Source organism: Notothenia rossii (assembly GCF_949606895.1).
Source record: "Notothenia rossii genome assembly, chromosome: 4".
Classification (NCBI taxonomy): domain Eukaryota; kingdom Metazoa; phylum Chordata; class Actinopteri; order Perciformes; family Nototheniidae; genus Notothenia; species Notothenia rossii.
This window is the reverse complement of record NC_136902.1, coordinates 69,590,748-69,721,938: the sequence shown is the minus strand read 5'-3', so window position 1 is coordinate 69,721,938 and position 131,191 is coordinate 69,590,748. Positions and strand designations below refer to the sequence as shown.

Below are 131,191 nucleotides of genomic sequence, written 5' to 3'. Positions count from 1 at the left end.
CTCGTACTGCCTGTGCTGCAGCACCTCTTTTCACCCTCTGTCTGAAACCAGAGCCCAGTCTGCTCTGATTGGTTAGCTGGCCGACTCTGTTGTGATTGGTCAACTGCTTAAAAATTAACCCCCCCCTTAGAAGATCACGTCCAATTTGTTGGAGAACTAGCCAATAGAATCTCCAGTTTTACATAGTGACGTCAATATGTTACGGAAGTAAACAAGTAGTCCATTAAGACTTTGCAGACCATTTACCTGCACACTAACTTAGCATCATAGCTTTATGCTTTTAATACAAAAAAGAAAGAAAAGCAAAACCTCAACAAGCTGTAATGTTTGAAGTCTTACAGCAGAGGGCAGTCATATTACACAAACACACACACACCTCTTGCTCACAGTGGACTCAGAGTGAGACAACAGGGCAGGACAGTAAAGATATCATGTGCCGAAGATAAATAACGGAGGGAGCCAAGACACACAAAAAGAATAGAGCCAGATTCAGGCCAGGTTTTGTCCCTATCAATAACAGCAGAGTGATCACTATCAGTGTCACTATAAGTGTCTCAACACAATAGTGTCCATGGCAACAGCCCTAGTCAAACAGGGAACTCTGTCACAGGATAGCAGAACAACAGCAAGAGTACTCCCTCTGTCCCCATCCATCCATCCAAACCATCTCGTCTATATTCTCTGCCCACGTCTGAGAAAACAAGGCTGCATCAGTAAATCACTGGGTTGTTTTGGTGATGGAGAAGAACCCAACATTATCTAACCATTGTCTCGCACACAGCTATTACCAGTGCTCACCGAGCTGAAAGTAAAGGGTTGTAAATCTGTTACAGGATTCTATGATTTAGTATTGCTGTGCACAGCTCGCCGAGTCCCACAGGACTTCAAGGCATCTTTGCCCGTTATGTGTTTCTATGTTGAAATGTGTCGCAACGCACAAAGACAGTTTGGGTGAGCCACCGCCTTGAATTGTATCATATATAGACTTGGGGATCATACCTTAAAGTTGTACATCATTACAACAAGTTGGCATTATAATTAAAAACGGTAAGAGTAGTGACAGTTCTATCAATAATGTGTTAATGTTATGCAGACAGAACGCTTTCACTGTGACATTGTCAAAACGTATTATTATTAGTCAATTTTTTTTAAAATAATGTAACAGATGACAGTTTGTATTATAAGGTACCCGTCACTGTCAAACGCACGTTCAAAAAAACAACATAATTCAAGAACACCATGCCACTGAGAGATAACAAGTTAAAACAAAAGGCACTCAGCCACCTGGAATCTCATCACAATTAAAGAGATACATATAAAAAATTAACAAGCTATGCTAATGAGGCCAGTCATTCAATTAATGCATATACTAGAGAAAGCATTTGCATGTGAACATGCTTGTCTTCACACAACACTTGAGCAATAGTAATATATTAGCTGTAAACTGTTGTACTGTGAGGAAGCTACGGTTGGCTCAAGAAAAGCGATATTATCACTAATATGCAAATGTTGGGCTTTTGGCTTCAACCAACATCTAATTGAATCATCTGTTCTGTAGCAGGAATCTGCTGCTAACAAGGGACTTATATCATGATAGGTTGTTGTGTTATTGTCTACAGCAGGGGAAAAGAAGAAGAGAAACCCATACAACATTGGAACTAGGATAAAAGATCCCACATACCAGTTTTATGGGACATCAAATTGATTGTCCATCCCATCATCCTAATAATCATAAAAGCTTTATAAGCCTCATTTCGTATGTCACATTAAGATGCCATAGCTTGGAATTGTATTCATGAATCATTTAAGCCACATTTTGTATTTCTACTAAAGGAAGCCTTTAAATGAGGTTGTGTTTGTGAGAGGCTTTGATAGACGGGTGATGTATTAAGGACATTTTTATAGATAAACGTAAAGATAAGTCAGAAAGTAAGTTCTTAATATCTTTTAGTAATAATGTGAATGGCAATAAGTTTGGCCAGGATACACATGAGACTCCATTTTGATACTTTCCCATGCATATTCTGTTATTCTGCCTATGGATGTGTTGAACTTCATAGGGTTCGGAGTACCAGCAGAGAAAACAGTTTTCAAGCATCAAACTGAGCAACATCTTCACACCAAGGAGGCCGAGATTGAGGGACCTGTTCCTCCAGGAAGTCAATCACAACAAGGAAAAAGGTTGCACAGTGCACAAGCCTGTAAAAGGTGAGGAGAGGGGGATTGTGGGAGCTGTGGGAGCGGTGCAAAGGAACAGAGGAGCAGCGGGATCGTTTCTACAGCGCTGTCAGGACATGACACATTCTTCTCCAGACTGCAATTACAAAATACCATGGAGAGGAAACATACTCGAGTGAATCTGCAATATCACGTATGTAGAGACTCCAGGCTAGGGCTTCAAAGAATGAACTGAATATTTATGCTTTTTTTCAACAACATGTGCAAGGGGAAGTAAGATCCAAGTTACATAATAGAAAGAAAACAAGTTTGGTGTGTCAGTTCCTTTTGTGCTGGGTTGTGTGTGTGCACAGATTCTTCAACTAGGCCAATTGATTTTGTGTGTTCAAGCACAGAAATCGGTTAGGCAATATAACACAGCACAATCTCATAAACAGCTTCATCAAACTGAAACACTGAAATTACCGATGCCTGTTTAATAACCTCACAGAGCTGATGGTGCAGCACCAAGAACATAAAAACTGAGATTCCAGCAGTGAAAAAAACTTTATTTTACTTAAACATTTGATATCTATGTAAAGATGTAGAAGACATTTCTCATTTCTGACTGAAAATTAAACAGAACGCATGACGAGGAGGTCAACTGTTGTATCTAAAAAGCGAAAGTCCAACCCTTTCATAAGTCGTAAACCATGCGGGTTCGATTATCCATTAAAATCTATTAAGGGCCACTTCAAAAAGGCATGCGTGGAAATCTGGCATTCACAAAGCTGTTAGTTAGCCACGCGCCAATGATCACAGGCACATCAGACAACCCGAAGTCACACTCACAGCCATTCCCTCATTGACAGCCAGCTGAGCCTTAATAAGGCTCAAGGGTCATTTTACACAGGTTGCCATTTACCATTTTATATCCCTGATCGTTCTATCAAGTGTTTCAGAGATCTGGATTAAGTAATGACTTACACAGAAGTCATACTGAGAGCATTTGTTTCCTTTTCTTTGAAAAATAGAAACACAGGCTGATAATTCATCTTGTGTTTAATTGTAGGAATTACTGTTGGAAACAAGTGGCTGCCTTGAAGCCAAATGCAGTTTAGTTGTGATTAATACATGTATCTACATTGCTGTTTGGCATGCAGCCCAGTAGGCCTTCCGTAGCTGTGAGTGATTCAGTAATAGCTGAAGAATTAAACTAGCAAACCGACCCCTTCAGCTGCGGCGGCTCGTGAGGTCACGCGGTCCACACAAACATCCGTTAGAGACACGTCTCAACATGTTCCGCAGATAACATGTCACGCTAATGCAAAGATCACACAGTGCAGGGCAGGTGGGTAGTGTTACGTTTCATTATGGAACAACTAGCAACACCTATTTAGTGCTCTTACTGACAGCCTATTTGAACAGGACCAGCACAAAACAAAAGAGCAGCACCTCTGACAGCTGGCAGACAAACAGAGGCCGTCTCCTCCCATTGGCCAGCCTCTTCCACCTTTGCTTCTGTACACTGTCAGCAACGCGCTGCTCCTTTCCGTTTCATTAGAGCTGACAAATGACAAAGTGCCACTGGAAGATAAGATAGCAAACAGTTCAGCAAAGGCCTCGCCATGCCAGCTAAACACACAACAGGAGCATCTGTAGGGCTATGAACATGACTGTATAAGCACACATTATGAGATAGTACTGCTAAATGAGTTTCAACTGCAAAGAAGACAATAGCATAGGGCTGCAGAGGATGGTGTGACCTGAAAAAGATGTGACAGAGAAAACTGGAGTGGCCGGGCTGACTGGTGGACGGCTGAAGGAGGACAGCTTGACTGCACACACTTCCCCTGGCAGCTCTTCTGAGACAAAATTGCCGAAGACAAGGTCAAAACCCGGCGTGCAGACACTATCCCATCTGGCTGTGGGGGTCATTGTGGTTCTGCGAATGAAAATGTCACAGTGGCGGACAGCAGGCCCCAATGGGACCACTGTGCAAAGAAAGAGACAAAGCAGGGAGGAAACTGCAAGGGCAATGTTAAACCTCTGACCACCTACCTTCACAGAACCATGCAACTATTTGTTGGTGGCTTTATCCTAACAGCTTTTTCTGTCAGATTCAGAGCCCTCCCCCTCCTGTGTCACCTATCTATCAATTCCATGCTAACGTTGTGCCAGCGGAGCGTGGAATTGCCTCGGTAAATCACAGCTGTAGGCAGTGTCTTTTGCCAGAAATCTACATTATCTTTGCCCCTGTCACCTCACAAGGTCACTGAGCACTTAAGGTCACAGCCGCCACAAAATGCTAATGAAGCCCATCCCAACACTCAGCTATTGGCTCCCAGGAGCGGGTGTTTCATTTACACATTCCTGTCAACACTCAGCCCGGAAAACAAATCATAGGTTAATGACACCTAGATTAGATTTATTGGCAGCCTTTCAACCCAAAAACAATGGATTGGTATTCCATGAGCGGCAGCATGGTGAGAACCCAAGATGCACCGTCAGACGCGACCCGTGACTCTATGTCATGGTGAGCTCTTCATTTTGAATCTGCATATCTAATGGGTCTTAATATCTGTTGTCAGCAAATCTGATTGCACACGCTCAAACACTGATGTGCTGCTCTCCAGTCGTAATAGTCTGACTTCAACAAGATAAGGGGGTAATGCAGTGTAACCAATAACTACTTTGATGTGTATATCAAGGCCAAACCTCGCAGGACATGACCAATAAAAAAAAAAGAATGCTTTGTTAATGATGATTGCTGCCCTCCTTCATCAACCTCATGAATCATTCATACTCCTCCTGCCCTGCACACATCTCTCACAACTTCTGACACTAAAGTTGAGCTGCATTTGACAGAGTTGAGAGAAATGTACTCACAATTAAACAAACATATTGTTTTAAATGGTCGGGTCGAATCAATATTTGTGCATATATTTCAAATGATTTGTATAGATTTTTTAATGTAATTATTAGGTTTGAATAAAATTGGAAAGTCTTCTTCAGTTGAAAACGTTCAGAGGCAACTACAGGAAAACAAGGAAGTGCTAGCACCTTTAGCAAGGTCTGCCTTTCAGAACCAAATGATGGATGCAATAAATGCTTATCATTTGCAAGGTGGACCATGATTCCTGCAGTGCTTATATTTAAGTGCTTTTTGTCTCGAAACCCACTTCTGCGGAAAAAGAGGTAATTTTCTCTGCAAGAGAAAATAACCTAAAGGGAGATGGAACGGATGGGGTCAAGCATTGGACTGATAAAGATGGCTATCAATGATGCATGTGGAAGGTTCCCAAAAGGACTTGGCATCAGAACAGATAAGAGGAGAAATGAGAGTTCCAGGAAGTTTCTGCAAATATTTTTGAATCAAGTTGCCATCTTATCTTCTTTGTCTCTCGCTAATACTCTGGATTGCTAGTTTAGAAGTTCAGGGTGGCAAGCTTATCAAACATTTTAGCCATTGAGTTGCAATAATGTTTTACAAGAGATAATACTGCTAAGTAAAATAGCTCTGACACATGCATCCAAAACAGGCAAGAGTTCATATGTAAACCCCTAACTGAAAGATATATTTTCACCAGTTGTAATCCTCACTGATTCACTACACATTACTTTTTTCTGCACTTTTAAATCAAGTTACAAGGTTGAGTTTTGGAGGTAAATGCAAACATACATCCAAACACAGAGAAAAAACGTTTACCCGTTTAGAACTCACTTTTCTCCCTGCAGCTTGTTGGTTTTTATGATGAGGTCTTGAGTTTGGTCCTTAGCAGCCTGTTGAAGAAAGGTTGCGTCAGAATTGTTCTCAAAATGCATTTATTAAATCAGGCACACAAAGTAAAACAAATGTACTATACCTTTAACCTGTCGGTCATTTCTTCACAACATGTGCTCATGGCCTGGACATCCTCATGAACACTTTCAAGCTCCTATGGAGAACATGACGTTACAGTTGGTTACAACAGCACTGTTCATACATGAAGAGTCACACATATAGTTCTAATAAATATTGAGCAGTAGCATGTTTTAATTCAAGGTTTTCACAATATCCACGACAGTATTTACTCTTGTGATGATCCCTGCTGAAAAAATCTTCAAATTAAATTGAATTGAAACAATGTCTATCCCTGACATTTGAAATGCAAATAATACATGTAATATGCTGTTCATAACTACTAGCACAGCTGTTTTTGTCGTTTACTCTAATAACATAACACCAGGGGCAGCATCTTTGGAAAAACAAAGTTCACTATTTAGAGATTAATTTACTCAATACCGTCCCCACGTGACCTTTTGTAATCCCACCTCAGTTCAAGAGAGACACTGCACAGGTGCTTTGTAGATGATTTGAGTTGACCTTGCTGTTTAAAGATAATAAACTGTATGTTATCGCAAAACTTTGAGTTACCTCTTTTACATCCTTAAATATTCGTGCAAACTCCTCGTTGATGGAAAGGCTTCTTCTCTCGATGTCACCGCGAAGATTTCTCCTGGTGCGCAAACTGTTCTCAGTGAAGAACACAGACAGGGCCTTCAGAGCCTCCAGCATTTCCTGAAAGCACAAAATAATATGATAATGTAAGGCAATTGGTTTGTTCTCAACCAATGTCTGATGAGGATCGGTTCCCCTTGCACTCAACTGCGGTGAAGTTACTTTGAGTTTGGCTATTCGACAGACACCATGAATACATCATTTTTTGACACAAAGCCAATGTGATTTGCAATAACTCCGTGCAGACTTGTTCATGTGAAAAATGATGCTAAAATATTAATAATAAATGTGTCCTATCCTATGTGGCACATGTGTTTCTATTACAAATGTGCCATGAACTGAACTGAACTCTTGAAAAGGAGGACACACCTCTATTTATATACATATTTATTTGATATAAATATTTTTATAAGAAAATCATTAAGAAAAATATTCATCCATGTCAAATAGAAAAAACTATAAAAACTGTGTGTTCTACTTGTCGAGTGTAGTAACACATTATGATTTGCACTGACTTGGTCAAATGACAAGTAAGCTATTGAAGAAAATAAGGACTGTTCAATAATAAAATATTCATATTAAATTGAAAAGGCACTAAGATCCAATAAAAAGAGGTGTGTCTTATTTGTGCAGTGTAGAAATACAATGCTGCATTGACTTTGACATGTTAAACCTAAAAACTGCAGATACTTTCATTAAAATATTCATATTTAATAGAGAAAACACCAAATGTCACTGGTGGTCTGTCGTATTTATACAGTGTATTTATAACAAATCTGCATCCAGCTGGGGCCATTGGGTCAAATTAAATGGAAGCTATTGAACAAATCATACATTTGAATAGAAAAAAAAAGAAATTTCATTAAAATGTCATTAGATAGCAGGAGGACTAAAATACAATACTTTTCACAGTGTAGTTATAACATCTGATATATATTTTTGATTCACTTGACATGAATGCTGTTGTAACTGAAATGATCTTTTAAGCAAATATTTGTGTAAAATCAGATCATGACAGTAATCAGAAATCAAAAAATGCTTTGACTTCTAAGACACGTGTATGTAATTGTTTTGCATAATTTGCACACACATGGGCAAGTAAGCATGGAATTATTGAAAATATAATTGGTTTTGTGTCAAACTGTCATTTATCTATGCGGTCACTCAGTGAAACTCTGTGGTTAAGAGAGAGTTCTCTTTTCACAATCTGTGAAACTGAGTCAGAAGTCACCGAAGTGGATGCATGTCATTCTTTCCTTCAACACCCAAATCCTCACCCCTGGAACTTAAAATATCCTCAAAATTCCTGTAAGGTTCTGTTTGTAAGGTTTTCTTCACCACCTCCTTTAACCTGACCCAGAAAGCAAGTGCTAGTTTCTCTTTTCTTAACTTCAGCTGCTTCTATTAGTACTGCATTAATATGGGTTGACTTAATAGCTCCTTTACACAAACGTAATGATTGTATTTGAGTGTATCCTCTTTAAGCTGGGATGTGTCTTTCTTCTGCTCCATAATCTAGTATTACCTGTTTATCTGGCCCATAGTCACATTGACCCAAATATCGTAAACGGTTTCATCTTTTTTATGTATTCTCCATGTATATTTGCTTAATATAGACCCAAAAGCAACATTGTGTGACTATCTTGCACGTCAAGCTAATGTTAGCTAGCTAGCAAGAAGCTAACCTCTTTCATCTTACCTTGTCATTGTCGAGCCTCGTCTCCAGGATTTTGTTAAGCTTCCTTGACAGCGGGTTATTTGTTTGAGAAGGCACATTTTGGTTTTGTATGACAGTGGAGCTATCAATCACATTTTCTACTTTAGCAGCAGCCATTGTAGACAAACACCTCCACGTCAACTTTTGGAAAGATGTTTTGGTCCGTCTGGAATTAACGTCCGGTCGGCATGACGATCGTCGAGTAAGGATACAACGTTCCGCTGCGTGGTTTCTTTATTTTTGCTTTACTACTAAGGCAATATGTGTTAATAACGAACGTAAATAATAATGGTTCTGGTATATATAATGTTTCCTCGTATTTAAGATGTCACACTTATTGAATAAGATATGTTAATTTGTTGTATCATTATTTAGATATGATTAAGTAGGCTAACACATCTGTATTACGTACTACGTAATATGTACTACGTACTACGTAATATGCTTTAAAAGCTGATGTAAAGGGGTCGGTTAAGAGCGTTATCAGTTGATGGGATGATATGCAAGTTAGATTCACCTTTAAAAGATAAGAGAGACGAGCCCATCATTTAAATAGATCGCCGCATTAAAGCTGTCTACTTCCTCCCCTAATAACACACATAACACAAATAAAACACACACACACACGCACACGCACACACACACACACACACACACACACACACACACACACACACACACACACACACACACACACACACACACACACACACACACACACACACTGCGATATGATCACGATTCAATGTTACTGGGATTGAGAGCGCAAATAAAGAGCAATGCTGCGTTCATGTACTGTTTGATGTTTTCCACCTGGACATTTTCACAGGAACACATTCAATATTTTTGAACCAGCTCTCCAACTTAACCCAACGTGAGAGTCTGGTGATGAATACATTATTATATTATAAATATCAGTTTAAATATGGTCGAACATTTTTATTTATTTTTTAGATTAACTATTCAATGGCATGCAGTCAGATATCAGAAACATACTTGTTGTCATGCTTCTTGAGGACAACATTGCTTCAGCAAATTAATTTCATGAGAAAATAATTAGTTAAACGGTAGTGTAATAAACCTAAAAACACATTTGAACAAATTTTCCCATGCAAAATAATGTACATTTGTATACATGAGGCTGTTTTAGAAAACATTCAACTGTTAAATTCCAATACTTTCATCACAATTAATTTTCTTTCTAGTTAACTAGGACTCCATGAATGCATCAGGAGTATGCAGAAATGATAGTAGCGGTGAGTCCAGCCCCTGGGTGGGGATTGTGTGTGATTGATGGTCACCTCCCATGAGTGCTCCGTGGACTCGCCCCCTCTGCCTCTCAGAGCAGGAATGTGGAAACAGACTCCAGTCAGTCAGCGCCGCACGTTTCTGCACCGCGCAGGAGTGAATAATTGATCTTTGCCTCGGTTAAATATATTGATGAGGAGGAAGTGATTTGTGAACGGATTCTGCGGCCACTTTTCGGATTTACATTCTCAGGTCGAACGCATTTCTCGGTTTCTCTTCTTTTTTTCCCCCCTCGACTGAAGAAAAGTTTGCTTTGAGCCCCGAGCACAGCTGGAGCCAGCCGATGGAAATATAAACTCTCAGTGTCTACCGAGCGCCCCTTATTCCGGAGCTCTCCGAACATGTAAGCTTTCTTCTTCCTTTCCCTTTTCTTTGCCTTATTTTCATGATTTACATTCCGACAGTGTGAGCACTGCGATAATACGGCGAGGTCACCCCTAACGAAAAATCACTATGTTCCTTTAGTGGTGGTCCTGCAGGGACTTCTAATGTGCCTCCTCAACCAGAAGTCCACTTTCCGCTGCTTTTGTGCTACTTAATTTGGTATTTCATAGTCTATCAACATGCCGTAGGTTTATTCTGCTGTGATGTCTGTATAACATCCTGATATACTTTATCATAGCCATCCTTTTTCTGTTTAGTGGAAGAAATAGAACTTCACAGTAGCCCCATCAGTTGTTCCAATAATAGCCTACCTGTTGGGATATAGTAGTTGTTATTATGCTTAACTGCTCTATTAAACGCTTTTAAGAAGTAAGTATAATGGGGAATAATAACAATTTCCCTCAGTGAGTTGGTAACATGAATTGATTTAGCTATCAGACTGCTTGAATGTGTTTGCTATTTTTATTGTTATGAAAACATTGATTAACTGTTATTTATTGAACTATGTGCAGTTTTGCTTAACTATTTATAGTTTAGGACAATGAGTACGTATCTATAACTGATAAGTACTGATACTCTTACTAATTGGGATTCCAACATGTCTGTGCTTATAGCTGCACTTGTAGTTCCACTTTCACTTAAACACTGACTTTTCGAATCATTACAAAAGCTAAAAACTGGTTCCCGGATGACTTTTATTTGACTGTTTTTTCTTCTGCTCTTCCCCCTGACAGGGACCCGGAGTCACTGAGCAGGTGAAGGCTGCTGGTGTTAAATGCTCACTGCAAAGCTTCCCACAACACAGTGCCTGCTCATATAACTGCTGTTTATCCAGTGAATGTGTGTGAACTGTTGGCAGACTGTTTACCATGGCGTCTAGTCTGACATGTACGGGTGTTATCTGGACCCTGCTGTCCCTGCTGTGTGCCGCTGCCTCCTGCGTTGGTTTCTTCATGCCCTACTGGCTGCTGGGAACACAGATGGACAAGCCTGTGTCCTTTGGAACGTTTCGGCGCTGCTCCTACCCGGTGAGGGACGAGGAGAAGCAGGCCACGGTGATGCTCGAGCAGTGTGGCCGCTACGCCTCCTTCAATGGCATCCCCAGTCTGGAGTGGAGGATCTGCACAGTGGTGACGGGGGTGGGATGTGGCCTCCTCCTGCTGGTGGCCCTCACAGCTCTCATGGGATGCTGCATCTCTGACCTCATCTCACGTACAATTGGTCGCGTGGCTGGAGGCATCCAGTTTGTTGGAGGTGAGTTTAACATCCTGTTTGTTTTTGTACCTGCAATCAACAAAGACCCCCTGCCTTCACAATGGGGACGTGCACATGCCTCGATTACAATTATAAAGAGATCAAGCTTTGAGCTGTCATATCCCATGATGGTTTATTCCTTTCATTAGAAGACTACAGCTTTAAACTCCTTGGATAAATATGTTTTTAGAGAATTGGGGCGTTTTAATGGCTTAACTTCTCATCAAATTTGTTCATGAAAAGAAGGGTTGTTTGTGAAACGAGATCACATTTGTGAAGAAACAAGGAGGCATAGAAATTTTGATAAGCATGACAATTTCACCCCTGGCCAACTTTTCTTTGCCAACAACAAACCTCGTGTCGGCCCAGAAAATATGTTGTTTCCTCAGACACTCGGCTCCATAAGAATTTAATAATGTCTCAGTGAGATGTTGGTCATGTTACCCAGTTAATGACGTCAGGTCAGTTTATATATCATATCTCATGACTGCGGTTGAAAAACAACACACACACACTTCTTCACCATTTTCACAGAGTACATCACCGATGGCTTTTGTCCAATTTCAGAAAGCTTGGATTGGGCACAGTTCTTGTAAATAAGGTAAAGCATATCATTTTTTATTTGTATTATTCCTTTCTTTGTTTTACTGTGACTTATATTGGCTGCAGATTGTTGGCATTTGATTCATATCCTTTGTTTTTAGTTTGACTGATGAAATGATGGACAAACATGTTGGAGTGATTTCCTGCTCTGGTTTTGATTTGAGTGCTCCCCTTAAAGTAGAGAAGAAACCCACGCCCTTTCTCTTCCTTTTTGCAAAAATAAAGGGCTGTGTCCAGCCACAACGCTGGCCACGGAAAGGTCTTTTTGTTTGTTTGTTTGTTTGTTTGATTAAAGTAAATGGACATGGCTCCATGGCACAGACTTGGTTTATTTGTACTCTTGGTTTTGTTCTCCCTGGACGTGAGGTCTGAGGGAAGGCTTCCACTGAAGCTGAACGTTTCTCTACCCCAGTTTAAGAAGCTGCGGCGCTCCAGCCCTCTATTTAACTCAAAGACGTTGGCCTGCATACTGTGGCTAACCACCCTGCTATTTACAATCCCCATCACTTCAGTTCGGCTTTAAAAAGTAATGTGACAGAGAAGCAGGTTGCAGGCAGATTTGACACAGCTGTCAAGTTTTTCAGAGGGATAAATCAGAAGGAGCCACCAAAACGTGCCATGTCCTAGTTCTTTGCTGCTTAGGAACATCAGTATTAATGATGTATACTATGGAGGATGATGAAGGTGAAGGCTGGCTGGCTTATTCAAAAATGTGCACTTTTATGTAAGTAGAGCTCCTTTTAAGCTCATACATACAGTATTACAGCAAGCTGCTATTTTTGGTTATGGGATTAAAAGAAAACCTGTCTGTCTTTTCTTGCGATTTCTCTCTTTCGGGGACTCTCAAATTCAGACACGCATGAATCTAGATGGCGGGAGAGTGAAGGGAGGCGGGGTACAATATAAGGGGCACCCGCGCAGTTCTTTTTAACTTGAATACTGGTGAGCCAAAGGGCAGAGATGTCTCAGAAGGGCTAATTGGAAGTGACACAATTGGAAAGCTCACAGGGCTGCACTGTGTATTGTCTTCTATCACTTTTCAAAGAAATGATGAGGTGGGCAGGGTAAATTGAGAGAGAGAAGACAAAATACCTGACGATTGAAAGATTCTGCATTCACTTCTTATTAACCAAGAACCTTGCTGAGAGAGATTGAGCCGCGGGGGGAATACCAAAATGTGTACTGAGAGATATGATCAAATCTCAGCGATTAGCGGGGACAGTGAGTAAACGAGACACACATTAGTGGGGCAACACGTTTTCATTCACCAGATGCAAAAAGAGCCTCATGGTTCACTGTCTGATGCCAATGTCTTCCTCCCTTTGTGTTCCCCTGCTCCCATTGTTGTACACTAATGAAGAGTGTCCTACCAGAGAGCCAAGGGCCTCTGGGCTGCAACAAGTAAAACAACCACTTTATATCTTCCTGTAATTTATCTCAATCCCGTGAAGTAGATTAGAGCTGAAAGGATTTAACAGTGCTTTATCTCATTAGCAGCAGCCCTGACTGAAAGAATACCTTTTAACTTTAACTACAGTTGTTGTTTACCTAATGTTGTTTTTTCTCCCAGAGTTCACTATGGGCAAGTTGTTCCAGAGCTAGTTAATTGCTTATGGCAAAGGCCCAGACTTCTCTACAGGCCACAGAGCTGAAGTCTGAGTATGAGACTATGAGACTGTTCTGGCTCATAAATCAAAGGCCTGAGCGCCTCGTGCTGCTTACATTAAACAACTGCCTGTGCGGTACTTTCTTGTCTGAGTTATGCAACGGTGCGGACTCGGTGCATCAGAACATTAACAGATTTTTTACTCGGATTTGGTTGTTAGGGATTTGATTCCCCCCCCCCCCCCTTGTCTTTGGGGCCCTCAAGCAGAGCTTTGCACAGCGGGAAGAAAACTACAGTATTTAAACCTTCTTTTCCACAATCATGTTCCTTTTTAAATACTTTGTATTTCCCCTCGCCTGCTAACCTGATTTTAATTTGTGTTTGTATTTCGTACCTGTCCTCTGTGTTTTGTCTTGTTTTATATTTTGGATAGTGATGGGAGTGTGGGGTCTCATCACCAAGTCAGTTTGTAATGCTGGACTGTTTTTTATGTAATCAAACTAACAGAATACTTTCACGTTATTATAATATTTATTTATGGTGGATTCATTCAAAAGTAAGATGCTAGATCTGCTCATGGGAGTCTTTTCTTGAATATGTCTTTATCTTAATGAAACCAATGTATGGGATTTATGAATGAGATGCAATTGGAGTTTAAAGAAGGTCAGTACATAGATATAAGAGTTTATGTGAACTGTGCTTAAAACAGATAATAAGGGCTGGATGCCATATACAAAAAAAGTGGCTATTGTTTTAAATGGTTGCCTGTACTGGAGCCAGGTAAAGGCAGCTAAATAACTATACTTAGATTAACACGTTTCAAGTCTTTACAAGTTTGGGAATGTCCAATTAGTTACATCAGCTACAAATATAAACCAAGTTTATGTCAGTGTCAACTATACACTTGAACTGCTCTGAACCAAAAATAAAAAAGGTTACCGAGGTTCATTTGCACCCACAAATAACATCACAGGTCACATTAGGAGAGGCAGTGATACATCATTGTTCCAAAATATACCTGAAATCTCTAAAAGAAATATATTGCCTTGACCTGCAGACAATGTCAGGCGGCATGAGATCACTTTAACTCTTGATATAAATGTCAGGAAGTATAGCCTCTCAAGGCTGGAGGATAAAATCTATATTTGATTGAGAAGGTGTTGAACTGCTGTATCCTTGAAACTGAAGGCGAAATTACAAGACAAACAATATGATGCATAACAGGCTGTAGTTGGCCTTTTTAACGGAGTTTTTTGGGGCAGTATGCAGGCGGAGGACATGAGCTGCTGCCGTTTCAGAGGAGATGAGGAGCCATGAGGTGTACTGTCCCAATGGTATTAAAAAAAAAAGAAGAAGAAAAACAGCTTTCCACAGCATACTTCACTGCCATAAGGGAAGGTTGTGGTCAGAAAGGAATATATATGGTCTCATTTTGTCTGTCATTGTTGTACGGAGAACTCTTTATGTGTTTGGGAGGAATTTGATTATTCTCTTCAAAGCTGAATTAGCTACAACTTCAATGAGAGTAAACTATTTATTTAATAGAAGAGATGAAACAGTATTGGGCAGGTTTGCCTGAATAAAAGGATATAATTGCGGGGAAACAATGCAATGCACTGACTGGGCGAAGCTCAGTGTGCTCAGGCTTGTTGGCTGCACTGGTTGAATACTTCCCTCACCCGGCTCCACTGCAGTTTATCTGAACTATCATATAATTGGCTGTGTTGCCTTCTGGGAAAGCTTCTCCATTTCGTTTTCTGGTTGATTGGCTCTGTTTACACCTCTGTGACAGCATCTCGTTTGCTCACATTGGTGTGCTGTGCAGTGTCAGTAAAGACAGACGCAGAGAGCATACACACATCAAATAAGTTAAACTCTGGGTTTATTTCATATTTATAAAGGTAGCTCTTCCCCTAGAGGTGACCTGTACCATGTAATACAGGATCCTCATCATGTGTTTAAAATAGGGCTGTCAGTCGATTAAAATATTTAATCGCATGATAGTTAATTGCGATTAATCGGAAATTAATCGCACATTTTGTATCCATTCTAAATTTACCTTAGAGGAATATTTTTCAAGTTTTTGATACTCTTATCAACATATGAGTGGACAAATATGCTTTATGCAAATGTTTGTTTATTATCACTGGAACAATGACAAATATTCTCCTGAATATTTTCAATACAACAACCTGGAACCTCTCTCTCTCTCTCTCTCTCTCTCTCTCTCTCTTTCTTTTACACTCTCTCCCAACCCTGTCAACTTCTTTGCACTGAGCCATTTGCTCAAACAGACAAGCCTGTTTACAGTTTTCGGCGAAATGGCTCTCCTCTATCTTCATAACAGTCAAAGCATGAGACTGAAGTTCCCACCTAGGGTCAAAATAATGCGCTGTGATGTGCAGTCGACACGTTGGATGCGATCCGAATTATCTCACACAGTCCCTCGTCCTCCACAATGTTAATTGTCCTGCAAGCTGTAGCCACTGCCACCCATTTAGCTATCGCTGTTGAAAGCTTGCTGCTCATAGACGCCGTGTCCAGGCGTCTCTCCGGAAAACTTTCAAGCGTGCTCTGCCGCAAGCGAGCGGCAGGAGCGGGGCTGTCAGCATCAGCTGTGTGCTTGACTTGCTGTTTAAAACAACATTTTTTGTATCCATATCTCTGGCTAGAATCTGCCACCATCCAACTAACAACAACAACAACAACGTCAAGCCTTTGGGCTCTGAAACTACGGGGCGGGCCGAGGACAAATACACATGCGTTAATCGCACGTTAAAATAATTAGTGGTGTTAAAAACCACGTTATTAACGCGTTAACTTGACAGCCCTAGTTTAAAATAAAATTAATCACATCTGTCTGTACTACCTCTGTAGCTCAAAGTGTATGTCAAGGGCATGAGCGCAAGCGATTCATTAAAAGACATGTTGAAAAATTATAGATGGGCTGCTATTTTTGCTTCCAGAATGTTGCCAAGGGCTATTTGGCACAGGAGTGTGTTGTCCTGTTCGAGAGCCATACCAACACAGCCAGGGGCTTTGTCCTTGTGTCGGCTTTGTGAGTTCTTGCCAGCTGGATTCCACCCAGTCCCAGAATGTGTGCTTCCACTCCCCACTCAGCACCAGTTCTCATTTTCAAGAGGTACAACAAAAATGAAATCACATCCATATGAGGAAGGCGTTGGGATGAAGAGCTCATGTGTCCGGGTGAATATTCTGTCTGGACCTGTCTCTTGACAGTCATTGTTTAGTGCTCTAGGATAACAAGACATTTCCGGGGTAATGAGTAAATATTCCCTGATGGCAAGCTGTGTATCCTTTTACATCCCAAGAAAATCTGTATTCCTTCCTCCTTAAAAACAGACCAGTTTGATCTGATGATGATGAACTGCTCTGTCTCATCTGCCACATATGCAATGCTTAAAACTAATGAGATAGCACTGGCCCATATGTTTGAGTGCAGAAAGCCAGGCCTCTTCACTACGGACAATAGTCCTGTGTAATGGTTTTTAAAACGCTATCTCGCTCTCCATTGCTTACGTTTCCGTCCGCTGATGGTTATAAAGTGATCGTCGCTTCCTCTGGGTTGATTGATCACCTAAAGTGCGGACCCCTCTTGCTACACTGTAATACGCTCATTGAGCCCAGCAGCTATTTTTGCTCAACATACAGTTCCCTAACCCCCCGCCAACATTGCCGGAAGGGTTGTTTGCAGTCAGCGAAAAGTAGCCTTTTTGGCCATTGGCAGTGTATTCTCTCCAACACTCTGGTATACCTTTCTCCTTCACCCTTCACTCTTTCTCAGGGTGAACTCACACTACTTTTCCTGCCCCCCCCCCCCCCCCCAATTCATCTAACCATTTGGGTAGCAGTATTATTTACAGTGTTCTCTGTCTTTAACTCTGTAGTTCTGGCTTGTTTCACCTTTCCCCTAATTCTGCTTTCTGTCCACCCCTCTGTCCCTCCTTCCTCTCCCCTTCTCCATCTCATTCCCTCACTCCTACTTGCCTTGGCTGTGCACATTGCTTTCTGCTGCTAGTAGAACAAAAAACCCAAGTAGATTAGGCCAGTACCCAGTGACCCAAAGAGTGAACCTGGGCCCGGCCAGAGACAGAAAGAGAGAGCAGAGGAAAACAAAAAAAGAGTGAAACAGAAATGGAGAGAAACAGGGCGGAAATCCCAGCATCAACAGGGATTTAGTTTTGTCAAACAGGAAGTCTGGGCAACCAAAGGACAGACAGAAGGGTTATTTCAGTCTGTTCCTCTGTTAAGTCAATGTTTTCTCTGCCATAGTATCAGGCGTGCTGCATATCACGTTGTTTTTGTCACTTGCAACAAAACTGTTCCAGCAAAACGTGTCTGGTGTGACTGCATTCGTGCCTTGCATTAATGAAGCTATAAAAACCGGGAGCCTGTGGGAAAAACATGTATTTGGGATATACATTAAATGATACTAGTGGTTAGCGTTAATTTGTAGCAAGCACTTAATGTCCAACCTTAGCTGGTTCCAGCTATTCAGTTATCTGCAAGTGAAATATATTTAGGTTATGATGAGATGTTGGTTTAACAAAACAACCACTTTGGCTGGGGCATCTGATAAATTGGAATGATTCAAACAGGTCCATCAAAAACACTAAGAGTAAATGCTAGAGGCTAAATGACAATGTGAACATCCTAACACAATCTCAATGCTAGGATGTTTTGCATGTTGTATAATGTTTTCCATTTTCACCATCTAAGTTTAGTTTAACTGGCACTAAAATTGAAATGACATTTTTTGACAATGAAAAGCCCTGGGACCTAATTAATTTTCTTGTGAAGATATTGTTTCCTGAGATGATTACCTAGGATGTTCATCTCTGCTTTAACAGAAAGGGTGAGGCTAACAGAAAAGTAATTGTTAACACATATTGTGTCTTTTCCGCTGACACCTAAAACAGTTAATATGTGTGAATAGATGAATCACAGCTCAGACAGATGCTCAACAGATGGTGGAGGCTGTGCTTCTCTGTATCACTGGTGACACATTGTGGAGGGCATGTTTCACATCAGTACCCCTAGCCTGTACTTACAGTGAGCAATACTTTAGTCACAGGTAGGGATACAAGAATAAAGCACTTTCATGCGGTTTGAGCCGACTTATTTCTTGTGTGTCTGTAGCAGATAAACCCTATTGTGTGAACTGAAAGCAAACGGCAAAAGGGAAAAACCAAAAAAACAACCTGTGTTTCTGAACTTCACCACATGTTATGTCTAATTAGGGATGAAGAAGATTGAAAGTCCACATTTGACCTGTTAGATATCTCTGAGGGAGTCAGAGGCCATGAGTCGGCTGAATAAATGAATAAGTATGGATTAGATAGATTGGGTCTGAGCCCTTTGGGATAAAGTAGTTTGCTCAGTATTAATACCCTGTTTTACAGTCTCACAGGCACCATGCTTTTTTAAACTATAGTTAAATATACCCTGTTCCTCCTAGTGAGGGGGAATGTGGGGTCAATACTTCTTTTGTGCTGCCTTCTTGTGGGTCAAATAGCAGGCCAGCGAGGAAATAGAATATGGGCTGTATGTATGGAGACAGTTCTGCAAATGAAATAGCAGTGTTGAATAGCCGACAGAGTAGTGTATTTTTGCCTGAAACTGCCTGTATTTAGTGTCTTTCCTCCTCAAACCAAAAGGCACAATATATTGTGAACTTCTATGTCCGAAAAAGGCAATGTGACTACCCACTTACGGATGAGCAATTTCTTTCCTTTTTGCCACTTTGTCTCAGGGATGTCTCATTTAATTTGACTCAGTGTGCCTCAGTATCTCCTGAATCCTATCCCTGAAAGGCCAGGAAAAACAAAGAGCTGCACGAAGAGCCAAAGCTCTCAGGGTTGGTAATGTGTGGAAAAGAGTTGCCTCTGCCTCCGGGAGAATTAGATCAGTGTCAGTGTGCAGCTCTGGGAGATGAGCTTTGAGTCCCTCAGTGGGTCACTCAAACACATGTGGCCAAGCTGTTAGAGAGCAAGGACAGGTGAAGGTGGCGTAAAAGGGGGCAGCTGAAGATCAGATCAGAGGAGGTCGAGGGTCACAGTGCTCATGCATTTGTGTGAGAGTCTGTTAATGACTTAAGGGTTGTAGTCTCATGTGTGAAAGTGACTCTTTGCTTGTGTAAAGTCAGATGTAATGCTCCTTGTATCTCTCTGTGTTTGTGAGAGTGTCTGAGTGTGGCTGAGTGTATTAATAAGATAAGATAAGATAAGACTGTGCTGAGGCGAAGCCCTGTCTGCCTTAAGTAATGCGGAGAATTTATGGTAAATATATTCTGTTGCCCCCCTTACCTCTCAAACCTCACAACCACTACTAGTTTAATTTGAGCCTACACTTGTTGCACTAGAGAAAGTGTTGGAACAGAATATATTTAACAGCTTACTTTTGGTTTTCTCTGTAATGGGCTAAAATCTATTTTCAGCTGTTGATAGTGAATGCTAACAGTTAAGGATTTCTCATTAACAATTCTGCTTATATAATTTAGAGGCAGCAAGACCCTTGAGAGTGTGTGTGTTGTAAGTGATCAATACAAATAAGACTTCATGTGGAATGTGCATTGTGGGCTTTTTTTTAAGCCTTGCACAAACAACCCATCAAAGGCACCTTGGTGTAGTAATAAGCAAAATGTCAGTCCCATCCCGTCTTCATCATAAAATGACAACCCTGTAATTGTGCCGCATGTAATAATGTCTTGGTTGAAGAAAAGTGTGCAAGCCCCAGTTTTTATAAGGCTGACACAAGCTCAACAACAATCTCCATTTTGTGGCCCATGGCTGTACTTGTGGAGATGGGGAGGGCTTAGTGTTTGGGTGAAAGGCGACGCAGTGTGACTTGAGTTTTGCTTTGCTTCCCAGACGCTCATTCCAGCTGGCCAGCAGCGGTTGGGTGGGCTCTCCCCCCATAGGATCCTGTTTCCACAGCAGCAGGGGGTGAAGACCCAAAGAAGAGAGGGAGGGAGATAGGGAGGGTCAACATTTGGAGAAATCCTCAGAGCTTTGAAGGGGTCAGTGTTCTGGTGCTCAGGATAAACTAGTTAAGCTACACGTTGCCTTTAGATTCAAGAAGCAACACACCAGCATTCTGCTGATAGTTGGTTCATCTCCAAAAGTCTATTTTTACCTTGTGCAAGCAGATTGCAGTCAAGCCTCAACAGTTAGACAGCACCTTGTCAAATGGCCTTGCTGTGAACCCAGAAGAGAACACAATTCAGCAACAACAGCAAGACACAAACAAAACCCAGCAAATAAGAGCTTCAGTCAGGCATTTACCCTATCTAGCCAGCGGACAAAAGTTGTTAATGTGCTCTGGAATAAGAGGCCCAGAGATGAGATGCTAGTAAGACAGAGAAGCAGGATGTATTTTAAGCCACTCTGTCCAAAATGCAGTCCTCTGAAAGCATAACACAAGGTCTCTGGAATGCTCAAAGAGGGCACCAGAGAGAGTTGGAGGAGGCTATTAACGGGACAGACGACGAGCTCTACCCATATTTGTATATGTTTATAAAGATCAGCATTAGCTGATGGCCATATATAGGGTTGTTATGAACAAAAAGCTTTGGGAAAGAGCTGCACGGAGCTGTGTGTGGCTTTGATTTAACATGCATAGACAATTCTCGTTATAAATACATTGGAAATAGAATAATGTTGGCGGTCAAATCTCACTCATTGTATGTAGATGATTTCAGTTGTAATTCCTTATTTCTTTCTTCAACTATTATTAGATCTGAGATAACTTTACCGTTTGTGACACTTTCAGTTTTTACATATTTCCTGCTGGTATTTCTCTTTGCTCGAACATAGACAAAATGTCACAGGAAACTGGAATGAAAAGCTGAGAGTTGTGCTACTTTTCAAAGAGGGCATGGGAACAAAGGTTCTCTTTGATCCAGCAGAGTGACTTTGCTCTCTGCACTAATTCTCGGTCTGGACCAGTCTGAGCCCCCCGGTGTTGTTCTCCCAGGCCAGACAAGCCAACTACACCCGATTCCTGGCCCATGTGCTCCCTTGGGGTTCCCATGGCAACAGGGATCTGACTCTAGTTACAGTTACATCAGAATATTTCAGAAAGTTTTTCAGGGAGTGATTTAGAGTGGCACTGTGACTGAACCCAGGTCCTTTTAATCACATATTCCGGCTATCGCTTGAGCTGCTTCGGTCTCTAGCGGGAGATGGTGTGGATGAATCGAAATCATTAAATATGAGTTATTCTCTGCATTTATAGACTCACCAACATAATGAAAACACCAATCCTCAGTGTATAGCTCCAAGATAATACAAACACTGACCGGCATCATTTGTATTTGTTGTGTTGTAACGTTCATTTGAAATAAATTGTTGCAAGACAATGTAATCTAAATCCATTCAAAAGCGAAAATGGGAAATCTTTTTTTATCTGCCAGTGTCTGAGCTGTTCATATGAGTAGAGTTTTTGAAAAGAAATATCGATTTTTCTTTTGTTTTGAAATACATACATGTCATTATAGTATCTATACCCAGGTGTATTATTTTAGCATCAATACATGGGAACATTGGAAGCAAACCAGAAGGCTTTTTTACAGACACAACTGAGGACAGGGCTGTCACCTGTTGAGGTAAAGCAGAATGGAGGATTTGCAATTACAGAGTGAATATATGTGGAGCCAAGCCCTTGGGAGATGAAGCGTACTGCTCTAACGCCACAGATATCACTCGCATCTACTTATCTTCTGCACTGCCAGCTAAGACTTGATCATTAGTGAATGTGTCGCTATCATGACCGTCCTGATACTGCTGCTCTAATGCTAGTCCTTTGTTGGCATTCGCCTCAGGGTAACTTCCTTCCTGCCTCCTGCTGCCTCCTGTCTCTCTGCTAGAGCACGTACATGCAAGAGAAAACTCAAGATATGACTTTCATTAGAAAATTGTCAGAGAGCCTTTTCAAATTGAATGTGGGTCTTTTATAAGGCAAGGCACACTCTTCATGTGATTATTTCAGGGCTAACCACACAAATAAAAGGAGATTCAGCTGAATGCTTGTCATAACAACATAGTTTCAGTGGCTGGCTGCACTCTGCTGACAAAGTGATGGCAGGTTAGAAGTCGATGTTATTTTTCTCTAATATCCCTGGATCTCTGTGAGAGCTGCTGGATCAGGGAGTGAAGTCCTTCAAAGCTGTTCTGCTCAACATGTTTCAGCCTGACCGTGATGTGCTCCACCATCTGACATTTGGAGATAACTACAGAGTAGGAGGCTGGCCGGAGTGGGCTATTCTTTTTCCAAACAGAGAGCACTCAGCCCCACTCATGACGGATGCCGAATGGCTCGTCATGTCCAAAGAGAGAGATAATAGAAGCCGAGAGGTCAGGCACTCAATCCTGCTGATAACACACTGCACACTGTCAATCCCACAGCAGAGTGGACAAAGTGTAGGTTGTACTTTTTGATTGCCTGTTAGATATCGGATTTGATGTTATACTGACATTTTTCTCTCAGAGTTGACTGGTTCAGAAATGTTATGTTAGCCAATATTGTTTTTTCCGCCGCTGTAACTGCATCAGCTCGCCGGCAGTGTTGACTTTTATAGATGGAGGCAAGTTTGACATCCGTCATTCAATTGTTACACTGCACATCACCCATGAACAGCAGTGACATCAAGGTTAGTCTGCAAGCCATCTGGTAAACTGACCCAAGCTGCATGCACAAAATGTCAATAAGAGCAAAGACAGCTGTATGGTGTACAGATAGCCTGAATTACCCTGCTGGGTTTTGGCCACTAAATGTCCATTATTATCCCAGCATCTTCCCCTTCAGCCTCCACTGTGTCTGGAGCTAAGATCATTTAGCTTCCACTTCAGCCGGCAAAAAAGGAGTTATCTATTGTTTCGGCTGTCAAAAGAGAGACGAGAACCAGCTGAAAAGCATGTGCTCTGTCTGTTGAGCTTTGCTGGGAATGTCCTCTAGGGTCCTTGAAGGATTTTATTATGTATCTTGGCGGATGCTTCCTGTATGATCAACTTTTGGAGAGCTGAGCCTTGTACTGAAATAAAAAAGTGGCTCTGCAGTTGGCTGTGCTGGAGAAACTAGTTAGTTTGACTAGTTGATGGTCACTGTGGATGTTACAGTATGGTAGATTGTTTTACTATGTACCAGCATCTGAATGTTCCTTGACATGTTAACCAATTATGAGCTTAAATAAAAAGATTACAGCATAACAACCTTTTTTTAAATGTTACACTGTTTCGGTGTTGAGTTTCCCTCTAAACTGCCAGCAGTCACACATCTATACAGTATATTATAATGAGATAGGAAAGAAAGTAGAGACAAGCTGTCCAACAATAAAGTGTCAAAGGTTTCAAAGAAAATCTGAAGGCTTATTATCTCAAAGGATAGTATTCTCAATGGTTTGGTGCTTTTATGTGATTCCCACCCTCTCCTCTGGAAAAATGGCAAATATATGGTTGCTGGTCAATCCACAGCTTTGTTCTCTGTTCTCCAGAGACATTTACAGTCAAAGACTTGAGAGGAGCCTAGCACTTTTTCCTGAGCCGTTGTCGACCCTCTGCTGGCAACTGGCGCGTGGAGATTTCCCTGGCGACATGCATTCAGTTTAAGAAGACGCATTGGTACCATACATACAGTACGCCATTCCAAAGGCAGTGAAGTTTTCACTGCTGCAACGTGTGATGGATGCATAGCAGCCCAAAGTGGAAACATGCTTGTTTTGCTAAGAAAACAAGATACATCAATGGGATGAAGTAACTGGGTGGTACTTCTATATATTTCTTTGGGTAAAAGTTTGTGATTTCCTTTCCAAAAAAGAAAACTTCCCATTCTGACATCCAGGCAGAGACTCCCATGGGTCTTCACAAACATCCTCTTTCTTGGAAAGCAACTGAACAAAACATCATTTAAAAGCAGACAGCTTGTACAGTGGTTAAGGGATTTAAAGGGCTTTTGTGCTTGAGCCAAAGTATTCTAACAGTCATCCTTCCCACTGCTTATTGATGGGCTCTCAGCAGGGTGTTGCTGAGTCAGAAGGACACCTGCCCTGAGCCCCAGCAATCTGCAATGATCAAAGCTCAGATCCTTCAGCTAGGAACCCGCTAGTGTCCTTGTACTCGGCTTTGTTGTTTTGACCGGGCTCTTCTACCCTTGGCAAGCCCTGCAGGCTTTTACACAGGAGGATGGTAGCCGTGGGGACAGTGCAGTGAGGAGACATGAGCATGTGACGGGGACTTCTGCAGGACGTATTGATTTGTGAAAAAAGATATACGTCCTCTCCGGTGCTAACAGATCACTCAATGGTGAACAACTTTCTGCTGCAAGCTGTGAACTCTAATGTGCTTCTCCTAACAGTTTCTGTCAACTTTCTTCACAAACAGTACCTTGTTCTTCTCTCTCTGACATCCATCCTTTGACCATCTGATTTAGTCTTGTCTGACAAACCAACCAAATACTTAATGCTACACCCTCCTGTGTCTAGCATTGAAGGACACCCCCCCCTCGCACTTTGGCTAACACATCATCTTCTTACTTCCTCTTTTATCTCACCACTTTGTGGTAATTACCCCGGCGTTAGACCTTGAGCTTGAGAAGTAACGCCAAACCAAGGGCAACGTGTCGCGTGCAGAGCAGAACTGTGATTCATTGGAATGTATATGGCTGGCTATATATCTTTAGGAAACTGTAATAGGTGGGGGGTGGTGATGTGAACATGGGGAAAATGGGCTGCTGTCGCTTGAGCGGCTGCTAATGTGGTCTTTCCGGAGATAATATGAAACAATGGGATGGACGCGCTGGTATTATTATGTTCTAACGGCTGGAACAATAGAAGTGAAAAGCTGTGCATATATGCTCTCCTTGATCAATATTAAAATGTATTGGGTTTCAAAACATTTCCTTGAAGCCTTTGATTGCTCATGTTGTCCAATCCCCAAGGATATTACATGTATGATATGGAACAAAGAAAAGTGTAAAATCCTCAACTATAGAAAGCTTAAAATTGTACATTTTTGTCATATTTACTTAAAGGTAGGTAATAATGGAGAAACCAGCTCGAGTGCGCTATAATTTGAAAGTACACAACCAAAACAAATCTGCCCCTTCCTTCAGACTTCCTTACAGAGCCCCTCCTCCAACACACATGAACGCGCACATGACTAATGAGGGCACGAGATAAGTTTGGGCACGAGATGGAAGGCTGATCCAGTTATTTGAGCCGGGCCGGCTCAGATGATTGGTCGTGCTTTTTACAGCGCCACGGCTTCCACAGATGACATTTTTTTATGTATTTATTGTCAAAGCATTGAATGTATTCATTGCTATCGGGATGTTGAGAGCATTCCATGGAATATAACAAAAAGTGTTTCTGAAGTGAATTACCTATACCTTTATTGAATGACATACATTTTCTTTTTCTGTTGAATACTTGATTATTTTACCAAGTTCTTCCGCAGTTCATATTTATATCCTTTATGGGAAGGTTATAAACATCTCAAACACTGTATCACATGATTGCTGCTCCGCTTCCGAAGTAGAGAGCTACATTCCACCCTATTTCTCCACCATCCCATTGCTTTCTGCTGTGGGATGTCAACTGTGATCCAGACCTAATCTACCAGCCCGATAGTGAGGTCCCTGCAGGGAGCCAGGGGGCCCCAGGCCCAGCACCGTTAACTCATCCGTCTTCAAGACAGGCTACAGGCAGGGGCCAGCATTGCGTCTGTCCTGTGTTGCTTGCATATGCAGAGCTACGAGGGGATTCTGAACCCTGAAGCCTTCATGTGGTCACCAGGTGAGCACCAGAACAGTGGCCTGTTTCTTCTCCTCTGCCGATGAGCGTGAAAATGAAATTTAATGAAGAAGGCCCTTTTTCTTCTGCGGGAGCCTCCAGCCTCCTTAGAGGTAACAAGCAGGTGTGACGTGGTGCTTGCTGCCTCCAAGGTGAAGATGAGCAAACAGCCTGGGAAGTTAATTTCCTGTTTTCACTCAGCGTTCCATTTTGTTTTGGAAGCTGCTCGCATTATCACTGGTAAATATTTGCTTGTACAACATTTATTATTTTTGTTTTCTTCCTATTGCAGTTGTAGCTTTTGTCTCGTTGCCAGATTAGAGCAAACAATCAGCCTCACAGTATGCACACACACGCACATGGTGTTGAGGCAGACAAAGAAGCTCCCCATCAGTGTTTGTTCTATATTTCCCTAAGATTTTAGGAAGACAAAAGACTGTTTGGAGGTCTTTTGTGAGCTTAGTTGTTTGTGTTTCTTCCCACAATGCATCCATCTGACTGTAGTTTGAAGGAATTACAGTTTGTATGAGAAATGTTAGAAGTCAGTATTTTCCTGCTGTTTACATATATTCAAGTTAGTTATTATTTACTGAAACTCAGATTACGCATCAGATTTACAGAAAGTTCAATGAATATTCTTGTTGATGTTTTGAGAAAACTTTATATACTTAATCATTGCCATACTGTGGCAGACAGACCTCATGGTGAGTTATTTACTCTGGCAAGTACACTCGGAAAGTCTTGCAATTGTGGCAAAGGGAATGACATGAGCTCCCTATTTGTTCCTTTGGAGAGGAAGTCAAACACAGCTTCAACAAACTTCAACTTAACACTTCAGTGAAGGAGACAAACGACCTGTTTCAGCTGAAGCCAGATGCCGATAGATCAGCGGATTATAAATTACCCAATTTAAACGTTTTGGGGGGGTTTTCTTTCAAAAAATAACCCATGAAATGAGGCATTTGAGATAGCAGCCCATCACTAACAGGCCCTTCCCTCATTTCACCCACTTCTGTCTGCGCCAGCACACTGAGTAAAGAATACATTAGAGGGTAATGAAATAAGGGCATTTAAAGAAAGATTTTAATTGAGTGTCAGTCATGGGTAGACGATCACATTACCAGTTGTCCGTTGCGATGACTTTCCTTGCCATTAAGAGGTATTGAGGTTTCATATAAAATGTAATTATAGAGGAAATGGCCTAATGTCAGTGCTGCTAAAATGTTCAGGAATGTACAGATAATTTAATCTTGCTATTCTTTCTCCTGCATTCAGGGTCTGTTTGTGTTTTTTTTAAGCTGCATTAGATCAGAAAATTTTCTTTTGGCAGCTTGGCTATCCTGCCCCACATTTCCTTCTGAGTGCATTTACATGAAATGAAAGAGATTTGCCGCCTACATTTGCTCCAGTTGTAGTTACAAACCTTTGAAAACCCTGCACTTCTTTTATATTGAGTTAAAAGGAGGTTCAGACATGAAAGTCAGAGCGTAAAGATGCTTTTTTTTAATCAGCCTTTTCCTCCTCCGTGCCCCAAACCTCATTTCTGTTACCTCCACTCTTTCCCACCCTCCCTTTCAGGGGCTGCTGAAGGTTGGGGGAGGGTTGTGGAAGGAAATGGGCTCTGGAGGCCGCCAGTGGAATCTTTGCATACCACCAGAGAAAGTGGGAGGGGTTTTTTACACCTCCACATGCTCCAACCCCTCCCTCCCTCCTACCAATGCCCCCCAGCTAGCATCATAAACTGTGCAGCAGCAGCAGCAGCAGCTGGTGTCAGGGAAAAAGACGGAGAGAGGAGTGACGCCCTGCTATCTCACTTACCATCTTCTTTAAATAAAAGGCCAGTAAGCAGAGTGCGGGGAGATTACACATAAGAGCGGAAGATGTGGCACCCATCCCTACAACGAATCACCAGATGGAGCAGATCTAAATCAAGTTCCCCACTGCTATAAATACAATGGAAAACAGGCAGACACAAGCAATAATAAGCAGCAGCATATGCCGTGGTCAACCTCTGCGGGTACAGAGGAGTGCTGTTCCTCCATGCTTTGCATTTCTACTCTGAATTCATCCATGAAGGCGCTCAGTTTAGCACACACCACAGCAGAGGAAGCCTATGGAGCAGGTCGCACATGCCAATCAGACCAGTGGCCCTGTGTTCCTGTGTTCTCTCCTAAGGAAAAACAAGTGGTATCCGATGGAAATTAAGTTACGATGATAACACCTTTCGCGGTCCAGCAACTGCTCGATATTACAAGAGACTCAGTGCCTTACCATTTTGTAATTGAATGTTGAACAAGGGGCCAGTTAGGTTAAAAGCTGTTGTGCTGGTTTTCCCATCATAATCTCCGGATAGGGGGAGAAGGGCTCTCTTTTGTTGGTCCCCAAGGATCAATTAAGCCATCATGAGGGAGAGGCAGTAATAAGACATGTAATGGAAGCACCGTGGTCCTTGGGGAACAGTATTAAATTCATCACCGCCTCGTGTTTCGCACATTTATCACTGGCACATTACAACGTGTAATCACTCACAGATGTCAGGGGTGGTGCTGACTCTCTGTCACTCCTCAGGTGTTGACAGCGGTATCAGTTGCTGCATAATGCATTTAATGTGTGTCCCTATCAACTGCAGAGCTCTGCGTGAGGATCTCATGCTGACAGATAGAATTAATAGCATAATAAATGATAGTATTTTACATATTTTTTTATTCTATCTTCGATTCATTGATGGAATAATATAAGTCTCTTTACAACATGATTTTTTTTCTCTGGGCAGAGAAAAGTCAGTTATTGGCATTCAAAGGTGAGTGTGTACCATACTTGACACATGAAGTGTGATCCTGTGGTACCACTGCTTCATCTTCACACTATAACACATTTGCCACGTCTCTGTCTGCCACCAGAGTTTGGTAAATCAATGAACAGCCTCCTCTCCAGATTTGGTGCCAAAGTGGGAAAACACTATTTGTCAGAGAAAATTAAAGAGCGGGAACATTTACTTGGCTGCTGAATGTGAGTTCTCCTCCGAAGAAATCAAGATTCAGTTCATCTATCAAAGCTGAGGAGCTAATAGTGCGAGTTGACATGTTGTGTTGCCAGTTCAGTGTGTGTGACCAAAATACTGCTGCAGTGCACCTTGTCATTTCGTCAGTTTAGAATAAAATGGTTAGCTCATACAGCCAACCCGCACATTTCTCTCATTGTGGCCTGGCAGTAATTTGAACCACACTGACTGTACCACAGTGACTGACAGTGCTGTCTGTCACTCATGGTCATAAACATTCCTGCAGAGACTGGATAGACACACGACTCACTGTCTATCTGATTTTCAAATGAACTTTAAAGTGGATGATATAGCTATAAACACTTATCTTCAGCTTCGTCAACATTATTATAAATTATCCAGCATAACAGAACCATGCCTATTTGTAATCACACTTCCTTTTACATCCAGAACACCGAGTGGGAGACATTATTTAGCGGGTATGGTTTGTAGAGAGTTTTGACGCATGTCATCATCAGAACAGCTCCCCATAGTTCAGCGATCAGTTTGCCAGCTGGCAGGTTCGGCCGGTTCTCAGTGGAGATTTTCTCTGTTTACAAGCTGTGTGGCGGAGTTAGGATGAGGATTTTGGGGGCTATTAGTCTTTCATGCAAAAACTTTTCTCTGTTTTTAATGTTTACCTCAAAATGCAGAAGCAGGTATGAGAAATAAGTCCACTTTTCTCCCTGTGGCCCTCATCAAGGCTGCCTGATTTTAATTTTAATATTATTTTTACAGTTCGGAAAAACTATTTGGTGTTGGGATTTAATTAAGTTTAATTCCAAGATCTTATTTCAGCATTAAAATGATAATAAGGAAGTTAGGGCACAATTTTAGAAGAAGATCTTCTCTATATGTTTTGATGAATTATGCATATTTCCCATTCTTGTGCAATTTAAGAATAACGAGGTGTCCGGAAACAGTTATCTCGAAAAAGCTGCAGTGATTCACAAAGAGGCTCGTACCTGAAAACCTTCCTGAGGCCAGCAGCAGAGTGTATCCAGGGAGTATATACATTCAGGTCTGCTCTACTAATTGCTCTGCTGCGTTGGTGCACTCCGATTGTATGAGTTGGTTTATATGTGCATTTTCTATATGCAGTAATAACCCTGTTATCGCATCCCTTAAAGAAAACATGGATAGCGGAGACGCTGCGAGAGTCTTTGGGAGCACTGCCTACCTAGTTGGGTTGCCATATGGCGTTGGTGATGCAGCCAGCGCCTGGGGAGGAGGCCGCCGTATGGTGGCAGGAAATACACAGACACAGCAGTATTGCAAAACAAGACGGAGAGGAATTCTAGTCTCAAATGTAAAAAGACAACAAACCCAACATGTGTACATTCAGAAGGACAGAGACAAATGAATGAGAGGAGAAGAATGGAAAAGGTCAAAAATGACCTTCAGACTAAATTACAAAGGTGATTCATTTATTCTCTGTACGGCTATAAAGACTAATGTATTTTTGATACATCACTCTGCATCCCTTCGCTTTTGCTTCTTGTCCCATTAGACATTGTAACATTAAGGAGCTGTGATCTGCCTTCCTTTTAAACGCCACAAGTTTCTTATTGAATTCAGCCATTGCCACAATGTCATCAATGACAGTGCGAGTCAGACCTATACCGCTGTGTGACATTTTAAAGGCATATGGAGCATTCATAGGATTGATGAGGGACTTAAAAGGATTCTTTTCGGAGCTGTGAATGGGTGGGTGAGAAGGTGGCCCTCCTGTATTTTGTGTGACCTTTGCAGATTGACTCTGAGGATTTCAGTGCCATCTGTGCCCCCTAGGTACCAGTAATCCTATTGCTGCTACACTCAGCAGTAATGGGTACCTCAAGTCTTTGCAACATGCCCTTGATTTAAGTAATACACACACTTACATGCACAGGAACACACTTCTTTCTTGCTGTTTCCATCAGAATGCATCTCATGTACCTGCCTTTGCATTTTGTACACAATAGTGTCATTGTGTTTTAACGGTTTTATAGTTAATGTTTATCCTATTTTCTATGGACATTTCGTCAGTATCACTTACTGCCCATCTCATAATGCATTTTCAGCCAGGGCAGATACCTTTCCATTCTTTGTATTCTCTTTTAACCCCTTCGGCTGAACTTTGAAGTAATCCCTCCTTCCTAAATGAAAGTGCATTGCCTTGTTGTGTTATCAAATCAACTCATGCTGTCACATTCATGCTTATGTGCCTGCCATGCCTGCGCTCCAAGAGGAACTCTTTTGTGACAGAATTCTTTGGTGCCTGCTGAGAGGAAGTCTATTTTAGCTTTGGCTCCATGACAAAAACGTAACATGGTGCAAATGAATTCCAATCCTGTATTGGGCAAAGGAACCACAAACAACCAAGGATTTATGAATGAATACCCTTATGTGAACTGATGCCTCGTAAGCGCACGTATACACACACCTCACCATCGCCACCAGCACCAAAGTCAGCATTATTCTTGATGTTGGTGATCTATTCTTGGCCGTTTATGTCTCTGGCAACTTCCTTTCCACTCTTGTTATTGACGATGCAGAGCCTGTGTGTCAGGAAAGGTTAGTCATTTGTTTAGTTTGACACTTGCCTTAGCTGCTTGGTTTGCTGTCAAGTATGTTTCAACGGCTGGAGGTTTTCTGCTTTTCTTTTCATGACAGTTCACCTCACTTTCCTCTGCTCTTCATTCCCCTGTGTGGAGAATCCCACTCGTATGCCCTGACTGTGTTTCCTTCTTCTCCTGGTAAGTGAGAGTCAGTATAGCGGATGATCAAAGTCTTTCTTCCTCATTGTGGTGGATGAAAACAGAAAGAAGCTCCAGGATATGGCACACATTTCTTGCTGGTATATAAGCTATGGACTTCCTGTTCTGCTCTTCGAATGACTCCTTTTTGTTTTTCAATGGTAATTAGTTTTACCTTTTTTTAAAAAGTGGTGCGGGCAAAATATATTTTCTCAGTCACCAAGAGACCGCTTGAAAGCCTACAGTAAATTACCCTAAAAAGCCCGGGGGAAGTGTTTTTTTCTCTGTCTGATAGTTCTTTTATTTTCAGACTTGGGAGCTGTTGACAAAAATATATTTTATTTAAAGGGTGCGGGTCAAATTATTAATAACAGCACCATGTAAGAAACACAGAAGATTGACAGTCCAGCACTGAGAGCAGACTTAAGCCAAACTCTATTGGCTGTGTGCAATGTGGCCGTATGCAATATTTTCTCCTTGCCTGTGATTTATTATTGTGAAGCTTTCATGCAGGACAGTTTTTTGGGAGTTTTTCATTAAACTGGCTGAAGTGTGTAAGTGCCTCCCTTAGGAATGATTCATCACCAGTTTGCCGGGACGCAACCAAAGCTCGCCTCCCTAACGTATGAACCATTGGAGCGGCCGGAAGAGTTTTCTACCTGGTGTCCCCCCTGGTTCCTGCTGTTCATTCATCTCAACATTGATTTTAATAGTTGGGGAGGTGCAGGTGGGGCCGGTGATGCAACTTTTTTGAGGGATGGATGATCTGCCGGCTGCAAAGTCTGATCTCATTTATATTTTGTTATGGCTTACAAGGAGAAACACTTTATTATAATGAAGCACAACAACACTCCCTCCTGGGTGATGAATTGTAGGTGATTGCCTTTGGGCACAATCGCGCCAAAAGATTAACATTTAGCTTTTTCTTTAGGCACAGTGCAGATCTTTGCAGGCTGGCAACAACACAGCGTGTGTAAATAAAGATCTTAACACAGAGCCCCACAACCGCTGTTTGTGTGTGATCATCAAATCAGTAGCTGAGTAAGGACATGGTGACCTTCAGGTTTGGGGGATGGGGCAAGGTTTTTTTTCTTTCTGTAGGGACTAACCAAGTGGGCTGAACTCAACCTCTCCTCCATCAAGAGTTCCCATGTTCCCAGACACCATCAATTGTGTCTTAATGAATTAACTGAATACTAATCAGGCAGCCAAAGTCCAGGGGGTGGGGCAGGGTTTAACACAGACAAGGTCCTGTATTAATATGCAGAGGAATTCTTTTCTCCCGCAGTCATCACATTCCGTCTGATTTAGGAAAACGGCAAGAATGAAATATGGGTTCATGCCTTTGAGTTTTGTCCCTTGTGTTACTGTCCTTCATCTTTCTCTGTCAGTAATATACTTGTTTGCCTCATTATGGAGTTGTGACAATTCTGTTTTGATTTAGCTCGTGTCCTGGGGATAGGCTGAGAATGTTTTCTTGCTCACTGACTTTAAATCGCTCCGATCCAGTGTGCCTATATTTCGCCGCAGAGACCCTGTTTATATAAATCTTTCAATACCACTGGCCAGAGGTTATATCCTCTAATATTAATCAAGACTCAACAGACTCTTAATCTTTTATCCGAGTCCTGTTAGCCCCACGGACAAACTCTTTACTGCTCAATCAATCAGACTGACTAGCTCTGAAATGTCCAGTGGTGCATTCTTAACAGCCCTTGCCAGCCCTTAAAGGCTACTAACATTGTTAGCGTTATCAACATTCGGGAAAGAATAGATTCATCCATGACAAAAAGAGTTTGTATATGCAACGATGACCTATGATCTTGGACAATTCAGTCTTAACATGTGAGCAGGCAAGCCCCCTTAGAGACACTTGCACTCGAAGTGATTAAATCAGGAGACGTATTGTGGACGGGCTCTTTTGACAGTCAATGGGAGCCTTTGTGGACACATGACATTACACAGGCAAACTTTTCCGCCTCATCTCTGAGAGCTCTGTAATGAAACAAAGTTTCTCAGTTTCATCCAACAAAGTTTATTTCTAATTAATTGTCGGCGCAGCAGACACAGATTTTATCTCTCATGTTATGCTTCTGAAGAGAGTCGTTCATGTTCATGAATACTGATGGAACTTTATAAAGCTCTATTTGCACGAAATTAGTATAACCTGAGGTTGAGAAGTGATTTGTATAATTAAAGGAGATTGTCGATGATTTTAATCCCAAATGCGAGACTGGCACGGTTGTAATTTAAGCATAATTCCAGTGCAAATGACTTGCCACATCTTGGTGAAGTCAGAAGTCCCCGGGTATTACTTACTAATCCCATGCAAATTAAATTAGTTTGTTGGCATCTATTGGTATCTTTTTCTTTTAGATGCAAAATGTTGCACGTCTACGACTGAATGCAGTTGTGGGGAGTGCAGAGGAAGACTGTTAATGCGTTTGGGAGGCAATTTGAAGCTTAGCTTTGCACAGTGACAAACTATAAAATGTTTAACTTTACAGACTTGTATCAACCATACTGAATTTCATTTTCTGGTACTAATTAATGCTTTGAAGTAAGGAACTAATTGATTAATTATTTGAGGCCTGAACATACTTTGCTATTACTCCCGTGTGAATTGAGAGTAAGGCAATAAAAGTGGAAATGCACTCTAATCACCACTGCAGGATGAAACCGCTGGTGCTTAGAGCATTGTTCCTTTGGGCTGATTTCTTTTCCTTTGAAACATCTCAGTGAGGGGCACTTTTGCAAGGACTCTGGGAAATATTGATTTTCATTCGTCCTTGCTCCCATAGTATAATCTCTGGATTCATGCTATCCACTGACTCCTATGACATGAATGCTTGCAGCTTGATTGAAGCCATATGTCTGAGTGAGGCAGTATTCTAAATAGAGGTGTCAGGTCTGCTTTGTCTGAAGCATAGTAAAATGAAACCAGGGCACCATCCTGTTTTAATAGATCTAATGTTATTAGAAACACATACTGCTGGATAACTGCTCCATTGTTCATTCTGCATTACCTCATGGTTTTTCCACATTTTCTTAAGTGCACACAGGAGAAAGTAAAAAAAACCTTGGATTTATTTCAAATATTTCTGGGTGTTTTCTGTTTCCCTTGTAATTACTGATCTGAACTGTTTCACTTCCAGCCCACCTGCTAGTGCTTTGGGTTAGCATGTGGGTTCATTCTGATCCAGCGGGTTTCTAAACGTTCAATGTTTTTCAATTTGTTTGTCTTAGGGTTTAACTGGCAAAAATACAAACTGTCTATCAAGATGAAGATTTGGTGAATGTGCATGTCAACACTAGAATCAAGTCTTTACATGTAGCCGGTAGTCTGACCAAGAAGTAGAAATAATTGTGGGTTTGGGAAAAACCCTGAAACATTTTGCGTAGTTCATCATATTTTACCACACCAGGCATTTTTAACACCAAGGCAAAATAGACAAGTGTCACTGTCATGTATCTTCCCCACACAATCAGTGTAAAGAAAAATCTGTTTATCTAGATATATCTCTACTTACGTGTTCGTCAAAGGACTCTCTAACAGTATTGTTAGAGGGACGAGGCTGCAATTTCATCACTAAAATGAATCTGTTTACAATAACATCCACTAAAATACCTCCGTACCCTTTACGACCCTGACAGAGATGCCATGGCAATATAAAAAGGCAAGATAATCTTCATGTGAAATGGAATTGGTAGCCCTTTCTTGACATCTGTTTAGTTTCAATCAGTTGAATCACCCAGGCAGAAATAGATTTTCATCCTTGAGCAGACAGGATAAACCAGATATTATGTGATTATGTGGGATCACAATACCAATTCAATATCATACCAAATGTCAGAGCACACACAGTCCCGCACAATCTGATCTCTGCCTCTGCTTTGTATTTCCCTATTGTATTACAGATTACTTGACATGTTGCATAGTGTGTTCTAATTTAGACTATTCTGCTTTGCCTCAAGGGCTCTCAAATGTCACATTAACAGCATTTGATACACTTAAGCTTCATCATGTCTTTATCTATCAATTTTAACACAAGTAAGTACACAAAAGGTTACTTCAATGAGCTTCACTTATAGAAGTTACGTCACAGCTAATAAACTGAGAATTGTGAGAAACTTCTTAAAAGACATTGACATTTTAGTAAACAGCCTTCAATTATTTATCGTAGAGAGTTAAATGAAAAGATTTACACTTTCACGTCTGTTTGTTAAATGAAGAGCTACTGTTCAGATATCCAGTTAGCTTAGCATAAAGACTGCTTGCAGATGGAAAGTGCTAGCGTAACTGTCAAAGGTAACAAAACACACCAACCAAAACCCACAAGTTGAGGACTTTGATACCTTTGGACAGAACTGTTTCCCTTTATTTCCGTCCTTTTGCTAAGCTAAGCTAACCGGCTGCTTGTGGTAGCTTCATTTTCACCAGACATAAATTATCATCTTACTCAAAATCAATAATAAAAAGAAAATAATAGTGTTTATCAATGTCAATGTTTTGTTTTAAATATATGTCCTATAGTGTATCGGGTTATGTTATTCCAACCTTTCCGTGGCTCGAGAATGAGTCTTGTGGCCTTCTGAGATTTCCACTCTTACTGAATGGTATTCAAATCACACCCACACAATGAAATGCTGGGAGTAAAAGTCGCCCTTTGGTGTAGTGAATGTTTGAATTTAGGAGAATGGAAAAGGCTGCTAAAACTCAATCCCCAAGGGTAATAAGCTAGCCTGGTGTGTGTGTGTGTGTTTTTGTGCCAGATCATGGCCGGCACTTTAAACACATGCTATGGAGTACATTGTACACTTGGCAGTGCGAGTTGGTTTTTCCCCGATCCCAGAAGCGTTGTTTTGTCCTTTGAAGGGGGGCTGTGTGTGTTTTCAGTATGGAACTGCTCACATGATGAGTCCCAGTACTGTCAGAGAAGCATTTTGATGTCTGGCAATTTTTTTTATAGAAGATACTAAAACATTCATTGCATGTTTGGATGCTATTACCATGAATATTAAAGTGGAGATTGCAGTGTCTTTGATTCTCCTCTCCCCAGAGGGCCTTGCATTAGCATGTTTACCGCTCAATGTAAAGGGTAATTATGGCAGGAGCGTATCGCTGAAGGTATACGCTGACTTTTTCACATGTGGCCTGCCATCATGCTTTTCTGTCAGGGGGAGGAGGTTGCTGCCCTAACACATCAGACATGACCCAGTTAGAAGAGCTCCACTTGTAGGAGCATAAGAAGTGGATCGAACCCTGAGGAGGATTTCCACACCCTTTGGCTTTGTTGTTCTCCTCAAACATTTTCTTTCTTCTCTCAACTCGCCTCTGATGGATGGAACTCCCTTCCCTTTTTAAATTGAAATTCCAGACTACCATGCTGATTTGTATAACAGTTTGTATAAGGTCCTTTTTAGCATGTGTGTTCCTATAGATTCCTATAAATGACTGAAATCTTAGTTAAATGAGGCTTAAAAACGGTTGCCCAGAATCTACTGTAAGTTGGCGTTGACTGTAACTTTGTCATGTGAAAGTAAAGAAGCTTATTGCCACCCAGCCTCACAATGATAATAAGTCCTTATAATATTGCAAGATATTGCAAAGGTTTATCTTCCCTTTGACTTTTTCTGAATAAAATCAAAGGCAGAAAATGAACTCCAGTGCAGTATGGTAGCAGTCAGGTGATGCTGTCAGATAGCTAGTAACACACATTAGCTCATTGTTTATTCGGTTCTTAGTGCATTCCAACCCTAGTTTAGCACATGGGTGACTACATTTAAAAGAGAAATGTGAAAATTGTGCAACATTTTGGAAAAGCTAAAGGGGGAATTTCTCCCAGATGCTGCAGCATTCTTTCCCTTGTATTTCCTTGTTTCTTCGCCTTCCTCTTATTTGACTCCTCTTAACTGAAAGGAGGGGGAAGAATGTCCAATTTTCAAAATGAGATCAGAGGAGACATGGTTGAGGTCACAAGGAGGCGTGGGTTCTTTGTAGCTGGAAAGACTGAGACATACAGAAAATATCTGCGCCCTTGTGTGAAAAGCTCATTCTCCCCACACATGCAGAAGACATTGTCTTCTGAAAGTCGTTTGCTACGTATTTTGCACACCCCTGTGTCGTCCTTTTGCAGTTTGGTGTTGTGCCACTGTGCTGCAGACGGGATGTTGTCTTTCCTTCTTAATAGTTGCCCATTGCTTAATGAACCAGACCTTTATTTTGCTCTTCTAGTTGGTGTGTTCATTAATTATCGGTTGTAGCTGGAAACTGTGTGACAAATGAGTGGTGTGATTAGATAACACCAGTTCCTGACAGAATGCCTGTAGCAGAAGCGCTGAAACCGATCAATATAACACAAACTGCTCCTTCCGCCCAGGGCTTGTGATGGTGACTGATGGGTGGACATGAGAATAAAATGAGACTGTGTGGCACAACCCAATAAACCACCATACACTGTACGGGTCATCACTTTGGGCTTATTTCTGGCCCATACCTCAGGGATATGTGATTTAACTGACATTGTAACACTTAAAACACTCCATCTTTTGACAGTTTTCCTTTACCATAACCTTTTCACTACCTCTAATTATAAGTACTTGTTAGGCTTTAAAGCTGGGTTGTTCTCTGCATCTCCTTTATGTTTTACAAACTGGAGTTGTGATCTAATGCACCATCCAGCATTGCATCATGTCGCACACCTGACCTTAACTCTGGCTAACCGTTTCGCATTCAAATGTGCTTCAAAAGTAACTTTCAACAGCACTGCTAGCACTGTCCTGAACACACAAGAATTAAGCATCACCTCCTCAGCATGTTAGTTCTGGATAGCTTACTGCATACAGTAGCATGCACAGAAAATATGCTATAATATATAGAGCAAATGTGTGAAAATAGCTTCAGTGTTTTTGATGTTGTGTGTTTCCTGAAATAGAAAAAAAGGCACACAATCTATATAGTAAAATATAAGCTTTGCAGACCCATTATACACTCTTTGAATGATTTATTTTGCGTTTTTTGTACATTTTCAAATTAACTCTACCCCTGACTAAAACACTGTTGGATCAGGACATCTTAGAGAGACATGAAACAACAGTCTGTTTGCAGGAAGACAAGAAAGCATAACCATGCAGACTTCACATGAACGCAGCCTGACAACGAGTCTTGTTAAATCCTCTGATAGCTGCTGGGATAAAGGACTGTTTGTTACTGTTTGACCTTTTCTTTGGGCGGCTGTGGCAGATACCAGAGGGGAGAGGGGGAAATCTGCCATAAAGGGGATGGTCACACTCTAAATGAATAGTCAGAGCCTGGTGTAGAGCTGGTTTGTCACAGAGCTGTGTTCTTACTGACCTGGTCTGTAATACACTTTTATGTGTTTGATATTCAAGTTGTAAAGCCAAAATAAAAATAAAGAAACAGAGCCGACAGAAGACTGCAGACTGGAACATCTTTTCCTGTGTAGTCAGCCATCACACACTGGAATATGTAACTGAGAATATAACTGTTGGGAGAAAACATGGTTCAACCTGTAAAACTTCTTCATGAACACACCTCTCGTCCTTCTGGATAATTGTGTTTTGATCTGTGGGAAGATCCATGCAGAAAAACTCACAAAACAGTTTAGCAAAGGAATATTAATAGCAACAAGTAGACTATTTGTGCTCAATATAATGCTTGAATGTCAGCCACTGGCAACCGCAAATGTTAAGATGCATCATTTTGCACATCACATATCACTCGTACTCTACATTCTCTCATTAAATCCCTCCTTTCCTCCTCATCCTCCATCTCTCACAGTTGCAAAGTCTAACGTTCCAACTGAATCTCCAGATCCCCGTCTCGCTCACATAAAAAAAAACAGCTTCTCCGGCAAAAATGCTCACATAGGATTAAGCCCTTCTAAAAAGCGACTGTGTTGATCCAACTTGAATGACAGAGAATCAAAACCTCGTAAGGAAAGCAGGAATGCAAGCTGTACATACTGATGTCTGACACGTGTTTCAAACGGAGAAAAAAATACATGTCTCGACATGCAGAGATGGTAATGTTGATAGGCAAACGTGACACTGTGGGAACCTGTAACTGATTAAAGCTCAGGATGACATAAACATGATTATAATCTCATATTATTTACATAACAGATTGTATTTATATATTTGTTTTTTGATTAGATGCAAAGTACCATGCTTGGATGAATTGAGTACAATTAAGCACAGACGTTAACTTTTAACGTAACATTGCACATGTTATTATTTTTGAATTTCCACTTCTTAAGATATGGCAACACCTGAGTAAACATGGTATCAGCAAGTGAAGGTTTTCGCTAACACTCCTTGAGCTACTTTGTCAGATTAACACAAGGTTAACTCTCATATTTGTTTACAGGGCAGCAGCCAAAGAACCTCACATTAGTTTTACTCTTAAAAACCTGCAGCTCTTCATCTAGCTCACTGTGGCTGCTCCCTCTAGTTATTCCCTTGCAATATTCGAAAAATGTTCTTTGCCTCAACATTTGTCTTATATTTCTTACATTTTAAGAAGAAAGTGTTTTTTTATGAGCACCATTGTCAGATGTCCTTAAATGGAAGCAGCAGCTGGAGGAAATATTGGGTTTGCATTAGCCGTGACTTAATATGGCTCTGACACGGCTGAGTTAGCAGTAAGCAATGATGCTGATATTAATGAGATAGAATTAAAAACAGTGTTGCTGGATTATGTGCTGCAGTGCTAAATCTCTCATACGAGGCAATTTGTATCCACTGTGGGAATGGCGGACTCCACCACCAGATAATTACAGAATGTACATGTGTCGAATGGCTACTGTTGAGAAATGGGTTAAATTCCATTAACATTTTAAGGATTATAAATTACACTACCCACTTATTTTCCTTGCTGCCCTTTTTGCAAGCCGTTTTGTAAACATATTCAGACATTTCATTAATCGTACCAGCTTTCTTTTCTTCATATTATTAACATGTCTTGGGAAACAGCATAAAACTTGACTGGAATTAAAATGTTCAACCAAAAATGCCTACGGACGAGTAGAGGGGGATACTAGTTTGTCATAGGCGGGCTTGCCTTCCCAGGTGAGGTTGCTCTTACACTTCCCTCCGCTGTCTGTCGATCCTCCAAGCCCAAAAGGGAATGTCTTACATTAAGCCGACCCTTTCAGCCCCATCCCCACTCCAATTCCCTGGCCACTCACATTCTCTAGAGCTTAGCGGCAGCCCTTTCTCCCTGTCCTCTTTGGCCTTTTGAATGATAACCTTGAATGGTATTGTCTCGGGGCATGAAGGAGGGTAAAGAAATGCCTTGCTTCTTGACAGAAAGCAGGAAAGCTTGACAAAAGGCATCAGCACTCCCTAAATCAGAGAATGTGGGGGATATGAAAGGGGGCAGTTCTTCATTCAGGTAAAAAGCGTTGACAGAATAAGGATGGGGCACAATAGAGCAGCTCTGATGAAACAATTCAATTCTCTGTGTGCTTTTTAAGAGATTTCAAAAGTGAGCTCAACTGCAATGATGAAATCCGAGGCAACTATATGCAGTAGAAAGTTGACTGTATTAGAGCACATTTTATGGATTGAAGAATGGAATGAGGGACTGATTGTATTTAGTTAAGTCAATTTATCTGATCTATTTCACAGTTCATAGAATAGCCTTTCACAGAAGCCATTTGGCCCGAGATAGTCATTGTGATAACAACCTCATGGAGATCAATTGAAACTCAATCTGTGAATAAGACGTCTTGATTCTACACGCCGCTCTCTCTGACCCTTACTTCTTCCTCTTCATCTCTTCTGCCCGGGAGGAAACTATCAGCATCAGCCTGCTGCCATAGCAACTTAAACAACACTCCAAAATGGCCAGTTAGGTTTTGCAAATAGTGGTTGTTGGTAAAAAAGCAGCAGAGTAAACAAACAACCCTCCCAGGCTTTTGTTGATAGAGCCTCGTCCGATTATGCAGAAAGCTCAGGGCTTCTTTATGTTTGACCTGAGAGCATGGTTGATGCTGATACGGCGAAACTAGTTGTTTTGGTGCAAATGGTGGTGACGTCATCTTTATGATATTTCCTGTCCATCAGTTCCTAAATGTAGTTGCTATACAGCTGCAGCCTTGTGGTGACTTTAACTACAGTCCTTATTGCAGCTTAGTGGGGTTCTGCAATGATTTCATCGTGAGATGGCCATCTGCTCACAGCAAAAGAAAATGAGCCTCTTTTTGAGGTTGATCAGCAGAAGAGAACATTCAGGCAATGCAACTTACAAAATATGTTTGTTGAAACAAGTGTGGGGTTTTTAATTTTGGCCATTTGGTGTTTCTTTAGAAAATATGGAATAATTGAATTTGTCAATAATTACTGATTGCAGTTTAATCATTCTGTAAGACTTACTTATAATGTGTTTCTAATGTAACATAATGCTTATCTATTTTCTGTGAAAGCAACCCATTTTACTCAGGGAATCATTAAGTTTAATCGTATTATAATACATTTAGTATGACTTTAATGCTTGAGATTGTAGCGTGTCCACTAGCTCAGTGGTCCTCGCGCCACCATCCAGGACACCAGATTTAAGAACATTTTCAGGCGGGAAAACACATTTCATGATCCAAAGTGTCTGTGTTTACACTCTGCGATGGGAATTCAGGTCAGCAGAAGGCATTACCTCAGTTTAAGAGGTCACATGCCAAAAAGGTTGAGAGGCACTGCTGTAGCTGGCATCCACATGCTAAATGACACAAATCCCTGACTGTCTGTTTGTGCAGATTGGGGTGCATCTGTGTCAGCTTAGGAAATAATAAGGGTAGGAAGTACCGTCTTTTTAACAGCACGCATGGAGAATTAGAGCCTGAGGTATTCTGCCTCTCACAAGTCCACACTTCTCTCTAGCAGCTTTGCTTTTAAACATTATGTGAAAGAGCATTTTGCATTCTTGGTAATCTGTCTCCCACATCCCAGTTACCAGCCTTCCTACCTCTGCTTCTCAAAAACCCACGTAGTAAGTGTGGAGGATAGGATTTGACAGAATTAACTATAATGGCAATAAATATATATATCAAATAAATAAAAGCCAAATGTGAAACGTAGAGCCATATATGATACAGATACCTTAGTGTTCGCTCCCAGTGATTTTTGCTTTGCAGTATCTGTCACCATATTGGCTTGGTAACATGTCAGTGCTCTCATTGATTTCACCCACTGCAGTGTTGCAGGCTCACTAAGTTTATCCCCAAAAACCACAGAAAACTCTGGCGGTTCACCCAGCAACCTTTTATTTTTTATTCTTCAAGATTACACAAGGGAACTGGGCTTTTGTCTTTGTTGTGGCAATCGTTTCCCTCCTGTCATCGGTCTTAGATGTACAGCTTTTCATGTCATCACATCATCGTCTGACCTGATGTGGAAACTATGCACTGACGAAAACCTTTCCCCCCCTATTCCCACGGAGGTTCCTGCTGCAGCGTTTTTATAAATCTGATCATTATAACGAATGCGTTAATCAAACACTGACTGAAAATCCCAATAAAGCTTGATTTTTCTAATGGAAATATTAGAGTTTGCTGGATAGAATAACAATATCTTTTTTAAACACATTCTGCCCTACGTTATTTTGTTTCTCTCCTTCCTCTTGCTGCAAGGAAATTCAATTTGATTACATACTGCTGTATCTCTCTGCATTACACAACTTGAAAGAGAATTTTTGATTTAGTTAAATATGAATCATGAATACATTATCATGCTGGCTCTTTACTGTTACACATTTTAATCAAAACACATTCGATCACATTACATAACTGAGAATATTTTAATGATTGCGGGTATGCTCACTAGCTTACAGATGCGTTTTTGTATCTTCCAAAAGAGTTTGTTTTTATGTTCATCAGAGGTCCAGAGTGACTGCTTGTACAGGGATTTACATCAAATGCCCCTGTCTTTTGCTTTACTGCTCAGCTAAAGGTAGTCATTTTGTGGTCTGAAGCAGAAACTCGTCTGAAGTTTTTTTTAAGAAGCTGAAGAAGGAACAGCCGTGTTGTTACTTATTACATTCCCAGGATCCCCTCTGATCCTGAGCTGTAATGACACGGACTTGGTTGGACCCTTTTTACATCCCTTCATTCTCATCAACATGCCAGAGTTTCGCTGAATTGATTTTCTACCACGGGTGCCATAATCAGTCTATTTCCCCCCAGATGCAAGCTGATGACATTCACTGTCCTCCTGGCTGCAACTGCGGAAAACAGATGTCTTTTTCACTTTTCTACTCCCCTTCTGATGTTGGCCAGTTTGTCTAGCCCGTATGCATTAGCATGTGGATTAATTCCTGCTTGTTATCTTTGCCTTGATGTAATAAGGCAATCCTGGATGGCAGCGGTAATCAGGTTGGAAGGCAGAGCTCTTGCCTTCTCTTCCTCCGCTGCCTTCCTCACATCCAAAAAACTGATAGCAGGTTAGACACGTCGGAGGGGATTAAGCTAATGTGATGGCAGAGCCACCTACGGGGTAATTTTAAGAGACGGGCCTTGGCATCCAGGGAATAACTCGTCAATACCTGGCTGTAGGCTAATATTAAGGATATTAATCCTTAATGTAAATGGCCTTGACTTGATTTTACTCTTGTCTCTGTGTGCAGCTTTAAGTGCAGTCATGAGTCTCTCTAATCACTGACATAAAGCAGTCCCTCAAGGGTTTTCCTGAGTTTTACAGTAATTATTGCGTACCAAAAATTGCTGTTTTTTTTAGTTGTTAGCTGTGCGACAAATTGCCAAGCTGTTTGCATTATTTCTCTCGTTGATGTGAGCGTTTTTTTTTGCAGCTGTAAAAAACATGATGAAGTGTTAAAATCACAATCCGTGTCGTTTTACAAAGGGATTTGTGGCTTGTTAAGGTAGAATTGTTGGAACAAGTTATTATTGCCTCCCCATCAGTATCAGCTGGAAACAGTTGATAAGGTGAGAATAATAAAATCATACGCGTGAAGTCACACAGCGCTTCAGCTCATTGTCGTTTTCATAATTGTATTTAAAACATAAACCAGGGTTGCTAGACAATCCATACACAACCTGAGTTTGTGTTATCTGGATGCAACAAAGAATAAAAACACCCTTTTTGTCTTCCTCATTAATGAAAAGATTCTTAAATTATGAAAACCAACAGGCAAGGTCTCACATAAAACAATGTAGACCTTCCCTCAAGGAGCCGAGTGAACACCTTGATGGGGAGAGTTTGTCCTTGCTGCGGTTTTCCCCCTCACAAAAGCTGTCTTGTCAGCCTCCGGTCATATTTTGTGATGTTTCTTTTTTTTGGGCTACTACTGTTCCTCCATCACTGACAGACTCCCTCTCTCTCGTTCTCAGGTCTGCTCATAGGATCTGGCTGTGCACTCTATCCATTGGGATGGGACAGCGAGGAAGTACAACAGACCTGCAACAACAGCTCGGACCAGTTTCAACTAGGTAAGATGTCTACTAATACACACACACACACACACACACACACACACACACACACACACACACACACACACACACACACACACACACACACACACACACACACACACACACACACACACTACAGCCTGACACCATCTTACACACTGATGCTTCAACCATGACTGTGTACATTTGTCTTGTGTTTGCCAAATGTTCCGGCTCCAGAACTGATAAATGTATGAACAAAGTTGAGAACAGACTTTTATATCTGGCACTTGACATGCTGCCTGTTCTATAATACCAAGCAGACACAACTCTCTGGTACTGTCATATACTGAAGAGACAAGATCCCTTGGTATTTAAAATATATGATAAAAAGTAAACAGAACCTCCTGTTGCTGTCAGTTCCTGAAGTGTTTTATAGCTATAAATATGTGCTGAGAATAAGCATGAGCTCGATTGTTGCTCAGTATTCAGCTGGCATTCCCTGGGCTATCTCATAGACAATATAATGTTTCTGTATTAGATGGTAGGCAGTTGGAGGACTATTTATACTGCAGGTGCTCTTATATGATCAAATAATCAAATAATAATAATCAAAAAGTGTTTGAACTTTTGATAAAGCTGTTGAGCCCATAAATGATTTAATCCAGTACACTTAGATTTGCTCTCTCTTTTAATTTACATCAATGTCCACCATGCTTTTTATATATTTGATTCCATACACAGTATGATAGGTAGATGTTCTGATTACCAAGCAACTAGTTAAAGCTGGAGTAGGCAGAATATTTGTTTTAATTAATGGCCAAAAATGCCATTAGCCTTTCGGCATAATGTAATGGTCTGAGAGAACGGCCTTAAACTGCAGACAGACTCAAAAGAGTATCTGCCAATATCGAGAAGCGTTTCAAAAGGAAAAAACTGTTGCTAATTGGTTAGCATTGCTAAGCTGTTAGCAACATTTCGTCTCCATCTTTCTCATAGCTAAGCCTTTTGCCAACCTTAAGCTTATGACTATGGTTATCAGAAGGTTAAACTATTTGCAACCTTTTTTTTCTTAACTTCTCTGAAATGTTTCCTGATATTGTAGCGAGCCTAGAATGAGAGTATGTCATCTCAAAGATATTTACGGACCCATGAGTTGGCAAATAAAACAGGAGTGATTATTTTCATTGCATTGTTGCTATATAAAGGCATCTAGATCGTTTAACATGATTGACTAGTGGCTCATACAAGTTACTGTATGAATTACGTCACATGCCTGTGCTCTTGGACAGAGAAGGGAAAGAGGACAGCTGTTATTTTCGTATTCTGGCATTGTTTTGCATTTTACAGAGTACTGGCTACCCTAGGGTGCAACTTGGATGACAATTATGCTGAATTGCTATTAAGGACATTTTACCCAATGATGCCAAAATTAAACTACCGACTCCAGATTTAAAGTCCCCCAATTATCTGCTGTAGTGTTTGTAATTCAACTTTGGACCTGACAATGAAGCCAGAGCACCACTAGTCAATGAATGTCTGTTTCATGACAATTTGTTGTTGTTGAGATATAGTTCTGGACAGTTGGATGAACTCAATGAAAGACCAAGCAAACATTCTTCAAAATCATCACCGACATTAAGTTAATAAATACAAGTTGATATATGCACATTAAAACGATAATATTTCTGCAGATATGTGATGGTTCTAGCAGCTTTTATATAATCTTGTTCATATCATTCAGAAGGATATAATTCTGTGTAGTTTAAATTTCTAAACGTATCATCTCAATTACTGAGATTTCAGACCATGTCATCAGATGTAATTATGTTGGAAAGGAGTTCTTTGAAAGAACATCCTCTCAGTACATACAGTATGAATTATTGTTAACAAGTGGGTTTGCATCAGCGTGCAGCTCAGATGAGGATGACTGCACTATAGTTATTCACCTCTTTCTTGGTAGCGCCATGACAAGTCGCTTGAGAACTGTGGATTTCACACAAGAAATGATGCCACATTGAGAACTTCAAATCTCTCCTTCATTAATCATGAAGAGAGCAGGGAGAACGTAGTGATTCAAAGATGAATTTGAATGTTTCTGCAGGACAAATTAATTGCATGTATGTCTAACATGAAAAAGTTGGGGAAATTATCCCCAACTTATGTCTTCAGAATGGATACAGGAAAGTCCAAGTCACTGTTTTGTAAACCTTAAATATTACAATATTATTACACTCATATTACACATTTAATACAACCATATTAAAACTTTGTTACACCCATAATGCACCATAATTACACAGTTTCTGCACCCATTTTACACATGAACACAGCCTTTTAACTCACTGTATCCCACAGGATGCTATGGGTTAATGGAATATTCCCACATCATGTTTATAGATAAACTACAGCCATACAAATGAGTGTGGAGTTGAAAAGAGACATTTATAACAGAAAATGTACTTCCAAGAAATAAGCTGTTCAATTATAGCTGTAGTATCAGAAGACTGCTGCTTGGATGATTTGGAAATGAGACGCCTCCTCCGACTCCCACCGGCTTGTAATTAGATAACATTAAATCAGAATATAGAATCGGAGGGATGAAACCCCTCTTTAATGGTCACACATGCAGAGCACACAGCACCCATCCTAGTGCCAGGAGTCTAGTAGTAGGAGCAGTGGGCAGCTATTGTACAGCGCCCGGGGAGCAACGGGAGTGGGGGGGGGAAGGGGGTTGGCCGGTACCTTGCTCAAGGGCACCACGGCAGGGTCCAGGAGGTGAAGTGGGACCTCTCCAAGTAGCAGTCCACACTCCATATTTAGGTCTGTTCGGGGACTTGAACCGGCGACCCTACGGCTCAAAGTCCAAGCCCCTACTGACTGAGCCAATGCCAGATATCAGACACTTTCTTTAAATGCGATGTTTATAATGAGGGAGTTTTGATGGTCATCACAACATTTTCCAAATTTAGAATCAGATGTAGGTCATATCCTTGTTTAGTCATGCACATAATTTCCTTTGAGGATTATAGAAGATGCTTCTAAGGAGGCCCTTTTACGTTTTAATTTGTGCTTGCTTCTTGCTTTTGGCTCAGTTTCTGCATTTTTTCTTTTGCCACTGTTTGTGCTTTTCAAAACTCTGTGTTGTGAGAACACATTTGGCACATACCACACTGCAAATGAAGTTAAACTATGTTCAGCATATCTGTTCCAGCGATGCTATCTATTTCTGAAATTGGAAATGTTGTTGCTTGAACAAAGATGTTAGGCAGTTCACAACACTTATAAGGAAATGTTGGATCTAAGGCAAGGATAAAGCTGTAGTGTAGTTTTGTTTTGATACAGTTCTCACAAATAAATTATATCATTTAAATGTATTTTGAATAAACCAAACACAATCCTTTCTACATTCCAATAATGCCTAAAATGTTACAGTATACATACAAATTAGATAGTACTATTGATTAATACTGAATAGTTCTACATCATATTCTTAATGGCCAAATTCATAGCAATTCAATTCCTAAATATATGGAATCAAGTAAGACTCTTTTATAGCCCCTTAACTATATATAATAGTGAAAATATCACACTTTGATCCTCTTACATTTTGTCATGTATACACCATTGTCCAAGTAGAGATGTTATATATTTTGGAAAAGGCAACAAAACAAACAAAAAAAATCAGAAACGGCTTGTTAAAACTAAAATGTCCTTTATTGCAGGTACATGACTTAAAAAGAGACACTTTTATAACCTCCTGCAGTATATTCAGTATCTATTTGGAGTAAACTGTTTTAGAGCTCTTGTATAGAAGTGTGTTATAATATTGTACTGTATAAGTGAGATTTGTGAGCCCAAAAAAGCTCCATTAAGGTAAACACTTCAGGGCTCCTCTGATGTTCAGATGTTCTGGTTAAGCCAAAATCAAATCAGTTGTTTCCCCGCCAAAGGATTATCTGAGGACATTTCATTGAAAGCCATCCGTGGGTTTTAGGAGTTATCCCGCTGACAGATGGACAGATAAAATAAAGGGTAGAAAGATAATCATCCTGAATCCTCTGCTCTCCTCCGCAGGTTCCTGCCAGATCGGCTGGGCGTATTACTGCACAGGGGCCGGGGCGGCGGCGGCCATGCTGCTGTGCACCTGGCTCTCCTGTTTCGCAGGGAAGAAGCAGAAGCAGTACCCGTACTGAAGCCAGGCTCAGAGGGACAGACCTCAGAGGGTAAACGACGAAAGGGAGATGACTCTGTGGACACCAACACAGCACATTGAGCACCAAAGACACCAAGACACAGTGCTCTGGACATCATGGGACACAATCCATCTGACAACTGCAGGGACTGTTTCATAATGTAACACATACACATGACTTTGAAAAGTGCTTCCTCTCTTAAAAAGCTGTTCTAAAATGAAAAATGTATGGACCAATCCTATTTGTAAAATTGTTACATTTCTTTAAGAGTATTATCTCTTTTTGTTGTCTTCCTCCTCTTCAGTCATTGATGTTTATGTGATAGTGTTCCCTGTGATGAAGAGAAAAGTAATACTGCTTCATTGTTATGTGAAGTGTTTCTGTCTCCTCTTCATGTCTCATCCTTGCCTTAAACACAAAGTGAGATGCAATAATCCCTATAACGTAAAGCAATCCGACACTGGCTGCCTGCTTCCTCAACCTTTTCAGATCCCAAAAATCTAAGCATAGTTTATTTAACACATTCATAAAGATATACGTTGTGTATGATAATGTATCTTATCATATTAGCACATGTTTTGTATTCACTCTTCATATTATTCTTTGTTATTATTCTTGTTTTGTAAATAAATGTTTATTGAAATTCTGGATTTAAAGAGTTATTTCAGTCCCACAATACGCCCTGAGGTACACCGAACAGAACTCTCACATTCCTAAAATCTTTTCCCATGACCTTTTGGTCTTGGTAGTGTTGGCTACATGTTTTTCCCCACCAATCGATAAAGAGGATAAGGGTGGGCATTGCTGTGAATTTAACTTTTCCCCCGTTATTGATGAGGTAAATCGCACAAACTCCAGACAGATTATTTGCCTTTTCATCTGGTTACTAGACTTCAAAGCGTCCGAGCCTTTCCAGACAGAGCTTGAGATGTAATCATACCCTGGCACATAAAGAAGGCATCCATCAGCTTATTGTCTAGGGCTATCTCATAGTTCCTCTGAATAATAATGAACCATCGTGAACAACAATAATGCTAAACTTTCATAGCAATTACCACAGCTGCATGTGTGTCATCCGAGGTGTGAGTTTTTCAGTTACCCTTTTTAGTCATTTGTTCCTTTTTCTTCTCCTTGGATCAACAAACAGCACTTCCGACTTTTCTCCAAGTGTTCAAAGTCAGCTGTATATTATTTGGCCCTCATTAGCATGCCCATTTTCTCACAACGCTCAGCATCCCCCAGATGATACAACCCGCCCCCGTCTTCCAATCCTCACTTGAGAAATCTGTCTCAGTACTTGCTCTGTTTAATATATGTTAGCATGGCTCCTCTGCATTCTGCTCCCTCTGATGTGCCGTGCTGATTGATATCACCAGTGATTGTTACAGAGTGTCAACCAGATGCCTAATCTGCATGCTGACACAATGGGGTTAAGTTGGAGTGCTCCCTGCTTTAAATCAGTATACCCGTACCTCCGACTGACAGGGTGTACGATGCTTTCTGAGGGCTTGTTACTCAGGCGGCTTAAAACATGCAAAACGTGGGTTGAAATGTGTGGTACTGGTAACTGGGAAGTGCAGTCTACTGCGGAGTAAAAGGGATATTACAACTGCCTATAACTATTGTGAATGTAAGCTGACCAGAACTGCAGATCGCTATGACCATTTTTGAGTAAAACGTTTAATAAAGGGAGGACCACAAACTGATTTATACTCACCATTGTATCAGGGAAAATCGCAAACTTAATGAAAGAACAGCAGTGCTTGCCTCGAAGAAGGTCTCTGAACGGAACTCATTTATTAAAAAAGATTATTGCACAGATTTGATTGTGTGGATGCTTTTTTCATTAAGTTTGATAAAGCACCTCTGCAAAGTCTCTGAGTGAGTGGGTTTATTTTTCTATTTGCAGTGTTTAAATTGGGGTAAAGGTAGAAATCGAACCGATATGACTAGTGCCAAACCTGCAGGGTGTAAACACTTAATACGAAACAGTTAAGTGTCACTTGGAGTGTCCAATTGATGGGCAGAGCCAAGAACCAAATGCAAAATTGCCAAAACTTGAAATACATCTAAAAAAGAAAGTATATATGCATATATTTAAAAATGACTAATTACCAATTTTCTCAACACACATGATTTGGGAAGGCTAGCATTTACTTACTGGATTAGTTCTTTGGAGCAATAGTAGAATTTCATCAGCTCATTTGATATGGGTATGATTCAAAAAAGGATTCTTTCTTTTTTATTACCATTATTATTTCCGTTAACGTGAATGAAAAATAAAAGGAGATCATTCCGCTTGATCAATTCTACTGAAGCAACACAATGGTATGGCACCAGTTCAAAACCCCTACAATTGTGCAGCTCATTTTTAACAAATTTGAAGCAGGGGATATTTAACAGGGAGAACGCACTGAATCACCTTCAAAAAGTTGAGCCTAGGCGGCCGGCCAGTTATGATACTACATCAATTAATTCTGTCTAATTATTTTCCCCCTACAGCACCCTGGTGAGATAATTATTGCCCTTAAGTGCAACCCTGCTTTAAAAAAAGCTGTTGTGCTATAACACCAATCTCCATAAAGATTGTGCTTAATTGATAGTGCCAGATAGCAAAATACTGAGACATGACTGGGATTATACTAAGCCTGTATCGCAAAATAGTGGCCTGTCACTGTCATCACCCCTCAGCAGTTTTTTTGTTTTATTGCATTATAAATGTGAATGTACTGGCAGTAATTAATTAGATCTCCATTATTTTTAAATATCTGCGACACAACAATAAAGACAGTTATGCACGTGATTCACAATAACTAGAAAGTAACACTCAGTGGTTTGGGCTGAAGTCTAAATGAACTAAAAAACAACTCGACTCACACATTGTTCCTTGTTTCCTACACAAGTCCCCACTGTATTAAAAGGAAATGCCAATTAGCCGTATGCAAGTTATCATGTTTGTGTGCTCATTGAAATAAATGAATGAATTATTACATACACCACACTGCTTCAGCAAAATAAATCAGAGGCTGCTACTGAAATCTCATTGACAGGGAAATATACAGATTGTGACTCACAGTACTCCAGCTACAGGGACACAGGGAAGCTGCGGTTTTTAAATGAACAGTTTGTTTGAACTCAGAAGAGGTAATCCCTTGACTGGGATAGCAGTTTTTAATAAGAAAAAATGTCAATTGCCTCAATATTAATCAAGCCGCTGTTTACCTAAAACCATGCCATGCACGCCCACACAGGTGTTTCTAATTCTGGCTTATTACACAAGAAAAGCACAGATGACTAAGTCTCCCAATAATCAGTGACATTGTCAGTCAGCATTATGTACACTTATGATAGAATGTAGGATTAGACACAAGGTAATCTGCATTCAGAAGCGTAGTTCCAATTGTATTATGTACTATTTATCTTCTTCTTTTTTTTTTAAATGGGCATAGAGAAGCTGTCTGTGATGCCCTCTTGTTTCCACCTATTCTTTGACATTGATTTTGAAGTTTAACCCTTCCTCCACATCATTTCATTGCACCATTTCCTCCGGGTGATTTTCTCGGTAGGAGAAGAGTGTCACGAGGGACGGGAGGAAAGAAGTAGGAGTGAAAAGGCGTTGCTATCCTCCCATTGATGTCAGCTAGCATCAATGAAAAACAACGCAAGCAGGCCTTTCACCTTTCAAGCTTCCTCAGTTAAAGTTCAAACTCAGGCAGTGGCATTATTTCCAAGCCTAGGTGAGACATGGGTACAGCAATATCATACTTCTAAAGACCAAAAGTAACACACCACACATTTCCAGAATCCAGAGAGCTGAAATCCTACCTCTGGGCACAGACTATAAAAACAAACATTGTGAGCTTCTCAAAGCTTGCACAAAGATGGCACAGTTTCCCTTCATTTCCTGAATGGAGTTCCTTTGTGCTGTTTAAAGTTTAAAATAAAAGAAGCCTTCTCTTTACTCTGTGAGCATACACCCCTATAGAGATGGAATATATAAGGCACAATGCAAATATTCAAGGGCCCTATGGAAGACCTACTGGAATGTGAGATATATGCAGAGAAGATGCAAGAGCAGCATTTTGTGAGCTGCTATCTAATAATTGTCACAACACTGAGGTGCTGTTAGCGTTCAGCGTAATCAACTCTGCTATTAACCGTCTTCCCAGGAAAAACATGCTGATTCTTTTATCCTTCACCAAAAGCTTGTGAGCAATGGAATTACACTCTTTAAAGATACTGTTTTTAACCTGTTTTTCTGTCAAAGACGTGTCAGTCATATGAAACGTGTCAGGAGCTCTTCCAGGAGGTCTCTGATAAAGTCAATCCCAGCATCTTATCAGTCATAAACAGCTCTCTGGCCACCAGTATTTATCAAGTGTCAAGCAAACAGCAGTTTAGAATCCAGCCTTGATCCCTTAATCCTAAATAACTATCAACCCAACTTAAAAATGCTCTTTTCCGGCAAGTTATTTGATGCAAACTGAAAATGATTTTGAGTAATTTTATACTTTTGAGACCTATTAAAGTAAAACAGCCCATCATAGTCTTAGTTTAACTGAAGATAAAGATCACACCACAATTTAAGTACTTTTGTAGCTATAACAGGAGTAAAAAAAGATTGGTTACAAACTCACTGAAAATTAGCACTTATTTTGCAAACAAGCCCTGATAAACCCACTTCATGCTATCCAGCACTGCATAACATACCATGACATTCAAAAGAGTAATACTTATAAAGTATACATTAAATATGTTATCACAACGATAGGTGCAGACCAAAAAAAACATTCACAGTGGTAAAAGATTATGTACCACAAGTTGTATACTCTTTCTGGGTCCCTGTGACCTTTTCCTCTGGTATTCCCGTTGTGCTCATAGACCTGTGTGGAATTTTGGGACTCCTCGCTCAGGAATGCTTCCCATTTACCACATGTTCTGCATTTCCCGTCCAATAGTACCCCTGGAATTTCTGTAGGGGGGAGCTACAACAATTGGACTATTGTACATAGGTATGTGACCAGAAACAAAACTGCCATTGGGTGATCCCCGTTCCATTTTATAAGGTTATATAAAGGTTTTTGCATTATTTTGCATTACAGAAGGTAATGGCCTGTTTTGATCAATGTAATCTCCAGAGATTATTAATGGGGTTTTTTTTCAGCCAAATCAGAAGAAAACCATTCAGGGTTTCACATATTCTTGATTGTTTTCACTCTTTACACCATTTTAAAAAGGCTTTGTCTTTATTTAGGATGGGTTAAGATTATGCTTATTCTTTTAGTGACCTTTTCACCTCGTCGTCCCTTGAATAATCAGAGGCCAATATCCCACTGACACATCCAGACCTTGATGCATTCTAACAAGGATTAGACCTGTTCCACTAGACATTATTAGTTAACTGATAATCGCATTGTTAGTTGTTTTTATACTTCTGGTATGGGTATACGTGCTGTTAAACTCACAAAATCTCTGTATAAAAAGGTGTAATCTGCTTACATCTACAATGGTGATTTCTTTATTGTATGATAAACCTGGCAGGTTCCCTCTGAATTAGTAAAGTGTATCTGTCTCTAAAAAAGAAAGAAAAGACAAACCCTCTGTTAAGTATGTTCAAATGGACCTTAAAGTTGAGATAAACATTGGATGTTCAACAGGGTGACCTTCACCATCCACAAAGCAGCGTCACAGACATGGCACCATCAATTATAGTTTTGTTTCTTTGAAGTCCATCTTAAATAGCCTGATAATCAAACAGAATTGCCGGTTCAGTTCATTCATTGCTTCTATTTGAATTGTGGAATAATTTCAAAGCGATCCAGAGTTTTGGAAGCAGGCTGAAAGTACATTGAATGTAACATCTTTGAACTAGTTTATAACATCAATAGCATAACTGAACACCAATTATTGCTCTATAAATGTTTATGTTTTCATTATTGCATTTCTCATAGGGTGCCTTCATTTCCATATCTATAGGGCAATGGGCCAATATTACAGTATTAAAAAAGTATCCGAACTTCATTTTTTTCAAATTTAACCTCTAAGTATTAGAAAAAAAGATTGGTAAGACTTTTTCTCTTCTTTTTTTTCTTTTTTGTTAGAAGAGATGTATTTCACTGATAACCTCTGAAGACATTTCTCTGCCTTTTTTGGCCCTTGACTCTAGTTTTTCTATCGAAAGCTTCTCATGGCTCCAGGAGTTGGAGAGTTACCCAGCTGCCATGTGAATAGGGAATACTTTTTATATATTCTCTTTCAAGAACTTGAATGGGATTGCTGAATGAATGATAGGCTATAGAAGGGATGATGTAATTAAAACTGGCTTAATTCATATAAACATCAATAAACAAGTCTTATAAATTGCTCTGTCAAGGAGAGGAAACCTCTTCACCAGAGTTCTAATGTTATTCAGCTTTCATATTTTCTGCCGCACATCTGCTTCATGTGGGTCATCCGTCAGCAAAAACTAAAAGAGAAGTGTCCCAGCTTCTGAAAGATACCGATGCATTGAAATTAAACTGTCTCTGCACCACAGATACCTAAAGAAAGTTTGTACCTGGACAAACATGATCTTCATCTCACGAGAATCACCTCACAAATTAAATATTTGTATATAATGTTTTTTAATGTGAGGTATGGTCTCCATCCAGTACCATCCAGGTTGCGGTTGGCCCACCTTTCAATTGACAGTGCTACACAACGATATAATGCAAATTGCAGTCTTCTTAGAAATAGATCAGTAAGATAGTACAAAAACTAACAATACCGTAATCATTCATTTGTGAGTAGAAGCTCAACTGAGGGGGCTTCTTCCTGAACCTTTTGAACATGGGTAGTGGGTTCGAATCCACCATGATCCCTGTGCGTGCTCTCCATGTGTCAGCATGGGTTTTCTTCGGGTTCTCTTATTGTGAAGCACTGTGATTGACTGGCATCGCCCATTGTCAGCTTGGATTGGATATTAGTGTTTTATTCAGCTCTAAGAAAAGCCAAAGATGTGCCCAAACAGCTTGTGCAGCATAATCCAGGAGCTGTATACAAATTGTTGCACCATGTCCGATATTAGCCTCAATATTGCCTTTATTTTCCTCCTGTGGAAAATTATGGCCTGAATGGACTGGGCCACTGCCAGAGAGCAACACGAAGGAGGTAATGAGGCAAACATTAGACATTTGGACCCGCTATGCAATAGTTTGGTAATGATGAGTGTACACAAGATGCTAAGGGGATTTTGCTGAACATTAAAGGACCTTACCGGTGTGTTTTCAACGTTTAGCTCCTTAATTTAACTACCTGTACACTTTACATTTGTGCCAAACATTTCGGCGAACAAATGCATTGTTTGTATTTCTGGTCGTCTCCATACAGTGCTGTGTGATATTAATTATATTAGCAGGAGAAGGTAGTGCAATCCATCACAATTAATGTTAGGTCTTCGTATTTTAAAATATAAAATGATTCGATTTGCCATGATTGTTGTAGTGTCATAACATAATGGGATTTTCAAATATCATATACGTGAAAGGACTTCAGATCAGTACAATGTATTTCATATCTGCTCCTCCCACAATTTGTAAAGTAATCTAACATTAGATTTACTTCATTTGATCCAGAGTGCTAAATTGTTTACCGGCAAATTGTAGTTTAGAGTATATTTCTGTCTGTTCCGTTGAAAACTTTTTTAAAACTTTGTCCGCCCGAATAGGGACTTGAACCCTAGACCCTCAGATTAAAAGTCTGATGCTCTACCGACTGAGCTATCCGGGCTCTGAAAGACGTGCAACGCATTACGTCTACAAAAATCACATAAACACCAGTTAGTTTTGTGATTATGGTTTAAATGTTTGGTTTCAGTTCTTGAAAGGTTTAATCGACGAAAAAGAACAATCATGGCGACATAACAAGTTACAACACTATGAACAGTGTGGACATTCAAACATGTGCACAAACAGACACAACAAAGCACATGCATAAAATAAAAAAGGAAACATACGACATACAACCGTTTGAAAAGTGAAATCCTCTTTTATAAAACAATAAGACAAACAGGACTAAATGTTATAACCTTATAACATTATAAATCGTCATGGAAAGTCTCACGAGCCTTTATGGTCAACTACCGCCATCTAGTGGCCACGCCGCACAGTACAGCTGAGTATCTCGCCCTACGTCATACAAAAATAAGGAAGTAGCGTCCAACAATCAACACGAGTAGATTCTTTTTGGGTGCCTTAGTCTTTTATTACACGTTAGCTCAATGTAAACAACGAATACCAAAATACAAAAGTCCCATCACAAGAGCATACATCTGTTGGAACCAGTTTAGTTGTATTGTTGTCATCCTTTGTGGTCTTCCTGTGTCTCTCAAGGAGCTCTATGGAGAGATACTCACTCCACAAAGTCATCGGTGAGGGCTCTTTCGGTCGGGCTTTGTTAGTTCGGTGTAAAAGCAGTCAGGAGAAGTATGTGGTCAAGGAAATCCAGCTTCCCAAGGTATGTATTACCACATACAGCTGTATGATAAGAGGTTTGTACTGTATGTACTGCAGCCTAAAGCCTGTATCCTTATGTGTAATGGAACAGGGAACAGAAGTGGTGGACCCTGACAAAGTCATATCAGTAACACATAGTGAATTAAACATAAACATATTTGAATTCAGACTGATATGTTATAGCCGGGGGTCGGATATGGAAATGTTATTTAACCTACCCTTGTTGCCCACACAGGGACGTGGGGGCTGGTGGTTTAGCATAACAGGGAATGTATTTGTGCTTGTATTTGCATTTTTATAGAATAACTCCACATTGGAGAATCCGAGGAGGGAAGCCATCCTGCTATCCAAAATGAAACATCCTAATATTGTGACCTTCAGGGAGGCCTTTGAAGGTATTCACAAACCCAACTCTGGACATACAGTTGTTATGGTCTGGATTGTGGAATGTGCAGTGTGATTGTGTTTTTCCAGCTGATGGCCTCCTGTGTATTGTTATGGAGTTCTGCAGTGGAGGAGACCTGCTCCAGAGGATGCAACAGCAGAAAACTACGCAGTTCTCTGCGGATCACGTAGGCCTCGACTTCCTGCAATTATCCTCACTATTTTATGTTACAGTTTTGTTTTAAATTTTGTTTCATTGTATTTATTTTTCCAGATCTTGAGATGGTTTGCTCAAATGTGTGCTGCGGCACAGCATATCCATGATAAAAGGGTTTCGCACAGAGATCTGAAGTCTAAGGTACAGTAGTCCTTATAGTCAGTGGTGTAGTGGGTGTTGGATGCGGGGGTACGCCGTACCCCCACTTATTTGAAGCATGATTTTTTTTTACAGTCTAATATATAAAATCATTGCCAGTGTTATCAGTTGCAAGTATGTATTTGTTGTAATAATGACGAAAACATAATAGGCAGATTTCACAGTAAATATAATTAAAAAAACGTAGCTCAAGCATTTATGCAACTGGATTTGAAGCGTGTGTGTGTGTGTGTGTGTGTGTGTGTGTGTGTGTGTGTGTGTGTGTGTGTGTGTGTGTGTGTGTGTGTGTGTGTGTGTGTGTGTGTGTGTGTGTGTGTGTGTGTGTGTGTGTGTGTGTGTGTGTGTGTGTGTGTGTGTGTGTGTGTGTGTGTGTGTGTGTGTGTGTGTGTGTGTAGGGTGACCAGGTGTCCCGCTTTTTGCGGGACTGTACACACACAGCATTTTTATTATTTGTCTCGCATTTGAGTGACAGTCGCGCAGAAAGGCCGGAACGGTTCGCTGACGGCCGGCACCGCCCTTTATTTACGGCATCATGTTGAGCTGAAAGGCGACACAGAGGTCCACAGTGTACCCCCCCCTCCCCCCCCCCTCCGGTTGACAATTCACGAGCGCAGCCATAGTGTCTCCGTCCACCCCGCCCCGTCCACCCAGTAAAAAAATCCCCACTATACCACTGCTTGTAGTTTATACTTAATGTTAAAAACTGTTAAAATACATGGATACATTGAACAGAATTCATTTTTAGTTTGCTCTCTCGATTCGAACATGAAGTAGATAATTTAGTTTATTGGTTGAATGCATGTTGATAAAAGCTCATCATCATGAGCACTGTGGAGTGAAATGAACAATGATAAAACCGCTGATCGAGATAAAATAACAACATTATCTCCCGCTTCTGCATAATATCATCATTTTGCAATGGTTGGCAGCTTAGTTTGGCTTCATGTTAAGTCATCACTTCTCTTTCATTTCCTTACCCAGAACATATTCCTGACAGATAATGGGACAATCAAGCTCGGGGACTTTGGCTCAGCGTGTATTCTGAACAGGTACAGGAGTAGAGCGGCAACAATTTACAATTTGCCTTCACTGCTGAGTGCTTGATTTGCTGCTACTCATTTTAACGGACTATGTTTGTTATTGTGTTGCAGCTCCAAGGCATACGCTAATACATATGTTGGAACACCATATTACGTGGCTCCAGAAATCTGGGACAACAAACCATACAACAATAAGAGGTTTGCGTTTGTTTTGCAAGTTTTTCTCCATTTAATATGACAGACTAAATGTCAATGAAAGGAAACACACGGAGAAAGCTGTATATACTTTGTTTGTTCTTTTTCATAATTGTGGCCAACTCTTAGGACAAACTTTTTTTTTTAAACTCCCATTTGTAGTTCTTTCGACTTGGGGATACTCTATGTTTGTACTTCTAAAACCACTTGGTTACTTTGTGATGTGGTTGCGAAGGGACGTAATATTTTTGGAAATGTTTCAAGGAAAGTTAAGACTTGTACTATTTTGACAGTCACTTGCATTTGCAGCCCACGTTATTTCACAGTTTGAGCCAAGAACTACATGTATTCATGTTAGATGTTGATTAAATTATCATTTTAAATGATATGTTTTAATATTGTTTATGATATTACAGTCAACCAGCAGATGGTAGCCTGATGCAAAGCACACACTATGCTAACACCTTCTGCCAGTTGTTGTTAGCGAGCTGTTAGCATATGGGATGTAACCTGGTTGAGCATGCTAACTGAGGAGTTTTATTAATCTAATTCCACATTCTTTATAGTAAACATTTATTTTATGAGTTAGTTCTTTATTTACAACTTATTCTTAGTTAACAGACAGCACTGCTCGCTTGTGTTTTGAAATGACCTGTAAGTAACCCATTAGTAAACTTGCTACCTAGCTAACTCACAACACAGCATATTATATGCATTTGACAAATTATTGGATTTATTTGGCTCATAATCGACTCTGTCTGATAATGATCAAGTAATGATAGTTTCTATTTGAATATGATACAGTAAATGCAGCCTGACCAAATAATCCCTCGTTATTTTCAAGAAGATCCCAATGAATTCCCGTGTAAAGTTTCCATCTTGGATATTCCCAGAACAACAACCCTAGAAGTGATTATGTAACTGATGCGTGGGTTAACCAATCTTGTTTCTTTTTGCCTGTGCCAGTACATGACGCATGTCTGGTGTGAATGAATAACCATCTCTGTGTTTATGTGTTCTGCAGTGATGTGTGGTCTCTGGGCTGCGTTTTGTACGAGCTCTGCACCCTGCGACACCCGGTACCTCCCCCTCCCTCCTATCTGCATGTTCCAAAGATTTGACTGTGGGCCTCTCTCTCCTCTATCGTTGTATAAAAATACTTCTGCTGTCATGTTACTGCACAGTCAGATACTGCAACATGATGGAGGCCCAGTCTCTTCAGCTGAGTTAGATTACCGGCTGTGTATTTTTTGTGGCTCAGATGTGTATGGTTTGTCGTCCCGGATGTCCTCACATCTCACCCTTGTGTCTAGTTCCAGGCATCCAGCTGGAAGAGCCTTATTCTTAAGGTGTGTCGGGGTACGTACCCTCCCCTCCCCAATCACCTGCCCTACGAACTGCAGTATTTGCTAAAGCAGATGTTTAAGACGAACCCAAAAGACAGGCCGTCCATGCACAGCATCCTGACCTCCCACAGGGTTTCCAAACTCCTCCGTGCACATCTGCCCTCGCAGGTACAGACCTAGCCCCCCTCTGTGCTCCTCAAAAACAGTTCACTGATCCTCCTGCATGGTGACAGTCACTCAAACAGTTGAACCTGAAGTGATTTTATTGCTACCTATCCATCAGAACGACAAACAGTCATAACATGGTGTCAAAGTGAGAATTTAAACTCTTACACAATTTCCCCTGCTGTGGTGACCCTACGTGGAATCTGACCTTTGACAAGCTGCTGTTGGTTCAGATGGTCGCGGAGCTGGTGTTATGTGTTTGATTTACGGCAGGGCTTTGAATCTTTTACAGGCGCTAAAGACGCAGGAACAGGGGAGGCGGACGGCTCGATGGAAGAGAGAAGAGGGGAAGAAGGTGGCTAATCTTCTGGGAGAGAAGAATTTGATAACAACGTCGACATTTGAAGGTAGAGTCGAAGTTAACAATTGGTTGTGAAAAAGGGATATACTGTTGCAATTATGAGAGAACGACATCACATAACTTGTTGTGCAGAGTGGTTGGAGCATACATGTTATTGCAATTAGAAGGGAAATAAATCATGAATATGTTACGTGATTAAATGTCATGCCGATCTGAATCACTATTAAGATTTTGATCATTCTGATATGACCATTCTTTTTAAAACAAAGAAATATGTATCATCATGAGCAACTTCTCATTTCTCTCTGCTTGCTATTTCATCACCTGTAGATAGGTTCCCAAATCCTTTACATTTCCTTTTGTTTATTATGTGCTGCTCATTTTTTTGTCCTTGTTCTTTGTGTTTGTGTGCATGCACCGCCTACACAGAATACAAATGTTGATTTAAGAAAATATAAGATAAGATGGAACTTTATTTATCCCCTTGGGGACATTTTGGCATTTATAGCAGCAACAGTGTTAGAATGAAAAACAGGATTCACACAAGGTAAACATAAAGATAAAATCAAATACAATACAATAATACAACAAAACAAAAAATGATAAAGTAACTATTGAAACAAGATTTCACAGTAAAAAGTTGAGTATTTGAGTATTATTTACATACGTGTGCAGATGTGAGGGCAAGTTAAAGTCTCGTAAAAGGTCATTTATTGTCAGGACCTTCTTGAAAACGATTAATATAACAAAACATTCACCCTGAGTAACCCTTTCCCTCAGGCGTGGAGTTACATGAAGCCCACTCTGAAAGCAGAGAGCCGGGTCCTCGTAAGCAGTGGGCCGTGGGGCCCTCGGACACTGTGCTGCAGATGTTGGCCAACGCCAGCCTCGTCTCCTCGGACAGCATGGGGTCAACCTGCCAGTCCCTCACAGGTACTACTCGGGCGGGGGGGAATAGAAGTTTCCCCTCGCTATTTCTAAAATCTTCTAAAAATTCAAGTTTAGGCACTAAATTCCAGTATCAGAGTTGATCAGCTGTGTCCTTGTTTTGTCCCGTGTATCAGAGGAGCCAGGGGACAGCCGGCAGAGGAGACGATGGGACAAGAATCCTCCAGAGACGCTTCTGAGTGTGTTGGAGAAGGCCCAGCTGAGCAGAGCCTTCAGCACCTTTTTAATAAACCCAGGAAGTCTGTTCATTTCTGAATATTTTGTATTTGAAATGTGCTAACATGATCTTTCCTGGATTTTTCCTGGTTACATTTCACTCATTTCCCTGGAATATTCCCTGGATTGGAATACAGCTCCAGAAACAATTAAGAGACCACTCCAAATGTTTCTTAAATCTCAATTTCTACATGTATGGCAGACATTCCATTCCATTGTCTATTGAATTCAAACACAGATAACTGTTGTCAGTAGTTGAAAGAATAAACACACACCTTTAAGTAAAACCAGAGAAACTGATCATTTCACAGTGATCTCTTAATTTTTTCCGAAACTGTATGTGGTTTTAGTGGGTGATGTAATCAGTCCTCTGGTTTTCCATCTCCAGGTGAGGACCCTCTGGTGGGACCCCTCTCCCAACCGCAGGGGGACCACCCTGATGGTCCTGAGCCTGAAGTGGCCTTAGATGAGGAGCGACTGCAGCCTCGCTCTGATGATGAGGACACGTGAGTAACCCAGATAAAAAGCTGTGTTTAACATAACATTAGTAAGGCAAGGCAAGTTTATTTATATAGCACTTTTCAACACAAGGCAATTCAAAGTGCTTTACAAAAATGAAAGACATTCAGAGCATAAAACACATGAGAAACATTTAAAAGCAAAGATAATAAAACATGAATAACAGTTACAGTGCAGTGTAAGATGTGAATAGTTCAATTAAAAGTAGCGGCAAAAAGAAAGTATTCAGCCTGGATTTAAAAGTAGCGAGAGTTGCTGCGGACCTGAAGGTTTCTGGTAGTTTGTTCCAGATATTTGACAATACCCCAAACGAAATTCTCCCATTCCTCTACCCCTAGTCTTCCCATGAAATTATAGTTTTTTGACAGTTTTCTAACCTTTTTATATTCCTTTCATCCTTCTCTTTCAATAATTTTTTCATCCCCAGACAACACATTTTCCGAACCCATCTTTGACATTTAAACCACTTTTTTAGTAGCTAGGAGTAGATCACTATTCTAGACAGAAGGGAAATACCTTTACATAAGACTATTTTTGGATGTCCTATCTGTCGATTTGTAATTAATAGTTTAATTAAATATATATTTTTGGGTTTGTATTAGGGATGGGAATTTGAAAGCAGATGTATATTCGAAAATTCGACCCCCAATAAACGGTTAACCGATTAACCGAAATGTACATATCCTATAAAATATACAATTATCTTTCAAAAAAATATTTTTATTTTGAAAAATAAATAAATACATGTTCAAATAAGTATAGAAACTAAGTCGAATTTGTCAAATGTATTGAACTGGTGATCACAGTTTGAACAGTTGACAGCTATAGGCCTACAGCTTTCATGCTTAAAACATAACTTGTTTTTTAAATTAAAGAGGGATCATCCACGAACAACATAACGGGTTAGGGTAACGTAACCCTATTACAACAGAGATCAGCAACCTATAACAGGGCCTATGCAAAGAATGCAGCTATTCAATACTCATTCTTGTTTAAGAATATGAGCATGTCTACATGCTCAGGGGAGAGGCGGGTGCGGAGGCGATTCACAATCAGTCCAGCTGTAGAGAAGACCCTCTCAGCTGGAATTTGGGCATGATCTGCGTGTAGGGAGGGGCAGCAACCATATCATTAGCTAGAACTAGCTAGATCTGATGGATTTGGACATAAACGCGAGCGAAGTATAACGGGACGAGAGAGAGAGAGAGATCAGCACCTGCAGCTCTGCCCGCTGTGAGGGGCCGGTGAGCGGAGCAAAACACACCTTTAGACGTCAACTTAGCTATGGCACTTTAATATACATTGAATTATTCCATTTGATAATATGTAATCAACTTAGGCACCCCTCCCAAAAAAAAAAACCCAAAAAATATTCATAACTCATATTCTCATACCTGAATAATTTCTAATATAGATTAATCGTTCCCATCCCTAGTTTGTATACATATGTATAATACTGTCTGTTTACATTTTATTTTCTTAAAGAATCCTGTAAGCACTATTATTTTTTTGCTGATTTGGGAAAATGTTCATTCCTTTGCTCAGATTGAAAAACAAGTAGTGCTGTTATGTGTGCGATGTTTCAGGGACTGTTTTAAAAAAAAAAAGTTTAACCAGGTATTGTGCAAATGGATTTAGGTTATTTATATTAAAGACAGCTTTCCTACAATGAGATTTTAAAAATAGCAATATATCGCTTTGGCTCATACTTGTGTTTTGACAAAGTGTTTATGGGTGGGAAAGATATGATACTGAAGCCATGTGTCTGTTTCCTTTATTTATCTTTATTTAAATATTTATGTTGCCAAAGATACATTCTAACAAAATGTCTGACTCACTCTTTTTTGAGCTTCCAAAGCAGAGACATATTTAGATAAATAAATAAAATATTATCCACATTAAAATTCACATGAAATATGGATGTACAAGGAGAGGTTTGTATGAATCTCTGCTGGATATCCGTTCAATGTACGGAATGTCCTGTTTTTGTATGACCTCTCAGATGATAACAAAGTCAAAATGTGTCATACTGTTTCTCCTTTCTTCACAGGGACTTTGAGGAAGAATATCCATGCGATTGGATGGATGAAGTTGAGAAAATGTTTTCAGAACACTAAAGTCTCGTTTCTAACAGGATGCTTACACAATCACACTGTAAACAATCACTACAGACACTAACTGTTTGCCAAAATCATTTCACATCATATTTGAGACCAGGTCTGGATCTTTTATCCACGTTTACAGAAACCCAGTTAAGCTCTAACAACACTGGGTTATTTATAATGTATGTTTCAGGTGCTGCATTGATTTTTGTATCGCAAAAATACACTAAGTTCAAATTGTATACTGTTAATCTTGTTGTCGTAAAACCTCTTTTACATAAAGATGTCTGAGTTGTGTGTGCGCTCTGTCTCTAATTGGATTTGAACATCTGCTGGGTACTGTTCAGGTTACCAATGATAACATTCCCAGCAGAATGAGGCCGTCTGACGGGGGGCTTCTGTTTGGCTTGTCGGGGAAGCAGGAAGTATTAGACTCAGAGCAGCTGGGTCTCCAAGGGGTCACACCATTTTGAACCCGCCCTAAACTTTTGATGTCAATTTCCGCTGCAATATCAAAAGTAGACTAAACATGTTGAGTCATCGGTATTCTTTGTGTTTTATTCTCTTTGCGAGACACAAGCAAACCCAACATCTGGACCCTTTAGCTATTGTGTTATTTTTAAATGTTTGTGACCACTAATGGCTGACAGAGAGGGAGATGACTGCTCGTCTTTCATACAGCAAGTGTTAATGTTGTACCACTAGGTGGAGTTGAAATCACTCGTGTGAACCTTTGCTGTGGGCAGGAGTGAGACATGTTAGATCCTGGTTCAAATATAGATAAATCTTTGTTGAAATAATTCTGCTTGTTAGAATCTTATAGTCCGAAAAGTGCTCACCGTGCTTTTATGTGAATATAAGGGACTCTGCTCTTGGTTTTAAAAGCGTAAATACATTTAATGAGAGGGAAGTTAGTCTTTGTTCTGCCAAATTAGAAGCTCTACATAATGGAGTAATTAAACAGCCAACTACATGTTTGGCAACAGTAAAACCAAAAGAATGCCTCGCCCATGACCGTTTGGGCTCAACAGGATACATATACTGCAGACCCTTGAGTCAACAAAACCATAATGCTGCTGATTCACCAACGGTCACACCAGGGATGGATTATCCTGCTGCCAAAGTTCCTCCAGGGACTGAACCTCCCCTCAGCTAACAGGAGGACTCTGCTATATGAGAGGCTTTTTCCAGATATCTGCCAGCGATGTGTTTAATTGAGGAAGCTCTGGTCCCTTATCATGAAGCCACACTGAATCCCCCTCCAGGGCTCACACCACAGACCCCTGCTTTTTTAAATTCCCACTGTTTCCCCTTTCCCTTTCCAAAGATGTCCATGTTTAGTAAGGATACAGATTAAGTGGTGTCGCATAGCTGAGCTACACACCCCCATGCTGTGTGTCCTGCAGATAGGAGGGTCTCCCAACAGTTTCACAAAGGGCTTGACTGCATCTCTCTAGCTCAGCCTTCTAATATTAACTGAGGAGTCTAAGCTTGAATGGTATAATGAGGATAGGGTTATTAAGAGCAGTACAACATATTTTTTGAGGGTTTCATTTATTGAATCAACTGATTCTGGACAGCCTTCAGTATCAAGAAGTGTTAGGAATTGTACATTGGCATTACATGTTCAGTCAGATTCTTATGTTTGATTATTTATTTAGGTGAAGGTCTTTATTAGACACTGTTTCTTTTAGCAATTTGGCATTAAATAAAAAACATGCTGGAATGTATGTATGTACTATTCGACTGCTCTGATATCGCATTGACACCAGTGTTAAACCAAGGCCTTAATCCAAGTGTGGGGCGATATTTGTAACACATTGTAATATTAGTAGACATAATACATGTTTACCTAGAATGACTAACCTTGTGCAAGTAGCTAACAAACATTACAGTGAAAAAAATAGTACTATAGTATAAAGTGTTGTCTTTTTGTTGTGGTATTTTCCAAACTGTTTATAATTTCTTCACTTTTTTATCTGATTATTGAGATTCTATTCATAATTACATTATGCTCAGTGGCACTGATAAAGCAAGCCAGAAAGTCGGCCCACATCGAGCCTTGAGTCACAGCGTCTGCTATTTTTTGGTAACAATTAACATAGACAGATTTTGTCATTAAAATATAATGACAGCATCTCACACTATATATGTGTTTTCTAAAAACATCACCAAACACTCTCAGAAATTAGCATCCCTCTTAAAGAGAAAAGATGATTATATCTTTGTGAATTTAAACACGATTGGTTTACGTAACATTGTGGGTGTTCAGGTTATTTAGTCCACCCCTTGTTGTCAGGTCTTGCAAGGCCAACAGTTCAGGTAAAACTCAGAATCCTGACTGAACACTTTATGAAGTTGTACTTCAGATAATATAGAGCCATAGCAGCAGAATAACACGAGCTTCCTCTTGCAGGAAGGATATGAACTCATGTCTGTTATATTTCAAAGGCAATGTAAAAGGTCATTACATATATTTATTTAAATAAATAGTGCAGCACTGCTACACCGCAAAAAGTAGATGTAGGTGTGAGGTCTTGACTGCATTGTTTTTCTGTACAAGCAAAAACCACAAATGTCCGTGTTCTGTACCTCGCGTGCAAGCTGAGCAGCTAAAACCAAAATCTATGAAACTAAGGGCACACATCGTGATAGCATTTCCTCTCCATTCTTTCTCTGTTCGCCTTACCTTGTCGTCTTATTCATTTGATAGCAGGCTACATCCTGTATTTCAGTATCTATTCAGAGGCACAGTGAGGCTGAATCTCCTACCATTGCCCAGACACCTAATCTGAAGTACGACATTGATTTTTCTTTCTGCTCAAATCCTGGTGACCTGATAGTAGCTTCCCCTCTTATCAAAGGATGCACAAAAGACCTTTCATTTTGTCGATTTGGAAGTGGTCTGCACACCTCACACTGTCATCACCCTTGATGAAATATCGACGCTTGTTATCTGTAACAATCTCCGTTCCCCCTTTGTTCGCCTTTCATAGTGCTTCTTTTTCTGGCCTGCTTTCTGAGCGCCTCTAGCTTCACACAGGAAGAGCGCTGCAGATGCAAGATGACCCAGTGAACTCCGTCGAGCTAGACATGCTTCGGCATTTTTAACCAAAAACCTCTTTCAGCGTTCTTATTCAGAGCAAACTGAGTTGTTTTAAAATTTCAGCTTCGTCATTTCTGCAATGTATTTGCGTTTTTAGGGAAACGTTTAAATCCACAGTGGTATCAACCACACACTGAGGGAAACAATGAAACCTGCTACCATGACTCACTCATAAAGAGAAGTGCTGTTTATTCTTCACGGGGAGCAGCTCTTCCTGTTAATAACAAAGCACTCAGGCGCTGCAGTTGGGAGTCTCTTTGCAACTATAAATACGGGAAAAGTCATTGTTGTGATTATTTTAGGCCCTCTGCCTTGACCCTCCATTGTCTCCTGCATGTTTTTTGTAGCTCTGCACCAGACAATAGAAGAGCAGGGTTTGTCGGTCGCTCACTGTAAAAAGCTCATAAAAAAAGGTTACATTTGGATCCCCTGCTATGTGAAGGGGGACAGTGCAGGTTGGGTGGCCATTTGCAATTAGAGACTCTGCCATTGTTTGTGGCTCACACATTTGTCATCTCCTGAGGGGATGCTCCACCTTGAAGCCGGGTCACAGGCTCTGCTGCCTGTCCCTTTGCCACCTTTTCTCTGAGATAATAATACAGCAATAGCAAACTTTTCAACAGTCTTGAAAAGTTTTCCTTTTGTAGCTTATATGGATTTTAATGAAATCAAAAATAAAGAAAGTAGTATATTAAGCAGAGGTAGGAAACACTGTAACTAAGTACGTTTACACAACTTGAGTATTTCCATTTCAGATGTAAATTGTGTATTTTTTTACATCATTACATTTATTTTGTACCTTTAGTTACTTTCGATTAATGATGAAAAATATACTCAACACTTAAATCAGACTTTAGTTTCACCTGGAGTAAATTCACAAGCTTCAGGGCAGTATGCAAAATGTTAAGACTAGCTGCACCTTTACCACCTTTGATAAACACATTAATGCATCAATAATTATAATCAAACATATAATACATATTTTTCTGAAATGAGCTGATCTGCTTGATAAGTACTTTTACTTTTGGTACATTTTGATGCTAATACTTTTGTACTTTTACTTTTGATTGCAAGACTTGCTTCTAACAGAGTATTGCTAGATTATAGTCCTTCTTTTACTGAGGTACAACATCTGACTACTTCTCCCACCTCTGTAAGTAAGTATATCGCTCTGATGAAATGTATTTAAAAGTAATACACGTATATATTTTTGTTTTGAATCCCATTCATTCAAATTGTGAAGTTAAACTTATCCTTCCTCGTAATGCTATAACATGTTTCCTGTGTAGCTCTCAGGGACTAGTGTCATGGGGCATTGGCCATGGCAGATTTTCCTGACAGTAAGGAAACTGTGAGCATCTCTAGTAAAATATATCCAGCTTAGTTCTCAGATGTACTATATTATGAACTCTTGGCCTAATTTTCTACTTATGTCAGAGAAGAAAGTTAAATTTAGCGCTTGCTTTCTTATCGTTGCACTGATCTAAATGTAAATCTCATGCGAAGACCTGTACACATCAGCCACAAACAAAATTCTTCTACCATTCTATCTGTTTCATATCCTGTGAAAAGCAACACCTTGCAAGAGTTATGAAACAAGTCTAATTTAGCAGTGGTTGATACCTCTTTTACGAACACATGCACAGGAAATGCCAACTGTATACTTCTGCTCTTCTTGAAAGTGTTACTTTTTCAATAAAGTACAGCACTGAGTTTGATGCAAAGTAAGTTCAGAACTGCTGGAAATGCAACGTATAAAAAAATGCTAGTGCTGTGCTTCCAAGCATTCTGTTTTAGAGGCACAGTTTGCTTATCTTATTGATTTTGAACCATCAACACTGCACAAGTTCAAACAGGAAAGGATGACTAGTTAATGATTTATGTTTTTATCAGCCATGCCACTTGGAATTTCCCAGCACAGCCAGCACTGTCCTCAACACTTAAAAATGTCACACAGTGAAGACCAAAGGGAAACTGTTGGTGTTAAAAACGTTACTGCACCATATTAATGATGTTTCATGTTTTGGCCCGTAAACTTAATCAACATACTTTATAATTGTGTTCCAGTGTTTCTAATGTATTTCCAGCAGCTTTTATTTATTTTCGACTCTTCAAGTTGTGTGTCCTTATCAAAGAAAGCCTACATTTAAAAAAAGAAGAATCTTGGATTAAAGAATGAAGGAAGTAGAAAAGTGCTTGGTAAGACAAGGGGACTCTTGTTGAAATATATCAGTTGTAAGTTGCCCATTGACATGTATGTGTATGAAATGTGCTCCTTATTTTTTTATTGCATGATATATTACGTTTTATGTTGTTGCTCTGAGCTAGTATCTTAAAGTTGTGTAATTAATCATATTGAGCTGTCAGATCCTCAGGGCTTTATCATTACATCATCGTTGTGATGAAACAATTAAGTAGCTGAATAAATAAATCGAAATATTCAATGTTATGAATTACGCAATCTAGTGTTTAAGAGGAAAGACATTTTTATAAAGCTAAAACTCCACGTGATGTTCAGCTAAACACTTTTTATCATAGGAGTATTCATGACTTCTTTGTTAAGGAGCTAAGACTTACAAAACATTCCCCTTATTTTCTATTAATGGATTACAGGTAAAGTAGTACAATCAATATTTTATGATCAGTTATAACTTGCCTTTCTTGTTTAATGATACCAGTGGAATTATCTTGATTTTATCAGTCTGGGCTAATTGTGTGTGTTTTTTAAAAGTTGACCTCAAGGGTATCAATGAGCCGTGTCCTTCCCCAACCTAGGGCCACTGTGTTAATACATTAGGTGTCTCGCCGGGAGCCTGGTTCAAAGGGACATAGAGGTCGTATTTTAAGCTTGTCATTTTTACATTTGACAACAGCACTGTTCTTTTGTGGGAGATAAATACCTACAGAAACCAACAGGAACTTGCAGAGTAAACATACACTTGATTAAATCTTAGTAAGAGCTGTGTGGATTTCTGTCAGCAGTTGGTTGAGAAGATGAGGACATCACCTCACTTGGGAATTGAAGAGTGACTTCTTTCTGTGGTTGAAAGAGACAGCTCATAAGAGAGGGAAAGTATTGTGTGGTCTGAGAGGCTCTACTGAAATTCCTCATGGGGAACATGCTGACCTCGATGCTGACCTGTAAGCGTCAGCTTTTATGTGTGGTTGTGCTGTGGAGTGTGCTATGGGCATTTGTTTATGAGTCTGTGCTGTAGTATTAGTGCCGGGGCCCGGGTATCACTAATCCTGCCATGTGCTTAGTGGAGCCGCTGTGTAAAACTTGACTAGTCTCAGTAGTTTTGCTGATCAGTTCTTTACTGTATAGTTCTGTTTTTGAGGAATATAATTTGCCCTTTGCCAAAGCTACAGTATGTACAGTGAATACAGAGAAAAGTATTCAGCATTAAGAAACAGGTAGTCACTTTAAAATGTGCCCCTAAACCAAAAAATGTCATGTCATACTGTGAGCCAAAGTATTATGGTAATTGGTTGATTACTCTTCAAAAAGGTTTTATTATTTTATGTCACCTAAATATTGACTTTTAAAGTACAAAATAATGAATAGATGTTCACATAGGTGGACAATGTTATTTTTCATGATCAAATAAAGTTTTTACAATAAAACTACAAACGCTGAAATGTAATATTGTATTTATGAAGCAAGGTATAGCATAATCATACATTTTCAAGAAGCCCATTTTACAACATGTTGTTGGTTTAATGCCATCATTTGGTCTAAAGGCGCTTTGATAGAACATGTAGGGCATGTGGCTGCTGTGGGGTTTGACCCATTGACCCTTCCCTTCTCTCATGAGACTGTCAGTCGCACCAGTGGGCTGTCCTCTCTGGTTAGAAGCTGTAGCTCCCGGGAAGGATTAATGTGTCCACATTGGCTAGTCAGACATTGTTTAAATCCCCAAGAGTTTCCAGAGGAAGGACTCAAAGCTAAGGAAAGCCCAACCTGTCCCATGAAGCAGAACACACCTAATCATAAAGTTTTTTTTCTTCGGTCCAACAGACTGTAATACCATGTTCATCTGGGCTGAAACTCTCAGACTGAAACAAAGGCAGCACATTGCATGTACTGTTGTATATATACAGTATGTACTGGTGGTAGAAACAGTTTCCTGTGTTTAAAGTACTTATATAGGGGTGTTTCCGTACTAAATTATTGCAACAGTGTGTTTTAAGTGTGTATAATCGCATGTTAGTGTGAATTCCTCGCTGGATTCCCAAAAAAGATTTAGTGATAACTGTTAACGCCTGTTCCTACAAGTCATATTTCCTGCTGGGGCTGCAGATACACTCCGGAGGTATTTAACATCTTTAATTAGGTCCTTGTGTAAACCCATATATGGTCACAGTCAGTTTCATTTCTACCCACAGAGCACTCTCTACTGTAAATGTTCCTCTATCAGATCTTTCAATTTCACAAGAAGTTCTTGGCTCCTATTTTTATGTCACGCATGACAACCATCCTTTTCCAGGCTCAAACAAGTTCTGAGTTTTTATCTAAAGGTGAAGACTCATCCGGTTGATAAAGATAAGAATAATTACCTGTATTGTTCATACATTCTTTGCCAAAGTGGTTGAAATGTCCCAATTGAATTTCCTGGCTGCATTGCTGAAATATATAAGAGAGCAGCATGAGCTGTCTTGTTCCTAACAGGCTGAACACTCGCATGCTGCGTACACATTTTTGGTAAATACCAGGGCACCCAGATGAAGGGAGTGTTTTATCAACATTTTGTTTATGCTTTCTGTTTCATTCCTAAAATGTTATGCAACCAGGAGCTGATCTGGTCAAATAACTCCTCTAGGGATTGATGAGGGCCATTTATGGTTCCAGGCGACATGGAGTTAGGGAGGATTACTGGTGGGTGCAGTTATTTAGCCTACCTCCCTCCTCGTAGACAGACTGGTTATTAGTTCAGTGCTGCCTCTGATTTTACAATGAGTGAGGCTGTGTGCTAGCACAACAACCGTCTTTTTTTGTCAAACTGCATCCTGACAAATGGTAATTTAATGCAATTTTCTGTCTCCCGCATTGTGTACCTTTATTGCCTTCTCTCTCCCAGTCTGGAAAGTTGTCATGCAAGCAAGTAATCTGCCCCCCCCCCCCCACCCCCCCAGAGAGTAACAAACGTTTTACTGAGTGTTAATAATACCTGTTTACCCCTAAAAGCAAGGTGGGATGATAAATACCAGAGATGTTGAATGTGATTCCAGTGTAATTGTGGGAAAATGTTGCAAATGTTTAAATGGGCCCTGGCGTTATCAGGTGATTAGCAGCCATTTCCTCCTAACTGTATCCTGTGAGCCATGCAGGAGAAATGGTGGATTATCCTGCAGAGACCCCCTTCCCCCCACAGATCTTTTATTAGTGGGACAGGCACTTCGCTTGTCATGTGATCCTGAGCTGTGGAGTGAATCTGAGGACGAGGACCTCACCCCGACCCAGCTCATCGTCCCCGAAAGAGCACACACACTGAGGTCCCCTTTAATGCCCCCGCAGAAATTACTACTGACACGAGTTCTCATCACACCCGAGGATCTCCAGTCAGTTGGGTCTGACAGAACTTCAAAGCAGCCATTAGGAGGTTCATTGGAGAAAACATGCTGGGTTTACCACAGGGGAATAGGAACATGAAGCTATAAGTTAAAGTCTGGATCCAGACTTGTTTTTGTCTTCACTCAGGCCTGGAGGATGGCACTGACTGATGACCCCACAAACGTCACATTGTTTTTGTTGTGTGACTGGAGGATATTAGCATTTACTTAAAAATGTACTATTTATATGATGCATCCCTAAAGGCTGATCCAACAAACATCACATGACAAATGTAATGGAAATGACTACGCAACATATTATTATTATTATTATTATTGTAAAGAATACTTCATAGAGATAGCTGGCTTCGTCTTCATGTGTGTAAACATTTTACTACAGGAATATTTTACCATTTACCACAATTCTTCAAGACTTTTCACAGATTTTTTGTTTAACATGAAGGCAGGCAAGGAAAAGTTATCTTCAAGATTTCTACAGGGCCAGTAATTGATATACAAATAGTCATTTTGTGGGCTGCAAATAAGGTTTGCATGACAGCCCTTCTTTGAATGTGATCATCTTAAAAATATAACTGTATGCAATTGTGAAGATTTTCGACATATCAATCCCAAAATAAAATCTCTGAGATCCTCGGCCTATCTTGTACTGTACAAAAAGACCTTGATGCACACTCCCATCTGAAATTACCCGAGCGAAGCAGAACAGAGTGTTATGTGATGACAAGCAGTGTGCGTCTGTGTTTTCTCACCCTGCAGCCCGCTGAGAAGGAGAGGTCAGGCTGATTAGATAACTGTTGTGTATGCAGAGGAGCCTGCTGGGCTCACGTGAGGGGTCCCATCTCTGATACTGAGAACTTATACAACCGTAAGACTTTAGTGTATACAGAACTGCATGTCCTTAACATTAGTCATCACAGGCTTTCTTAAATGTAAACAATTAAGAAACATATTGAGTTTCATCAACCATTGTTTATGAAGGTTCATTTTCCGAGAAGATAATAATAATAATAAATGTTCTATAGCGCTTTTCTTGAACCCAAAGACGCTTATACTTAAACGCTTATGCTTAAAGATGCAGAGATATTCAGTGAAAACTGCATTTGTGCTGCTTCCTTTATTTAGTTTAGTGATCAAGGCATTAACATATCTTAACTGAATTTGAACTGTGACTTCCTGTTTGTTCCTGTCTGTCTGAGTCCTGACCTTTGACTCAGATGATAACAACCTTGATTGTGGTTGTATGTGCTGAATACACACCACCCTATTCATTCATGCAGTTAAACCTAGTTAAACATAGTGATTATAACAATCACGTCTGAGGAGTCCTAGTTAATGATGCTCAATAAGCTTGTGGCCAAGTCGCAGCTACTATTATGAGGATGCTACTCCAGTGCATCTCATCCAGATGACGTGAATGCCTCAGATTAAAATGATAAATTATTGTTTATTTTCACAACAGCACAACATCTTGGACTCGCTCACAGAGCCAGAATTATAGGTGCGGTATGAATAAAGTGCCGCTGACTGACCTTCAGGCTATGTCAATAAAGTTAAAGCACCATGTGCTTTCTGTTATTCACTCTCATGCTGCGTTGACTCCTCGCTGATGCTATATCACTTGTGAACTTGTCCACAGCTGGACAAATATTTCATACATTTGGTTTTTCTATAAGTAAATGATGTTGTTTTTTTTCAATTACAATTGGCTCTTTCTATACACATAAGGCTGTGAGCCATTTAGTTATACCGCAGGAGTGTTATATTGGTAATTCTATTTTCACTAAAGGACCAGCCTTGTCAGTGACGTTGTTAAAAACACTATGTCCTTGTGGAGGAGCAAAACATGTTACGGGACGATAAAATGAAATTCCTATCTAGGTTAAATTAAATCTAAAAGATACTAAACTACTCTCACTCCAACTAACTCATCTGCTCACTATGTTTTATGGCCTACAGTCAAATTATGCTGTTTGTCATACTGGTGGATCACATCCCCAAATATTTAGCTAATGTTTTCCCAAAAGTCTGTTTTTGTTAGTTGTCAACTTGCCATTAATAAAGGCTTGCTCTTCTCTTCCTCTAAACACTGGTTACCACACAGGAAACTGGCACTCCCCATTGGGTCCATCAGACTTCACTTGCATTTCTTTACCTCTAGTTTTTGTCTCTTATGTTCAAGTTTAACATTTAAAGCATTCTACAATTGAATTACAAACAGTGCAACCATTTTAAACAGTACATGACTTTTATTCATTACTGTGGCACGAGTGCAGTATGTGAAATTCTGTGTCAGTGCATTTTAAGGTCAATAAAGGCATAACGTCTACAATGAAATGGTGCCGCGACAACAAAAAGGCACTTCTCTGACCTATTTGGAATTCACAATTAAAAAATAAGTCCTCTACATTCCATAGCTTGATATACATTTATGTTATTTAATAGTTACAACTCTAGAGTTATCACCAAAACTTACCACGGAAATGTACAAATATACAGGCACATGAAGCATTCAAAATCAAATGTGTCCTTATTTGCAGTGATCACATTGCCCTCCAGGTCACTTGCAGAGTAATTGTGCTTGACACAAATACAAAATATTCTAGAGTAAAGGGAAATTAGTCAATTAGAATTCCACAGATGGGCCATGAAGCTGTAATACAGCAGAGCAGAGGCTGTCAATGACAAGTCCAAACAATTGCCCTGAGATGAAGGCTTTGGCAGGTGCTTCATAAAGCACTTCCAAAAAATCCATTCCCATTGTGTCAAGGAGCTTTGTTTTTCCACGGATGGATTCAAACACCTTTCAAGCGGAGTATAGCAAACCGCCATCACACTGAAGACTCATTGTGAAATACTTTCGCTTTGAGATTCCTCAGGCTACACTGCAGGTTCGAGCTGGTTTCTGACTGCAGGGCCTCCGAGAACTTGACGTCATATGAACGGCCAACCTGAGACTTCCTCTTCATGGAGTTCTGGATGGTCTCCGAGGTGAAATAATAAACAATGGGGTCGAAGCAGCAGTTGGACACAGCAATGCAGAGGGCTATTGGGTAGATGGTTCGGACAACCGACTCCACAGAGCAGCCTTTTAAAGTTTTAGTGCGGACCAGAGCATAAAAAACCAAGTTCACATTGTAGGGGATGAAGCAAAAACAAAAAATACAGAGGTGCACAATTATCATGCGCAGGATCTTTGTTTTGTTCAACTTGCCCCCATGACTGATGCTTTGGGGCCGCCGCAGGGTGTGCAGCACCATGATGGAACAGCACACGTTGAGTAGAAGCGGGATCATGAAGCCCACCAACTCTATGAAGATCACCACTTTGGACAGGTGTGATTTCCACTGCTTGGAGGAGAAGTTCTCAAAGCAGAAAGTGGAGTTATTCGTATTGTTCTCACGCGAGGTGGACTTCAACATGAACCCTGTGGGGAGACTTCCTGACAGCACCAACACCCAAACAGCAACACACACTATCTTAGCATTGCGCTTGGTCCTCAGCGCCCTTGAGCGAAAAGGGTGCACGATGGCTAGAAAGCGATCCACGCTGATGCAGGTGAGAAAGAGCATGCTGCCATACATGTTGGTGTAGAAGAGCGAGACGGAGACCTTGCAGAGCATGCTTCCAAAAGGCCAGTTCATGTTGATGAAGTAGAAGACCCTGAGGGGCAGCGTGCAGACAAACAGCAGGTCAGACACTACCAAGTTCATCATGTAGGTCGTGGTCTCGTTCCTCAGCTTCAGAGAGCAGGTGAATATATAAATGGCCACAACATTGGTGATCAGTCCCACCACGAACACAATGCTGAAGACGGTGCTGTACAACGGGTACTTAAATCCATCGTTCTTAGGGCAGGTATGGCTTGTGGAGCTGTTTTCCGCCCATGTCTGGGTGACACTGCCAGTTGGGAGGGTATTGTTGTACATTCTGAGAGACAAAGAGTGGAGGGATGACCAATTATGTAATAGCTATATAATGAAAGGGCTGCCCTGCACAATGAATTCACCATGAATGGAGAGTAAAGCACAGTACTGTCCCAAACCAGAAGACATGGAAAGACACAGCTGATATTTCAGGCCATTGGTACAAAGGTTTCTTGCCAACATAACTGTCCATGTAAGCGAGGACTGCAGCACATGTTCAGTATGATCCCGTTACTTGTCTTGATGTAGTTATCTCGAGGGTAACCTCATATTGAAAAGACCCCTCCCAGAGGAGAGAGATTCAGGCTGGAGTGTCCTCCCCTCCCCCTGCGTTGTCTCTCCACCAGGCTGCACCCAGCAAGTTGCAGGCTGAGCTTTACTTACTCAGATAAATCAGTCACACAAATATGTCCCCTTTTCACTCAAGAATTCCTCAATCACAAGCTGCTGAGTCCACAAAATGAATGAAGTCCAGGTCTGTTAGAGAAGGAAAGACGTCGGCAGAAATCCTTCCTCTTTGTCAAACTCACTCCTGTGATTTTCAGTTCCAAAAGCAGCAAAGTTGTCATTAGCTGTCCATCTTTTAAAAAGGTCCTTCCCACAAGCCACCAGGCTTATTCTCAGGAGCACTGACTGGAGCTTGAGTGGAGCTCCTGCTCTCCGTCTATGTGTCACAATGTGAGTGTTTCACTGTTTGTCTTCAGGGTCTGTTTCCTGTCCCCCCCCCTCATTCTATCTCTACTTCTTTTCCTAACTGACTGACTCACTCAGTGTCTACTTCTCTCTCTCTCTCTCTCTCTCTCTCTCTGACAGCCTAACAAGCTTTCGCTCAGCACGCATTACCCTCAGACAGAGCTCTACTTCTCTTTGTGCCGGTATCACAGGCAGGTTTTTTACTTTGGAAGAGAGAGCAGCTGTGGTTACTCCTCCTACTGCCTCCCATCTAACTCCTCCTACCCCTTTGTCTGCTAAGTGGGAATCAACCAAAACAACTCTGCATTGTGAGGGAATTCATCACAGGTTTATAAAACATGCTCATGATAAGCTGGAATACTGTAATTCTTATATAAACACTTAGTAATGCAAGGCAAAATACTTAATGCTGCTGGGCTATTCTGACTAGAGCAGAGAGTGAGAAAAAGTTAAATCATCGGTGGTGATAAAACATATTTATTTATGTATATGTGATCATTGGCCAATAGTATTATACTCGGTATTAATATAAAACTCACAGGAGACATTCTTTTATTTTTGTATGATCAGGATGTAAGACATGTAAATTAATGTATTGTCCCTTAATTTAAATCTTGATAGCAGGATCTGTACTTTCACATACATAAAGCCTCTAAAACTTCTTATACCCCTGCATACCATGACAAGAAAAACATCAAAAAATTCTAGATAATATTGTTTTTTGACTGTGGTTTGGATTTTTCTTCCTCGGTCAAGCTGTTAATAGACAGGAGGGCAAACGTTCCTCAGGAGTTCACTAAAACCCTATAAGTGCCTGAGGTATGACACATACATTGAAATGTCTCCTTGTTATCTCTGACAGCCTGTGTGTGCAGCAGCTCCTCTAAAGAAGAGCAGTATTATTTGGCAAGGAAATGAGACTTAACAGAAAGCTTTTTCTATTCAAATGCTTTTTTAACTGCTCCTTGTCACTCCATGCCCACAGCTTTCAGCACTCCGTGGAAAAGCAAAGTCCCCTCTTGGCAGTCAGTAAAAACATTGAGGCCTTTGTTGTGTGTGAAGTAGCTTAGCAGGGAGGAATGTGAAGTTTATAAATAATTAGTCTCAGATAACTTGAAAGCGCTTTCAGTGTCTTGATCGTCAGTGTGTGATGAATACTGTAAACTGTTTGAGTGTATTTCTGTTGGGTGTCTGTAACTGTGTCAAATAGGAAGTTTACTACCTGCTTGGGTTTCCTGCCTGTAAACGAATGGTTTCCTGGCAGAACAAAAAAAGTGTATTTCTCTGTATTCAATTCTGCAAAGATAAGCTAACTTGTTCAGCTTCTCTTTTTGAATTGGTCACAATAACATGTTCACATTTTGAACTGACTCCAGTGATACAAACATTTCTGTTTTAGCACGGTAATGTGAAACTAATCCAACGATTTGACTTCACAGACTTACCAGCAATAGCCAAAGAAATGAAGGAAATTCTCACAGAGAATCAAAGAGACAGTGGGTGTTTTACGGCCACTGTGCCTCTCTTTGTCAGTCCATCGCAAAATAAACACCATCAAGGCTAGAGTGAAATGTAAAACAAAAATAGAAAAAACCTGCACTATTGTCTTTCCCTGGCAAAATAGTTCCATCCAGCACATAAAAACAAGCTCTTCACATGCAAGTATGTGGTCGCTAAACAAAAACATGTGCCTGAAATCCCTGGGCTGTTACATTACTCACAATGCCAGGAAACTGTCTGGCTACCCCAAGGCCAAGACTGAGGGCTTTCCAACAGAAGAGAAACATGAGAAAGATGGTCAGGTTATATTGTTGTGTAACGATCATCAGCGGGCATCAGAAGTTCCGTCAGTCACGATTTACTGTGTTGATGATGACTTCAAACTCTACATGAAGGATTTAACAGCCTTACATAATGTTTCTTCTAAATTGATACACACTTAAAACCCAAAATAGAAAAGTCTTATCTCGTTCAAGGTGCAAACCTCTGAAACTAGATTATAAGTCATACTGTATTATGAAATGGATACAGCTGGATAAATGTGCCATAAACCAGACCTTTAAGCTACAATAAGCTAAAAATAAATGAATGAATAACACTGGGTTACACCTTTGTTATTACACACAATAATTATGTTGTTTATGCAGCTATAGTGCTAAGTTAAGCTTACTGCAATCAATAGCATCATATTTACTCTACAGACATAGCGTGTCAATTTTGCAGATCTAAATCTCTGCAAGAAAAGGAAGGAAAGTATTTCCTAAAAAAATGTGTATAGAAAACAAGTAGTGAGTACATTTCACTATAATGGCCATGCAAATACGTTCTGTTTTTGTTTGACAACAGCATGGGGGAAAAAATCAATGAAAGCAGCACGGCATATATCAAAGAGTAAATAACGACAATATTTCTATTAGCTAAGTAATATGTGGTTGGTGTATCATTTGAAATGTCATTACGTTTAAACCTGTTAAGCCCAAAGCCTGTTTTTCAGGCCTCAGGCTCGAAAATGACATTCCCAGAACAAATGACCATATCTTCCCTTCTAAAAGGGTTAAATTAATAATCTTTTTTCTCAAAGCAAGGTTACACCTGTGAGTTGGTTGTAGAAGTATCAGATTTTTTTTAATTTTAAAGTAAATTCAGATTGAACACAGTAAAAGAAATTAAATTATTGTGTCCGTCGAAAACAAAAAATTAATTATAGTGAAAACCATCCTTGAATGATGGGATGGTAGACTAAAAGTTTTAGGAATCCAAACTACAACATATAATAAGTACCCTGTATCAAGATTGATGCAAAACAAGTGAAATTTGACCTTTTTAGAGAGATTTAGCACAAAAAAAAACACTTCTGGGGTCATCTGGGTGGATTTGACCTATCTCTGGACCCCCTTGCTCGATTTTGCTGATTGACATCTCTTTCTAACCGTCAGAGCCAATGGAATCGAGGGGAACTCCCACATACTCCTTATTTGGTAATGTGTGTGTGTGTGAGACTGCCGCATAGCCAATACCGGAAGCTGCGATAACTCTGGTGGCTACCATTAGCAGCTAGCTTTTACTCTCCGATTTTTACATAAAAATTGAATTATCGATTATAAATAAAAAATATTATCACCCAGAAACATTATCAACCATGGATTAACCGATTCAGCCGTGGTTTTTCTCGTTTTAATGCCATTGAACAAGTCTTTTGATCAGATTGACAGCTACGTTGAGACGATCTCCCGTAAAAGCTCCGTAAGGGTAAGTGTTGTGATGTCTGTGTTTGCTTCCCCTGTCAAGAGTTCGGATCACTCAGTGGTGATATATATACCTAAATAATCTGTGGAACCTCAGCTTTAATCGGATATCTTGTATGTGCAGCTACGATAAGTAATAAGGGTATCTTTTATCTTGAGTTCTGTGCCAAAGTGCGTTAGCATTTTTCGCTCAGGGGTCATTTATGCCCCTTTCACACCAACGCGTTTTCAGCTCCGGCTCGGGGCTGGAGCCTGAAAAGTACCGTTTTTTTCCTGTTCACACCGCAGCGGCGCCGCCTCTTAGCTCCGGAATCCGGTTCACTTCCAGCTCCAAAAAATTGTCGGTCTAGATTCTAGAGGCAAGAGCTTCGGAGCTAAGAGGCGGCGTAGCTTACGTCGAGGCGTGTAGGAAACTAAACCGACCTCCCCTGAACATGGGTCGACTGAAGAATCTCGTCATGCCTGCCTATAAGCAGTAGTGCTGAGCAAAGTGACTAAAAGGCAACCACAAACTTATAAAAAAAAACACACTTTATAAAGTCAGGCAACACTAACCAGGCTTTGTGTGATTCTGTTTATTTTCACCTTACTTTGACCATCCGTTTGCTGTTATGGATCATTGTGGAGAGCAGGCAGACGTTTTGTTTTGTATTATAGCAGATATCGGATGGAATCAATACATGGGCTGCACAGGTTGACATGTCCGACTATCACAAGTAGAATGATAATGAAAAATACGCCGGTAAAATGTGTCTGTAGAAAACGGCTTATGCCACAATAGGATAGCAATAGCAAGTAGTCAGTTTACCCTCGGTTGCTATGCTAACATCACCCATTTTATACCAGAGACACTTTAAAAACAGCGTTGTGATGCCAAACAGCGTCAATTCAGACTGACACACATTTAGAGAGGCCGCTCTAAAGTATTAGCTAACCCGGAGCTAACGGGAGAATAAATTCCAGTGGACGAGCAGCCAGCACTGCAGCGGTCGGTAAATGCAGCTGAAACACATTAATAAACAATGAACCACGGCACTCTGGAGAAAAGTATAAGCTTGGAGAAGTCGTTATTTTATTTAATCTGACTTCGTATGATCAAAAGCAACACGATCATCGACCCGACGCAGTCCCCCGTTGTTGTTGTTGTTGTTGTTGTTGTTGTTGTGAGCGCCGTTGGGGAGCAAATCAGCGATGTAAACAGTGACGTCATGACGCAGCAGCTGCACCAGTCGGGCTCTGGGCGGTGTGAACAGAGCGGGAGCAGAAAAGGGAAACCGGAGCTGAACCAGAAAAGCTCTAGCTCGGAGCTAGAAAGGGAAAAGCGCTGGTGTGAAAGCCGCATTAGATGCTTCTTATGAGACTTGTGTTTTGTTTTGGTAAAAATGGTTTGTATCGTCAGTTAGCTGAGATTATTCCCGTTAATCTGGTATAACACATTAATAGGTTCTTAAATATTAAGATCCCCTTAGACACAGTGTCGTGAAAAGAAAAAAAAAGTACGCGCCGACGGGGACCTTGGGGCTTAACAGAAGATGACCTGTTTAAGACTAAAATCCTGTGCTTGGACCCCGATTCCAATGACTCTGGACTAAAGAAACATATGGGACATTCAAAACAAATGACTATATCCCACCTCTGAAAATAACCCATCCTGAAGCACCCAAACTCACTGTTATCAACTCTGCAACATGAAAACTGTTGAAAAGATATCTAACTTGGAAAAAACTACTACATTCAACGGACAACAGAGAGCTTTAGTGCCACTTTTGGCTGATTCACTCATGTTCACCTTGGAAACGGTGACTGCGAAAATGTTGTGCTGGCGCCAATAAATAAACAAAAAGCAAAACCACCAGCAAAACCCAACAGAACTACAATTCATACAAAAACCACAGTGTGAAAGTGTGTCAAGGTTACCAGAGCAACAGAGTGAGTGGAGAAACCAGGGTCCTAACAGCTCTCACAACTCACGCATCTTTTTATAAGAAAATGGTGTCACCAGAAAGAAAACAATCTTTAAAGGCAAATAAAAGAAATGTCAGAGAAGGCACAAAAGGGAAGATATTATTGTATCAGTGAAGCTTTGTTATCATGCCCCAGATTGTAATACATAGCAGAAACATTTTCATGACTGACCTATGAGCTTTGCACATGTAGTGTGAGTTCTTCTTTTATCATCTCGTCTTTATCTTTTCTTTTGGAAAAAGTGTGTTTAGTTTTACAAAAGATTTCAAAACGAGAGAAAAATAAAACTATATCAGAGACCTGACATTAACATGAGTCATGCTGCCAGTCTTTGAAAGGATGTGCTCCCCCACACCTCCTTATCAACATCAAGCTTTGTAAAACAAATCCTCCCCACCCACCCACAAATACTTCACCCTCCCCCACTGCAACCACTCACTTTAGGTATAGTAGTTTTAGACCCCAGCCACACGAGGACGATAACGCAAACGGACCGCAATCGTTATCAAAAAAGTATTCCGTCCACACGCAACAGGCACCAGAAACGTGTCCGTTCACACCTGGTTCACACGAGACCGCTCAAAAGCGCTGGAGACCCTGTAGAGGTGCCCAGTACGTCGACCGCGGTCGACCGGTCGCCGCGGGGGCAATGCTGGTAGATCGCGAGTCATTCATAAATTAAAAAAAATCCAGCTCCGTTCAAATAGACAAAACAGGTTTTGATCCCTCCTCCCTTGGCCTCCCTGCCACTTAATTCAGGAGTTGACTTGATTGACAGAAAAAGCGACCTATTGCTTTCCAGTCTGTTAACCCAGAATGCAAAGCGATACAAAATCAGTCAAGTGCCGGGAGAGACAAACAACAAAATGAGTGCGGGAACGAGCAAAAAGCTAAAGACATACCACTTCCACACAGAATGGGAGGGAGAATCTTTTTTTGTGATGTCACATTCAAAGGTTATTTGCATTATTTGTAAAGCAAGCGTCTCTCTGCCAAAGAAAGGTAACGTGGAGAGGCATTATCGGAGTGTTCACAAGGCATATGACAGCGACTTCCCTCCGAGTAGCGAGTTGAGAAAGGTCATGTATTATTGCTACACAAACATTATCTCTTAGTCTTAGTGTCGCCAACTCGTTTCTAACATGCAAAAAGACAAACAAATGCGTCTATGGTCGGTGTATTTTCTATCTTTCCAATCCAGAAGAGATCTCTCTCTCCCCCCTCTGTTTGCAAGGGGGCGGGGCAGTTTACACACACGCATCTGCTACATGCAGCAACACACGGAGAAGATGATGGAGAGAAGCGCTCCAAGGTGTGGTTACATGTTACCCGTCTTGAGGTGGACAATGCTCGTCACCAAAAGTGTTTAGCATGTAAGGGCGGTAACACGAGCAATTTGTCTAAACATTTACCAAAAGTGCACCACATTCAGACGGAGGAATGCACCGGGTTCGACTGTCTTTCTAGTAGCTCTGTAGCCCCATCCACGAGTAACGTTACCACGTCAGGTGCTATGTATGCTAGCAGCAACACACGGAGTTAACTACATTATACAAACATGGGTTAATGATTAGAGGTAACTGAGTTATTTATTTTGTTAAAGTTTCAGCTATTCTGTTTCCAATTCTGTCATCTGATTATTTAATAAGATTTGTTAAAACATTGTTGTTTCTTTTGATGTGAAATATTATTTATTTAATTCAAATAAAAAGCAATGTTAATTTTATTCACAATTTGTTAAGTTCATTTAATAATATATGTATTTTTGAATCAAGTATTCATCTTTATTGTCTTCATTGTTAGTTTCCACATGCCTAAAACAACCTCAAACTAAATCTAAAAGTTGATGGCTAAATAAGAGCGTTTGAGAAATTGTGCAAGGCACACAGTAGTAGTCCGAATAGTCAATTAATCGTTTCATTAATCTATAGATTAATCGATAATCAAATTAGTCGTTTGTTGCAGCCCTATTGTAGTTATCCCATGTAAAAATAAAACGTGTTATTCAGCTACCCTTGCAATTTGGGATTTTATTTTTGGTTGGTAGACCTCGGTTAGCTGGTCATTTCAAAAGTAGCTCACCAGCCAAAAAAGTGTGGGCACCCCTGCAGTACATAGGCCAGGTCTGTAAGTCGCACTGTGCTCCTACCACAAAAGCAGCGAAGAAGACTTCCTGCGCATGGTTGCCTTGGTTGCCCTTCTGTTCATTCTCCGCTGTGGACGCTCTCATGCTCTTTTTCTCCCTCCTCGAGGCAAGCGTTTGCTCCTGCTGTAAATGTCTCCGGTTGTCCACCAGCAGATGAAAAACACCCACCTCTCCGCCTCTTCCAAGGGACGAGGGGACCATGCAGAAGAGTTTCAGTTCGATTTTTTTTCGCCGGTCAACATGTCTGTGAAAGTTTAAATCTTCTGGACAAAATTAGAAAAGTGCTAGTCAAAGGTCTTCTTTGTTATTTATTGAGCTTTAAAACAAATGAATAACAACTCTATATAATAATATAAGAATAATCTGCTGATCTCTGAGCAGGAGAGGCGGGGCTATTGCTTCAACGTTATCAGGACATGATCGTATAGGCGTAAACACGGAGCCGTTTGCCCCCCCAGAGCTTTACGTTTGGAGATCTTCCCACCTAGGGACCCATTATCATTTTTCTGCGTTTCCGTGTCGGCCTCGTGTGGCCGAACCGTCTATCTGATAGAGAACTGTAGCAGACACGACCGTTATCGTCCTCGTGTGGCCGGGGCTTAAAAAGCTTGTCAAAGGTTCAAATGGTCAACATTCATGTCTGTCTGTATGTCTGTCTGCCTGTCTGTAACGCAGCCCCAGCAAGACTCAGTAAACATTTTATACAACAGTACCAATAAATAACTGATGAACACATTTGAGCAGCTAATGACTAAATAACAAATAGTCACCATCTCTGAATCAAGGACTAGATAGATATTGAAGTAATTTTGTGATCAGGTAACTTGGGATTGTTGATGCTTGCAGATGCTTTCATTTTCCTGCGTCAGGATTCATTTACATGTCTTACATCCTGAATGAGCTGATTGACTATCATTTTGTCTCCAGGGTAAAACAGCCTTCACGATATGCTTGAATTGATATACAGAGTATTTAAATTATTTCTGAGTTATTTCTTTGTTTGCAGGTTTCACAGATACTGCAGCATTCAACTCAAAAAGGTAACTAACCAACTACACAGGAGACACAAGTGGGCTTTTATATCAAACCAACAACTTCCTGTCAACACAGAGACCACGGATTAATATTTAGCCCAGACTAAACCACCCGTCAAAGCTGGACCACTATTGGTTTCTATTTTTCAAGCGTTACAAAAAAAAAAAAGTCCAGAAAGCTCTTACTCACGGCATTACTATTTACCATACTTTAATGTTGCTGAAAATATTTGTCAACCTTACACGAATGCAGAACTACTTGTCGTTATTTGTTTACAATGTACTTCTGTTTCTTCTTAATAAATAAGAGAGCTTTCACCACAGCTATTTTTAGGTAAGTCAAAAGGACTTACCGAGATAATATTAACCGACATTTTAAATTGTTGTCGCAGTGTGGGGGGGTTTGCATGTGGCGGGATGCCAGTTGCCGTTGGCAGCTGTGTGCACTTCCTCATTTTCCATGAAAGACTGTTTAACACGTGTCAGCTTTGTTGAGTAATTGTGTGTGACAGAGTACATACGTTTAGTCTGAGGCTTTTATCCATAGAATAACATAACAATAACAGAACTTGACTGGCAGCCTAATTCTGCACTGGCCCCATGTTCTCTGAGAAATGAAGTAATGTGAAGTGAAATGTGTGGCAACTGTTATGCTAAATGTAGGGATCTAAAAATCCAAAGTCACCATGGAACTTTACAATAAATAGTCTTCTAAAAAGGAAAGGAGGCAACATCTCAAGAGCCATCTGCTTATCAATTTAACCTAATTTGTTTAGAGAGAATAAGCCAATGGAACCAAGTAACTAAATTATCGTCTGCGAGCTGCTGATCTGGTTTTCATCACAATATGCACAGACATACTGTTTGTCGGGGCTTGGCACACTATGAAGCTTATTGTGTTTTTCAAGACCGTATTTAAGTCAAATCGAAATATTGTGAACACACACATCTTGGTTCCTACACAGAAATGATTTGGATTGCCATTATTTGTAAGGTGTTCCCGTTATTCTGACAACACCTTGTACTTTCTGACAGCTTTTGTGAAATCTGGAAGAACTGGATGATGCAACACTGTGATGTTGCACTTCAGGATATACTCAGGCCTCGATGTAGAACAACAGGAGCTTCCCCTTCTCACAGGAAGACTTTGAAGCTGTGTGTGTTACATTTCAATGTGCCAACATGATGTCAGATGGTATTACATCCTACACATGTTCCGATCATCCCCTCCGTATCCGGCACAAAACACATAACAGTAGCAATAGGATGAGTTGCTGCAGTCATATAAATGAATTAGTTTCAAGTTTATTTTGCTTGCATTTCACTCACTGGACAGGGTTTGAGATTAGAGTAGGAGCAAGTGTAATATGCGAATAAGAGTTGAGGGTATATAAATAAACGTAATATTTTGTCTAATAGCAAAGTGAGGCAAGTGTTAAAACCGCAACATGTATGTTAGGTAAGCGACAGGCTCTCAGCAAAGAAATGCATCAGTATGAAAATATATTCAAATAGAACACACTACCCCCCCCCCCCCCCCACGGTTTAACACTGCTATTGGTAAAACGAAAATAGCACAATAGGGCCTCTTTAATGTGTATGTAACTGTACATTTGGCCAAACGTATATTCAGTATATATATATATATATTCCATATTTTGTGTTAACATGAATGTGAAGGCTGTACATTACTGCACAACATATAGACCACGAATCACAGCAATAACACATACATCAAATTATCTAGTGACTAATTTTAATACATTTAAATTTATCAAATGTTACAATTAGTGCTGCTGTCAGAAGCTTATATAGTTTTCCATACAAAATGAAAACAGGCATTTTTAGTAATTATCAAAACATTAAAAAAAATACAATACTTGGCTTGTTAAAGTAAAATTATGTTCTATTAAGACAGATGCAGAAATTGAATGTGGAATTATCTAGTAACTACATTTTCAAACCTTGCAGTTATATAGGGCTATATTAAACATATTCAGTTGGCATTTACACAAAGCCAGCACTATTTTATCACCACAAGGTTCAACCAGAGAAGGGATATAGACCATGACTTGTAAAAAGATCCAGGAGTTTGATGCAAACATAAAAACAATTAAAAAAGAAAACAATTAACAAGCAAACTTTTGTAAACATACCAATTTGCAATGAATTTGTAGCATCACACAGGAATCAATATGCTTTTGTAAGCCAGACACTGTTTCCAGCTGCACAGAGAGCGTTAATCTGAACACAAGTAAACAGAAGGATGTCCTTATCTCTCATAACTGTCTAGACCTATTTATAAAAGTTGCAGACCATCTGTCAACTGTTTCAACTGTGCAAATGTTAGTCATTACAAACACCACTGAGAAACCACACGTTTGGATGGCAAAGGTGAAAAACTACAATATAAAACAACGTGGCAAAATGTAACATTAACTTACGCAAGAGAACAGAAATTGAGAACTAAAGTCGTTTAGAAAAAAAAGTGTCAAACATGTGTATCTTTCCTCATTAAATTCAGAACGTTTAAGAATCAAGGCTTCAAAGAAAAGCAGCACGATGTGAAGGGTCATAGCTACAGAAACATTTACACTTTGATCATTTGTTTGACTAACTGATGAAGGGCAGTGTGACAAAATAATATAATTACACCTCAATGCCAAACCCTTTTATTGCAATGGATTATATTTAGTAAATAGCATTACCAGGCTTCCTGTCTGAGCTGGTTGTCACTGTGAGGGATCCCATCTGTCTGTGGATTAGCTTTATGAAAACAAATCACACACATAATTGACCAAGCCTATTGTTAGTGACACAAAGACGACCACTGTGGTACATCTTTGTATTCCACTGCTTGTGACAGACCGAGTGGTGTAAGCCCTTTATTTACGCCCCAAAGCAGCTACTGTGTTTTGGCTGGCTTTAGAGCAGTAACACAGAGGCATCGGTTAGAGGGGGAAACATTAAACCATTTGCCTCTCCAGTGTTAAAATCCCCAGCGACAAGGCTTTTGAAGTGCTGAGCAGCCTGGTGTTTACTTTGGTCTAGGGTCGACTCTCAGGAGCGAATCCATCACAACAGGGGCCTTCTAGTCAGTTTTTGAAGGCCCCGTAGCGGCTGGCTTTGCTAATGAAGTTCTTGAGCAGGTCGTGGTCCATGTCCGCAAAGGCCTGGGTCTGCGTGACAGCTGTTAGGTGGTTGACGCAAAACTTGAAGCAGAACTCCTCCAGGTCCTAAAAATGAAGAGGGCTGTCTGGTCATTGCTGAGGAGTATATCTGACTAGCTACTTTGAGGGGCCCCACCACCAAGCTGTTTGACTGTGTGTCAGGCGCTATGAGCTTACCCGCGCCTCATACTTGACAGCGGCAGAGAGCAGAGTGACGGCGTTCTCCTCAGAAATGCCTCTCTTGATGGTTTCCTGGCACAACCTCTTAAGCCTCGTCTCTCTGTAGAACGTGGCCAGGTCTAGCAGCCCTGCACACACAGGAGAAAACACACAGGTGAGTGTGTTTCTGCACCGACTGTCAGAGTGGAGAAAGACTGAGGAGGGCCATGTCTGTGTGCTTACCAATGGCATCCTCTGGTGGAAGGTTAATAGTGTCTGTGTAGAGGTACTCCAGAAAGGCTCGGTACACCAGGTATGAAAACTGGTGAATTTCTAACGTATCCTCATCTGTTTCATTAAGCAGTGTGCGAAAATGCTCACATCTGGAGAGGGAAGAAAAGCAGCTGACTACTCCAGTTACTTCAAACATTTATAAAAGTGAATTAGCACGTTTTAAAACGATGTACTACACATGTGTACTTAACACTACTGCTATTATGCAAATCATGCTGTAGCAAAAAAAAGACATTGAAAAAAAACAAAACAAGGTTTGCATTTATTTATTGTCAAATGATTTGACCTTTGTGAGATAATGCAGTGCAGTTTTTACTTGCAACAAATCATATTTTGATACGATGAATATTATATTTTGCAGGGAAAAAAGAAAAGAAACCTGGTACTTGAGGTTCACTGTGCTCGATCACACAACTCAAGCAAGAGTCTGCTAATTCAATGGCTGCCTATAAAGAAGTTAGGGTACCTGCAGCTTTGTTTAGAATCATACAAATAATTGTGAATTAAAACTCTGGGCTAATTTTTTTAAATACAAAAAAGGTAGAATGAAAATATTTTCTATTCATGTTTGCGACTATTATTGTTCACTATTTTGTCTGATTTGGATAAATCCTGTTTTTCACTGATACCATTTTATTTGAATCTCAACACGTTTCCCCCTTAAGTGCTTATGTTGTTTTTGTTAACATACTGCTTTATTACCATAACATCGTTTTGAATTCAAATTGAAAATATAGTCATGTATTCTTTTGACCTACCATAAAGTTCTATCCTAATACCATTTTTCCTCAACGCTAAGACACTGCTTCCCTATCATTTCTTCTCAGGACACGGTTAAATAAACAACTGAATCTTCATTCCCGAAGTGCATCTCAAACGTGTCATTTGCATGTGATCTTGCCAAAGCACGCGTTTTGCTCTATTGCATATTTGTGTGAGCGTGTGCACGAGGGTTGAAGTCGCAGACAGTCTGGCTCCTTCCTACTGACAGTGCAAAAGAGCAAGCGACTGGAATGCTGATACTTTGTGTCCGAGTGTGGTTATAAAAAGAAAAACAGGAAACAATAGGTCTGTCTCTGCTCCCCTGTGACATTAACAGGAAAGACGAGGAAACCAGATGGAGTTTACATATAGGAAACGCAGCATTCAGTATGCAACATACATGTTAAATGTTATAGAAAGATAAGTGTGTTTGCTATCATCATGGCTGCCCTCTTAACATAATGATTTCTCAATTAGGTGCTTCTATTTTTAACAATCCTACAGTTCAAGATCAAAGTAAAATTCCTACTGTGGTATACCAAGCGCATGTATCACTCATGACCAAGCATGACCTCTGAATGTGAAAAATACACTCATGTGACCAAAATGAAGTCAGGGTGGACAAGCAGGCTACGCTTTTAGAACCACAACAGGAAGGTAGTCTAAATTCAATCAGATAATCCAAGTACAGCTCAAAATAGGCAACATATTGTAAACCTAACCAGACACACACCAGCTTCTCAAAATGTCATGTGATCGGACATTGACAACTGGATTGTTGTCGCTAGTTTTAATTAATTTACACTGAGTTAATATGGGGCAAAAGAGAGAGAAACTAAAAGTAAATCTGAAGACACTAAAAAAGGTGAGACAATAAAATATTCATATATAAGTGGCACTGGTAAACATTTTCTGTGAACTTTGAGAGTGGTTGTTTGCTATACCTGATTTTCAGCAGGGCTTTGTGAACATGGATACACTTCCCATCAACCAAGAACTTTAGGTCTGAAATCTCTGGGCTGTCAAATTCCTTCTTCAAAGACTGGGCAACCGTCAGGTAGTCATCACCGTCTGGCAAGAATGAAGAAAATATATTTTGTTTATAAAGAACAAGTAAATAACAGACAAAATACTGTTAAATTAAGCCTTCTTTGAAACTAAACTAAATTAAGCATTATGTCTATTTTACATTCCTTAACGTATGTAAAAAAAAATATTTTGTTACAATTTTTTTTTTAAATAAAAATGATGCCTTAAGAGCCCAATGATATGACTCTCTAGTTTCTGTCTTATTATCGAAAGGAAATAAACACATTGCACTGGCTTCCTAGTTAAACAGTCTTTTTCAGAAAGATGTTATTAACTTAAAGAAATTCAGGGTGAAGAAAATAAATAAACATCTGAGTTGTGTTCAAACGAGATCAATTGGTTAACACAAGTGTTTGAAATGGAGAGGAAACGGAGTTTCCTGTTTATTCTAAGACCACTTCCAGGAATGTGTACCTATGACACACAGGAATGCATTGTGTGCTTACCTTTAACCAGTAAATGGGACAATGTCAAAGACAAAAAAACGTAGATGTTTTAGTAATGCTTTGGAAATGTGTTATTGTTAATATATGTCTATATTTATTTCCCACTAACACTCTTACCTACTGAGAGGAGGTGCCACGTGACGGCTGGTGTGGCGAAGCAGGCAAACACATCGTCCGTGCTGCTGAAATGGGTGAGGTGGGGGCTGGCTACAGCCTGACCCCGACACTGACCCCACATCAGAACCTGCCCGCTCTGGGTCTTGGCAGCTGAAGTGTGGCTGGTGTGACATGCAGCCACCTCCACCATCCTAGTGACACAAGCAGAATGCAACACTTTGAGTCCTCCCTGTCCAGACTGTATGCTGAAATATGTCTGATACAGATGCTAATAGGGCATTCTACCATAACAAAATAAACAGCGCATTACTTCTGTTATTACACCTCAGCTATCAGTCTCTTATTATGCGAGAGACCAGGAGGAAAAATGGTTATTAAAAAAAAAAAAATCATAATTTGAAAAATTACAGTACAGTACTATTACGTCTGGGTCTCTGTGTGTGTGAAACGAGCCATTTTGTGTGCGTGCGCGAGCGAGAGAGAGCGCACCGGTACCGGAGATCGTTGTTGTTAGCTTCTGGTGCTAGCGAGCTACGCTAACGGATATGATGAGTTTTTTCAACAACAAAGTGGAGGAGAGTCCTCTCCTGAGAGACTGAGAGACTCAGTGAGCTAAAGGACTCTCTCAGTGTTATCTCAGTGGGTCTCAAACGTTTTGGTCACCATTAATGTCAACAATTATTTCCGAGGCACACATTTATATGATCATTATAGTTATAAAACAATAAGAGAATAAATGAAAAACAGGTATGAAATACTATATGACATTAAAACAAGAATAAAGTTTAAAAGGGTGATTTGTAAAATATCGATAAAGAAAAAGTAAATCTGTTTACAGTTCTGTTTCATGTGGGTGTTGAGAGATGTATCCATAGATCTCTTCATGTTGCTCTCAAAGTGCACGAGATTGATGCTTTTTACTTCAATATTTAAAAATAAATCTTCCCGGGGGAGCATCCCCCCGGACCCCCCTATGTGAGGTCCACACACCACCTATAAAAATACCCCTTTACCCCTGCTTACACCTATATGCCGTGAGCTGATTATCGAGCCTTCATTGTAACAGTAGCGGGTACACTGTGTGTGTGCGTGGGGAAAGTTGCAGTAGAAAATTCCACTGTAGCGACCGGTACATTAATGGGAATCCCTAAATGTTTGAGCACCCTCTATGAAACGTCAAGCTACCCCACAGCACCCCCAAAATAAATCTCTGGCGCCGCCACTGAGCCTGACTATTTGTGTTGGGGGGGCCACGACTTTTTCTTTTCTCCAAAGGGGGGGCCTGACAGAAAAGGTTTGGGAACCACTGCTCTATGATATCCCGAAATCTCTCAAAATGGTGTCATGAGATCCTCAGTGACCTGTTGTGATGGCAGAGAGGTGTCATGGCTAGTTTAGGCCAGGGTAAAAACAAAGTACTGACCTCTCCTTGTCTGTGTTTATAAGCGTGGGAAGAGCCTGGTTACTCTTATTGCCTGTTCCCAACTGCCCATAGGAGTTGGCTCCCCAGGCGTAAACCATCCCCTCATCTGTGAGTGCCAGTGTATGAGCATATCCACACGCAACCTGTACACGGGAAGAAGAGCGATATTAAGCTCAATAACAACTGAACTTTTTTTTCTTTTTTTTTTTTTAAATGTATGAGATCCGTCTCTCCGTAGGCCCTTACCCGGACGATGTTGACCCCTTGGAGAGCAGCGATCCTGCATGGGGTCTGCTGATTTCCATTGTTGCCCAAACCTAGCTGTCCATTGCAATTGTACCCCCAACCGTAGATCTACACACAAGGAAATAATGCACACTCTGCAGACGCTTTATCACTGCATTGGTGGGGCTTGGTTATCTGTATGTTTAGGGGTGATTGTTTTCAGCTTCTATTAGCATTTATCTGCATCATTTTTTTAATATTGTAAACCTTTACTTTAATTTCAACAGGCTTTAAAAAAAAGTGTCTACACTTTCATTTGGTACTATATTCTGAGATGTTAGCATTTCTAGAAACACATGTACTGTTAATTGCAATCAACACTGTTGTCTTGTTGGAGAAAACAGCAACTTTTGAAACCTTTTTTCCTTTTAAGTCACACAAAAAAGAAAGAAAAATACATAAAATGATGGGCCATGCTTCTAACATACAAACTGTTAAACACATTTGCATTAGCCACCCCTACTCCACTTACTGAGAGCACTGATTGACATTCATGCTAAACATCTGCAGTTTGATGACCCATTACCTCTCCATTGTCCAGTACAGCCATGGAGCAGAGCTGACCACAGGCGATGTTGACCACCACTTTGTTCTGCAGGCAGCTGCTAACGCGGCGTGGTGTCGGCTGGTTGGCCGTCGAGCCTGAACCCACTTGTCCTGAGTTGTTGTAACCCCATGCGAACACCTGAACAAGGACATACATTTTCTATGTCAGAAGAAATACACAGCGTAGGCAAAAGAGAAACAGCAGGACGTATGATATGTCACCTCTCCGTCAGTTGTGAGGGCGATGGTGTGGTGGGAGCCACAGGCCACTTCTGTCACTCTCTTGCTAAGGAGGTTGGTGGAAACCAGGGCAGGGGTCAGTCCATGGTTGGTGGTCCCGTTGCCCAGCTGGCTGTAGCCGTTATGGCCCCACGCAAACACCTCTCCGTCTACGGCATGGCAGGCAAACTTTCATTCATGTTGTCTCAGTGGTTAATATGTTATCAATAGTTAAGAAGCAGTCAGCTTCACATGATAAATTAAACACATCTGGTTTATAGGCAAATCGTATCTCTGAAATTCATTTACAGGTCTTGTAATACACAACTGACAACAAGTAGATCAATGTTTTGTTTAATTGTTCATGATGTAGTTTATACCACTGACTGGAGTAAACACTATTATTAGAAATCTGAATAGTTGGCAAACAGAATGAAATATTGTTATGTTACAATCAAATTAACTTTGTGAATCATTCATACGGTACATTTTTTAGAGATTGATGCAACATAGTGCAACTATTTTACCTAAAATCAACAACATTTTTCCCTTTTGTACCAAAACACACTGAATAGTCAGTCTATAAACCTGTCACTTGTAAGTTGCAATTACCGAAAAAAAGGCACATTAGTTCACATAACATGTATTCACTCAGATAAGACACTTATGAATAGTAATCAGACTCTAACTCCTATCATGTTTGTTTAAGTTGTACTGTTCTTAATAAGGTGTGTTTAGACAGTGCATGGGCAGTGATGACCCAGTATCATCCTAAAGCGGATACTAGGCATAAGCATGCATCCTCTTGTTGTTTGTGATGTGATTCCTCTGCATCTTGAGGACATGAGCCCTCAGGGACAAATAAAGGTTTCCTGGACTGGATTACCTGTAGTTGCAATAACCACATGCGGCCCGGTTCCATAGCTTAGGGACTCAATCTTCTTTCCACACAAGACATCAATCCGGCGCGGCTCAATATTGCTTTGAAGGTCTCCGAGCCCTAAACAGCCGCTGCAGTTGGTGCCCAGAGCGAAGACCTGCAGAGAGCAAGCATCACTTATGATACCCATACTCATAAATGATGCATAAATGCTGAATTCTGTTGTTAACTGATACATACTGACACCCAAATAAACCCAAAATATTTGGTTAGATGAAATACTAGGAGAAGACAATATAAGTTGACCTTATGAAATGTTAAATATCTTTTATGCTGTTCAGGTTTATTGATTAATTATATACAACAGACCAGCAACTAATGATATTGGCTATTTTCTTATTGCTTACATTTCTATAATTGTGTTGAATCAATTGTCCAAAAGACTCTAAAATGTAAGATAGTTCCAAAGTGCAGAGATTTTGAAAAGTATGTTTCTGTCAAATGAATGAATAATTAAAGGACTAATCATTTCAGGGGTATTCACACCCAAAAAAACTTCTCCTGCAGTGAGTTTTTAGCATATTTCAGCATCTTATATTCCAGAATGTTTGACAGTTATATTAATTAATATCAGCTTAATAATAGATGTTCTCCTTAGCAATATATAATGTAACATCTTATCAAAGCCCCAGAAAAATCTTCAAAATGTAATCTTTGCTGCTAGTCACGTGGGAATTATTTTTTACATGCAAAATTGTAGTGTTGAAATGATATGTCAAATGTATTTATTCCCAGTCTACTTAGTGGTGTTAATAGTGTCGTTCTATAGCAATTACTATACATATTTGAAGAGAATTCACCCAAATATTTATTTTTATTACACCACAAATTACTATTACCGAAACATAAAGTGTTTGGGCCACGGGGACAAACAGTTTAAATAGGTGAGCAAGATCAGGGAATGCCCTACACCTTTGCACAGGATAAGAATGAAGCTTGCTCAGGGAATAAGCCTGCATGGCTAAAGATAGCCTCATTCTATCTGCTTATCCCCGTGACTAGAATTGCAACCTGTGTACACCACATAGTGAATCCCTGCAACATTTCCCTATCCAACCCTTAAACTGAATAATAAAATCCCTATTATGAAAGCAGGGTTGATAGTTCAGGTCGTGCGACGACAACTTGTAAACAAGAGGATTAAAGCAATTTTGCTTTAAGCTAAAGTGTTACCTCATCATTAACTGTGACATAGAGGGCTTCATTTGCAGCACTGCCAAAGACACAAGCCTGACGAATAAGCCGTAGTTCCTCTGGAGGAAGGAGGGCAAACACTGGCCACTTCCCCACGTCCAGCATACTCAGCTGTGAAATGAGGAGAAAACACAGATAAACAGATGTAAATTATTGTATATCCAGTCATCAATTTTGTTTAAAATATAGTGTACAAAAGCAGGAAATGTGGGAAGATTATAACATATTTTATTTGATCTAACTTATGTATTTTACTTTGTTAATTCTAGTGAACTTCTGAAATAAACAGTAGATTTAAAGTTTAAATTAAGTGCCCAGTCAAACAGGAGTATGGTGAAGTTTTATTTTATAACCATTCTTACTCTAGTAAATACATTCTCAATTTAATATATATTTTTACTGCAATTTTTTTTGATAGTGCAGTTATGGTAAAGATTACAAATGGCAAAAATCTGCCAACAATAAGTCACAATCATAACAATGTTATGATAACACCAAAGGGATACTACACAAAACTGGAAATCAAATATTGCCCAGTCTGTAGCAACCTATGTATACATTCAAAACTGAGATGGTTATTTACCCACAAGCTTATCCCAGTATTTGAAGTGCTCGGCTCAGACAGAAAGTTGGTACTGAGGCCAGCATTGTGGACAGATTAAAACATGTATGCGTGTGGATTGAGATAAACCCATTTACTGTGTTTGCTGATAGAAGGAGAGAAGTTCAATTGAGGTTTACTACACATTTTTTCTTTAATTTTTAAAATGGCAACTGCTAACCTGTCAAAACTACAGTGGTTGTGTCTCAGTGAATTTGCACTTGTAACCCAGACCTCATGAACACAGGCTTTTATGGTATAATAAACATTGACATACCAAAGAGGACACACATAAACAATGCACAAGCACCGGGTTATGTTGCCTTGTAAGACTTGCAGACAGGTTTGACAAACTAGCAATATAAAGGTTGCTAATGTACCATATTAGCGGTAGCCTGGCTGTATAACTCAACCATACAAAACAAGTCTATTAAGCTAATTAGCGTAAGGAGTGTTGTTGTTGTTGTTGCTGGGAGTTACCTTGACGTTGTTCTAGCTAATGTTTCATCCGCGGTGTCGTTTTCTTAGCACTGAACACTGAAACAACACAAAGTTGTCAGCCAACATATTGAGGAATCAAGTTGTTGATGAACTCATTTCGGTAGTCGGGTACTGGTCTAGCTTCACTTCAGCTGCTGTTTATGGAAGAGCCTTGTTGTAGTTAGCTGTGAGCGCTAAAGCACCGACTGAAAACACACCGCCACCGTACTTCCTGTAGTTCGATGGTGCGTTCACTGACAGTCGGAGCTGTCAAGAAATATTCATTACGATTACATAACAATTTGTAAAAGCCTTTGTAATTTTAGATGATGTTTCATGAAGCAAATGTCTACATACGAAGTGCTAAACAAATACAAATATATGTATTCTGTGTTCTGAATATTTAAAAAAACTAAGGGCTATACAATCCATGAAACGAAAAAGCAACTACACATAAAGTGATTGTAAAAGATACCTTCATTTGTACATTATTTCCCCACTAGTAGCCTCAAGCAGTGGTCAGTGAGTTGACTTACTGCTGTTTAGGGTGCCTTAGTCAATTGAACACTGCTGACCAGTGCGCTAAAATATGGTACGAAACAAATTAATACATTTTTGTAAAGAATATTTATTTGTAAAAGCACATATTGTGGATGTATTGCTCAACATTCAGATTGTAATGGTATTGATAAAACATCCACTTTACTTTGCAAACTCCCCATCCACCAGCCTGATCTCACTTCCATTTCTCTGATACACATTATCCACACCACTAAATGTTTAGGCAATTGCAGTATACTGTAATTGCATAATAATCATAATTATTTATGTTTAATTGCTCTTGCCATTTGATTGTGAATGATTTACAATAAACTAATCTGCTGATGTTTCGGATTACAATTTAGACCAGACTAATTTCCCTGATTGTATGTTGTCAACACCACTAATGATCAAAAGACTGTTGGTGCACTTGAGAGGAATGATTGAAAATACAATATATTTCTTCTTGGAACATGTTCACATTATGCGAAACCAACCTCTTCTAAATAAATATAGATTTTCAGTAACTCTGTGGCAGCGAAGCACTTAGTGAACAATCTTGACACTTATTTAAGAAGCACTTTCTGTATTGATTTGAACTGTCATCAGTTTCCTGTATTGAATAATTGATTTACAAAAAATGTTGAATACTTTGTGGATTTAAACTCACCATTTAAAGAAAAATTGTTTTAACAACATGATAATGAGTTTTAAAAAATGTATTTTGTAAGGGCATCTTTTTAGTATTCATAGAAATATAATTATTTCCCACAGTATAGGTGCACATTAGAGATTAGGCCAGACCACCAACTGCTTTTGATGTAAAATTAAGTATATCATTAAAACTGTAAGTTCAATTGTCAATAAAAAAGCCAAAGTAACCAGCAGGTGGAGCTATGCCTGATACTTCATGACACATTGCACTTTAGTAGCAAAGCTTAAAAGTCCCTCACTTTGACAAACTCCTATTGTATTTGCATGTGTGTTGCGTGTCACTTAACATTCATGAGACCCAGAAAGAAAAAGGTTTCAAATGTCCTTTTTTTTTTTTATCACACAAGTCTTTTGGGTGGTATAAACATAATGACTAACAAAAACAAAAAATATATCTTTTTATTTTTGTTTTATTGTGTGTCCTTTGTAGAGGACATCGGGGCCCTTTCTCATTTCTCTAACTCCCCTCCTCTACTCCCCTCCTCGACTCCTATCCTCGAGACTTAGTCCCCTCCACAGGAGATGCGAGCGGAGGAGCCGAGGAGGGGAGCCGAGGAGAGAGGAGGGGAAGCCGCAGGCGGTTAGAGAAATGAGAACTCCTCTCCTCTGAGCGGTCATTTTAAAGAGACGTCCATTAATGATGACAGGAGGCACAGCAGCCCTCTGTCTGATGGACAGATGTGTTCACGACAACTTATATATATACTTTTAATTCATTCACAGTGCTGTATAATGAGACAATAACAGGCTACAGATGCGGACACACACACACACACACACACACACACACACACACACACACACACACACACACATATGTATATATTTATATAAATATATACAATTTCAGAATCAAACAGAGCACTCTCATAATAACGCAACACAATCAGAGACTGGATATATCCCCCCCTCCCCTCTCTGGTCGCTACAATGAGGAATTGGAATTACGGGCCAAAAGTTTTATTTAAAAGTATTAAAAGTAAGCATAGGACACCAAACCAACTGAGACCCGTCTGTCCGCCGCATCTACGCACTGTACAACACACACACCTACACACTGTAACACACACACCTACAGCCCCAAAGCATATAATCAGGCTACAGTTGTAGATATCTACTAAACTACAGCAAATAAAGAGAGTACGCCTATAGGCCTGTTATACTGAGTGATATATATTTTACACACTGCTCTGCTTTCGGCACGGACCTCACAGCTGTTCTCGATGTAAACATTGCGTCGTGATGAGAGCAGTTAATAAATAATATCCAGGGGATGCATGCAGAGCTGTCATTGGCTGAGATAAGTCCGGCCGTGCGTTATGACTCTTTTAAACCTCACTGTTGCCGGAAATGCATCTACGAAGGAGCCGTGGAGGACCGTGGAGGACCCATCAGTGTATCCTCGGTTAGAGCTCCTCCAGAGAGCCTCCTCGACGCTCGATCCTCGGTCCTCGAAGTGTATTTAGAGAAATGAGATGTCCTTCAACATGGCGCGCTGAAATTCATTTCCAGGTCACTACCGGAGGACCGAGGAGTCGAGGAGTCGAGGAGGGGGATTTGATGAAATGAGAAAGGGCCCATCGGGTGTTAGTTATGCGAAGCATAGTATACAAACATTTTTAAACAACATTAACATACAAGTACATTTAGACAAGCACAACAACTCAATGCAACACATATTGAGTCCTCATTTGTAGTGCTCCATCCTTTTTTGAAATACAGAGAGACATCTGACACTTAAGGCACTTGATGTATGTTTTCCCACTGCATCAATCTGTCATGAACCCTACAGAAACTTAAGTGTTAGTTTTGGCCCATAGTGGAGTCCATTTGTGTTGTGTAAAATGGGGGAAATAAAAAGTTAGCAAATCATGTCCTCCTCAGAGGACATTCATAAAAAACATTTAGTTGTAGGTCAAATAAGTACTCACTACAATAACTCCTAAGATGTTCCCTTGCTATAATTAATTAAAATATTGAGCTCACAACCCTGGCAATTAAAAATTGCAAACTTACCATTTCTCTTTCTATAAATAGTGCTTGTGTTGATGGACGCCATTTTGAAATACAATGAAATTATCTTTTTCAAAGCCACACCCCCACATAGTCATATGTTTGAAAAGCCAAGGATGTCCTCTGTGGAGTCTGTGTGGAGTACAATTTGACTTAATGTTGTGGCATGTATATCCTCAAAGTAATGGACCAAAACCCAATGTTCTCCACAGAGGACAACAATGAATGGGTGGGTCTCTGGAGGATATTTCCCAAAAATACTAATTTGCAAGTTTTAATGGAAAAGCAGTTGCTATAATATGACTTATTAGCATGTTCAAGGGTTTTTTGATTAAAGCTAAAGCATACTATACAAATTGTAAAATTGATTATAGTAATTGAAATACACTTGTAAACAAATGATCTGTCATCTAAGGTACATTTTGGCACTGCAACATACAGTACCACAACATGTAAAGGACTGCATACAACCAAGACATGATGCCATCGTGAATTTGCCTTCAAATTAGGTATTTTGATGTGATACTGAATTGTGATGTTTCTCATTAATGATGACAGGAGGCACATCAGCCCTCTGTCTGATGGACAGATGTGTTCACGACGACTTATATATTTACTTTTAATTCATTCACAGTGCTGTATAATGAGACAATAACAGGCTACAGATGCGGACACACACACACACACACACACACACACACACACACACACACACACACACACACACACACATATGTATATATTTATATAAATATATACAATTTCAGAATCAAACAGAGCACTCTCATAATAACGCAACACAATCAGAGACTGGATATATCCCCCCCCCTCCCCTCTCTGGTCGCTACAATGAGGAATTGGAATTACGGGCCAAAAGTTTTATTTAAAAGTATTAAAAGTAAGCATAGGACACCAAACCAACTGAGACCCGTCTGTCCGCCGCATCTACGCACTGTACAACACAAACACCTACACACTGTAACACACACACCTACAGCCCCAAAGCATATAATCAGGCTACAGTTGTAGATATCTACTAAACTACAGCAAATAAAGAGAGTAGGCCTATAGGCCTGTTATACTGAGTGATATATATTTTACACACTGCTCTGCTTTCGGCACGGACCTCACAGCTGTTCTCGATGTAAACATTGCGTCGTGATGAGAGCAGTTAATAAATAATATCCAGGAGATGCATGCAGAGCTGTCATTGGCTGAGATAAGTCCGGCCGTGCGTTATGACTCTTTTAAACCTCACTGTTGCCGGAAATGCATCTACGAAGAAGCCGTGGAGGACCGTGGAGGAGGACCCATCAGTGTATCCTCGGTTAGAGCTCCTCCAGAGAGCCTCCTCGACGCTCGATCCTCGGTCCTCGAAGTGCATTTAGAGAAATGAGATGTCCTTCAACATGGCGCGCTGACATTCATTTCCAGGTCACTACCGGAGGACCGAGGAGTCGAGGAGTCGAGGAAATGAGAAAGGGCCCATCGGGTGTTAGTTATGCGAAGCATAGTATACAAACATTTTTAAACAACATTAACATACAAGTACATTTAGACAAGCATAACAACTCAATGCAACACATATTGAGTCCTCATTTGTAGTGCTCCATCCTTTTTTGAAATACAGAGAGACATCTGACACTTAAGGCACTTGATGTATGTTTTCCCACTGCATCAATCTGTCATGAACCCTACAGAAACCTAAGTGTTAGTTTTGGCCCATAGTGGACTCCATTTGTGTTGTGTAAAATGGGGGAAATAAAAAGTTAGCAAATCCTATCCTCCTCAGAGGACATTCATAAAAAACATTAAGTTGTAGGTCAAATAAGTACTCACTACAATAACTCCTAAGATGTTCCCTTGCTATAATTAATTAAAATATTGAGCTCACAACCCTGGCAATTAAAAAATTGCAAACTTACCATTTCTCTTTCTATAAATAGTGCTTGTGTTGATGGACGCCATTTTGAAATACAATGAAATTATCTTTTTCAAAGCCACACCCCCACATAGTCATATGTTTGAAAAGCCAAGGATGTCCTCTGTGGAGTCTGTGTGGAGTACAATTTGACTTAATGTTGTGGCATGTATATCCTCAAAGTAATGGACCAAAACCCAATGTTCTCCACAGAGGACAAAAATGAATGGGTGGGTCTCTGGAGGATATTTCTCAAAAATACTAATTTGCAAGTTTTAATGGAAAAGCAGTTGCTATAATATGACTTATTAGCATGTTCAAGGGTTTCTTGATTAAAGCTAAAGCATACTATACAAATTGTAAAATTGATTATAGTAATTGAAATACACTTGTAAACAAATGATCTGTCATCTAAGGTACATTTTGGCACTGCAACATACAGTACCACAACATGTAAAGGACTGCATACAACCAAGACATGATGCCATCGTGAATTTGCCTTCAAATTAGGTATTTTGATGTGATACTGAATTGTGATGTTTCTCAGTGTTGTTCCCTGTCCAACAGTAACAAGTCCCTGGGACTTTGTATAATAAGGAGATGGAGCCATATCAATGGACCACCCATGCACAATCAAAACAATATAGATTTGGGCCGTGATAAGAATCTAATCAAAGCCCCAGAAAAATCTTCAAAATGTAACAATTGCTGCGAGTCATGTGGACATCATTTATTACATGCACACTTGTAGTGTTGAAATGATATGTCAAATTTCAAGTCTACTTAGTGGTGCTAATAGTTTCGTTCTATAGGAATTATTATACTCTAGGCTGAACACACGATATGACTAGAAACCTTTAAAGGCAATATGATGTTGTTAAGGTGGACCGGATATTTCCAATAAGGATTGGGCCAGTTTTCAGAGTTGGCTGTTCAGGCAGAACTGAAACTAATATGATCACATCCATGTCAATCCAATGGGATCCTTGTATAGTTTCACCACAATAAACCAATAAAAAATGTTTCTCTGTGACTGACTTGGTGAAATAAAACGATAACACACACGTCAACCTTAAGGTCCTCCTTAAAATCATGAAAATCTACGTAGACAGATGAAGCTAATTATAACTGTACAGATGGGCTAATTATAACTGTACACACTATTGAATGCTGATGGAACCATTCAAAAGCAAAACAACATGACAATATTAGAAATATTATTTCCCCCTTTTTCCCCACCCTTTTAAATCCATATGTCAATCAAACATTGTATACACACAAAACATTGACATCAGGGGTACACAGGTACATACAGAGTTAAACAAAATAAAGAAAAAATAATATAAATAAATAAACATATAAGATATAAAGACAATTGTGATAAAAACAAAAGGTACAATTTCTAGTAAAAATATAATAAAAATAAGAATCGAATACAAATTTGGTTGTTGTAACTTTAAGTAAACATTTTCAACATTTGGTTTAGTGTCAGTCCATTTTGATTGTGAATGTGAAATGTTCGCACAAATAAAATTAGTTGTATAAAAACATATATATTGTATCAAATCCAAAACCTTTAAAGTTTAATAAAATGTCCTCTTCCTGAAGTTGTATCCATTATAAATATTTGTATTTGTTATCTGGGCACTTGGGATTCGTCATGATTTGCAGTATCACGCATGCGCACAGAGCCCTGCATCGATGGAGAAATTCCTGACTTTTATGCGAGGTGCAGGGTTGGATGGAAAGTTATCTCGATAAACTGGCAATCAGGCTAACATTATCGGTTCTTAGCATCGTCACCGTTGCTCGATAGTCACGCCGATCTGTTTGAGGTGTAGTCAATACGGGCGGTCGACGTTCACGTTAGGAGAGAAGCACATCTCGCTTACTATTAGCTAAGGTAGCATTAGGGTAGCTAACACTAGCATGTCACATATTGCCTGTGTTTATCCAGGTAGCTAGTAAGGTTTTCGGTTCAGGTGTTGCAGGAAGCAGCAGGTCACCGGTGGTTGCTGACGTAAAACATTTCGGGGAAAGCTGCAGATAAATCATCACTGTGTCACACAGACTGCTGCTGCTGTGCCTGCTGACTGAGTGAGTAACGCTAGCTGATAATAACCCACTTATGTTGCTGACAGACAACATATGGTGTATTACCTGTGTCTCTTAAAGGACCCGAATTAAACTGTATTGTTTGTGAGTTAGCTGTTAGATAACCAACAACTATGACACAACGCTAAGCACACAACACACATAACACACGTACACATACACTTGTAGCCAGAGTAAACACTTGCAACAAGCTAACCTAGTTAACTTAGGCGAATAAAAAGAGCATTACCTCTGAACATTGACGTTAGTATTACTTGTGGGATATGTTACGAAAGTATGCTTGTAATTGTTAGAACGTATGTAAAGCACAGTGGGTAATGTTAAGGAAATACATACACTCAATACAGAATCAGCTTTTACACAGTGTATTAGGAAACAATTTCTCCAGATAAATGTCACATTAGAGTATTGGCTCACACCTGTATCAATCTTAGTCATATAATATGTATAAGTGTTGGCTAGTTACAATGTCCTATTATTCGGATTCAGGGTGTTTTCCCCATTTGACCAAAACTGAAAGACAGCTGTTGTGTCCTAATTGACTGGTCTCTCAGCCACAGTCAAATATGATCTACCGTCAACAACAGATGGTACAATAATTTCCATATAGAAGTTATTTTTTAATCTGCTACAACAGTTACGTCTATGCACAGGTTTCAGTGTAATGCAACCAGAGTTTAATGCCAGTGTTAGATGGTGTTTTCAGAGGTAATACCTACACCTTACAGAATGTTCATATATTAGTACAGTAAGTTTGGCATTCACGCAGTCCCCAAAGTTAACTCAACGCAAGTACTTTATAACTGTAGTAAAGAAAACACCTAATATCACCCATTCACCATAATCAAATATCATATTCAGGATAATTACCTCTCACATTATAATTTTCAGTCTGAGAATATAATGCAAATGTGGGGCTTATCAAGTTTCAAATGTGAGCAAATATAAACAAAGGGAGTGCCTGTGATAAGGGTTACTTCTCTATTTCAGAAGCTTAGCTAGCAGTTGAACTGTGTGTTTGAAACATTAATTCGGACTTGAACATAAATATACTTGAAATTGTCTTGTGTTATAGAGTAATACTCCAAGCGACTGCTGTGGTTGACCTGGAGGCCCAAACACCACACAAGAAGCCTGCCATCATCTATTAATACTGGGCTAATCACATGTCAGTCCTCTACTGTAGCAATAGTTCCTTCAAGCCCAGTTCATTGACCATCACACTGTAAACTGACTTTGTTATTTAAGCTTAAGGAGGGGCGGGACTAAAGCTAACAGATAAGCCAGATCACAGTGAGGATCGGGGGCGCATGCGCTAGATTGTAATTAGGTTCAAGGACACATGTTACATTTCTCTCATGGTGTTCTGTCATTGTTTTTTTTAAATTCTCTAAGCCACTTTATCTTTTCATGTATTCATCTGTTTCAGTCTCAGCTTGGCCCCCTTTCAGTCTTATATAATTGCAGTTTTGAACAGGAACTGTATCTTACCTACATACTTTGCTACGGTTTGGCATGAGCTTATGCATAATCCATATTGGTTGATGTAGATTTGTTAATTGCTAATATATGCTTCCAATGTAATAACAAAAATAACAGTTACCAATTTTGCTGTATTATTGAAAATCCCTTGTGAAACATAAATCAGTTATACTTTATTTCAATCATAATTTATTCGACTTATATACACACTATATATATATATATATATACACACACAATTCTTGTCTACTTCATAATAACAGCATTCACCCACATCCCAACATTTGACAAATAAAGGTGATAATGTTCTCATACTATATTATAAGAGAGGGGAGGGAGAAGCCGCATCCTGTTGTGTTCTGGGTAAAGGTAGTTCTCAGCAGAGATCTATTGACTTGCTGTAAAGGCCCTGACGCACCAAACTGACACCAAAGAACACGTCCCGACAGACCCGACTGTTGTGTCATCTCACGTCTCCTGTGTCTTGGCCAAAAAGTCGCACTGGAACACACCGCAAAGACTTCAGCCAATGGCGAAGTAGCACGTACGCACTGCGCATGCGTGACTGGCAATAACTCTCCTTACCAGCAGGCGGCGGTAGTGTGTATTTCGTCATTCAAAAAGAGGCGTACTTCGTTTGGACAGCCAATCAGAGTAATTTATTTTGCCGACAGCCTCCGCTCCCGATTTAACATGTTCAATTGGGAGCGGAAGGTGTCGGCACGGCCGAAAAGACCCGACGGTGCGGGACACACCAATCTGAGTAGGGCGACAGGACGCTCATCGACGGCCGAAATCGGCTTGGTGTGTCAGGGCCTTAAGACTCGAGGCGATGACACTACCAATCTCTGAGGTATACTTTGTGATTTTCTATTGATTGCAGTGTCTTTGTTGCAGGAGTACCTCTTCAGTGGTGTGAATGAGGGAGATATGGCAGACCACACCCCACCTCTGGAGTCCGGCCAGCTTCTCAGTCCTGAACTCCCAATGCTGGCCTCACCCCCACCCCCAGCCATGGTCAATGGGGATGGCCCCCAGCAGGTATTGTAGCATACCTCTGCCCTCATGTCTCTCTGCTTTTACTCACGCTCGCCACATCAAGTTGTTTATGCCCAAACTGCCTTCTGGCCATCTACCTTGTAATTACAGTTGAAAGGAATTTGTTAGAAGTATATTTGTCTGTTATCTGTTGTTGGCCTTAAGGTCTTTAGTTGCATATTTTGTCCATTGGGATAAGGAAAATAAAGCCATTAAACATGTGCTAGCCGTTTTTGTGCTTGCCAAAAAAGTGTGTAATTATCACGCATAACACTGGGCGGCTTTTGGCTAACCCATGAATATTGATGCCTTAAAATGAACCACATTCACAGACTTAATCAAATACATTTTAATAGGTGAATTCAAAGCACTCAAACAATTAATAACGTAGTAACACTAGGCACTGACATAGTGTATCATATGACCAGCATAACAGGGAACCACGGATGTAGTATTCGGTCTGATATGTACACCAACATAGCCTGGAGAAAAGGGTGTGTGTCTGTCAAAGGCAATAATAAATCAAGAGGTGGCTGAATCTCTTGTACCTTTTTATGAAACCTGATACGTTTGGTGGCTTGTTTCCGACGCTAAACGAAATATGCACATATGACTCTTACTCAGATAAGTATTGAAACAACACATACGGAAATATCTTAGCAACACTGCTTAAGGAACACGTTTCACATGCAACAGGTGTTGTTAGTCAGGAACAACATCTCTCGGTTTTGATAGCAGCCTATTCTGCTTGGGCACAGGATATAGGGTGATATCCCCCTTCATCGGTCATCAGTATCAAAAGGAGATTGAGTGGCGCTGACAAGCCAGGGTGATTTCCCTGTCATTTTGATCGTCATCAGTTCGATTTGCTTAATTTTAAGTCACTTCCTGGGGGAAAGCATTGAACCCACAGTGATATCTTTCCGTCATTTCCTCAGTCTCATGCAGTTTGTCAAGATAAGACTCGCTAATATTAGCACTGCCCTCAATGCGCACTTCTAGCTGTCGTGTCATTTTCCACAGTGGAACATCCCTTCCCTGAATCAGGCTTTGTTCACTAAGAGATCACATTTTGCTGGTTGTCGGGCTGTGGGGGGTGTTGTTCTCATGGAATTCGGTTACCTTACCACCTCCCACAAAGGTTACCTGATTACCTGTACTTTTCCCGTGTCAGTGTTTACCCAGCTTCAATAAGAACTACAGGAATAAAATGCTGCTGTTCCTATCTGGCTCACATCATTACCACCCTGCTGCTCGGACCAATTTGAGACACTGCATGGTCATGATGGCTGAAATGTACGATGAGGAGGAATAGCAAATATCAAATAACACACAGCAGTGGCTTTGTTTTTCAAATGTTTTTTTTTTGCACTACAGGTATTAGTGTATCTGTCCTAACCCAGACACATGACAAGTAGATACAGTGACAAATCATTTATTTAGAAAGGATACGATTTTTAGTTTCAGATTGACTAAATGATATTAGGTTTTAATAGCAGCAGCTACAAACCAAAATTATGAATGACAAAAAAGCCGAAATCTATCAAGTATTGAAGACCCATTGTCAAAACAAATCTGCCAACTGCTGAATCAACGTAACAAATAATGTGCAGTGAAATACAAAGCCAAAGTTTTTGGCCAGTACCAATTGCTTATGTATTTTTTACTGAAATGCTGCTGGAAACTTATATTACACAATCAGTTTCAGGGTCATATCATTATCTGTAGCCATTATATTTAAATCTGCTATATGGCTGCATGTCTTTGCAAATATAATGGCTTATTACTTCAGTTATTTTTCTTTGACCATGGAGAGCAGAGTGTGCAGTTGCTAATGCTAGCATGGTTAGCTTGCCTGAGACAGACTTCTCCCGCATGTGATGGTAAAACCCATACTATGTGTTAAAACATGTAATAAGCATTTTATATTTGCTTTGGGTTTTGCAAAGTAATTCTATTTGAAAAATCAGAAGACCTGACATAACTTACAGTTGTCTGGACTGCTGAGAAGTATACTGTCTACATTGAGAAGTATTTTGTTCATGTTTGCATGAAGAATGATAGGCCCCACAAATAAACAAACATAGTTATTCGGTAAGGCATTTGCCTTTCAGATATGTTAGTTTACTTGAAAAAAAGAAATTGACACTAAATTCAGTTCTTCCTTTTATTGTGGGTGTTTAAGTGCCTTTCCAAAGCGCATATGGCATTTTTATATGACTGCTGCACAAGCGATATTAATTGTACATTATTTGATCTGGGGGATTTTCATTCAACAACTGTTGTTTGAGTGTCTCTGTGAATAAGGCCTATCTTATGTGTGTCTTGTGTCTGAAGAGGTGTGTAAATATCATGACAGCTGCAGAGTGAGGAGCATAAACCACTGGAGGGGTCTGGGCCCTGACAGAACGAGGATAGACTGTGGTGACAGTGAAAAGGATTCAGAGCGATGGCTGACCCCTTCGTTTCTGACCTTTTTAGTTGGAGAAACTGCAGGGACACTTCATTCTTTGTTCTGGTTTTCTTTATCCCAGTCACGGCTTGGTATTAACGCTCTGTTGGACCAATTATTCTGAGTCACAGAGGAAGCTGTTGTCTTGGGGTCATTACCTGAGATGATTCCTTTTTAGATATGACTTTGGCTACAGTATGATTCACTGCTTCCATCCATTTAATCCCCCCCCCACCCCAAGTTTTTTCCTGCTCTCGCCATTTGGTTTGTAGCTAAATGGGTAACGGATGAATCAGTCTGTTTCTGTCAATGTTTAAGCCCAGCTAATGGCTTATGTACTTAGCTGTTGTCTGTGCTGATGGGTATGTATATTTTCTTCCATTTTGTTCATTACCCTTTTTCATTAGACCAGCCATTTTAATGTTTTCATGTTCGTTGTGCTTGTTTTTATATTCTACTGCTTTGCTATATTTACCAGACGGTGTTTGTAACCTGGCAGACTGAGAGAGATTAAAACACCTCTTAGAAAGATGTCATAAACTGTTTGTTGGTAGTTATTTGTCAAAATATTAGTATCAGTATCACTTCTATGCTTACTCCTTGCTGTCTAGTTCTGAAATCCATTTCAAGTAATCATCAGACATTTCGGGATAATCTTTCAGTTTCCATATATTATTACAAGATCTTTCAATACAATATAGAACAGTGAATACAGGAGTTTAAAAAAAGTCATTTCTAATCTAACGCTACACAAGTATAGTCGTTGTTTTTAATTCTATTTCATGAGCTAAGATTTGACAATAATACAAAAACCTCACTGTTTGTTTTGGTTGTGTTTGTGAGAAACTCGGCATAAGTAGTAACTACACAAATTGAACAGGGAGCACCCAGCCATGAGTGTGTGGCCTGCTTGTGGCTATGTGCCATGCGTGGGCTAATGTTACTGTGGGATAGTGAGACCTCACTCCCGAGTCGAATCAGCCGTCTTCAGTGCTGGCCTTGTATGCTATAGCCAGACACAGGAGACAGGGCCTTGGAAATGTGCCCATCACAAGTTGCCAGAGGCCTCGAGATGTTGTGACAAAAACGCAACCCACTCTGCTGGTCAGCCACTGAATCATCTGTGAAGATGGGGGTGAGCCCACTGTTTGTCAACTCTTGTGAGGAGGTGGACAGGGTGTGACTCAGCAGTGTTTTGTAGACTTTCCTCCAAGCAAGTGGGACAAACCATAGACTGCGGCAATTTTCAGAGCATACACAAAGTACTGAATATATTTACTCAATCCATATACTGACCTGAGCTCTTCCCAATTACCATTCAAGCACTGCATTCATCAAGATGTAAACATTTATATTGTATATTATAGTACATGGCCCATTACATATTAAAGAACCAGTCCTAAAATTCAGTAAACTGATAATTAGGAGAACGTTTGAATAGTACTTGTCATATCATACAGTAACACAGGGCCCCTAAATGAATAAACTGGGATTTTAAAGGGATTTATTTTGGGTAAGAAATGTTTCTAACAAAAAAACTGAATTGCTTCTTTTGCACAAAATGGCACATCTATATTCATTTTTAGTTCTAATTTCATAATCTGTGTAAAACTGGGTAGATGACAAACCTTTGGAGAAAGCTTTCTCTGGAAACGTTTTTTACACATATCTGTGGAAGCGTACATGAGGTGTTGTCAATATACATTTCTAAAATATGAAACTACCTCAAATTCTCCTAGAGCAGATTTACCAAACAAAGTGACCAAGCTAGAAAGACCTTAGCCAGGGAGCTGACCTCAAACCCAGGGACAACTGTGACATTAGTTTAAAGTGATGAGAGATTTCTCTGGAAGGACTACACTCAGTAGAGCACTTCACAAGTCTGGGCTATGTGGTAAAGGAGCCAGATGGAAGGCACTTCTGAGGAGAAACAAAAGACAGCCAAGACCCATGACAGCATGCCTGGAGATTGCAGGAATTCATGTGAAATGTTCAGAGGGCAATAGCCAAAAGAAAATACTTGGATTTACCAAAAATGATTATCTCAGCTGGAGTGGAGAACTCTGCATCAGGACAATGATAGGCTATCTAAGGCTCCGTTTCCACAGAGACGAAACGGAGAACGAATCGAATTCGATATCAAAAACGTCTTCCGTCCACACGGTATTGGCTCAAGAAACGTGTCCGTCCACACGAGACAGCTCAACCCGCTGGAGACGCTGTAGTACATATGCCAGGCCTGGAATTGGCGCTGTACTTCCGCCGCAAAATACACCAAAAGCAGTGAAGACCCCCCGAGCATGGTTGCCATGGCTGCTTGGTTGCCCTTCTGTTTATTCTCCGCGGTGGATTTAGCAACATGCAGTTCTCCATGTCCACTTGTTGCTGATGGTTGTGCTAGAGGAGCTGTAGATTTGCACCAACATCTGTAACATGGTCAGTAGCAGTAGCTACTGACAGTAGCTACTGACCATGCTACAGCAGTGAGCAGGAGAGGCGGGGCTATGGCTTAATCGTTATCAGGAAATGATCGTTAGGCCCCCCAGAGCGTTTCGTCCTCAGATCTACCCACCTTGGGACCCGTTATCGTTTGAGGGCTCCGTTTCCGCGGTTCCGTTACGGCCTCGTGTGGACGAACCGTCCATACGATGGAGAACTATAGCGGATACAACCTGTTTCGTCTCCGTGTAAACGTGGCCTAACACCAGCTCCAATGTGAAGAGTGTGGTGACACTAGGGCTTACTTTTCATTGGACATGTTCATTGGACATGTTAATGCGAGCAGAAACCAGAGCCAAATTCACAAGTAAAAATCTATTCACCGAAGCATCCAGCATTTGCGTGCTGATTTGACATTAAGTAGGACAATGTTCCTATCCAGGCACCTAGATCAATACTGGATAGGCTTCAGTTTGTGATTGATCTGTAATAACTCCTAGTTAAATACAGTCCAACCAAATTTAGAGCACAGTGGAGACATGACAGTGCCCAGGTTGTCCATACTAAGGTAGACATAGACACTTATAAAGATGGTGATGTCAGTGGTTGAATAGTTGTTGGAAAAAATTAAATGGCAGATGTCATTTTGTTTCATAATGTAAATCACATTATAGAATCTGAAATCAGAGAATTTCCTTTTATTTCTTTAAAAATAACTCAAACATAAAGACATTATCTAAATGGTCGGAGATTTACTGAGTTGACAACTCATGGATAAATCTTTGCAGCTCAAACCGATAATCACCTAAGGCCTTGATCCAAATATAACTATGAACATTGAGTGGACACATAAAAAGCAAATTAACAAATAAAACAGAATGCTTCTGTGTGGCTTCTTGATCATACACATTGACTGTGCTTTGAATAATACATATAACATATCATCTCCTTTGTGAGCTCATATTGCTAAGACGACACTACTACTATTTATAAGGACTTGCTACAGTATCAATAAAATCCTAGAAAATATGTTTTTCCAGTCTGTTTCTATCCTCCTTTCCTGTCATGCGATTTTACCAGGGGATCCTGCAGGGTGGAGGATCTTCAAATTGCCTTGAATTATCATTGCGCATGTAAGCATATGCCATCAGCTGCAGGGAGACTGCAGTAGTTCCTAGCTAGTTCCGCCACTGGCAGGATTTCCCTGTGTCATTTGGCTCCCGTTTCCTGTCTACCCAGCTGCGAGTTCACATCAACGCACAGTAAACAATTAAGAGGAACAAATAGTGAGAAACCTGAACTCTGAGTCACCAACGGTTGAGAAACGTCAGAGCTAACAGCCATGAACGCACAGACAGAGCAGCTCATTCCCCCGCGTAATAAAACAGCAGTGGCCACCTGTGTGACAGTGTGTGCTAATTGATCTACACTCTCTCTGCATTGTGCTCATACATGGATACAAATCCTTTCAATTGAGAGGACAACATGTATTGTTTTTTGTAGGAATTTGTGGCAGTCTGATTTGATTTTCTTTGTTCGCATGGTTTCTTCCATCCCGCTTTGTTCAGAAGATCTTCCCTGTCGCGATTGTGACCATCTCACTTTACAGTGCTTAGTCATCTGTGTGGAAAAATAACCTTTGCAGTATCCTAGCACTGTTGGTCTATCCACTTTCAAAAAAATTAATCTTACAGTTGGTTTTTGAAAGCAGCATCACATTCAGGGACACATTTATTCTATAGCAGGGGCATAGCTCGGGCTGAGCCTGAACGTATTTGACTGTAGCCCTGTAAATTCAGAATTATACGAGCTGATCTTCATTCAGGGGGATGTCATAGCTGGGGTTGTGTATGGATGAGGGGAATAGGGTTGGCAGATGCTGCAAGCAAGAGGAGTTATCAGAAGAGAACAAAAAAAATGGAGGATTTCTTTGCTTATTCTCCGCAAATATACAATATTTGACTATTGTACATATTAGTTTTCAATACGTTGCATACAATGCTATTCACAAACTGTGAAACCTCTGTTGGATGTTTTACAGTGCTATAACATTAGGAGGCAATCCTTTGAAATTCAGAGCAAAATAGCAGTCTAAGCATAAATTATTAAAAATAGATTAAATATCAAAATCCTCAACTCAAAAACACTAATTAAATCCCACATTACAGATCAATATTGTGCAGTTGTTTATTAGAACAGAAAATATTTCAACATTATTTCTTGCAAAGACCTCCTTCCAGTTGCAGACTGTTTATATAAACTGTTCTGCAACTATAGCTCCAATTTGTTCAGTAAATATGTGGGCTATGGCAACAAGTAACAGAAAACGGGGCTTGCAGCAGGCTGCTAGCTTTATTAGTGCCAAGATTACAGTTCATTTCATTTGTTTATTTAAGGTTGCTAATGGCGTTCTTCACTGTCTAAAATTAGATTGCAGTTGTCTATAATCGCTTTGTGGACATATACACAGTACTCCAGAGTATTTTTGTTGGGTAATCTATGGTAGGGCTAACCCATACAGTGGTGGGGCTCAAGTCAGTATTTGCAATGTAATTACATACACGCTATATCGCCCCCCTTGACAGCGAAACGCCACACGTGAGGTTTAGATTATTTCCCTGTTTCAATCAGAATGGAACTGTATGAAATAAAACGGCACATTTGTCTTGAAGTAAATAGAAAGGGATCACTGTGAACGTGACGTATGATAGTACACGTTGAAGATCCAATGGGGATACTGACTGGCGGTTCGGATCAATCTCAATCAGTAATGCATGACGCAGACCCAACGTTTCGTTGCTCTTATTGGCTGTAGGTCTATTCAAATGATATTATAACGCCAGAGAATTTCCACACCTTTAGTGTATAAAACTCCCCCACTACTTAGACTATTCCTTGCACCCCTCTTCTAGCATAACCCCGAATGGTCTCAACCATATTGCATCAGTAACGTGCACTTGTTGTTACAGCAGGATCAGTTTATGTGTTGTGGACACGACCTGTATATGTTCGCAAGCCGTGTTCTCAACATTTAGCATTTTGCTTATTATTTAATGTGCTTACTTTAACATCATTTTTCATGGTGGGGCTGAGGTGGGGCTATGCCATTTCTTGGTATGGCTGTAGCCTACCCCAGCCATACCCTGGCGCCGCCACTGCATAAACAGTATTTTTTTTCCTGCAAAAGGATAGAAAATCAGCATGTATTAAAATTGAAAGTTGGATTATTTAAAAAGAAAAACCACAACAGTTAATTCAATTGGGGTTTTGGTAATAACTTCTAGATTTTGTTGAAAAATAAATTCTTGTTTGAACAGATTCTCAGCCTCATGATCAAAAGATGTAATTGATTTGAACAATGCAACACTTTATAAATAGTGTTGGTTTTGTTTCTTAGCATTCTTCATCTTTCAAAAATAAATGTAACTTCATATTTCCCTCAAGTCATCTTACTGCATACACCTATACTCTACTCCTGATCATTACTGCTAGTGGTTATATGTATGTAATCCCTTCAAATGATCTTCTTATCATTTTGCAAGAAGCAATAACAAGCAGAGGTTGTTTTTTTAAGAGGTTGTGCTTTTTTGTAGGTTCACCGCTTGCGCAACAGTATCAGTGACGCAGACGTATCTTTTAACTTGGCACATGCTGATCAAGTTATCAGCACTGTCGCTTTAAGGAATGATCCATTAAAATGAATAAGGACAGATGTTACAGAAGCAGTGAATACTTGCAAGCTCTTGTTTATTGTGTCGCTGTACATAGTGTCTCTGTTTTGACTGTCAGTGGGCTGCTTTGTGATCTTTGAAGACAGTAAAGAGAACTCAAGGGTGCAATTGTCGCCGAGCACTGGAGCTCTGAAATGGAACTCCCACCACCTCATCTCCTCTCGCATCGATCGGAGTATTAAGAGAGGGTGTATGGCATGTCGCTCTGTGAATGGGAGAGAGAGCCAGAGAGAGTAAGGGAGAGGGGGAGGGAGAGACACTGTAGCGTAGTCGTATATGTCAGCCTCAGAAGCTGCGTGAGTCGCTCTTCGCCCTCACACCGTTGTTGTTGTTGTGAAAAAAGGCAGAACAAAGGACTCCCCACGCAGTGGAACCCTTATACCTGCTTAGCTGTGTTGTGAACACGCCCTGATGGAATGCTTTAGAAATGAACCACGTTAAGGAGCACAGCAGGCGTAAACTGAGCTGGCACACAGTCAGTGACAGAGGAACTGAATAGCAAACTGAGGCATCATCCTTCTCAGATTTGGTCCGGTTTTCCTGGGTTCATCCGCCTCCTTTTCCAGAGAGTGGCCACTGCTGATAAGGTTTCAATCCCCTCTCTGAAGGTTTGGCACGGACATCGCTGTGGCTTATTTGTTGAAGGGGTTGCTGTGGATACTGACGGTAGGGAGGCTGCACTGGAGCCAGAGGCAAGAGTGAACAAGCCGCCTGCTGCAGAGTGCACCGCTATGGAGCAGATGAGGCTGAACCAGGCTAAGCAAACATGAGATTTACGCCACACTTTATGTGAACGCTACATCCAGCGCAAGAGGCTAAGCCCCATCCTCCTACAAAGCTCCTCGTCGTCCTCGTCTCTCTCGACTGTTTCTTCCTGGATTTTGTGCAGGAGTGGATGGAAGTGGAGGGTGCAAAGGACCAGCCCAGCCAGATGTGTTAGCATTGCGGGTCATGTGATTTCTCATGAGGGTTGGGTAAAGTGGTGGAGGGTCTGGTAGACCCTGGAGCATCTTTTTTTCTTCTTCTTTTTTTTCTCTGTGACTGCGTGAGTAGCAACGCCTGAATGAGAAAAAGCAATGCGGGCAACAGTAAGTAGCAGTCAGATATTTTATTAGCAATTCTGTTTTATGACATGAACATGCAATGGATGTCTCTGTATTGTTTTCAATGTAACGCCCAACGTAAAGATTGATATTCCTAGAAGAGTGTTTGCTTCACACAGAAGGGGGGTGGACAACAAACATACACATGCACCCCACTGTGTGTGAAGTGCCTAGACTTTGATTCAATTAGACCTCCGTTGCCCCACACCCCCCTCCCACCACCATCTACACTTGCTGCTGACGCTGCCTGTATGGGTGTGTATGAGCATATGAGCTTCTGTGTGTGTGTGGCAGTCAAAGGGCTCTTTCCTCTCCCTGCTGAGCACATGAATGGGAGCAGTGTCAGAGATGGAGGTGCTGATGATTTCTGTGCCTGAAGAAAGCCGTAGCCAAAGCCCTCTGCCAGGGGAGTGTAGATTCTATGACAGCGACTTCCACAAGAGTGAGGTAACTAGCGCCCACACACGGGGCCGGGCAACTAAAACCTAATCATGTGGGCTCCTTAGGAGTTAAGAAGAATCGGTTAAGAGAATTAAAGATGATTCGGAGAGAGTTTTAGTGATCTTGCTTTCATTAGCCTATTCTGACCTGTTGATTTGGTGAATGGTAGATACATATTTGTCTTCAGCATTCAATCATTTTTTGTTTTATTTGGCAGTCGTCAAACATTTAATTTCATTGACAAGAATGTTGAATGGTTTGAAAAAATGTTTCCTTGCTAAAAATCACCTTTTTCTTGTTCTGTTCTCTAGTCTTTTGCTATGACAAAGGCAGTGTGTCTTAGTATATGGTAGCAGTGTCGATTTACCTGATATTTCCAACAGGCTTAATAAACTCAATAGATGGGAGATTTTAATAGATTAGAATTTGGAGGTTTATGGTTGAAGCTTGAAATGTGTGTAATGCCTGATAAATCAAGATGTTTTAAAACTATGAATGTGGAGAAACAACTCAGTTTAACAAAATCATATATCCTTGGATTTGTATGTGAAATATTGAGAGAATAAATATTTAAGACATGAAGACTGGCTGTTTTTTTCCTAAATGGATTAAGATAAGAATTGCTTCCTTATTTTTTCATTCTGGCAACATCTGTTGAATGTTCTTGAAATGTACAGTTGGTTGTTATTTTATGACTTGTTATAATAGGGAAGAGGAAACGGATTCGTCTTCACATTTAAAATATGAGATTAATATAACTATGCATCCTTTTCAAATGTTATCCAGTTAATTAAACAAATGTAATGTCATCGATTTACAAAATGTTCTGCAGTTTGAATATTAGTTACTGGTTCATTAAAGTCTTCCAGTTCAACTCATCAAGTGCCTAATATGATCATTACGGCCAAAATGAACTGAAAATACACATTGATGTGCATTTGAGCTGTGTTTATTTCCCTGTACGGCTTCTGAGAAACAGCCCTTCACTCTACGGTTGATAAAGCTTGTAATTGACAGTGAAAGTAGCACAGAGCATGAGCTTATGTATTGATAATGTGTAACACCAGTCAAATTGACCACCATAGCAAACATAGTCCAGGTATGGCTGTGTTGATTTGTGTTCACACTTCTCCCAGTCTCCCATATTACAATTTTTTTTTTTTTTGCAATTTAATGGAGAACACAGAAAGTCTTTTCCCCCTCTTTGAACCTCACAGTCTTGCTCTCTGTAAATACGTGCTTTGTCCTAAAAATAAATTGGTTTGATGTTTCCTCAAATTTTGTCTCTTTTTTAAATCAGGTTGGAGCATTTGTCTCATAGCAAACCGTTTTGTGTTCTCATTGTTGCGGTAATACTCCTGCCACTTTTACAAATTATGTTTGCACAGAAAAGCTCTCAATGGTTTAGATTTTTTCCCCACTATGATTTTCAGGTGTCCATATTGTTGGGGTAACACCAAACACGGTTGCTGTTAAGACTGTTGTGTGCTTTTCACACAAATGTTTTTGCTTTTATTCACACTAAGGAAATCATTTCACAGACATATTACAACTATCTTGAGTTTCTACAATGCCAGATTGATTTTTAATCCACTATGGAATCTGTTTACACAATGTCAACATGTAATGTTGTTAATTAAATGTTGCCTTGTTTCTCCACAGGTAATCCTGGTGCAGGTAAACCCAGGAGAGGCCTTCACTATTCGACGAGAGGATGGTCAGTTTCAGTGTATCACAGGTAAGAAAGATGTTCTATGTATATATAGATGTTCCTTGTAATCCTAGATTCAAATGCATTTCACCTAATAATCCACACATTAAGGATAAGTGGTTTACAACATTTGAAATATAATGGGTATAGTATGGACACATTATGATCTATTTTCATTAATGAACGTATTTTTGCAAGGAGAACAAATATTGTTTTGAATTGATATCTCCTTTGCAGAATACAGTTTGTTAAGCCTTGAAAAAACGAAACTAGTTTATATAACGACATTTAGTGTCAAGTTTAGGAGCATTATTCAGGTTCTAGCAGTACCTCGTGAAAATACAGACATACAGCATGTGCACAGGCTTATTGCATTTCTCAGTACCAGTAATTGTTGTAGCCTTTACTGCAAAAATGCTGCAGGATATACAGTATGTTCAGTGGGCAAAGCAGCACGGCTCCAGTGAGAGCAGACAACATATTGAATTGTTAGTTCCAGGGCATTGTGACCACAAGACAAATGCATCCTTGACTACACTCTTAACAGGGCCACAGAAAAGCTACAGGAAAATGTTGCTCATTTTCAATGCTTAGTCCTCTTCTTTTCCCCTGACATCTATTGGAACAAAGTGGAAAATAATAACTAAGGCGATATAGTTGCAGTGGACATCTCAGTGTTATAAAAAAATGCTTTCACTAAGGGATGAAGGAAAAATTGTGCAAATCACATAGAAAAAAACATTATGTTCAGAGCAATAAATGGTTCTATTGTGCATTACCTCAGACCATTAAGCGCATGTGTACAACCACAACAATAGGTTATTAACTACAAATAATCCAAGTTTTCATTTTGGCCATCTGTAGAAATGCACAGTTATACAAAGATATTCTGTAGAAAACATTTCCAAAGCATTAAGGCAGACACCTAAAGAAGAGAAGAGGTTTTAACTTTACATGTGTCCGGTTAATCAGCTTGATTTAAATCTATATTTTCCCCCTCTGAAATGTACTCACTTTTGAATGGCAAACAAATATAAAATAAAGCTTAGAATCTCTCTGCCTGTGTGAATGGATGATTACGATGGAGAGGCTTTTTAAAATTAAATTCTGACACCCCGAAAATTCATTTGGTGCTTGAGTCTGATCATCTTACCAAGTGTTAGGTTATAATAGGTGTAAGCATAATCTGGTTAGCAGAGCTAGATCTTTGCTTGACTCCCTTTTATTTCTAGCAAACACCTTTTATCCAGTTCTCTCAGCTTTGTTCAGTGTGTGCAGTTAAAAGGGAGGAGATTGGCCGGGATCCATTGACGTATTTTACAGGATTGACAACAGGAGACAGACAGTCATCATGTCTCACAGCTCCCAGGCAGCTCAATGACATAATAGCATTTTATGGTTCCAGCCAATATAGTGAACAGTACAGATGGAACAAATGTGTCATGCAACTGCATCGATATGTTTTAATGAAATTACATTTTCTTTAAGAGACGGGGACCTTGAAAAAAATGACACGTGACTTATACGCATAGAAACACAACACAAAGAGATAAGACAAAAGATTTGAATTAAAAAGAAAAGTATCCTAACTTGATGTAAAATACAGTAGATTTGAATAGACACACACATGCCTCCTTACCCAAAACATACCATTGTCTTTATACATCAGAAAAGTAACTGTGATGTTTAATTTAATTTGATTGATTTTATTACAACGCTTCCTGTAGTACCAAATATCCCACCCTGCATTAGTATCTTCCTGATTTGTCATACTCTTTTGCCCCCCCCTTCCAAAAAACCCCCCACATAATTTCCCCCCCCTTAGCTATTTTGCTGTATGTCGTTTGTCAAGCCGCTCTTCCTGTTTAATTTGAAAGATTTAAAAAAACGATCAGTGTGCCTGTATATTACCACAATGTAAACCAAGCATATGGTATGATTACAGTGCAGAGGAGTCAGGGCAGTAAGGCGGTGTTTGAGTGAGATGTGTTACACATTGTTATTTGTCCTCATGGCAGTCATTTCCTTATCCTTAATTGTTGGTGATTGCGCTGGCTTTGTGACAACAACAATGAAGTCTGGCTTCAACACGTTGCCGACATTGTGAAGACAGCTGGAGAAGTAGGAGGTAGAGCTGTGGGGCAGTAATTGTAAACGATTATGATAAAACGTAGTTGCCCGGGAAAACATAGATCTGAAAATGATTGGCTTTGTTTGTTATGCTCCACGGACATCCCTCTCTGCATATTGACATTTTATGTGAGCTCACTAAACATTTTTTTTCCCTTCAACTTGATGTAACAAAGAAAGATAAAGGATGCCTAATAACGGTTTGTGACGAAACAATGATTGCTACCCTTTGTGAAGACAGCAGGCAGGCTCTCGACATTTTAGCATATATGTAATGACCAATGTATTATCCAGTGCTTAGTGTCTCACTGTGGAAAGACACTGGTATGTCTTGTCTGTAGCCTTAAACTATGCCTTGTGACGTATATGAATGACAATAAGACAATTGGCCTCAGGCATTCAGGTTTTAGATGAGGATCCTTCACAGGCTTTAAGCCATCTTACAGTTTCCTCACGCAGGGGCTCTTCTCCCTGCTCCGGTCTGACTGAGCTCCCACACCAGCCCCCCCATTACGAGCTGAGTAAACCTTCCTAATAGGGAGCGAGCATACATAGTCTCTCCATCAGAGGAGAAACAAAGGGAGAGAGGTGCCACATAGATCAGTGAGACTGCTTCTAACTGGCCTGTCACAGGGTGCACTCATCTCTCAGTGACGTGAATAGAGGGATGACTCACTGCTTGCGGTGCAAGGAGGAAGAAAGAAGAGTGTGTGTGTTTGCGTGCAGCCATGTATGCACATTGGATGGTTTGGTTTGTTGTCCACAACAAAAAAGTATCCTTGTTCACTTAAGTGCTTGTTGTGCATATGCATGCTTTCACCTTTTACCCTAGTATGTACTGACAGGGACGGTGTGAGTCACAGTAACAAAGCCAGATCTGGTTTACACATATTTTCCAGGATATGCTACGTCTCACACCAATTTGTGTATTCAATTATGTATTTTTAGCAGCTGGATGTGTGTAATTTCTACGTGTAAGCGCATGACTGCCTGCTCAATATGAAAAGATAATCTTGTAAAATGCAGTTTATGGATGGCATTTTCTTTGGAGGGCGGGCCTTTAGCGAAGAAAGCTAGAGTAGCCATTTAGTTTCTCCTGCTAGCTCTCCTCATTGCCATGAGAGGAGATCTTTACGCGAGTGGACGTGCCCTTACGATCCCCTGCGCTCCCCGGGTTGTCTTTTCTCAGTGTCTGCCACTGTACATCTGAAGGCTGTATCACTGGCACAAAGCGATACTCCACCTGATAAGCTCTGTGAACGATGAGGCAAGTCAGCATCAGGACCATAGGGTTGATTAGATCCACTTCTTTATCTGACTTAGCCTGCTGGTGATTCACATCACTTTGGATGATTCAGTCTGTGGATGAAGGCTGAAAGCACCGTCTACTTCCACTCGGCTTATTGAGTCTGATAGAGATGTGCCTTATCCAGCAAAAGCCAAGAAAGCCTTCCTGGCATTACGACAGGGAGCTAAAGAGAGTGTGTCTGAAGGCTGGTATGTGCATGCATAAACCTGGCTCGCTTGTAGCCCTTTTTCCAGTGTCCTCTGAGAGATACTGGTTGGTCAGTAAGCCCATCTGCCTACTTGTCCCTTATCGCTGATGCCATAGCTGTGAAATACCTCATCTCATTCCTGATGGTGCTCGTCTATCAGTGGGACTTGAGGCTGTCATGTCGCCTGGCCCTGAAACTGAGCAGACAGGATGTGCACCATTGAGCATCTGACATTGTGCGGTGAAGAGGTGCAAATACACTAGTCTGCTTTGGAAATAGGTTTATCACAAGTTTCTCCTGAACATTCATAGTAATACACTTGGTTGTACACATAAAAAGTGACAAGAATATATGAAAAAGGCATCTAGAGTGAAGCTGAAACTCAGCTTACAATCACAACATGAGGTAAGTGGGAATGATGGTTGTTTGTTTCAGAAAGTAGCAGAAATATTTCCGCAGAGCCTGGCTTAATACAACATCAAAAAGGTGTGGCGGTTCCACGGATATACAACTGTCTGAAAACTGTTTTAATGGACTAAGGAAGTCATTTGGACAGTGCCAGATCAGTATTGGGAACCTCTTGGTCCCATTTCTCAACAAGCACATAAGAAAAATGTACATGATAGTGTTCTGCAATCCTCCGTAATGAAGAGTCTTTATTATTTTTGAAGACAAATACATCTAAGGTGCAAAATCATCCCCTGCTCCACAACGTATTAGTCACATTTTCTCTGGGATGAATAATAGGATCTGTAAATGCCTCGCATCTACTTTCAAGAGCCTTACGCTTAAAACAGATTTAGAGGTGACTATACACGAATTAAGCAAATTAAACAATTAAAAGCCAAATTCTTAGATTAAATCATGATAAAAGTTATTTTGCCACAAGGGACAAAAGATTCAGACATAAATGTGTCAGTTTTCAATAGGCATGTCCTTCCTTTTATCCATGCTAACTTTCATTAAGTCTGTTGACACGTGGTCTCTCCTCCTACATATTCCTCAACTTGCTACCCCTGAATTTATTCAAAGCCTTCCATGGAGGTCACATTGTGACTATTGAGTGGGCAACAAAGATATGTAACCATCGTGAAACAGTGGGCATGTGCTATGGCGCAGGTATTGAGTCGTTCACTCCATAATTTTTTTTCTACAGTGTAGTAAATTGAAGTCATGCTCATATCCATTCAGATGTGAATTCATAAGCCCACGTTGGGGTGGTTGCATGTTTCCTCACAGCCAGCGCTAACAGACAAAACTCATCACATATGGTTCACACAATCCGACCGCAAACATTAGACATATTAGCCACGGTAACACTTTATTTTTATACTCAGCGCCTCCCCCACCCAACTCCAAGTACATGCACACAAACATGTGCGTACCGACACGCACACAGGCGAGGTTCATTCACAGCTTCTGCAGCGAGGGGCTTGGAGAATGATTGAGCTAGTGACTCATTCTCCCATTGCTGCGTTGATGCAAAGGGGGAGGGAGGAAAGGTAAAGAGGATGCAAGAAGAAAAACATGTTTTTTCTTTTTCTTTTTAAAGACCCCTACCTCCCATTATCTTCTGAGTTTAGTCAGGGGTTAGATATCCGGACGAACGTGGCGATTCCGTGTCCACGGCCCTTTTTAGTTTACATTGAGTTGTCCACATTCCGTTTGTGAGTTTAGCTTCCTTGTTACAGGAGAAAGTGGTTTTGGAGTGGGATCCTCATATCCTTAACACAGCCAAATAAAAAAAATATCCGGATGTGGTTCCTTCTCTGGTTCTGGGTAAAAGCATCAGCAACAGGGTGATGTTATATATCAGACACAAACATGAAGGTTACTGATCCCTTCCCCTCCTGTAAACTTCATTCAGGCAATGTGCCTTGTAAGAGCCATGAAAATGCCAGAAATATAAGTTTACGAACTCCAAAAAAAAAGGCTATTTTTAGTAAATTGTTCCATTGTTCTGTGCAGATTCCTCCCTCCGGCTCCTGTTTGCAAACAGATCAACACAGAATGCCCTTTTCCTCTTTTTTCCCACCTGCTTCCCTTCTCTATGTGCCTGGATCTGGGATGGTTTTAGAGATAAATAGCATGTTGTGAAGAAATGGCCTTGCCAAGAATGAGCCTACGCAGCCAAGGCTTCCTAATCTTCTGATAAAATGTAACCTTATTACAAAATAACTACCCTCATAATTGATGGAAGATCTTTCCTGCCTGCAAAAAAGGATGTACCATTGCATGCACACATAGAAAACCATCTGCCAGTGTTTTCTCTAAGAATCAACGTTAGGGTTTCATCTTGCAATTAATACTTTTTTGTTTCATTGACAGTTCAGTGTTTAGCCTCTTTCCAATGCTTGGCTGTAATGATTAACCTCTGTCAGTTAGTCTGCCTCCCTTGCCTATCCTCTCTCCCTCTGCTTCTTATTTGTGGATGGAGACAATTTATTAGCTCTAATTAATAATCGGGCCCACTCCATCTTTATCGGCTCACAGTTCATCATGTTGCCATTGAGAGCTTATTGAGCGCTCCCATATGAAACCACTCTTTCTCTCCGATCGTTTTTTCTACCTGTCTCAGTCTTGTTTCTTTGCGTCTGTGTGCCATTCTTGATTTGAACGCCCTTCTTTTTGCTTCCATCTAGTTTGTGTGCTTTATTTGACTCTACATCTAATTGATGGTTAATTTGCACATCCGATTAAACTTGAAGGATCGCTTGGATTGTTACGCCTCCCAAGTCGGTTTTCAGTATGCCTTATTAGACCTGCGCAAAGTCCCACTTTGTTTGTTGTTATATCTATCTATCTATTTTTAGACAAAAGTGAGCAGGCGGGTGCTCCAATTGGTCTTACCACCCTGCGCCTCTGTGTATGTGTGTGTGCGCACATGCACCTGGCCTTAAATAGGTCTCCGCTTGGGCTCTTTTACCCAGATGGATCAATTATCCATCTCTGGCAGCTTCCCAGCACCAGTGGATCCTGGCTTTACCCGAGAGGCGTGGTGGTGAAGCCGGGTTATTGCATGTTGGACAGGTGATGGGTTTTCTCAAAGTGCCGAGCCTCTGTTTACACTGCCAGAACGGGTAGCTTGTTTGTGGCTATTCTTGGCCCAATGGCAGCCTGCCGTTTTGTTGAGGTAGGACTGATGTTTTTTCCCATGGCTGCTTCCTCTGGAAGGCTGGCACTCCACGGCCACGTCAGCATAACCAATGCTCTGGTTGACTCGGGGGGAGGGAAGGGGGATGTGGCCTTTTCTATCGGATCTCTGCCAGCCCTCGTGCGTCATTCTGATGTAAAAGAGTGGGTGTCCCCCCCCCCCCCCCACTCCACACACACACACACACACACACACACACACACACACACACACACACACACACACACACACACACACACACACACACACACACACACACACACACACACACACACACACACACACACACACACACACACACACACACACACTCCAACCTACCTCTCCTCTCCTTGTGTGTGGCTCCCTCACCCTAGGCTTTCTGCTGGTCGTCTCCTCCCTTCACTCTTGAAGTCAGTACACACATAGGGCGGATAAACAATGGCTTATTGAATGCTAATGTGTTTCATCAGATTTCCAGTCAGTCTGCATTGGCGGCACTAACTTAAATTGCCTCAATAAGTCATCACGCAGGTGCACGCCGGCACATGGCATATGCACATGCACAACATCATTTATTAGCCTTAAAAGTGAGTAGAGTTAACCGTACGACACTTTGAACTCCCACTCAAATGATATTGTAATCTGAACTCAATGAGGGCTGAGCCAGTGTGACTGCCTTCATCAGGCTGAGCGATCCCATGCTCCCTGAATTTAGGTTTTGTTCTGACTGAGGCAGTGAGTCACTTCTCCACCTATCAGTGTGTGGCTCAGTAGAGGGGCTTCAAAGCGTTCTGCCCTTTTGATACCAGAATAATAGCTCAATCTGCTATCTGTCTTTTCCAATGAAGTTTATGACAGGTAGACCAAGGCAACATATCTATTTTATTTTTAGATCTTTTAAACCAACAGAAAGTAATAAATGGTGAGGCTGCCTGTCTGGCAGTAGAGTGAAGAGAACAGTGGAAAGAAGTGCTTCTGTTCGGTTTGGGTGTTTGTTGGTCAGTATGTTTCTGGACAAATGGTTCAGTTCCTTCATGAAACCCTATTGGATGGTGTGACATTGGCCAAGAAAGAACCTGTCACAAACCCTTTACATGCATTATACACATTAAACCTGTTTTTTGTGATTCCATTTGTTTGTTATATTCATGAAAAGGGATAAATGCAATACAAAGAAATGCACAAAAATATCTAGAGGAATGTCTAAAAGCATGTATACTGCTTTTTTCAATGCCTGTCCCTAAGGGGCCTTTAACATTACAAATATAAAATATGTGCACAGCAGGGTAGGACTTTCCCGACGGCCATGGCCGTCGTAGCCCCTCGGTCTGGCCGTTATGCCCCACAAATAATTGTACGTCCTACGGCCACCATGGCCTGTGTGCCCCTCACAATGTTAAAATCTCGAAGTTGCTTTAAAAGCTTCAGAACAGTGTTTTCTGAACTGCATTATGCTGCGTTCACAACGGACGCGATGCGAATATTCTCATCGCTCTAACCGCCGGAGTTTCACCGCGGCTGTCAGCTATGTTTACTCCTGTCATTCAAACAGGACGCGCTGGAGAGGGGGCGGGGCTTATTTCAATACTGTTGTGGAAACCAACTACACAAAATGAACCTATTTTACAGTGATTTAATTGTAATACACGTTTCAAAAATAATGCTGAAGTAACTACATACTGATAGCGGTTAGTAAAAAACATGAATTAATGCTTTGCCAAGTCTGCAGACAAGAAGGCAAGCGAAAAACCTTTTAAAATGCGTGTTTTCTGAATGGATCAATCAGGCTAAACGTACCTGTAGCTGCTCCGTCCACACTCACAACAACGTCGAAGACAGAATTAAAGCAGCGATTGTATTCGCCATGACAGTTTTGAACTTTTGTCCAGTTTCTGACCAGAGCTGTGAGGAGTTGATTAAAGACACACACACACACACACACACACACACACACACACACACACACACACACACACACACACACACACACACACACACACACACACACACACACACACACACACACAATGCAGAGTTTGACCCTTTCTTCTGCTCTGAAATTGAATATTTGTTAGGCTACATATTAATATAATTTTTGATTTGATTTTGGAATTGTGAATGGGAGAAGGGAGAAGTAGTAGATGGAAAACATACCAAACACTAATTATTCAAAGTAAACTATTTTATATACGGTAATACTAGGGAGGCATAGGCCTATATGATGATTTAAAACAGTGATTTGTTTCCATTGTCATTTGTGTGTTTTTCTTATCAGAAAGGGAAGTTATTTATTTATAATCTCCAAATGTTTCCCTCAATGGCCTTTGTGCCCTGGCATTTGGCCTTTGCGCCCTGAAAAAATGTGTGACACCAAAGGCCAAATGGCCTTGCCCCTAAAATGACGAAATTCCAAGCCTGGTGCACAGGCTTAGTTTTATATTCAGTATATACAAACATATATTTATACAGACACACTTCATACAAAAGTAACCATAAATTAACTGCTCCTTACAAATACTAATAATGGACTGCATTACATTATAATGACGGCATTTCATCTCCATTGCTGATCAGCACTGTTAACACAATTCAAATTCGAAAAAACTACCATACCACAAATCTAGTGAGCAACTATGAAAGGGCAGCAGTGTAGTAAAATATGCTACTTACCTTGAAATGTATTGAAGGTTTTCTGGTTCGCACAACAAAAAGCACCTTTCACCTGCTGCACTTTTCATGAATAAATGCTATTATATGCTGAGTGCATGGCAGCATTAAAGTATGTAAGGAAAGCCAGGTTAGAATTTCAGTAGTGCATCACAACTGTACCAACAAAACCTATTCTCTTAATTGCAAGCCCACCCTGTTTCTGCATTTGGTTGTTGAGTGGCACAGTGATTGTACAGTTTATTAGGGTCACTTACTGTAGCTAAACTAATGCCATACAATCGCTCTATCAACTTGAGGTGTTTCTAATATTTAGTCTAAGGGTGGACTTAATATAAGTACAATCAAACCAAAATCACCTTAAACTTCAACCTCATAAAAAGACCAGTAAAAAAACAGTTTGAACCATAACTGAACTTTATTACCTTCATAAAGGTTCAGTAGGATTTATTGCAGGTCTGTTGTGTCGGACAATATTAGCTTTCACTAGGTTTGCTTAACAAACTGCCAACTGTCCATATATCATCAGTCCCTTGTTGTTTCTCTGAGAGGTGGAATCTGGACTTCAGCACCTGGGGAGGAGGGGCCAGAGGTTAGAAATGGGAGGTGTCAGTGTGTCATTACAAAGCCAGCCTCTGTAGTCGTGGGTCCAATATGGCTGCTCATTTAAAAGCGCCGTCTCGCTGCCTACTACACCAGCTTTGACAAAATGAAGGAAAACTCTTCCTCGAGCAGGCTGCCGGGAGGTCAGTGTGTGTTGCGGATCTTCTTTTGCTC

General features: G+C 40.4%; 6 protein-coding genes across 7 annotated transcripts in view; 3 read left to right on the top strand and 3 right to left on the bottom strand.

The window, feature by feature from the left end:
• The window catches only part of cog6 (component of oligomeric golgi complex 6), a 21,855-nt gene extending 13,113 nt beyond the window's left edge, over nt 1-8,742 (bottom strand). Inside the window, exons 1-6 of the mRNA XM_079673817.1 lie at nt 8,358-8,742; nt 6,575-6,718; nt 6,024-6,095; nt 5,882-5,940; nt 3,567-3,744; nt 799-802 (exon numbers count right to left, since the gene is read on the bottom strand). Coding sequence (XP_079529943.1) covers nt 799-802; nt 3,567-3,744; nt 5,882-5,940; nt 6,024-6,095; nt 6,575-6,718; nt 8,358-8,492 — 592 coding nt within the window. The 5' untranslated portion in view covers nt 8,493-8,742. The remainder of the gene's footprint in view (nt 1-798; nt 803-3,566; nt 3,745-5,881; nt 5,941-6,023; nt 6,096-6,574; nt 6,719-8,357) is intronic.
• A 920-nt stretch (nt 8,743-9,662) lies between these two features.
• Nucleotides 9,663-50,376, top strand: LOC307036128 (LHFPL tetraspan subfamily member 6 protein). The gene is made up of 4 exons (XM_079676153.1): nt 9,663-10,026; nt 10,802-11,321; nt 45,475-45,573; nt 49,615-50,376. The coding sequence occupies exons 2-4, from the start codon at nt 10,937-10,939 to the stop codon at nt 49,731-49,733; spliced, it is 603 nt and encodes a 200-aa protein (XP_079532279.1). The 5' UTR covers nt 9,663-10,026; nt 10,802-10,936; the 3' UTR covers nt 49,734-50,376.
• A 7,500-nt stretch (nt 50,377-57,876) lies between these two features.
• Nucleotides 57,877-66,174, top strand: nek3 (NIMA related kinase 3). The gene is made up of 13 exons (XM_079675053.1): nt 57,877-58,226; nt 58,527-58,620; nt 58,700-58,797; nt 58,884-58,967; nt 59,967-60,034; nt 60,137-60,223; nt 61,245-61,299; nt 61,534-61,734; nt 62,024-62,138; nt 62,873-63,025; nt 63,157-63,279; nt 63,645-63,762; nt 65,826-66,174. The coding sequence occupies exons 1-13, from the start codon at nt 58,110-58,112 to the stop codon at nt 65,890-65,892; spliced, it is 1,380 nt and encodes a 459-aa protein (XP_079531179.1). The 5' UTR covers nt 57,877-58,109; the 3' UTR covers nt 65,893-66,174.
• A 10,606-nt stretch (nt 66,175-76,780) lies between these two features.
• On the bottom strand, nt 76,781-79,356 carry lpar6a (lysophosphatidic acid receptor 6a). The gene has a single exon (XM_079678300.1). The coding sequence runs from the start codon at nt 78,478-78,480 to the stop codon at nt 77,383-77,385; it is 1,098 nt and encodes a 365-aa protein (XP_079534426.1). The 5' UTR covers nt 78,481-79,356; the 3' UTR covers nt 76,781-77,382.
• Nucleotides 79,357-89,299: 9,943 nt separating this feature from the next.
• On the bottom strand, nt 89,300-99,524 carry rcbtb2 (regulator of chromosome condensation (RCC1) and BTB (POZ) domain containing protein 2). Of its 2 annotated transcripts, none has more exons than XM_079675605.1 (12): nt 99,286-99,524; nt 98,184-98,315; nt 96,957-97,107; nt 96,074-96,240; nt 95,832-95,990; nt 95,267-95,374; nt 95,021-95,163; nt 93,598-93,788; nt 92,890-93,016; nt 91,133-91,272; nt 90,908-91,038; nt 89,300-90,812 (listed from the first exon to the last, which is right to left on the bottom strand). In XM_079675605.1, the coding sequence occupies exons 2-12, from the start codon at nt 98,307-98,309 to the stop codon at nt 90,690-90,692; spliced, it is 1,566 nt and encodes a 521-aa protein (XP_079531731.1). In that variant the 5' UTR covers nt 98,310-98,315; nt 99,286-99,524; the 3' UTR covers nt 89,300-90,689. The 2 variants fall into 2 exon arrangements, with proteins under 2 accessions (XP_079531731.1, XP_079531730.1); XM_079675604.1 differs by having other exon boundaries at nt 89,300-90,796; nt 99,286-99,523.
• A 6,612-nt stretch (nt 99,525-106,136) lies between these two features.
• The window catches only part of fndc3a (fibronectin type III domain containing 3A), a 50,552-nt gene continuing 25,497 nt past the window's right edge, over nt 106,137-131,191 (top strand). Inside the window, 3 exon segments of the mRNA XM_079673816.1 lie at nt 106,137-106,570; nt 108,968-109,111; nt 120,937-121,012. Coding sequence (XP_079529942.1) covers nt 109,001-109,111; nt 120,937-121,012 — 187 coding nt within the window. The 5' untranslated portion in view covers nt 106,137-106,570; nt 108,968-109,000.

Excerpts from the sequence above, each read along its gene's own strand:
- lpar6a (XM_079678300.1), bottom strand. The coding sequence starts at position 78,480 with ATGTACAACAATACCCTCCCAACTGGCAGTGTCACCCAGACATGGGCG.
- LOC307036128 (XM_079676153.1), top strand. The coding sequence starts at position 10,937 with ATGGCGTCTAGTCTGACATGTACGGGTGTTATCTGGACCCTGCTGTCC. Across the intron at positions 11,322-45,474 it reads AGGCATCCAGTTTGTTGGAG|GTCTGCTCATAGGATCTGGC; the intron begins GTGAGTTTAACA and ends TCTCGTTCTCAG. Across the intron at positions 45,574-49,614 it reads CTCGGACCAGTTTCAACTAG|GTTCCTGCCAGATCGGCTGG; the intron begins GTAAGATGTCTA and ends TCTCCTCCGCAG.
- rcbtb2 (XM_079675604.1), bottom strand. The coding sequence starts at position 98,309 with ATGCTGGACGTGGGGAAGTGGCCAGTGTTTGCCCTCCTTCCTCCAGAG. Across the intron at positions 95,164-95,266 it reads AAGGGGTCAACATCGTCCGG|GTTGCGTGTGGATATGCTCA; the intron begins GTAAGGGCCTAC and ends TCCCGTGTACAG. Across the intron at positions 93,017-93,597 it reads GTGGCACCTCCTCTCAGTAG|ACGGTGATGACTACCTGACG; the intron begins GTAAGAGTGTTA and ends CATTCTTGCCAG.
- nek3 (XM_079675053.1), top strand. The coding sequence starts at position 58,110 with ATGGAGAGATACTCACTCCACAAAGTCATCGGTGAGGGCTCTTTCGGT. Across the intron at positions 60,224-61,244 it reads AAACCATACAACAATAAGAG|TGATGTGTGGTCTCTGGGCT; the intron begins GTTTGCGTTTGT and ends TGTGTTCTGCAG. Across the intron at positions 63,026-63,156 it reads AACCTGCCAGTCCCTCACAG|AGGAGCCAGGGGACAGCCGG; the intron begins GTACTACTCGGG and ends CCCGTGTATCAG.